At 38.9% G+C, this 144,179-nt stretch overlaps 2 protein-coding genes and 2 long non-coding RNA genes across 8 annotated transcripts; all 4 read left to right on the forward strand.

The window, feature by feature from the left end:
- Positions 1–44,627: 44,627 nt before the first annotated feature.
- On the forward strand, positions 44,628–119,852 carry LOC149838074 (serine/threonine-protein kinase CTR1-like). Of its 2 annotated transcripts, none has more exons than XM_090006353.1 (17): positions 44,628–45,554; positions 47,425–47,723; positions 47,808–47,949; positions 48,196–48,299; positions 48,622–48,818; positions 51,396–51,450; positions 51,585–51,874; positions 52,028–52,068; positions 52,605–52,673; positions 103,224–103,324; positions 103,425–103,509; positions 103,644–103,742; positions 117,018–117,086; positions 117,177–117,308; positions 118,242–118,336; positions 118,412–118,619; positions 119,634–119,852. In XM_090006353.1, the coding sequence occupies exons 1-16, from the start codon at positions 44,949–44,951 to the stop codon at positions 118,518–118,520; spliced, it is 2,493 nt and encodes an 830-aa protein (XP_089862479.1). In that variant the 5' UTR covers positions 44,628–44,948; the 3' UTR covers positions 118,521–118,619; positions 119,634–119,852. The 2 variants fall into 2 exon arrangements, with proteins under 2 accessions (XP_089862479.1, XP_089862480.1); XM_090006354.1 differs by having other exon boundaries at positions 118,412–118,606.
- On the forward strand, positions 70,820–73,214 carry LOC149838075 (uncharacterized). The gene is made up of 2 exons (XM_090006355.1): positions 70,820–72,941; positions 73,041–73,214. Exons 1-2 carry the CDS (start codon positions 70,951–70,953, stop codon positions 73,174–73,176), a joined length of 2,127 nt encoding a protein of 708 aa, XP_089862481.1. The 5' UTR covers positions 70,820–70,950; the 3' UTR covers positions 73,177–73,214.
- Positions 119,853–138,230: 18,378 nt separating the features above from the next.
- Positions 138,231–141,742, forward strand: LOC149838076 (uncharacterized). 2 transcript variants are annotated; one of them, XR_016432161.1, is made up of 4 exons: positions 138,231–138,388; positions 138,478–138,566; positions 138,851–139,054; positions 141,372–141,742. It is a non-coding gene; the product is annotated as an uncharacterized LOC149838076 (long non-coding RNA). The 2 variants fall into 2 exon arrangements; XR_016432160.1 differs by having other exon boundaries at positions 138,231–138,566.
- A 225-nt stretch (positions 141,743–141,967) lies between these two features.
- On the forward strand, positions 141,968–143,755 carry LOC149838077 (uncharacterized). Of its 3 annotated transcripts, XR_016432159.1 has the most exons (4): positions 141,968–142,012; positions 142,129–142,213; positions 142,321–142,517; positions 143,563–143,755. It is a non-coding gene; the product is annotated as an uncharacterized LOC149838077 (long non-coding RNA). The 3 variants fall into 3 exon arrangements; XR_016432157.1 differs by having other exon boundaries at positions 141,994–142,227; XR_016432158.1 differs by having other exon boundaries at positions 141,994–142,213.
- The last annotated feature ends 424 nt before the right edge of the window (positions 143,756–144,179 follow it).

Here is a 144,179-nt window from a genome sequence, read left to right on the forward strand (position 1 = left end):
CAATATCCGTGCAAAGGTGACCACACTTGAGATGGCTTCCATCTCTAACCATAACATCGAACTTCGGATGTTCATGTGGCCTAAACTTGAGTTTAGACACTAAGTATTCTCTCACAAAATTGTGGGTAGACCCGTGTCTATGAGTACTTTCACTTTTTTGTCGGAAAGTGTGCCAAAAACTCTCATGGAATTTACTTCCCAAGGCATAGCATTGGCCAATTGGTCCTTGACTAATATCGATTTCCTCTTGGTCCAATTCTTACATGATATCCTCCTCTTCTGCCTCACTATCATCATCACTAGTAGTCACAATTAAATATTTAAAAGAGTTGCACTTGTGATTGGGCTTCCAAGTACTTTTATAATTGAAACATAACCCTTTTCTTTTTAGTTCTTCCATCTCATCCTTAGAGATGTGTTTCACCTTAGGGTTATTGGTACCCTTAAATTTGACTCCCTTATTAGGCATGGATCTTGGTATGAACTTGGAATTAGAAGTAGAATTTCATGAACTCTTGCGTATACCATGCATTTTTTTATGTTTCTCCTCTATTATGCGAGCTTGGAGATAACAATCCTCAAGAGAACTTGGATTTTTTGCTAGAATTTCATTATGAATCTCATCTTTGAGTCCTCTAATGAAAGAGCTCAAGAGTGCTCCTTCATTCTATTTCTCACATAAGGAACATAAGTCTTCAAATTGCGCTTGGTATTCTTGCACTGTCTCTAGTTGGCGAAGTTGTTTCATCTCAACTCCATGGTTGTTGTAAGGTGTAGGACCGAACCTCTTGATGATTTCTTGCTCAAGGAGATCCCAAGTTGGATATTCATTTCTTTATTCAAACCAACGAAACCATCTAAGAGCCTCTCCCTAAAAACTCATAATTGCACATCTCACTTTATGCTCATACCTCACATTATGGCTTACGAAAAATTGTTGTGCTTTGTAAAACCATTCCTTAGGATTCTTTTCCAAAAATGTTGGAAAAGGTAGCTTTACTGATCGAGAGAACAATACTTCATTTTGTTTTTTGATGTTTGCATTGGTTCTCCCATAATTTATAAACCCCATTGTGTTTGCGAAATCATCCATTTCCAATTCGGGTGTGAATTCATCTTCCAACCATGCATGACTTGAAGAAGTGACACTCACTCTATTGCCATGCACAAATTCCGCTTGCTCGCGAAAATTGTGCAGTGGCGGCACCTTACCGCACACATCTTGGTCTCTCAAAAATTTGCATAATTATTTGACAGAGGTGTCGTGCGTGCATCGGATCTAAAATTGTCTATTGCATTGCCCTTACATGCGTTACACACTTCAGCAGTACCACACAACTCTTGCTCATAATGCAACTCCTCAGTGTCGTGTGCGTCATGCGCCGCACGCGCATCGTGTACACTGAATGTCTCTCGCACGTCTTGCATGCCATGTACCGCTCGTGTATCGTGCATGGGATGCACCTCACAAGTGTCGCGCATCGCATGTGCATCGCGTGCATACTACATCTCGCGAGCATCGTGCACACCGTGCGCCACAAGTATATCACGTGCATATTGCACCTCATGCACGTCTCCTGCGCAATATGCTTCATGCAAGTTGCACGTGTTCCAATCATCATGTGTGTAGCGTGAGTTGCACATCTCACGACCATAGCGCACACTCTGAGTGTAGCGTGCGTCATCCTCAAACACCTCCAGTGCATGGCATGCTTCAACACAGCACCCAAGCACAATTTTGTCAGGTTGTCCTTGCGCATTTGTGCCTTCAAAGTACTCAGTTAGGCAAGGATCGCCAGAGGTTTGTGCCACCTGCACATGTTGCACCTCAGCAATATTACCTACGGATAGACCAACTGCAGTCGATCTTACTTGCAAATTTGCCACGTCAGCAGTTTTACCCTCTCTTTTCCTTTGTTTTTCAACTCTACCAGTATCTCTTGCATGTTCCCCTGCAAAAAGACAAGCTACGTCTCTATTTCATCTAACCGATGGTCAGACTTCTTCGATTTGTCCTTCATGGCCGCAACATGAGATAAACTTTCTTCAAGTCGATCCTCAAACTTTTGTTGCAGTTGATCAAGAACAATTTCCTTTAATGGCGTCGACTTCGGTGACATAGCTCTGATACTAGTTGATAGAGTGCGCTTTATGGATCTTCACCGCTGGTTGCCTCTAGGGATCTATTTATAAGATTTTACAAAGACTAAGCTCAAATTGCACCTGTAGATACTCACACTTTGGCTCACTCAAGAGCATGGCCACTGCAGTGCTCACGGAGATGGAATAGTTGTTGTACTCACAAGCACGTTACATAATAGCACAATTGGATGCTAAAGCATACAGCGCACACAGGCGTACGCGTGTGATTACACAGAAATGTTGTTATGCTAGCGCACTCGGTTGTTGTACTCGAATACGTTCACAGTTCACAGTTGCTGGAGCTGATCTGTTGTACACGCACAGTCGCAACTTGAGGCACAATGCTGAATGTGAGATCTATGCTCAATTTAACACAATTGGAAGAGCTGTAAATTCTGAATAAGAGATCAAATATTAAATGTGTCTGATGCACTTAGCTTGAGTTGATTAAGCGATGATTAAGCAAGTTGCTTGAGTCACTAGAAATGATCAAGATCTAGACTGTGTAGTCAGCTTGCTATGTGCTTCCTGTGCATTCCGAGTATTGTTTTGATCCTCCATAGTTAAACAAAACATTATCAATTGCTATTCTATAAAAGAAATGTAATTCATTCGATATTGCACTCATCTGTCAATCGATCTTAGGCGTTAATGAGTAGTAAGCTCGTCACCACGCCTACAACTCAATTTGGATCACGCTGGAGAGATTGCTCGCTGAGTAATCCTCTAGATAACTGAATTATGTGTGTTCATGATCTATGAATCTCAGAACCAGATGTAGATCTCTGATGTAGTGAAGTGAAAGGGAAAAGTGATTGGATGATCCTATACTAGTCGATGGATGACTAGCAAGGCCTAATTCCTCTTGATGAGGCCATCTCCATAGCTGGAGCAAAAACAGAATCTTTATTGAACTAAAGACTCAAGGTTATAAACTGACTCAATTACCAATTTTTTTTTTTTAAATACAAAAGCTTTGAACTATTTATAAGCTGCATAGACATGGTGCTAAAATGGTTTTGGGCGGCCCCTGCTTCAAAACATGCTAGCGTCAACCTTATCTTCCATTCTGAAACAATGTGGTTGGGAATTGTTGCACATGTTGATTTCTCTTAACTGCATCAACTGATGACCAACTGCACTTCCAAACCCAGCTGAAAATCACTACTCTGTTCACGTTGCCCATACTAACCCTTCTGCTCAAGTAGCTGACTGAATCAGTCCAACCTTTCTTGACTTGCTCGACTTGATTCTGGTGATTCTTTATTGGTATTTTCAGTGAGGGTCATATCAAATGTGAGGTCAATCATAGTGGACCACTCAACCAGACTTGTGCGCTCACTTCCGTGTTGGTTGACAGAAAAGAGTAGTCCAAGTTGATGATAGGAGAAGACATTTTTATCAAAAACAACATGTCTTGATATATAAACCCGCCCAGTGGGAAGAAAGAAATAATGGTAGCCCTTGTGGTAATCACTGTGGCCCAAAAAAATACATGGTAACATTTTCAGATCAAATTTGTTGGTAGCATAGTCCCAGAGGTATGGGAAGCATCGGCATCCAAAGACTCAAACTTATATAATCCGGTTTCTTCATAAACACATTTTCATAAGGAGTTTTCATAGATTAATTTGGTGTAGGTAGTCGGTTGATGATCAATCATACCGTTGAAACGGCTTCAACCCATGATTGATTGGAATTTGTGCATGAAAAAGCATGGTCAACTCCAGTTCAATGATGGATCAATATTTTTGTTCAGCCATACCATTTTGTTCTAGAGTTTTTGGGCAACTTTTATATTGAACAATCCCATTGGACTTTAAGTAAATCCTAAGTTTATTACTTCTGAACTCACACTACAAAAAAAAGTTGATTAGTGACATAATTTAGCGACGACATTATTCTGTCGCTACTTAGCGACGGATTAACGAGAGAAATGAATCCGTCGCTATAATTGGAGAATTTTACGAAACTAGCGACGGATTATATTCCCTCGCAAAATTCGTCGCTAAGTAGCGACGGATGTTGCAAGAGAATATTTTGTCATAATAAATACGGCATTTAGCGACGGCATTGCGACGAATTATATTCCGTCGCGAACTAGCGACGGTCTGGGCGACAGAATATATTCTATCGCCTTTTTCATGTTTTGAATTACGATGGCTTAGCGACGGATTAATTCCGTTGCTAAATGTCGCATAACCCCTAATCCCAGTCCTCTTTTTCCTTTCTTCTTTCGCTGCTCCCGCTTCCGCCCGTCGCCCTCTCCCTCCTGCCGCCCTCTTCTTTCGGCCGCCATATCCATCCCGTCGAGCTCTCTGCCGGCCTCCACTGTTCGTCGGAAGTCGATCTCCATCAACCTTCCACCGCCGCCGCCCAGAGGTAGCGCAGGTATTTCCGGGCCCCACCGTTAAATGGATTGGGGGTCAACCCCCTGCGTTTTCCGACAGAGGGTCGACTCTGCCAGGCGCTCGACCCCAGTAGGGGGTCGACCTCCTGCCGTGTCCGGTCGGGGGTCAACCCCGGCAGGGGGTCAACCCCGGCAGGGGGTCAACCCCTTGTCATGTCCAGCAGGGGGTCGACCCCTTGCCGTGTCCAGTAGGGGGTCGACCCCGGTAGAGGGTTGACCCCCTATCGTTTTCGGCAGCGGGTCGACCCTCTGCCATGTACGACAGGGGGTCGACCACCTACCGTGTATGGCAGGGGGTCGACCCCGGCAGAGGGTTGACCCCCTGTTGTGTCCTGTAGGGGGTCGACCAGCTGCCGGAAACGGTTTCCAACAGCGGGTCGACCCCCTGGGGTTTCCGGCAGGGGGTCGACCCCCTGCTATTCCGGCAGGGGGTTAACCCCTATGTTCCGGCAGAGGGTCGACCCCCTGTGTTCCTACATGGGGTCGACCCCCTGCGGTTTCGGTAGGTCATTAGGTACTAGGCTTCTCAAGCCCTATGCAAGATGTTTTTATTTGCTTTAGTTTTTTTGTGGTGACTTTATTTTAAAACAGCATTTTTTTGTGCAGATTTTTCAACAGAACCAGCTCGTGCTCAGCCACTTGTGGTAAGTAAGGGACAAAAACAATGCAAATCGGGTAAATACCCATGGTGAGTAAGTGATGCAAGTGTATCACATGTTATTTAATTTATTAGATGTAACACTTTATTGTTCACACACTCACTTAGTTGTTAATATTTAGGGTTGCTTTGTTGGAGTTCGGAGATCATGCTGAGCATGATTTTAATGTATGAATATTGAAGTGTTCTTATTTTTTGAGTACGGAGTCCATGCTAGGCATGGTAGTAGTTAGTGAGATATTGAAGTGTGTTTGTTGCAGGTACATGTTTGCCATTTGTTTTATATGAATGATTACAATGTATTGCAATGTTTGATGTAATTGTATCCATGCTTGCATGTAGTTACTTTCAATTTGATTATGACTTTCATGTAAAATTGTATAATGAAAGCATGCTTTAAATGATTGTATCGTGTCATTAATAGTTTGCACATAAAATATTAAGTTATCAATGCATTCATCAAAATTCTTGTTATTGTATGACATCATATATTGCATGATAAATTTGATATGTTCTTCATCGTAGCATTTTGATTGTTCTCTTTTAATTCGTTAGGCTATTTTTCGTAACTTCATAAAAAAATGACTGCAAACCGTGAATGGATGTAACGTAGGATAGTGGACAATGAGTTATCGCATGAACATATGGATGGTGTTGACAGTTTTATTGAATTTGCAACGACAAGTGTCAGTACAGTGGATCCCACGGGTCAGATTAGGTGTCTCTGCAAGATTTGTAAGAATAATCGATTTATAGAACCTCATAGCGTTAGACATCACCTATACAGAAAGGGTTTTGTGAGTGATTATCAGAACTGGACGTTTCATGGAGAAGAATTTAGAAACGATTTTGATGCACGGGTGAATGTGGTGCACGATAATCCATATACGGATTTGATATTTGATGTCGCAGGAACAGAACTGGGTTCTGTTATGAGTTCTAGTGATGTAAGAACTGTCGTAGATGAAGAATCACCAAACGATGCAGCTAGTAGATTTTATGATTTACTTAGAGATGCTGATGAGCCACTTTGGAACGGTTGTGAGAGTCATACTATCTTGTCTACAGTTCTTCAACTAATGAATTTGAAGTCCGAGTATAATTTGAGTCTATTATGTTTTGACCGTTTGTGCATGATTGTGAAGAGTATGTTGCCTAAAGATGAGAAATTGCCACAAAATTTCTATCGTGCGAAAGTTATGGTCAACGCTCTAGGTATGGGTTACAAAAAGATTGATGCTTGTCCAAATTACTGCATGTTGTATTTCAAGGAGCAGAAAAACAACATATCATGCCCGTCATGTGGGCATCGGTTCAAGCCAAAGACAAGAGGCAATGGTAGCACAAGATCAAAGGAAGTTTCATACAAGTCGCTCTGCTACTTTCCTATCACTCTTAGATTGCAGTGATTGTATATGTCTTCAAGGACAGCTAAACACATGAGATGGCATGCAAATAAAGTTCGACACGATGAAAACAAGATCACGCATCCTGTTGACGCTGAAGCTTGGGGGCACTTTGATCGTACTCATCAAAACTTTGCAATGGAAGTGCGAAATGTTAGACTCGGTTTATGTACAGATGGATTTAATCCATTTGGGGGTAGATCAACTCCATACTCATGCTGGTCAGTATTTGTAACTCCATACAACCTTCCACCAAGCTTGTGTATGAAACGTCCAAATCTTTTCTTGTCTCTGTTGATCCCTGGTCTGACCTCACCTGACCAAAATCTTGATGTATATCTAAGGCCATTGATTGATGAACTAAAAGTACTGTGGGATGACGGTGTTACCACGTATGAAGCCCACAAAAAACAAAATTTCAACATGAAGGTCGTTGTTCTATGGACAATCAGTGACTTCTCTGCATATGGTATGCTATCTGGTTAGAGCACACATGGGAGGTTGGCTTGTCCGTACTGCTTGGAGGATTCCAAAGCTTTTAGATTGAGGCATGGAAGGAAGCCTTGCTGGTTTGAGTGTCATAGTTGATTTCTACCCAGCGACCATCCATTCCGACGACAAAAGAATGTGTTTAAAGCGGACACAACTGAAACGGAAGGTTCATCCTCAAGATTGTCTGGCATAGAGATTCTAAGAAGATTGCGATACTTTCCAGATGTATTAACAGATGCCCGCAGTCCTACACTCTTTCGTGGATTTGGGAAGGATCACAATTGGACGAAGAAATCTATTTTTTGGGAACTACCGTATTGGCCGACCCTATTGATACGACATAATTTGGATGTGATGCATGTGGAGAAAAATGTGTTTGATAATGTGTTCAATATAGTAATGAATGTAAAAGGAAAAATGAAGGATAATCCGAAGGCTTGTATGGATTTAAAATTAATATGTAAAAGACCAAAATTGGAACTCAAAGAGTATAATGGCAAGGTACTGAAACCAAAGGCAAAGTACGTGCTCGAACCTGATCAAATAAAACATGTATGTCAATGGTTGAGACAACTGAGATTTCTAGATGGATATGTCTCTAACATTGCTCGGGCTGTGAAGATTGACGATTGACAGTTATATGGGTTGAAGAGCCATGATTGTCATATCTTTATGCAATAATTGATACCCCTAGCATTTCATGATATGTTAGACAAACCTATATGGGCGGTATTGTCTGAGTTGAGTGGATTTTTCAGAACATTGTGCGCATCGGAGGTCGTAGTATCAGATGTAAAGAATCTTGAGGACTCTGTCATCACCACTGTTTGTCTGCTAGAAAAGATATTTCCGCCAGCATTTTTCGATGTTATGGAACATTTGATCATACATCTGCCATATGAACTAAGGGTTGGTGGCCGTGTGCAATATCGATGGATGTACCCATTTGAAAGGTATATGTTTTTTTATATTTGTCTTTTTACAGATGATGTTTCGCCTATACACGACCCACCTACACCAGTTGACTACACAAGTCAGGAGCCAACATAGGAAACAGGGTCTTCTCAGTCTGGCACAAGAAGATTCATTCAAATAGTGTATATCGATAATCGACCGTAAGTATTTCATTTTCAATTATTGCATATCTTATAAATATTTTATATTGATATTTACTGTGTAACAATTCATGTGCAGCATGAGGTTTGAGCCACAAGAAGTAGTACGGGAGATTAGGAATTCACTTCTTCAACATCTACCAGGACTGGTTGCTCAATGGAAAGAGTACCCAAAAGAGGTGTTAGACAGATTGTGGTCCTCATTCACGGTATACAGTTGTTCATCATAGTTAATGTGTTTCATATTTAATTTTTTTAAGTAATGTCTACTAACTTTCTGAAAATATTTGTAGGCTTCGAATCGCTTCGCAACTACGGTAGAAGAAAATTATGTAAGGAAGGTATGGCAGAAAGTGGCTGCCAATCGATTTGCAGACATGTTGCACACTATGAAGACTGCAGCAAAAAAAGCATCTGGCGTAATAGATGATCCACTATAGTGGAAGGGCCATGGCCCTATTACTATCAGGAGAGATTATTGGGATGAAATGTGCGATAAGTGGGCGGGAGATGCATTTCGAAATCGCTCTGCGAAGGCTGCACAAAATCGAGCGAAAATGCCTAAAGCCCATCTACACACAAGTGGATCTAAGACGATTGGGAGCCATCTGAAGAAAATGGTAACTCATCAATATATAATATTAATTTTATAAGTATTGTTGCAAACTTGTGAATTAAATCTTTTGTCCTTTAACTTCGCAGGAAGCAGAAAAATGAGGCATTGTACCATATAAGGACGTGTTTGTTGAAACACATAAACGGAAGACCACGAGAGTCTTCGTATCAGAGAAGGCGAGAACGACAACAGTATATATTTATTCTATTAATAATCATTGCAATATATATGCAAGTTATCATAATGTTATCATTAATTATTAATGAATACTTTAAACATTATTTTGTAGGAGGCATATGAGCAACATATGGTAGAGCGATATGGCGATGACGCTAGTCAGCATCCATCATTTGATCCTACAACATGGGTGACTGCAGCAGGTGAACCCAAAAAAGGTCGCGTGTTCGGGTTTGGGAGTAATATGAACACTTCACCAGTTATTGCTTCTTCCAGTTACGGCTCACCGACTTCTTGCGCCGACATAAGCTCCAAGCAGCAGACTGTTCTTTCTGGTGATGATGTACGCCAGATCGTTATGGAATCACTGAATAACTACTTCCATGACATCGTCGCCCCCTTTCTTCGAAATGAGATCAACAATCTTGTTCTGAACAAGGGATCTTTGATTCCAGGTCCCTCTCAGGTATAATCACATATTCATTTTTTTGTCTGCCTTAGAACACATATGAGCATAATCGAATCACATATATAACTTTTTGCCTGCCTTAGAGCACATATGAGCATGATAGAAGCACATATAGAGTTTTTTGCCTGCCTTTGAGCACATATGAGCATGCTATAATCACATATGAAGTTTTTTGCCTGCCTTATTGCACATATGAGCATGATAGAATCACATATAGAGTTTTTCTGTCTGCCTTAGAACACATATGAGCATGCTATAATCACATATTCATTTTTTTGACTGCCTGAGAACACATATGAGCATGTTATAATCACATATTCAGTTTTTTGACTACTTTAAAACACATATGAGCATGCCAAAATCACATATAGAGTTTTTTTACTGCCTTAGAACATATATCATTCATGATAGAATCACATATAAAGTTTTTTGCTTTGCCTGCCTTAGAGCACATATGAGCATGATAGAATCACATATAGAGTTTTTTTGTCTGCCTTAGAACACATATGAGCATGCTATAATCACATATTCAATTTTTTGACTGCCTTAGCACACATACGAGCATGATCGAATCACATATATAGCTTTTTGTCTGCCTTAAAGCACATATGAGCATGGTAGAATCACATATATAGTTTTTCTAGATGCCTTAGAACTCATCTGAGCATGATATAATCGCATATAAAAAATTTTTAATGCCTTAAAACACATATAATTCATGATAGAATCACATATAGAGTTTTTGCCTGCCTTGGAGCACATATGAGCATGCTATAATCACATATAAATTTTTTTTATTGCCTTAGAACACATATGAGCACGTGATAGAATCACATGTAGTGTGTAATTTATTTCATTATATTTTATTTATCAATATTGACTGTTCTTTTCCTGTGTAGGCTGCTAGCGATAATCAACGTAGCGAAGCTGAAGGGACAGATAAAGGCAATAAACAAGAAGACGCACAAAATCTTGGCGATGATTAGAGAACTGTGTTGAAGAAGTTCTAATTTTTTTTTGTTCCCTAATTGTAATTGTTGAATTGTAAATAATTAAACTTGTTAATTTTAAGGTGGAACGATTAATTGTTTGTAGATTCCTTTTATATGGAAATTTTTGTGTAGTTTGTTTTTTATTTACAGGAAATATAAATTGTATCATTTTCGGTATTTAATTTTCAAATAAATTTTTTAATTTTTTTTTTCGTGTTTGCGACGGATTAGCGACAGAAACATCCGTCGCTATGGATATAAACCTAGTGACGGCGTAGCGACGGAAACAGTCATCGCTATGCATATAAATCTAGCGACGGCTTAGCGACGGACGTAAAGTCGTCGCCAAGTCGAGGTCATCGTTTAGTATCGACGGAATACATCGCTCGTTATTCTGTCGCAAGTAGCGACGGACCGAGCGACAAATTTATTCTGTCGCTAGTTAGCGTCGAAAAATTTGCGACGTAAGCATACCGTCGCCTCGTCGTCGCTAAGCCGGTTAGCGATGGATTAGCGACGGAATAGTGACGGAATGTGGTCGTCGCTAATCCACTGCTTTGTTGTGGTGTCACCCCCTTCATCGGTTTGAAAAATCTTTATTTATTTTTTAAACTGAGTTTGAACATACTTATTAAACTCAATAAATTTGTCGCATAATTTAGATTTATGTCATAGGAGAAATATCCAAGAAAAATGAGAATATTCATCAATAAAAACTACATAAAATCTGAAACCTTAATGAGAAGTAACAGGAGCAGGTCCCCATAATCACAATGAACTTTCCTTAACAACTTCGTGCAATGATCATCAACAGAAAGAAAAGGAAGTCTACTTATTTTACCCATTTGACAGCTTGCACATATGGTGCTTTTAGCAGACTTTGATGTTATTAAAATAGATTTGTTTTCCAAAAAATCAACAACATGTGCATGCACATGCCCAAGTCGTTGGTGCCAGACTTCCCAACTTGAGTTCCTAAACCGAGAAGAGAAAAAAACTTGCTTTTTATGATCGACCTTGTTCTTTGAGTTATCAAATCCATACAGGTCTCTTACTTTACTCCTTGTCGCCACCTGTCTGCCCGTCCTCTTGTCCTTAATCACAAAACATCAGATAAGAATTCAAATAAACAAGGCATATCAGAAGTTAATTAACTTACAGACATCGGATTCTTTTTAATCTTAGGAACGGCTAGAATATTGTTCAGAAGAAGAGAATGGTCACCATTCTTGATTTTCATGGACCCAACATGAGTGATGTTTAATTTAGCACCATTTCCAGCCATGATGTTTTCTGACCCATAATACTTGAAATAGGTTTCAAGATTACCTGGATGGGCAGTAATGTGTGAGGTGGTTCTTGTGTCAGGAAACCACTCTTGATCTTGACTATCAACAAGTTTCATAGTGGCAAGAGCCTGCGAGACATATTCAGCTTGATAGGCATGATTAAAGCGGTGCCAATAGTTGATGACACTATGATTCATTTTTTCACATATTTGACATAGTACCTCATTTTCTTTGCCTTGATTGTCTTTAGCATTTGGTTGATTAAAACCAGATTTGGGTTTATTTTGATTGAATCGATTGCCCCCTGACCAGCTTAGATAAAGCCACGTCCTTTTGAGTTAAAGTGTTTCTTTGAGTTAAATCGATTTGTCTGAGTGGTAAATTTCTGCCCAAAAAATACCGAGCTTTCATTCACACCTTCTTCATGAATGGTGTGCATGGTTTCACACCCTTGAAACAGGCCAACAACATCATCATATGATGGAATGGGCAGCTTCAGCATAGTTGTAATAAAGGCATCATGCTCATGGCAAAGCCCATTGAAGAGCCAAAATACCATGGTTTTATCTTCCATGGGCTTGCCAATGGCCGCAAGTTTATCACAAATTTTTTTAAACCCATTGACATATTCATCTACTAAGAGGTTTTTCTTTCGGTATGATTGCAACTTTTCTGTCAACAGGAATTCTCGTTCCTTCGAAATATGAGCAAAGGCTTGATAAGAGTATTCCATACCTCACTAGATGTTTGACGGTCAACACTTTCTCAGACAGGGTGCCTGTGATCCATCATCGCAGCAGCCTGTCAGACTTTTTTTTGGATTTGAAACACCATCAATGGTTTGAACTAAGATGGAAGTTTCGTCATCTACAAAGCCAATCATGTCTTGACTCTCAATAAGCCCAAGCAACTCGGTCTTTCATAATAAGAAATTCGAGTGGTTGAGTTTGATTGTAACAAAATTCATCACATTCAAGTTGAAGGGGTACAAGAACTTGATAGAGCAGTCAATGGATGTTGACGCTATTGAGAGCTCTGATACCATCAAAGAAAAAGAATGCACACGTGATTTTAACATGGTTTGGTGAACTACCACTTACATCCACGATACTCCATTCGACAATATCATTTGTGAAGTTTTCCACTATTTAAAATATTACATGACTTATCAACTTTTCTTAGTCAATATTCTCTAGGTTATTCTTCTTTGATAGGATTATTACATTTACTATCTCTATCACTCTCCATTCTAACCGTATTAGCTTTAATATCAAGATTGTTGTTATCATCGATAATCTTGATATTATCGATAAGCTTCCATTTGATAATATCGATATCATATCTGCTTGTGAGAGTCCCATTGTGATCGCTGTCATAACCGGTTGCACATTTGCCTTTATCATAATCTCTTGTGAGATTCTTATTGTGATCTCTATCTTAACTAGTTGCACATTTGCCTTTATCATAATCCCTTGTGAGAGTCCCATTGGCGTGCCTGATATTATTGTGACTTCTATCATAACCAACTTCACATTTGATAGTATCAAAACCTCTAGTGAGATTATCGTGACCGATATTATCTCTCATCCCATTATCGTGCCCGATAGTATCTCTATTGTTAACAAAGGCCTCAAAGTTATGACGTGAGCAGGGTAGCCTTGGGGCTTCCATGTTTTAAGGCCAGTACTTTCAAATCTCCTTTTCATAAGTCATGGTGATGCCTAAATGGTGTCTATTTGTACAATGACAGAAATGAGTATAGTGGCACTTATAGATGAAGATTGCTATTTTCATGTTTTTATTTTGAGTAATCAGTTTCCTCTTACTGCAACTTGGTTGGTACATTCTTATGGATAATGAAATTTTTACTATCTAGAGTTAATTAATAATTTGTATGTCAGAAAACACTAAGTAGATGTAATTGAAAGTCTCATTTACGTGTATTGAATTTACCTGTTCTACTTGGACTATATCCTGATAGAGTAGCCACTTGATATTGCTTATCACCTTTTAGCAGTACCAAAGAAGCAGGAGCTACGCACACATTGGAAATATAAGATCTTTAATCCTTAGGGTAAGTCTAATAAGATGTTAAGAAGATGCAATATTTTGGATTGTTGATATGGTGATTCAATTGGGAACAGATCAAGCAGGATCAAATTTTAAAAGAATCAAAGAAGGTAACAAGTTGGGGTTATAGAGACATGAGTTGCTTAAAAATTGCTTTTCTTTTCTTTTTTTATATTTATCGAGGGGAAAACCTCGGTTCAGGTGGTGGGGCCTGGGAGAGATTTGACTCTCTGTGTAAACAAGAATATATATGAAATGGTGGGAGTGGGAGAAGCAAGAACCAAAATTTGTCAATGCAAACCTCCATTTCAAGCACCAAAGCACGACCAGGATCTACCCAATGGTAGTTGCCCAAAATTTAATGGGCATGATTTCTGAAATCAAGAAGCAAGAGTAACTATTAGTAAATTTTCTGACAGCGGTTACGGATCTAGTTGATTGCATTAATGAATCGGTCACATATAAAGGTATGCAAGCACTTTAAGGAGTTAAACAGTATCGAGCATGTGCCTGGAGTTGGTGCAAGCGATTCGATTTCTCAATTATTGAGCTTAGTTTTCTCCGTGCATCATACCCTACCATAATTCTTGCTTTTATTGTTAATTATGGTAGTAACTGTATTATGTTGATGTAAATTGAGGACATGAACTGCACATGAAAACTATAGTTTATCTCAATGCTTTATAGCTAAAGTTAGAAATGAAAGATAACAGTGTAACTAGAACTGTTTGTTATTTTATATAGATGCACTTTGGGTGTGATTGGAGGAGAAGGATTCATGTGGAAGACCCAGAATGATTTTCTTTTTTGGTTCATATCGCCGACCCCAATTGTTTTGGGATGAAGGCGTAGTTGTTGTTGTTGCACTTTGGGTGTTAAATTTTGGTCAATTTCCGAAGAGTTATATCAGAATACTCTTTACTGCTTCATGTATATTATTATATATACATTAAGACAGTAAGTACAGCTTTTCTTTGAATATGAAGTTGCCTTCTGAACTAATGTCAACTATTGCATTATCACCAATGAGAAGACTCATGTTTGATACCTTGTCTTCTACAGCACAACCAGATCTCCTGAGCAGCCACCAAACTATCTCAAACTGTTAAACAATGTACGGTGATATCTATCATTGGATTCCTACCCGTTCGACCAACAACAGTATTGATGATTTGTCTTTCATTATAATCATGCCTCATATGAGAATCTTATGTGCATGTCCATGAGAGTTTTCAATCTTATGTGTACTCTCTTCCCCAAATATTTGCCAATTGGAGGCTCCGCTTGTCTGGTAGGAGCAGCTAGTGCACGTCACCTTGTGTTGGGACGTTGCAGGTTCAAAACCAAATGGTATAGTGTAACTGGTAGGGGTCTGCTTAACCCCAGCTAGCCTTTCAAATATATATATATATATATATATATATATATATATATATATATATATATATATATATATATATATATATATATATATATATATATATATATATATATATATATATATATATATATTTGCCAATTGGTCCAAGTATAGCCTCAAGAATTGGAAGGGACCTGCCCAGGGATTCTTTTCCCAAGTCCCTCCCCAAATTTCATTTATCTCCATCTCCCTTCTTCCCAAAAAATGCAATGCATATGACTTTGCAACCACCTTCAATGTTTTTTATGGGTGAGCAGCGGCTAGCACTGGTAAACAAGCCAAATGAACAAAATTTGAGGTGTTCAAGCCAAGCTCGTTTTTGTGGTGAGTCAGCTGAATTCGAACTAAATGAGGCAAGCTTGAGCTGGATTGTTTACAAAACGGAATACATTGTTTTAAGGCTGAAAGTAATAGAACTTGAATTCAAAAACCTAATATTGCTTGCAGTCTAGCGCTTCAATTGTTTATTTTATGCTGCATTATGCGACATAATATATATATAGATAGATAGATAGATAGATAGATTTTCATTACTACTAAACAAGTCCATATATATGAGCCATGCAGAGCCAAAACACCTCTTGTTCATGTTCAGCTTGCCAAGTTTACTAGCTGCATATTGAACTAAGCTCAGCTGAGTTCTTTGCAGAAAAAATACATTGTTTTAAAGCTGAAAGCAATATGATTTGAACTCTAAAACCTAATATTGCTTGTAATCTAGCACTTCAATTGTTTATTTTATGCTACGTTATGTAAAATTATATATATTCATTACTATTAAACGAGCCTATATGAATATATGAAGGGTGTAGGTCGGGTGCAATGTGATTGCACACTTTTTATTACTGTGCTGTTGCACCAGATACTCTCCATATTTGAGATACAACCTGTCAGCTGTGGAGCCCAAGCAATGATGAAGGGCGCTCACATTAAAAGTGTGCAATTACATTTCACCTAATCTTCCCTTCTATATGAAGGGAGCTGAGCCAAACACCTCTTGTTCATGTTCAGTCTGCATGGGGGGGTTGAATGAGCACTCTAGGACACAAGTACAAGTGGAACCACTGAGTGGTTCTACTTCTTCTCGTTCCCTAACCCTAGCGGTGGCTATTTAAACCAAAAAGCTGTCTTAATGATGATAGGCTTTGCATATGGGACAAACTAGAGATCGAAAGTCTTAGGTCATTTTGATTGACTCATAAAATAGAAACATCACCTCATCATTCAAAAAGATGAGCACAAGTGGGATATGGACCATTGCCTCAACGCTTAACCTTCCAGGCACATCGTTCCACTATTTCTTGACAACATAATCCCACTAGCATGAGCACACATAGCTATGGAAAGCTAGTCTTACCAAGGCTCATGGTCTAAAAGCCAAAAGAAACACAGCTAGTACTGGACTTGGGGCCATACTGGGTTCGGTCCAAGTCAATGAACCAGTTGACAAGAGTTACTAGAAATGAGCCTCGATGGGTTGGCTCAAGGGAAGGTACCACTTGTCCGACCCAGCCTATGGCGTTTCAGCCTTGCCATGTAAGGTTCTGTGTTGTCAATCAGGTTTAAACCTAGTGAAGCATGATGGTCATCTAGAGTCTTTGAATGGGAGAATCAATGAAAGATCCATTTCATGTCAAAGATAATGGAATAACTTGAACGTAGCCTACCCATTTCATGAGGCATTAATGCTGCCACCCACTTGGATCTGAGTATATATGACTTGAGAAATTATTGAAGCATGGGTTTTAATGGATTGGGTTTGATCCAGACCCGTCCCATACTCCCATACCATACCCTATAGGGGTCAGGGTTTGGTGATAAATAAGAAGGTTCAATTAGAAATCTGGTCGGACCTGGAGGGTCCAATTAATATACGGAGCCGGGTATGGTTTGTGAAATTTCATACCAGACCTGGGCCCAACCCGAGTTTCGACTAAGATCCATAATTTTTCAATGTAAAAAGGGTAGAAAATATTATTTTACTGGGTATGGTTCATGTAATCGTTATAGAATCTGGTCGTGGTTTCTCTTACAGTGGGTCCGATAGAACCCAGGTTTGGAACCGATATCAACATTTCAAATCAGTTCTGGGTCTGGTTTCATCTGAGTCTGAACCAAACCCGACCCATTGACACTCCTAATTAAAGTTGAAGTTACAGTACAAACACTAGCGATATTCTGAAAATATAGTGTTTTTAGGGCGTTTTTTACTGTGCAATCATATTGCACCTGATCTTTTCACGCCTAGTTTGCCCACCTCTTCAGGCAAGTGTTGCAGTCCGCATCGGAAAAACCTAATGCACCCTTGAACAAGAAAGTGTGACGACTCATGTCTTTTCAATGTTTCTTCTACCCCTAGAGGCTAGAGTCAACCATGAAAAACCCTATAAAAAGAGGCCCCATTTTCCCTCATCTCTCACACGCATAAAGGGTCGTATGGAATTTGGTCACTAAGCAGTAAGCACATGGTACCAGGTCAAATAAGTGAATAAAGTGTACAATATCAGTTGTCACAGGCCTATTTCTTTCGATGGGCCAGCGCGATGGGACGGTCCCTCCTCACCGCCGCAAGCCTACTTGTCAGTTCGTTTGCCGATCGCGAAAGCTTGTAATCAGATTGCAAGAGAGAATAAAGAGAGAAAAATTGCAATCACAAGAAACAATCACAACGAGGGTAAACAAAAAAAAGCTCAACACATTTACTTCATTCATAATTTTGCCTGCAGACTATTACAGTTCAAGTATACGGGTTGCTCTTTCGAGGTATTGAGAGTAGCTTACATCAGACTCAGCAAAAGCAAAAGACTCTAAGTGCAACTGTACAATGTAAGTCGCAAGGGAATGTGATCCTCCCTTCAAATCACGCCCCGTCCTCAGCGTCATCTGTTTCGTGGTAAGCCTTGACTTCAGTCGGATAGCGACTGTTTATTCAGAATGCAGGCTCCCACATTGATTCCACTGTTTCCTCCCATTGCACCAAGTATTTCTTCACTTTACCCAAGTAGTTGACCTTGTGACGAAGGATCTGACTGAGGTACTTTTCGGCCTATTGTGTTGTCGGACCCCTCTGCATGATAGGAGCGTGTTGTGGCAAACTGCGTTCTGGGTCTCCATCATCTGGATGGAACTGTTTGAAGTTGCACACGTGGAACACCGGGTGCACCTTAAAGTCTGGGGACAACTCCAGCTTGTATGTCAGTTTGCTCACCTTCTTTGTGATGGTGAAGGGTCCTTCATACTTTCTGAGGAGTCCGCGGTGCCGCCCGTGGAAGATGCCTGTGCGACCAGGATATAGCTTCACCAACACTTGATCCTCAACTTGGAACCCTGCGGGCCGACGATGCTTGTCCGCCCACTTCTTCATTCTCTTTGTCGTCTTGTGTAAGAATGCATTCGTCAACTCATTCTGCTCGTGTCAGTCGCGAACAAACTGATAGGCGAAAGATGGTCTTCCCTTTTCTTGTGTGGCAAGAGTATACGGGGTCAATGGCTGCTGCCCCGTGGCTATCTTAAACGGGTTGTGGCCTGAAGATTCACTTTTCTACAGATTATAACAAAATTGTGTCACATCAAGGAGCTTCACCGAATTTTTCTGATTGGCACTAACAAAGTGCCTAAGGTACTACTCAAGTAGCTCGTTGATGCACTCTGCCTGCGGATGGAAGCATGTTGAAAATAGCAAATCAGAACCAAGCAGCCGAAATACTTCACGCCAAAACTTGCCCGTAAAGCAAGCATCACGATCGCTCACAATGCTCTTTGGTATGCCCCAGTGCTTCACCACATGCTTTACGAACAACTCTGCAGTCTTCTCTGCAGGGCACTCCTTCGAAGCTGGGATGAATATGACATACTTTGAAAAATGATCCACCACAACTAGGATGGAACTGAGGCCTTCTACCTTTGGCACCTTTGTTGTCTCACCGCTCATCTTTCTTTCCTCCGTAGTCAGGCTTCTTCCCGACTTAGGTTGATGGGGTGAAAGGCTTGCGTTGAGTGTCAACTAAGCGTTCGGCCGCCACATATGCATCTTTCAAAATATGAAGGTTGCACATTTTCACTTCAGACTGTGCCCATGACTGAAGTCCCACAATGAACCAGTTGAGCTTAACCTCTTATGGCATGTTAGCAACTCTAGCATAAGCTTCTAAAACATTCTGACATAGTCTTGTAACGGACCAATATGTTTAAGCTCACGAACCATCTGGTACGCCTGCCTCTGCGCATTTCTCGACATAAAGTAGTTGTGCAGCTTTATTTTGAAGTCGTCAAAGATGTTTATCACGCATTGACCCCTCTCCATGTCGCTACGCTTTCGCTTCCACCAAGTGATAGCATTCCCATTCAATAATATTGTTGCAGCCTTAATCTGGAGATCTTCAACCGTCACATTTTGAATATCCAAGTAGTCTGCTACTTGAAACAAAAAGTTCTCAATGGCCTTGTTGTCTCGAGAACCATTGAACTTTGCAGGTTTTGGCACATCAATCCTTAATGACCTCTCATCGTTTTCGCCATTTAGGGTCACCGACCGCTGCAATGTATGGTTTTTCAACTGAAGGTCTCCTACTTCAGTCTGCAAGTCAGCCACTGTTGTTGTCAACGAAGTGATCTACCCCATCTGTAAGTTCACCTGCTCTTGCAAGCTCGCCACCATATCATTCAGTCCACTGAATGATTCAACTGCACGTGAAATCGCTTCCTCATGTGAAGTCACATCTTTCACCAGCTTGTTGACAATTGCAACCATCTCTTCTTTGCCCTGAAGTGAACTCATTTTCTCAGTTTCGGCAACTGTCTTGCCTTTGGTGTTGTGCAAATTTTGATAAGGCGTCACGATGTATTGCTCACAAATCACAGCCGATCGGCGTGTCTGTCAACACCAACTTCAGAGTCCCTTTCCCAGCACGAGAATGGGCTCTGATATCACTTGTCACAGGCTTATTTCCTTTAATGAACCAGCACGGTGCGACAGTCCTTCCTTACCACCGCAAGCCTACTTTCAACTAGCTTGTCAGTCACGAAAGCTTGTAATTAGAGTGCAAAAGAGAATAGAGAAAGAAGAATTGCAATCATAACAAGGGTGAACAAAAAAAAACTCAACACATTTAATTCATTCATAATTTTGCCTGAAGACTATTACAGTTCAAGCATATGAGCGGCCCCTTTGAGGTATTGATTCACCTTATTTGACCCGCTTACATCAGACTCAACAAAAACAAAACAAACTATAAGCACAACAACTTTACAATGTAAGTCAACTTCACAATGTAAGTCGCAAGAGAACAACAGTTATACTAATCATAAATGAAAATTTTTATTGATAGATAACATTAATATTCCCCTTCCCAACCCTCTGGCGCAACCACGAAACTCCAACAAAAAAAATGGCATTTCTTTTTCCTCTCTCAACACTTGCATTATATATATATATATATATATATATATATATATATATATATAAAAGAGAGAGAGAGACTTGAAATTGAAGGTACCACCGGTGTGCTGGAGGACGAATGAATGGGACGTCGGAGCGGCTTTTTCTCCGGAGCCTCTAATTATGAGAAGCTTCGAATCTCACCAGCCGCCATCATTACCATCTCTCCTTCCCACCTCCAAACAGACGTCACCACCGTCATCGCCGCTGCCCATGCTACTCGTACTGCCTGCCGGGAAGCGAAAGGGAAACAACGCCAGTCCTTTGTTTGTTTATGTGCTCTGCTTTTGGAGTCCCCTTGGCGGTGGAGTAAGAAGCACGGGCAACACTTGCATGGTGTGCAACAGACCTTCGGCGTTCTAATTCCTAATTCCTAAACCTCCTGAAGAGAAGATTTAAAAACAAAATAAAACAAAACACAGACGAGGGGAGGCTAGACCGATCGCTTTCCGGACCGGTTCGGCAGGCCCCTGGGCTTGCGCACAGGAAACCGTTTCCAGGGGTCCAAAACCGAGTCGCGATACCGGCTTGGCAACGTCTGGTTGCGGCCGCGTTTGGATCTCACCACGGGGGCCGAGTCCTCGAATCCGTCGTAGAACTCGAACATCCAACACCGCTTGCTGCTACCGCTCCGCCTCGATCGGCAGCTTCCGCTTGCGTCCTTCTCGCCGCCTGACGCCTTTCGCTCGCCCGCTGGATCGGCCGGAACGTTGTCGCTGTCGGACGGGAAGAGGTTGCCGGAAACCAGGCGAACGGCTTCGATGAGCAGGCCGAGGTAGCCCTCGCCGGAATCTCCGACTTTTCCGGTGACGCTCTTTGGCAAGCGTTGGGACGGCTTCGCCTCGTACTCGCTGCATGAGGCCAGAGGGACCGAGTTGCACTCTGCGTCGCAGTCGTCTTCTTTGCCGTCGCCGTTTCCCTTCTCCTCTGTTAGGTTGTTCGCAAACGTGACTCCGTCGGTCTGGCCGCCGGAAGAATGACGAGAACCGTCATCCGGCCGTCCGGATTCTGCGCGTCCGTCGATAACGTCAGAAACCTCCCCGATCTCGCCGTTCGTCGCGTCCTCCCCAGAGTTCCCGACGCCTTTCGGATAGCATTCGCCCTCCAACTCGCTCCTCCGGCTCGCGAACCTGTTCCCCGACTCCACCGACGAGCCGGAGTCGTTCGCCACGCATCTCGCGGCTCCTTCGACCCCGCTACACGCAGAATCCCCGTCGAGCGTCTTTTTCTCCAGCGGTTCCCCTGCTTCCGGCGGGGCTAGCCTGAGGCTGAGGTCGACACCAGAGCGTCCCTCTCCGGATTCCGACGCCGGAGCTCTCGCTTCCGGGGCCTCCGACGGCCTCGGCTCCTCGAATTGCGTGCTCTCCGGCTCCCCCAACGCCTCTGGGGCGGAATTCGACGATCGAGCAACGGGACGTTCCGGAACCTTCTTCGAATGATGTAGGATCGTCGCGATGATCCTTCTGAGACACATTTGGGATTTCGAACGTCCTCTGATGACGGAGTCGGAGTCCCTACAGGGAGCCCTCGGAGGAGGAAGCGGGAAAGACGAAGAAGACAACATAGCGGAAGCGGAGCTCACCTGGTTCGCGTACTTCCCGCGGGACGAATCCATCGCGGCCGTAGGATCGGAGCAGGGTGTGGCTCAAGCGACGGCTGGAGATTCACCGGATGCCATCAATGAAGGGCAATGATTCCGTTCTCTTTTCTACCTCCATCATCATCTCTCTGCGTTCCGGAAGAGAAGAAAAGGAAGGAAGGGAAGAGAATCGAAGGCGGCGAAGGGCAGAGCCCGCAAAGGGGAGAGAGAAAAAAGGGGTCGGAAAAAAAATTAAAGAAAAGAAAACTACACGACTACATGAGACACCGGATTCTTTTGGCGTTTAATGCCTCCCCGTTTCCTTTTCTCTCCTAATGAGCTGACGTGTTCCATCCCCGCCATGTCGTCCACGTAGATCATTGATGATTGGATGAAATTACCATGTGGAATGACAGGTCACCGCCCCATCCGGTACGATCAGCGAGGAAGGCGTAACTTGATCAGGGTTTGCAATCTGCGTTCAAGAGGAACGATCGCACGAGGCAGTTTCTCACTTATCTTAGTGTGACAGTGTGAGTCCGCTTATCCGGGCCTACCCGAACCATGGGCCCGACTTGGACAACACCTTGTACCTTAGGGGTAGACACTCAGAAGTGGTGCAAAGTTTGAGTGGTTGGATTTTTTAAGATTTGGTTCTCCCAGTGCCGAATGAACCGAACCCAAGTTTGTGAAACGGTCTGCCGATTAAGTTTGACTGGGCTCTCATACATGAGCCCACTGGTCATGTGTTTTGAATTGATCCACAATCTTGACATTTGACCTTTCAAAACAACCAAGAGGGTCCACAATCCACGTCCCATGTTTCCCATAAAAGGGATGAATCGAGACCGTTAGGTCTTGAGATGGCAAACAATGCGCATGGGTACGGTGCCCATAATAGTTACGGACCCAAGCTCGTACCGATGCACGCCCGATCCGGGTAAAAGCATGGACCCACGTACACCCCCATTCTGGGAATTCAAAGCCACCATGGTTGCCCTTTATCCTCAAAATGAATGGCCATGTGGGTCCCATGAAAATGGTTCGCTCTTTTCCTGGCATATCTGGCGCCGTCCATCGTGAGTAATAGACGGCATGGATGTTGGTACCAGTATTTGGGGCACGGATAGAGCCTCAGCAGAGGCACTGGAATTAAAATGGTGCGTGGTTTAGGAATAGCGAGGTAAATTCAGAGTGAAAGTGCGGAAGGCGTGGGCTCATGAGCGTGTTTCCATAGAGCCAGGATCAGGTGCCATCACATGGCACACTTTGAAGTGTGCCACTGCACCTGATGCCGTCCATCTTTAGCGGTCAGTTGTGGGGCCCAAAAGCATATGGAGGGCAGCCAGGTGCATAGGCACACTCAAAGTGTGCCATGTGATGGCACCTGATCCTGACTCCATAACGTTGCAAAAAGTTCAAGGCGACAACTATTTGGCTGAGATATTTATGGTGAGATGTCCAATTTTTTTTTCTTTTTCTTTTTCTTTTTCTTTTTACTTTTCAGCATCTTATACGGAAAATCTGCGCAGAATGAAGAAAACACGGTTCAAAAAATTAAATGATAAAAAATAAAGGGCGATAAGTTACAACAAGTTAGAATTACCATGGTTATTTATGTTGGACTTATCTAACATAGTTTGCCAATAAATTAACCAGGGTCACAAATATTGGCCTTGGCTACACCTTGACTATTTCTATAGGTTTAGTTGATAAATCTTGAAAACAACTTGACACTTAACGTTTTAAAAAAATATAAAAATAAGTAAAAAAAAATAACATGTTTAGATAAAAAGATACTCATATAATAAAAACAAGTAAGTAAGAAATATAAAACAAAGAAGAATAACATATTAAAGATATAAAAAATAAGGTAAAAATAATATAAAAGCAACTGATAGTGTTGTTATATTTTCACGATATATATAAATATCTGAGTATTTTAAAATATCACCATAGTATTTTAAAATATCACCATATTTTGTCTTTAATGTTATTTCATGAATTTAAGATGTTATTATCGTGATGTTAATTTTCAAAATATTACCTATATTTATGACTATAAAATTAATTAATCATGATTAGAAATGACCACAGCTACATGCTTTAACCAAAAAGTGCAAGATAAACAATAAAATAGAAATATTGCACTTTATGTATGTATTCGGCAATAAGAAGTAAAACTGGCAGTCGAACTAAAAGTAAGGTGGCTTCTGTAAATATATGATAAATTTAGTCGCCTTTTGTAATTTACTCTTAAAAAGAGATGGTACTATGCCACTTAAAAAAAAAAAGGGTGCAGTGAGTTAACATGATCTATGGCCGGTAAAAGAGACGAACGAACAACAGAACGAGGCATGTTTGAGGTCAGCTCATTTACCTGTGGATTGAGTAGGGATGGCAGTGCACCGTTGTCCGCCCCCACTCCGTCTCAAAATCCTACCTTTCATCCCGCACGGGTTTTGATTTTAACCTTCATCCCCCGTCCAAACGGGGCTAGACAGAGCGGAGTCCCCTTTTCCCTCTGTCCACTGTCATCCCTGAACAAGGATAGGGGACGGGACGGGACAGGACAGGATGCGACGGGGATCGGCACAGGGATGGGGTGGGGCGGGAAAAAGCGTAAGTCCATCTCCACACGGGTTTTGATTTTAACCTCCATCCCCGTTTCATGTCCTCCATCCCGGGTCCAAACGGGGTGAGTCTGGGCGGGACCCGTTTCTCCTCGGTCTACAGACATCCCTAGGATTGAGCGAGCTTGTGTTTGTCTTTATATAGCCGAGCGAGTTTGAGCTTGGATCATCCTTAAATGGGACCAGCCCAACATTGGCTGGCTCATGTAAAAACATTCCATGTAATTTATTCATGAAATGTATGTCGTTTACATATTATACTTGAAATATATATTTTATATATTATACTTAATAATGCATACCAGCGCCCGAGTGTGGTGTCAAATAGGCAAGGGTTCCCTCACTTTGTTGGACGGGTGGGGGTAAAGAAGTTAGTCCAAGACCATAACATTAGGTTAGCCACTTAGAACATAGGGTCTTTAACTGATAAGTTGGTAGAGTTAGTAGATGTTATGTGTAGGAGAAAGATTGATATTTTATGTCTACAAGAGACCAAATGGGTAGGTGAGAAAGCAAAAGTGATAGAACCTTGGGGATATAAGATTTGGTATATAGGAATAAATAGGAATAGGAATGGAGTAGGGATTGTTATGAGTCGTGAGTTTATAGATAATGTAGTTGAGGTCCGTAGGAAGGGTGATAGGATTTTACTTATTAAATTAGTATTAGGTACGGATATTATTAATAATATTAGTGTTTATGCACCTCAAGTAGGTTTAGATGATTCCATTAAGCGTCAATTTTGGGAAGATTTAGATGGAGTAGTACAAGGGATATCTTATGGAGAAAGGCTTTTCATCGGCGGTGACCTTAATGGGCATGTAGGCATTAGTAGGGATGGATTTGAGAGTATCCATGGAGGTTATGGTATAGAAGAAAGAAACGAAAGTGGAGAAAGGATTTTAGATTTTGGTTTGTCCTATGATATGATCTTAGCAAACACTTGGTTTAGGAAGAGGGAGTCTCACCTAGTAACATTTAAAAGTGGGGTTAATACGAGCCAGATAGATTTTTTCCTACTTACAAAGAGAGATAGGGGTTGTTGCATCGATTGTAAGGTTATACCGGGAGAAAGTGTAGCTACACAACATAGAGTCTTAATTTTAGATCTTAGAATTAGACAATGCCGCAAAAGGGATAGACCTATGATAGATCCTAGAATTAAGTGGTGGGCACTAAAAGGAGCTCAACAGAGAATGTTTGTAGAGAAGGTAGTTAAGGAAGTTGATTGGTGTCTCGAGGAGGATTCAGAATCAATGTGGAATAAGATAGCAGGTGGCATGAGAAAGGTGGCTAAGGAGGTATTAGGTGAGTCTAAAGGCAGTGCACTGCTAGGTAAGGATACATCGTGGTAGAACGAGGATGTCAAATTAGCTATTAAGGTTAAAAGAGAGTGTTATAGAAATCTAAGTAAGAGTCGTGATAATGAGAATTTGGAGAAGTATATGATAGCAAAGAAAGAAACTAAAAAAGTAGTTCGGAACGCGAGGGATAAGGTATATAAAGAGGTTTATGATAAGTTGGATACCAAAGAGGGTGAGAATGATATTTATAGGCTTGCAAAGATGAGAGATAGGAAATCAAGGGATCTGGGTATGGTTAGATGTATCAAAGATGAAACGCAAAGGGTTTTAGTCAAAGATGAGGAGATTAAGGAGAGATGGAAAGATTATTTTGATAAGCTATTTAATGAAAGGCATGCTCAGAATCTTGGAGACTTGTCCATTCCTTTTCATGAGATGAATCGTGACTTCATGCGCAAGATTCAAAAGAAAGAAATTGCAGAGGCTTTGAAGAAAATGAAATCAAGAAGGGCAGTTGGCCCAGATGGTATACCTATCGAGGCTTGGAAATGCTTTGGAGAGAAAGGTTTAGAATGGTTGACAAATCTTTTTAACAAGATTTGGCGTACAAATAAGATGCCTAATGAGTGGAGGAAGAGTACTTTGGTGCCTCTATATAATAATAAAGGTGATATACAAGATTGCACAAACTATCGTGGTATAAAACTCATGAGTCATACTATGAAACTTTGGGAGAGGGTGATTGAGTCTAGGTTGAAGAAGGTTGTCATGATATCGGAGAATCAATTTGGTTTTATGCCTGGAAGATCAACTATGGAAGCTATACATCTTCTTAGACAACTTATTGAGAGAAATAGAGAGAGGAACAAAGATTTGCATATGGTTTTTATTGATTTGGAGAAAGCATACGATAGAGTACCTAGGGACGTTCTCTGGTGGACAATGATGAAGAAAGGTGTTTCTCTTAAGTACATTAGTATAATTAAAGATATGTATGAAGGAGTAGTAACCAATGTCCGCACTTGTGGAGGGGTAACAACCAATTTTCCTATAACGGTTGGGTTACATCAAGGATCTGCTTTAAGCCCTTTCCTATTTGCTATAGTGACGGATGAGCTTACGAGATCAATTCAAGAAAATGTGTCATGGTGTATGTTGTTTGCTGATGATATTGTTTTGATTGATGAGTCTAGAGTTGGGGTTGATGCTAAGTTAGAATTATGGAGACAGACATTGGAAGCAAGAGGTTTTAAGTTGAGTAAGAGTAAGACAAAATACATGGAATGTCGGTTTAGTAAGCAACGAAGTAGTGATGGGAGTGTAGTGAAGCTTGGTGAGCAAGAAATACCGGTGGATGATTGTTTCAAATATTTGGGATCTATCATTCAAAAGTATGGAGAAATTGATGGAGATGTAAATCATAGGATAAAGGTTGGGTGGATAAAATGGAAAAGTGCAACTGGAGTGTTGTGCGATCGTAGAATGCCATTGCGGTTGAAGGGAAAATTTTATAGGACGACTATTAGGCTCGCTCTACTATATGGTACGGAATGTTGGGCTGCCAAGAGACATCATATTCAAAAAATGAGTGTAGCTGAGATGCGTATGCTGAGATGGATGTGTGGAAATACAATAAAAGATAAGATTCGGAACGAGGAGATACGTAAGAAGGTAGGCGTTGCACCCATTGAAAATAAGATGAGAGAGAATCGTTTACGGTGGTTTGGACATATTCAGCGAAGGCCTAATGATGCTTTAGTTTGAAGGATGGAGAAATGGGAAAATATATTAGTTAAAAGAGGTTGGGGTAGGCCTAGGAAGACATGGATGGAGGTGATAGGAAAGGATATGAATGCTTTGAACCTCACCGAGGACATGACATTGGTTAGAAATGATTGGAGGAGAAGGATTCATGTGGAAGACCCAAAATGATTTTCTTTTTTGGTTCATATCGCCGACCCCAATTGTTTTGGGATGAAGGCATAGTTGTTGTTGTTTTGTTATACTTAATAATTCATATTTTATTTATATATTTTTCATACATCATTCTCTTTAATTATATATTTTATACTTAAAATATATATTATACATAATATATATAATTTATACATGCTCTCTCAAGCCGAGCCAAGACTAACACAGGCTCAACTCATTTAAGTTAAATGCACTGCTCCCGACTTAGCTTGCCAGCTAATATGAACTGATCGTGAATTGAATGAGTTTGTGCCGAGATCAAGTGAGCCAAGTCACGAGCTGCTTGGTTCGTTTACCCTATCCATTGCATCCCAAAATGAAAAGAGATAATCACACAAGACACAAGTTATCTCTTAGAAAGAACTTGCCTAAGTAGTTGATTTATTACTTTAACTTGTCAAAATCCTGCATTTAATTTCTGGAATAATTATTTTGTAAAAAATCCCAGTTTGAAAATTCAATTATCAGGTGGATTTAATTTTTTTTTCAAGGTTTTGATAGTAATACAATTTTTACTTATCTAATTTTGATAGCCAAAACATGAGAAAATTAAATATCTGAATTTTTATTTTCCAAAATTCTGATTTATCCGGATAATCGAGTATAATCAAATAGGCCCATAATATATCAAAATCAATACCATTGTAAAATTTGCTAGGAATATAAATTTATGATGAACATATCAAGGGTCGTGTGTGGGTGTGGAAGTCAAGAACTTGCTCAAGCTAGAATCTCTTTCAAGTCATCAGGTCTTTAACAAGAGTGCAAGCAGGTTGGACACGGGCTGGATTACAGTTGATCGAAACTAGAACCGAACTCAAGGCTGGGTCCAACAGAGATCCGATGAAGTAAAGTCGAACCCAACTTCATAAGTTATATGGGAATACTGGATTCAGCAAAGAAAGTTTGATAACAATGGTTTTTTATGTAATAACTACAAGCAAGTCTGATTTTATCTGGATTAAGTATAGACAAAATGGGAAGATCTGAATTTACAACAAAGTCAGTAAAAAGCCGAATCGATTAGGCCAGAATAATCCAAACTCAATGTACATTTTTTGAGGCAAAACTCAATATACATTTGAAATCTTACTTTTAGAATCCAAAAATGAAAATATGGTCTTGGATTTTGATAAGAGGTCTGACCAAATTGTCACAGGATAAAAGTTATCCTTTCCTATTCGTAGCAGAAAGGTGCTTGGCTAACTTTCAACACCATGACTGGCACACTTAATTAGAGCTTCTTCACTTGCATGCAAGCACGCAATATCAGTGTTGTCAGTATCGGTGCATATCAGCCTGAATCGGCCTATACATATCGTATCGCCAGAAAATCGATATGATATTGATCTGAATTGGCTATTTTTTAATAAATATAAAAAATAACTTAAAATTATTTTTATGATATTTTATTAACTCTAACACGTGTCATTTTTTGATTGACATGAATATTTTTTAATTATTGTTTGGCGGATTCAGAACGATTCATTTGAGAATCGGTATAGACTGATTCACCTGAATCGTTGGCAAAACGATACAGGCACTACAAGAAATCTGCGGATTAGTGACGGACGTAATCCGTCGCTAAATAGTTTAGTGACAGATAACTTTCATCATAATTTTGTAGTCGCTAATTAGCGACAGAACATATTTGTTGCTACTTCCGTCACTAATTTATGATGGATTAGCGAATGCCATGATTCGTCGCGAGGTCGTCGCTAATCCACAGAGATTTGGTTTTGCGACAGATACACATCCGTTGTTATTGTAGCGACAGATTTAAGACGGATTACAATCCGTTGTAAAACATTGACCAATTCAGTTTTGCGACGGATAAATATCCGTCCCTAATTCATTGCTAAATTGAAGGCCGATACTAATTAGCGACGGATATTATCCGTCGCAAATTTTTTTTAAAAAATGTTTGAAATATAAATATTGAGAAAAAAATTCGTTATAGAATTTATATATCCTGTGTATAAAAAACAAAGTACACATAAAAAATACAAAAACAAAGTAGGTGAAGCAAATTTAACACAAGTTATAAGTGAAACAAAATTAACAACCCAGTATAATCCTCGCCAAAATCTAATTTGTTATAAGTGAACATATACAAAGAGTTTCGTTTGAAACAAATTCAACAGATGAAGCTAATCTTTGCCAAGATTCGGATCATCAACCTCTTCATTGTCTTGATCTACCCCTCCATCCATGCCTCCATCAGCTTCTCTACGCTGATTATCTCCAGCATCCTACAAGAGAACCGAAATGTTAGTATTGATAAATAAAATATAATAAAATAAACTATATTCAATGTGTAACGCCCCAAAATTTTAACCCATATTTTTAAGGAATTTATATATATATATATATAACAGCGGAAACAAGAAATACTATAGGGTTAAGTATTTCAGAACATTACAGTGGAGAGAAAACTCAAAACATTTATTTTATTTCAATATCAATGAAAATTAACATTAGAGTTATAAATGATATGAACAATTAAATTACAATAAATCCAAGCAATCCCTGGAACAGTAAATCCAAAATCTCGATCCGATGCCTCATCCTGCAGTCGCTTGTAAATGCTACTATTCACCTGAAAATAGTAAAATTATAGGAATTAGACTATAACTGTTTAAGTAGGAAATCTCTAACTTTTACTGCAGGTATATCATGAATCTAGTATGTGATGTGGGTGTCAAGTGTGAATCTTTAGCATATATAAAAGTACATAAAGCAGACTTTGCAACAGCAATATCAGACATATATCTAAGCAAGTAAGCAGATTATGCAATAGCTATAACTAAACCAGTACAACATATATTGCAACAACAATAACAGTAACATGCATAATTTCCATGTAACAGTAACAATATAAATTCAATTATCTCATATCTACGCATTTCAGGATTTGCATTTCATCACCAGCTCAGAATATAAAGCATGTTTAAAAGAGCATGAAATTGTCTCTACAGTAACTCCACTCACAGTGATACCTAACTGTTCTAAATAGTTTTTATATTATCTTATTATGCGGGTACACACGGGCCAAGGCAACCATCACAGAAGAGAACGTTCGGGTGTATATTATTTCAGGGTGTTTTATTAACCCGAACATTCTGATTGAGATTGAATTCCCAAGAGAGCGACCAGTGACCGCGAGAACCTCCCAAAGGCCAAAACCAAAATAGGATGTATCCCTAACTTCTGTAGAAGACGTGGAACTACCACCTATCACACATAGGTAGTCTGGATCCCCTAACTCTGAGGACGGAGGACCAACGATCTGCTTTACGCTCGAAACCAAAACACAAGTCCTCAAAGTTTTGTACCACCTACCCTCTCCAAGGTAAGTCCATACTGATAGAAGCATATCATATCCTCATCACTACCTTAATCCTTGCTTATACTTGACATTTTTATAAATAGCTATTGGCCTCCTTTATGTGTGTGCTATATTGGAATCGAGAATCCAATTACATGCAGCTAGTTCCTTTTTTATCCCTTCCTATAAGGACTGAAGTAAAACATCAATATTTTTTATTTGATGTAGTTAACCAACGGGTCTCCGCTTGTTCGGTAGGAGCAGCTAGTTCATGTCACCTTATGTTGGGGACGTTGCAAGTTCAAAACCCAGTGGTATGATTGTATAACTGTAGAGTCTGCCTAACCCCAACTTGCCTGTAAAAAAAATAGTTGCTAGTCTTTTCTATGTAATTTTGTACATTAGTTTGCTTGAATTTAAAACATCTGTTATCAAGCAAGTTCTTGTAAGCCTGCTGAAATTGAAATTTTGAATTAATTAATTGCATCTTTTGAAGATGAATTTTGTACTTTTATCCATAGTTTTTACTTATTTACCATTATAAGTCTCTATTCCAGTGCCTTGAATAATTGTGTTGTGGTTTCCCAATGTGTTCCTTGCTGTTTGTAGGGATGACAGTGGACTAGGGCGGGGGACAAAGTCTCCACCCCTGCCCCCGTCTCAAAATCCTGCCCTCTATCCTTGCCTCCATTTCCGCATGGGTTTTGATTTTAACCTTCGTCCCCGTTTCATGTCCTCCATCCCCGGTCCAAATAGGACGAGGCGGGCCGGGGCCCCATCTCTCCTTGGTCCATTGCCATCCCTAAAGAATAATTGGGAAAAGGTGAGGCGAGACAAGGCGGGGATCGGGATGTGGACGAGGCGGGGCGAGGGAAAACATAAGTCTATCCCCGCCTCCATCCCGCATGGGTTTTGAGTTTAACCTTCAACCCCACCTCCATCCCCGTTTTATGTCCTCCATCCCCAGTCCAAACAGGGTGGGGGCAAGGCTCGTTTCTCCAATCCACAGCCATCCCTAATTGTTTGGGAGTTGTATTACTAAAACACCTTTTTCAAAGAGTTGTCAGCAATCATCACATTTCAACACCATTTATAAGAGGATATTTGTGCGACTCCATCCTCAATACACATTTTGGCAACACATGGAAATGGTGTTTCCATCTTAATGCAAGACTCCTAAACAGAGCCTGAGTATCTATAATGAGTACCATCCTTAGTGGGAAGACCCTACATGTTCAGCTAGATAAACTGTGGAGCTGATCAATTTGGCAGAGAGTTATGAAAGCCAAGTCTGTCAAGACCCATAAGTATAGGAAAATCATAAAATATATGAAAAGTAATTAGGACCATTTTATAACCCTACATCTTAGCTCTATCCGTGCCCCTTGAGACATGATGATGGACGTTGAACTGAGGTCCCCCATTTATTATTTTTTTGAAAAGCAAGCTGTGGTTGGGCAGACCCCACCAGTTATTAATCAAAGTATCACTGGGGTTTGAACCTGGTATATCCCACCACAAGTTGACGTGCAGTGATAGCTCTTACCAACCACTCTGAGCCCCCATTGGTACCTCATAAGCCACTTTTTTTTTTTTTGAAATGCAAGCTGAGGTTAGGCCGACCCCTACCAGTTATGCAATTATACCATTGGGTTTTGAACCTACAACATCCCAAGACTCCTCAAGACAAAGCTGACGTGCACTAGCTGCTCCTACCAGACAAGTAGATTCCTCCTGTTGGTAAAGTATGCATACTGAGTGCAGGCATTCTTATACAACCATACCATTGGGTTTTGAACTTCATAAGCCACTTTGCTACTGAGTGCAGGCATTCTTATGCTGAAGCTGCCATAGATGGTGTTAACTCACAACACCCCTTTTTCTTAAGTGGCATACTACCTTCTTTTTTCAAGAGTAAATTACAAAAGCCCACCTAATTCAGGAATTTCAGAAATTCATAATCAACTGAGTTCCCCTCATTTAATTGGTTCTAGGAAACCCACGGCCCAGTTCAGGAAATTCAGAAAAGTGAGGCCCATTTCTTAAATTTGGGGCAAAGATTAGCCCCTAAAACAAATTTTCCCTAAGAAAAAAGTTGTGTGTACATAAGAAACAATTTGTAGCTCTTAAACAAGATTACCAAAGATAAAAACCTAGAACTCAATCTTCACAGTGAAATGGTCCAACGATGCTCTACTCTTTCTTTATCTTTTAATTATCATTTTATTTTTTTAGAAGCCGAACAACGATTTACTATATATGTCATACAAACAAGGAAAATTTAAAAAAAAAATGCACCTAAAGTTTGGGCATTAATAGAAACCACCTAAGTTTTGAATTTTTTTTAAAAAGGCACCTAAATGTTTTCACCTTAATAAAAACCAAACTTTCATTCATTTAAGTAATCTAAGTTATAAGTTAAGAGAGTTAACTTACTAATGAACCCTTCAAGGGCTTCTTCCCTCTTTTTAGGTGCATTATTTAAAATATGATTTTGAAAGTAAAATAATAATTGCACATCACTTTTAACAAAAAACTTGATGGTAGTAGGCTCTTGGGTGATTTTTAGGTGACTTTTAGAAATTTTCAAAACTTAGGTGCTTTTTTATTAATTCCCAAACTTTATTAGGTGCCTTATTGAAAATTTTACTCTACCTAAGAGATACCCGACACAACCGTTGTCTTGAAATAATTAGACATTTCCCCAATAATCTTACTAGACCCATGTGTTCAGATTGGGATCAAAACGGTTTTGGGTACAATGAATATAGACCCAAACCCATTTGGAGTCAACCCAAATGATTTGACACAATGCAACACCATATACCCAAACCCATTTTGTAACAAAATCAACGTGAACGTGAACCTACTATGTACAAAACATGATTTCTCGGTGCTATTGGAGTGCTGACTCTCTCCTAAAAGAAGCTTTAGATTTTCAAATTTTTTGAACTTTTTTTTGTTGATCAAGCCATCTATAAGCATTATTTAGTAGAAAACAAGTTTTGAATAATATGATTATAGTATATTGGGTTTTAAGACCTTTAAAATTCTATGGCAATGTATCAAAAATTCATAACTTAAAAAATATTATTTTTATGTTCAAAAAACATGACCAGGATTCATATCAAATAAAATGTGGAGTACATCTATAAGGTCTAGTTGAGAAGATATGAATCACTACAATATGAGAACCTAAAACATGGGCATTTCCAACAAATCCACCATGTGAATGTGCTTGGCATGGTGAATTTGCTAGGAATCAACTAATGGATCATGTAATTTTTATGAAAAAATGTGATTTTTGAATGCTTGAATATTTATGAAGATTATGATCCATTGATTTTAAAGTCTTAAAAAAATCTTGTTTATGCATCAAAATGGGATGATTCATGAGCGGGTTTTTATAAAACCAAGCATATAGATCACACCTTTATGGTTAGATTCAAGAGAAAAGAACAAAAACTTCATCAGGAACACACATTAGTTCTCATATTTCCACTTCTCATATTCTAATATATATATATAACTGAAATATGTTTACCAACTAAACATGTTTATTGGTATGAATCTAGATTTTTATATTTTTTTATTTATTTATTTCAAAAATTTCACAATAAAGATGTGATTTAGACACTTGGTTTTATACAAAGAGACTCTTGGATCATCCAATTACAATATACAACAAGGATCTTTTAAGGGTTGAAAATCAATGGTTTAAAATTTTTATAAATATTTAAGCATAAAAAAAAACATATTTCTTGATCCGATTACTGACGATCCAAGAGTCGATTCCTACCTAATGAACCACGCTAAATGCTATACAGAGTTAGTTTTGCAAAAAGCACTATAAAAATCTGGATTCATTCTATTGGTAAACATATTTCAATTCCTCTATATGGGTTATATATAGTTATATATATATATAAGGCTCCTAACATTGTCTGAACATAACTGGCTGACAAGATGTCTAAATTTGCATCAGTTGGTTTGTAGGACTTAGGGTTCCCATCAAATCGCGCCCATTTCAAGCAATTTTAATGCATCGGTTTCTCCATACGGCTTCAAAGAGGAATTAATTTATGAGATGTAGGTATGGGGTTGTTGGACTCAATCAATCTGATCGCGATATGAATGTTAAGATATAATGAAAATGGAAAGAAGATGTATTTACTTGCAATGCATTAAAAACCCTTTTCTTTATAAGGTATGAAACTTTGAAAAACATTTTATTTTTCTACGTAAATCTTAAGAAGGAAACGTCGAAAAGATTGTCCATTATATTTGATCAAATAATATTTTGATTAAAATACTTTGCCGATGAGGTCGAGGGCAGCAAGGGTCCTTGATGTTTTCAAGATGAACATTATCTAAACCATCACTTTTTTTTTTATGCTTAAAGGGTTTAAATTGTTGACACTTAATTTTGGATTAAGATTTGATACAGTCGTTTGTAGGTGCAAACCACCTAACAAATGAGGCAGAACCCCTTGTTTGGGGTTTTTCTCACATCTAACACTGTGATCTGCAAGTTTTGTTTAGTGGGAACCTGGTTTTAGATTGTGGAAATCCGACATGTGTGCAGGTTTTTTTTATGATAAAAAAACAATGGTTTCTTTAAATATAAAAATATATCTTTTTATTGAAAAAACACAATCCAAGATTAATTCTTATTAAATGAAGCATGTTGAACACATCTACGAGAAAAGATTTAAAGTAGATTTTAGGTACAATCGATTGTACCAAATATAAACTCCTTTATTTTTTATGTCATTTTTTCGTCTGATGAATTCATTCAATGCACTTCTAATGGCATCCAAGGCACCAATGATGCTCGTGTAGGGATCGGGTACAATCACATTGTACAAATACAATGTGCCACTGCCCCTAATCACCATCCATCTGCCGTTGCGCTCTACTCTGACAGGCTGTATACAACAGCTGATGGAGGATGATCGGTGGAAGCAGCACATTGCGTTTGTTTAATGTGATTGCACCTGATCCTCCCTCAACAAACAATAACTAGAAATCGTTGGCACCATTTGTCACTTTTCCTATCAATATGTAGCCTTGCAACATCCTGAAATTAGTGGCAGCATGCCCTTTCATAGTTTTATTATACTAATGCCTTCCCTGCTAATTGTAGAAAATTCATTGTTTTGTCCAACACCTTTTCTAGATTCGGATTGTTTTGAATCTGGCAAGTTGACCCTTACCTCTACCCATCAATGACCAGTCTAACATAGGGGCATTTGTTTTACGCCCTTTCTTATGAAAAAGGCTCTTTCATAGGAAATAAAACCTCTTTTCTGAAAAAGGTGAAACAAACACATGTTCATGAGAAATATGTGGTGAAGCTTACATTATAAATTAAAAAAAAAATGGTTTTCTTGTTAAAATGAGTGCATGCCTTGGGAAGCACTCTCCCTTCAAAGTGGCCCTTTCAAAGGAAAGGGGCTTCGCTTGGGTGGGGAGTCTAGCAAACGTCCCTTGAAGGTTCATTTGTTGCAAGGGAAGGGGCGTGAACTTGCCTTTTTCTATCCAAGGGCACGAGTTTCTAAATAATACTGCTAGCATGGATTAGGGGTGGCAATAGGGTCCGGTTGGCGGGTTGGTGGGTCGGCATACCTCAACCCGAACCCGACCCGTTTATTAAACGGGTCGGCTGTGGCAAACACGAACCCGACCCGTTTAATAAACGGGTAACCCGACACGACCCGCCAACCCATTTAATAAATGGGTTGGGTCGGGTAAACGGGTTTTCAGGTTGGCGGGTCGGGTTGGCGGGTTTGCAGATGGGTTGGCGGGTTGACCCACCCGCCTAACCCGTTTATTAAACGGGTCAGCCGGGTTGGCGGGTCGTGTCAGAAATTGCCACCCCTAGCATGGATAGGTAATGAGAAACTTCTTTCACAGGGAGGGAGGTGTGAGGGCAAAGTCGCATGAAAAGTGAGAAGGGTGTGAAAAAACATGATGCCCGATGCTCGCAGAGTGGACTTTTCTCATGGCTGTTCTCTGGCGGTTTGTTTCACCCATGGACAGTGGCGTAGCTAGGATTCATGTGGGGGGGGGGGCAAACAAGGGTGTAGGAAAAAAAAACTGGTTTGATAGTCGGGGTTAGGGGCAGCGCCTCTGAATTTTTTTTTGAGATAAAATAAAAAATGGCTACAATTATTAATAAAAATCTATTTCATATGGACAAATCAAACTATTTGCTGCAGTCAGGGCTGGGCTAAAAAAATGGATAAAAATCTATTTCATATGGAATCAGGGCTGGGCTAGGACTAGGCTTTTACAAAAAAAAAAAATAGCACTGCAAAGTGCCAAAGAGGTATTTACATCACGAGAAAAAGGTGAAAACAAACAAAGATAGCATGGACTTTTCTCATGAAAAGTGTCATTTTCTGTTGGTACCAGGAGATTGGAATGTATCACCAATTAATGCTGTACACTCGAATGTACATAAACATGTTTCTAGCCAATCCAACGTTTAACGGTATCATAGGGCGGAAGTGTATCACCAATATCAAAATCTTGTAGTGAGAATTTTCTAGTGGGGAAAATTTTTGATGATATATATATATTAAAAATTGTTTTTCTTGAAAAATATCAACAAAACATTGGTGTATATCAAATTTTTCAAAAATTAAGAATATGGATAAAAATATAGAGGACACATAAAATTTTAAAAAAATGTTAATGAGAAAATCATTATATGTTTAAATGTATATTCTAATTTCTTTATACTTTACAGACTTTGAAATTATCACAATATTTTAAAAGTATCACTAATATTTGTGACTGAGTGTAACATGGACGCAACACACTCGAAGTTTTATTGGTTCTTTGGGTTGCTCATACCAAACCTTATAATATATGGAATGCTATTTTAAATATAGGTGATATTTTGAACCGACAATGATGTAAATTGGACCTACTTTCAGCACTATTCCTTGTTTTGGCTGAGTCTAGAGAAATATGCCAAACATGGCCACTTGATTTTTTCTTGTGTAACATGCATGGACTCAACTCACTCGAAGTTTATTGGTTCTTTGAGTTGCTCATACCAAACCTTATAATAAATGGAACGCTATTTTAAATATAGATTGTATTTTGAACCCACAATGATGTAAATGAAACCTACTTTGGTACCATTCCATATTTTGGCTGAGTCTAGAGAAATATGTCAAACATGGCCAATTGACCATATTTGTCATATTTTCACATTAATTTGCGACCAATCTCGGTATTGTTCACAAAAGCTAGTGCATCTACGTCTTTGTCAGAAATATATAGATTTTTGAAAAATGTCATGATATTTTTTAGAATATCAACAATGTTTGTGATTTATGTGTACATGGATGGATACACTCACAATCCATCGGTTCTTTGGGTTGGCTCAGTCCCAACCCGACAGTAAACAAAACGTTTTGATGTTTTAAATATAAGCGGATATTTTGAAGATTCCGACATTTGGGTATTTTATAGCCTTTTAAAGATATCACCAGTGTTGTGAGAGACGTACGCCTCAGTACCTGAAGCGTACGCCTCAGAGGCGAGGCGCACGCTGAAGGTACTGAGGCGTTGCTGTGATGCGCCCCTCATCAACCTCCGACCAGTTGTGACCACCGACCACCGGAGCTGCTGTGCTGCAGCTGCTGCTCAGTCTTCTCCGACCACCGGACGACCGGCATATCCCTCGCTTCCGTACCAGCTGGGCGGGTGGTCCTTCTCTTACTGCCTCCCCTCCCACCGCTTCACTTCCATTCCAGTTGTGAGAGGCGTACGCCTCAGAGGCGAAGCGCAGGCTCAACGCCTCGCTTCGCCTCATCGCATTTAACAACCTTGGATATCACCATAATATCACCAAAATTCGTGATTGTGTATCGTCGATGTGATACACTCGAACTAATCGGTTCTTTGGGTCGGCTGAGACACAAACCCAATAATAACTGTATCGACTTTTAGCTCGGGTCTTATGAGATTTGACCTGAAAGAACCTGCCTAATTCAGAGGCACATTTATTTAAAAAAAAAACACTCGACAGTACAATACAGTCGAGCAAAACTAAAATGCCTTTCAACATTCGTTTCTTTCTCGAAAGAACATTAGATGGATTATTTAATCCACAAAGAACAAGAATGTGATTCTATGATTTGGGATGTTTTTAAAATGTATCTAAAAAGTTTTCAAGTGGTCATTAGCAGACAATTGAGTCAGAGTTTTTCTAAATAACTAATAAGTTGAGCAGGTTTTTGTAATAAATTATGCTGAGAGCAGTCCAAAAGCTGGCGAAGTAGGTTTAAGCCCTGGCCCTCATTAGTGACGCGTCAATGGTTCAGATTTGGATCATCTATCTGATCGAATCCAAAATTGTATAGTATTCGAATATGACAAACAGAGTAAAATCCAAAAACGCATTCAGATTTACATCTACGTCCAAATGCGAATCCAAATTCAGCTAATATCATAATCCAATTGCTTGCAAAAGGCGTATCCAGGCAGCTTTTTAAGCTAATCCAATCTGGACGCTACAACAAAACATAGCAAAGCTGCCGCTATAGCCTCGTGTAAATGCCACTGAATCAAACAGTGGCAGTTCACGGATGGCTGCTGTAGGTGCTGTCGCTGTTGGCTACAGTGCATTTTTGGCACTCTGTAACAGCTTTTTTCATCTGAATCACAATCTAGCTTCAAATCCAATTAGGCTCTGTTTGGGAGCTGGAGTTGAGAGTGGAGGTGGCGATCTCGGAAATCTTCGTATCCACCTCCGATACCGGCTCCCAAACAGAGACTTAGCCTTTGTTTGGGAGCTGGTGTTGGGAGGGAAGACGATATCGGTTGATTTCACAACAACATCCTCGCGGCCAAGTCAATGAAATCTGAGTTCGGGGATTCCATGAATCCAACACGGGTTCCCAAACAGAGCCTTATTCAAGATTCAGAAATACCTACATCAGATCCAAATCCAACTTGCTTCCATGGTAGACACTAGGGCTCTCAAGAGGTGGACCCGAGCAGATGATCCAGTGTCCCATTTGAGATGTTGATACCGTTGTTTGGGTATGGACCTGACAAGACCCAGCATAGATAGAACCAGTCTCTGGTCTGGATATGGATAACACAAATAGCAAGTCTTTATAATGTGTATATCCAAAAGGGTACAGATCTTGACCACAATTCGGGTTTGGACCTCTGTCTGGTATGAAATCTCATAAACCATGCCCGGGTTCATTTACTACTCAAACCCTGTGAGTTTGATGAGAATAGCTAATCGGACTACTTCATCGCTATCGAGTCCAGATTTTTTTGAGTCAGAATCGGGTCGTACCAGATACGTCGACATGCCCTGTAAGACACGACACAAAGACACCGGGTTTGATTATGAATTTATGACGGCACCTGGTATTATTCCCAATATAAAAAAAAACAAAAGACAAAGTTCAAAGTCGCGTGAGTCAACTTCGTTTATTTTTCAGGTTCAATGAACCTCAAGTCGCTTTACACAGAACCTTGAGCCACGTGGGACGTGGCGTCGTTAAAGGCATTTACGTTATTATCGTTGGGGCCCAGTATGGACAAAGGGCTTTGTTTGGATGGGTGCCACGCTCATATAACATGTCGTGAGAATATGGTGCAAAGCTGGCAGTACGAAGGGCAATGTTGTCAGTATCGGTATCGGTCCTGTATCGTTTGGCCAGCGATTCAGGTGAATCGGCGATACTCAAGGGAATTGTTCTGAATCGAGCAAAAAAACAATTAAAAAATTTAAATATCAATCATAATGTGACACGTGTCAAAGTCATCAAAATAATATGACAACAATAATTTTAGGTATTCTTTTATATTAATTAAAAAATAGCCAATTCAGATGTGAAGCGTATTGATTTTCTGCGGATACGATACGCACCTATACTAACAACATTTGTTACAGCTATAGTCGATAACATATCATTGGGTATTGTGGTTTATCTAGGGTTAGTTAAATAGACTGAACTGGCAAAGCTTGCTGTCTTCAAGCTCAATGTGTTCTAGTTCAATATGTGCTCACGCTTAATCCCATCGCCCTGTCATAAGCTTTTAGCCAAGCCACATTTTGGCTAATTAAAAAAGAAAAGAAAGAAATAACAAGAAGAATTTACTATCAATATCTAAATACATAAATTATATATTATTAAATTATTGTATTAATTCTTGCTAGATATCATGATGCATGTAAACAATAAAGTTTGTGCAAATTTGTAACATATATATACATAAAAGTGTGTGTTATGTTCCACATAAACCTAAAAAATACCTATTTATATTTTCTAAGACATTTTCCATTTTTATTACCCCTTCTGCATCCTTGGTAGAAATATGAAATGTCAAAAATACTCTAAAAAAGCAATGACATTTTATAAGACATATGATCACTTTTAGTAATAAAGTAATTCTTCTGTTTTGGAGAAAAAACAAAAAGTTAAATACATTTTTTAGGAAAATAATAAAGGACACTTGTTTTAAATTTAATTTTAAAAATAACATGAGAATAATTTTTTGTTTTTAAGGTTGTCCACTTTTTGAGGGTGCTTTAGCTGTTTTAATCATTTGAATACAACTATCTCTCTAATATTAAAAGTTAGTCTCTCCCTCTCACAGCAATCGTTATTCAAATTAACGGGTAAGCAATCTTCATTCAAAACAATGGGTTTTTATCAAGTTAATACAAATTTATTTTGCCAATTCGTTTGCTGTGCATGCAGATTCGCATGAGCATGGCTTGCATGCTAATGATCCTCTTTCACAAAAAAGATTGTCATTTTCCTTTCTACACAAAAGACATTAAAAACGCTTGCTCATGGTTGTGGATTCAGCTTCCACTTGATGATAACTGCCCTTGTGATCATTTATGTTGCCACTGAGGCTGTGTTTGGATGCAGCAAAGTTGAATTTCAATGTGGACCCAAACCTGACCCAATCTAAATCTGGTTCAGGTGAAGCTAGAAATTATAGACCCATGTGGGTTAACAAACGAGACATTTATTAATTATTCTAAATAACATCAAAGTTTAAATATAAACAAATATTTTCATACTAACCAGTCATTTTAAGTTGAAATAAAAAGACATTAATGATATAACATATTCAAAATGTATCAAATTCAATGAGTTGGTGAGTATTATTCTTTAGATTTGCTATTCACTTCAACCCAACAATTTTTATACCAGAAGGGCAGTAAGAAGTATCTAAAAAAAAATGAATTAAAGTTTTGATCAAGGTAATGCATATTAATTCTAAGTTTATCAACATCTTTAAATATTTAATTTATTATCTAACATTTAATATTTATCAATTATTTTAGTTGTTTTCTCGTACTACCAATTATAAAACAGGTTTGGATACATAATCAGTTCGGGTTTACAATATGGAAAGCCATTCAGGTATAAAAAGAAGTTTGGGTCCAAACGGGTTCAGGTCTTCATTTTCAATATCCAAGACCCGACCTTTTTTCATTACGGGTCTATATTTTGAACCCGACTCAAACCCATGGGTCCACTAAAATCGGGTCAAGTCGGGAATATTTGGTTCGGGATGTTGGGTCAGGTCGGGTATACCTGACCCACTTACACCCTTAATTAAACATCTGGAGGACAGATCAAGTTACTTGATAAAACACAATTAATTTGTGTTTTGAAATCACTGCCTTGATCACTTCAATCAATACCATCAAAAGTGCTGATGTCATCATTTAACAACCGACGGTGATGATCGAAGTGAAGAAAAGGTGGTGATTTCAAAACGCATAAATTTGTGTTTTGTCAAGTCATCTGATCTGTCCCCAAACATATGCCTTGAAAGTGTGCTCCAACTTTCTACTTTTGATGCATATCTGAAAACCACTGAAATACTTTCTTACCTTTTCTATGGAAAATATGTTTGGTAAGGCCGGCAAACATGTGAATCGTTTTACCATTGGAAAGAAATTATTTTGGTGCGAAAGTTTAGAACAAGAGATTCATTCTCACATACAAAAGTGAATCACGTGTCATTTATAATCTTATGATAGTTCTTGTTCTTGCTTCAACACATGACCTAAATTGCTATTGCTCGTGTTACACTCCAAAGTTGGATTCAATTAAATCTAAGCAATCTTCAATTAAAATTAGTTTTAATTTTAGATCCAAACACAATTACGTTAATCTAAAATCTTAATGAGATTCTAAGATTTAATTAAATACAAAAATCAAATTTGATCCAAATCTAAACATAGACCCAACATAAAATACTGGTCTAAATCCAGTATGCCTCTGATTATAGCCAGGGGTGACAATCGGGTCGAGTCGGCGGGTCAGAATACCTCAACACGAACACGACCCATTTATTAAACGGGTCGGATGTGGCAAACACGAACACGACCCATTTATTAAATGAGTAGCCTGACACAACACAATTAACCTATTTAATAAACGGGTCGGGTTGACACGACACGGTGACCCATTTATTAAACGGGTCAACCCGATAACATAGACATTTTTGTTTACTATTTGGTTTGGTTCAGATCATTAGTCAAACAGGAGTTAGGGTTAGATAAGTTTATATATATATATATAAACGGGTTGCGGGTTCATGTAAACGGGTTGACCCACCCGCCTAACCCGTTTATTAAACGGGTTGGCGGGTTGGCATACCCCTAACACTAACAGGACCCGTTTAATAAATGGGTTAGGTGAGTCGACCCGTTTACGACACGAACCCGTTTAAGCCAAACTCTAAGTCTAACCCCGCTAAGAAGTAGGTTGGCAGGTCCGGTCAGATTTTGCCGCCCCTAATTATACCGTAGCCAAAAAGATTCTGAATACATATTTGGATCTTATTTCAAGGACACATTAGCTGAAATAAAGTGTGGGATTCGGATGAAAGGTCCGATCAAACCCGATCCATTGCACCGGTACGCGAAAATGAGTAAGGGAAAGAGCGTTCACGATCATACTATATACAAATGAAGGGTATTTCAGTAAAATCAATGAGGGCAAGAGGTTCCGTACACACCGGCAGACTTGGGCCTCGCACGTGAGGATAGTTTTACGTCACTACCTGTGGGTGGAGATATAGGCAGCGGGGGACTTCGCTCCTATTTTAGCGCGGCGGCTGAAAACGCGGAGCGAAAGGAAAAGATGGCGATCGGACGGCGGGTGTCAGGCGTTTCCCGGCGGTTTCTTGGTGTATCCTCTCGGTCAAGATCCTAGTCCGGCCGGAAATTGGCTTTCGAAGATGACTGTTGTTAAGGTTAGGGAAGAGGGGTGATCAAAGCAAGGGCGGTGATCAGAGGGCGAAAAGCGAGCTTTTCGGCGAAATTCCGGCAGCGCCTTCGGTCCAAAGCTCCTAATCCGGCGGGAAACGACCGTGGTTAGGGTTTCGCGACCTTTTCCCCGTCCTTTTGCTTCTTCCCTTCCTATGGGAATGCCCTGGAGGCGATCGAATTACATGCTCCTGAGTCAGAATCCGGTGAATGATCAACGCAACGCGCATCAGTTCTCCGGCTTCGGCACCTACGAGGCGGAGAAGGGCAAGGATAGGGCTTTCGATTGGGCCATAGGTGCGGATGGTGATCTCCGGCAGGCCGGGTTGGGCCCGGTTGGGAGGGGCGGGCCGACTATGATCGCATCGCCGCTGCCTGCCGGAGGGCTGCAGCGGCAGTCGAGCGGGAGCAGCTTCACGGGGAGCTCGATCTCTGCTGGCGACTACCACATGCCGACCCTCTCTCCGACCGTCTCCTTGGGCGCGAACGACCCGGATCTGATAAGCGTCCTCCCGGAGGAGGCGTGGAAATCCATCGACCGGTTGCTCAGGCCGGTCGAGCAGGCGGCTGCCAGGTCGTCTTCGTCGAAGAGCTGGGCGCAGCAGACCGAGGAGAGTTACCAGCTGCAGCTCGCGCTCGCGCTCCGGCTGTCGTCGGAGGCAGCGTGCACCGAGGATCCAAACTTGCTGGACCCTCTGCCAGGGGATTCTACTCCTGGCTCAACGCACAATTCTGCAGAGTCCATGTCGCTCAGATTCTGGGTCAGTCTTTTCTCTTTTTCTGGTTATCGGAAACTGGGTGATATTCATTATTACGGCTATGAAAAATCAATCTTTGCATCCATGTCAAGCATATGAACTTAAAATTGAGAACACAGACCGGGCTGTGGTATAGCATGTTTGATCCCCATAATTGGAAGCCCTTGGAATCAAGGACGTTGATTGTGTATTAGAGAAAATACAAAATTTGTATTCCAAACACAGATGAGAAGAGGGCATTCTTAGGTATCAGATAGAATTCAATTTACCAGCGGTGTTTTCTAATTCGGTTGCGAGCAGGGCAAGTTTTTTACTCGATGGAGTTGGTCTCATATTGTTTCTCGTTATAAGGCATTTACATTTGGGTTATGAATGCCACCTGAGGAAGAAATAGATCAATTTCATGCGAATTGTGACTGGGATTTTAAGAAGAGGAAGACAAGGAGAAGGAGAGAGATCCAAGATGGGTCTCTCTGGACTCTGGAGTAGGGTAGGAACTTAAGGGGAACTGCCTTTGTACGAACAAGCAAGAAAGTCTTGTGTCATGTAGTATGTACAAACTGGCGATCCCTCTCGATTTTAATAAAATAAAATAAAATATAAGGTCTCCATACAAGCTTTCTGACAAAAGGTTCTCGCTTCAAATTCAAAGACCAAGAACCTAAAGGAAGCTGCTAAAATCCCATTCCCATATCCTAGAATGAGTAAGCGATGTTAATGTCCTTAGAGCAATAAGAAGAAACAAAAACTAATATACACAGGCAATCTCGACCATCAAACTCCCGTGATTCAGTCTGCAATGCATCACTTTTGGCATGACATTCACTACGGCTTAGGAATTTAGTGTTTTCTATTGTGGGAGACCTGTGACATCATATTATGCATCATGGTCAGTCACATTTTCTTTTGAAATGTGGAAATAGTCTTGGTATTCTTTTTCTGCTAGAAATAAATTATTTGGAGTTGAACTTCCATTATGCTAAATATGATATGTTTTCCATGTGTGTACACTGTAAAGTGTGCTTTTTGCAAACTTTTTTAGAATTTTAGGAGCAATGAGAATAATAATACACACACACACACACACACGTGTGTGTAGGTTACTAATGAAGGTACTGTACTATTGAGTAGAAATCACCATCTTTTCATGTCCTTTTGATCATTTTTCAGATCAGATCTAAAGATGAAAATGGAAATATTTTTTGGATTATGTGTTTACAACATGTAAAAAGGTTTTTCAGGGGGTCCGAAAAACAATGGCCCAAATATACAAAAATTTTACGACTCAAAAAATCATGCTTTTATGTCAGGAAAACATTATCAAAGATGCAATCCTGGCAAGCAAACCTTGGTGAACACATCTATGTGGTCAAATTGGGTCGATACAGCTTTCCTTTGATTTCCAGCTCAGTAGTACTGTACTTTTAACTTAGCAAATATTATGTCTGTGTGTGTGTGTGACTTACAAAAATATTTGGGGTCAATGGTGCTGTACTTTATTGTTGATTCTTTCAAGGGTGGAAAAACATTTTGTCTGCATATATTATAGGATACCATGGTTGGGGCCATTGGTCTTGGCAATCTAGTTATCCTAGATTTTATTATCTAGCACTTATTTTGTAATAACATGGACTAATAAATGTTTTATGTTTTAACTGAACAAATTTATCAACTAGTTAGTGCATCACCTAACATTTCTTATTTCATATGCATGCCGTAAGAAACATTCAATATAGAGTTTTCCTTTTTGTACGTTTTTGTTGATGTTCCCTTGATTTTAAGTTGGTATTTGCTTTATGTGGTTGTCACTTTTGAATTGTAAGCAAAATTTGTTATTCTGTTCTGATTGTTACTTTTTTGTCTTGTGGGGCAGGTAAATGGATCCCTTTCTTATTATGACAAAGTTCCAGATGGATTTTACCTGATTCAGGGAATAGATCCACAAATATGGACAATATGTACAGATTTACAAGAAAATGGCCGAATTCCATCTATGGAATCACTGAAGGCTGTTGACTCTGTCGACTTGCCTGTTGAGGTAGTTTTAATCGATAAACAGGCTGATTTTAATTTGGTGGATCTTCGTAGTAAGGTGATAGATCTTACACAGAGTTGCAGTACCACAAAAGAGGTGGTTAAACGACTTTCTGAGCTTGTAAGCAAGTGGATGGGGTGAGTTCCCTAAACATTTACTTCCCAAGGAGTAGGATAACATACTGTGTGCTTCTAATAATGAGATTTAATTGGTATCAAAAGGGGTACAGCTTCCTCTGAAGATGATTTATTGCTTTGCTGGAGGGACTGCTGCAAGATTCTGAGAAGCAGTTTAGGCTCCATCGTTCTACCCATTGGACGCTTATCTGCCGGGCTCTGCAGACATCGCTCTCTGTTATTCAAAGTATACTATGAAAGATTTATGTTCTTATTTACCTAAGAAAACATTGAAATTGTTTCACTTTGTCCTTATCGGCTTGTCCACATTCTAGTAGTATGTCTATCTTACATATATTCTTGATATATAGATATATGTGCCACTGGGAAATGCTTGTGCCAATAATACCTTAGCTTTCCCTGTTTTCTTCTGTTCTCCTGGTAATAAATATGTTCTTCCAGTTGTCTTACATAATCTTTTATTTGCTTGTAGGTGTTGGCAGATGCTATTCATTTGCCATGCCGGGTTGCTAGAGGTTGCAAATATTGTAGACGAGCCGATGCTTCCTCCTGCCTTGTACGGTTTGGCATTGAAAGGTTTGCTAGTTAATCAACGAGTATGTTTTTGCAAACAGTTGGAGTGTACAATAATTAATTATTAATATCTTTATCATTTTTTCCTAGAAATAGTGCTAGCCTGGGCATAATTTTGTTGGTAAGCATGTAGGAAGATTAACTTGATAGATTGAAAATAAAATTGACAAGGTGTGAGGCATGTTTGGATGCATGCACACGTGTGTGTTCTTTCATCATATAGCAATTTCTAGTTATCAATTTTACTCTATGATTCAACTTTTCATTTCTGCATAGAGTATTTAGATGCGTCTCTTTCAAACTAATTAATTCATCTTTTCTCCAGGGAATATTTGGTTGATTTAATAGGAGAACCAGGTTCCTTATGTGAGCCTGGTTCCTTTCTTAATGGTTCATCTTCCATATCTATTTCTTCACCCTTGCGTCTTCCCAAAACCAAGTCCATTTGTTTCACTGAGGATTTTGGGGCTTTGGCAAAGCAGTATTTCGATGAATGTAGATCATTGAATTCTCTGTTCGAAGGTATTTTTGTAGGTCATCTTGAAATCTTTTTCCCTGTATAATTTTTCTTGTGTAATATTGTTAAATATGCTCTAGGATCTTGTTTTCTGAAGGTTATAAATCAGCATCCATTTGTTTGTAAGTATTATCATTTATTACCATTTTGGTCATCTTATTATGTTCATCACCATAGTGATGTTTTTATGAGTTAACATTTAGAACTTTTGGGTGAATGCTTACCTTTAAACAATGATAAATGTTTTTTCTGATACAAATGTTCTATAGTCTTTGTACTTGTAACAGACTAGTCCTATGGTTGCCTGTTGATCATTATCTTTGATGAATGCTGTTGAACAAATTTGTTTTGACCAAATCACTAAGAAGAAACTTTTCATGCCATGATCGTGTGAATATTTACTTGCTATGAAAATTGGATAGCTCATAATTGCAGCACCCATAGCAGGGATGTTATGAAAATTTTCATATTAGACCATGCTAGAATGGAACTTGTGTGTTGTAATGTCTAGAAACAATGTATAATCAAGATGCCTGGGCACTTAAGACGTTACAGCTAAGCATCATGCTAAAATGTAACCATGTGGAAGAGCCAGTTGACTCAAACCTGAACTACCCAAGTACCAGCACATGCACGACACGGGTACCGGGAAGCTGGCAGAAGTACCCATGTTACATGATTACTCCTTATGAAGATAACTGTTCCTTGTTATTGATACTCGAGCTTCTATCTTTCTGTTTGGTTCGGTCATGTTTCGACTAGACCATTTGCTTTTCCTTTTATCTTTATGCGTGTCTGTGTCTCTGTGTCCTCAAGCATGCACTAAGCAAGGCCAAGGGATGAGATTTGAATATGACTCCTGCCCCTTGGCTAAGAGCCCACAAGTCTACTAATCCAGCTAACACATTTGGTCCCATTAGTACTGCATCTTTCATAGCTAAGATCGATTTGTCATACTTCTTTTCTTTTTCTCTACTTTTTTTCATTCCTTGAATATTCTTTCTTTGGGACAAGCTGAGATATATGGCCTTACATCATGATAGTGGTTATTGGCTTTAAATGTGAGGACGAAATAACAAAAGAAAATAGAGATTTAGGTGATAGAATTTGAAGAGTGATAGTGTTGTAAAACTCAAATGAAAATTTCGATCAAAACTAGTCAGTATATTTATTGAAAATTGGATACAAATAGTGAATCATATTGATAATGGAAGTGCTTGGAGGGTCCAACCATAAGAAAACTTTTTTCTTATTTCTTGTTTCCGATTGCAATAGCATAGCATACTCTACATATCCTCCTATATTCATGTCTTGTTTCTTTATGTGGCTATTTAGAACTTCGTGTATTAGTTGTCAAAATTCCTTCTTTGCTCTTACATATTTATGTTTGATGTGCACAAGCACTATTTGCATTAAAAGTGGCTCCTTATCTTGCAATTGACCAGCTATCTAACTCCACCCTCTTGGAATTGGCATTGGTTGGGTTTATATATATATATATATATATATATATATATACACTCAATAATTTGAACCACAAATATGTGAAATTTCATGTGCATCAAGATTTCGGGGTTTTTATTTTTGTAAAATCTGACATTATGCATGTTATCTACATGCTTGTTTTTATGCGAACCGGTTCATGGATCATCTGATTTCAGTATTTATACAAGGTACTTTTAAGGCTTGAAAATCAACTGTGCATAATTTTCATAAATATTCAAGCCTCAAAAAATCATTTTTTCTTGGAAAAAACATTATTCAAGTTTCGATTCCTTGCAAATAGACCTTGCTGAACACATCTGCAGGGTCAGATTTGCCAAAAAAAAAGTTGGAAATGCTCCGTTCACATGAAAGTCATATAATTCTCCACATATTTCTGGTTCACATGGTTGAGTTTCCCGATATATATCATAGTCACAAATATCGGTCTCTGCTATATCTCAGCAAGGAAATTGATAATATAGGTTTGGTTAATAAATCTTAAGATCTCGGAAAAAATTCGGTGCTTAAAAATTTTTAAAGAACATAAACTAGTAGAAATAAGTAAGCAAGTAACATGTTTAGATAATAAAAATACACATATAATAAAAGAAATAAGTAAAAAAATATAAAATAAAGAGGCAAAACATATTGAAGATATAGAAAAGAAGTACAAAAGTAAAACTGATAATTTCATGAATTTGTCACATTAATATCGTGATATTATCATGATAACATCGTGATACATATAAAATTTCTGATATTTTCAAAATCTCATGATATTTTGCCTTTAAAATGGTTTTATGAATTTACAGCTATACTTTTGTGATATTTTCAAAATATTGCCTAATTTGTGAGTTGTGACTATATATATCTGATTTCCTTACCAAGAAGTGTATCTACAGCTGCTTGTGCCAATTTTTCCTGAATTTAGATATTCCAATCTAGAAATATCAGATAGCTTAGGTTGAAACTATAACTTGTTTCTGTCTTGGTTTTCTTCCTTATTTGTGCATCTGTATAGTTACCTCTGCTGCCTCTTGTTCTCCCATTCAGCTCCGCATGAAGGTTCTTGATATTTGATGTGGATTTTTGAACAGGAGGTAGTCAAGAAGATGCTACAGAACCATCCTGTTCTAAACTTCCTGTCAGAAGGTATCCAGATATTATTTATGTATCTTCATCTATTTCCAGATATTATTTATGTATCTTCATCTATTTGTGAAAGAAGTGAAAATATTCAGCCCTCACCTTCAGATTAATAATAGAGTATCTGACTGGATGAACAGCTGCAATGGAGAATCTCAGCTGCAAAAAATGCACGATATGCATAAAGAAAGCGATAGAGGCCTGAAGGAAACCTTTCAAAATTCCAAACCACTGATACACATTCAACACCATGCCACTCGTGATCAGGCATTATTGGCTTTGAGCAATCAGAAACCTGATATGAGCAAAGATTCAAATTTTTTGGTTCATCGAATGCTCCCAAATAAACCAAATAGTGAGTTACCTCTTGATATGGAGGACCTAAAGATCCCATGGACTGATCTTGTTTTAAAGGAGAAAATCGGTGGAGGTACTTTCTCCTTAACAGGATTATCTTTTGCTCACCAAAAATATGCCCTAATGGTAGTTCTGTGGATGGTGTGAGTTAATGGGTTTCAAAGTTTGTCATTGAATACTAGATTGTGATCTAGTGTCTGAGCATGTTTATCTTGGGTTATTTCAGGTTCTTTTGGCATTGTCCATCGTGCTGATTGGCATGGATCGGTAAGTTTATGCCATCTTTTGTTGATCTTTTAGCTCATAGATGGACACCTGAAGATATAATTCTTTCTTCCAATCAGTAGTTAGTATCTAGCTGTCACAGTGTTTTCCTATTGATGTTATATTTTATTATGACAATTATTAAAAAGTGAACCATTTTCCTCAAGTATATGAAATTTTAGCTTTTCTTCTTGAGCCAAAATTTGACATGTCATTGTTTGGATGGCTTTTGTATTGTTGTTATTTCTTCCAATTTTCCAAGTTGAAGCCTGATGGCTCTACCTTGTCTAGAATCTTTGTTCATGTGGAAACGTTGCTCGTGATCTGTTGATTTTCACTAATTTAATATATTTTTGACCTCCATCATGTCTGTTTACTGTTGTTTACTTTCTGAATTCGGTAACCTTTCCTTAACCATGTTCATCTTGTAGACGTTCACATTCACCTTCATTTTTTCTGAACTTCACAAACTTAGCTATTATGCTTCTTTTCTTTACTGTGTGCCAAAAATTCAGGCTTATACAGTATCTTATTGACAGGATGTTGCTGTTAAAATTCTGATGGAGCAAGACTTTCATGAAGAGCGTTTCAAGGAGTTTTTGAGTGAGGTATTCTTTTTTTAAACTTTTTTTTCACTATTAAAAACAGACGTATAGATATATACTGTATCTAAGATTAGCTCATCTTCTAAAAGCTAAACTATTCCCTTATATATTTTCCTGTTATGAAATGGTTTCTAGCTGCGGAGCTGTTAAACTTAAGCCTGTGTTCTAGCAGAAACTTTTTTTTTGACAATTTTTCAACTGAATGAATGAATGGTAGACTATTATATACATATTCTTGATACTCTATTAAGTACAGTTACTTCCTTTGGTTCCTCTGAGAGATTAGACAACCATATTTGATCTCTTAACCTCACTTCGATGTGTAACTTGATGACTTCACAAATGATTTCCTGAATGTGAATCATGATCAGTCAAGACAGCCAATTGTGGACACATTCAATATATTTTGTGTCTCTTCTCTCATCTTAGCTGAGTATTTATACCTATTGCCATTCAAGTTTGTATAGCGGATGATTTGGTGATTAATGTCTCTGTTACTCCATGATTGTATTGGGAACCGAACTGTCTAATGTTAGCTTGTTAGCATTTTGATGATTTATCATCGCTTTACCATCTCCTAGCCTGAAGACCTCATAGACTATGGATATAACATATACACAACGCTATTGGGTGTATCATGTTGTTCTAGTGCTTCCAGTGCCATTGATGCCAACTGGGTCAAAAACTGTGGGGGCTATACAGTGTCTAGGAATGTCAACAGTTTTGATTTGGGTAGGATGTCTGATTGAATATGAATCCATTTAGTTCATTTCAGTAAAGAAAACAACATCCAGATGGTAATTGGATTCAGATTTTGATTGGAATTTGGTATCTGAATTAGTTTACAAGTAAAATACATATGCTAATCAGATCTGGACCTGATACTAGTTTTTTCATATGAATATCAAATGTGGCTTTGAATCCAGTCTGGCTATGTCCAGTTATGTAGGATTCAATAATGCCTACATCTGAATTGAATAAACCACTTTACATCCCTAAAGGTGATCCCTTATGGTGCTAGCTGCGTGTTATGTTGACCCTGTCAAATCTTGACCTGAAACTGATCTTCCCTTGTTTGATGTATATTCTTAGCAATGGAGGGAGAGTTGCCCTTTCGGAGGATGGCATCAAATTGTACATATGTATATTTGTGTATATAGTATAGTATATATGTATATGTACATATATACGTATATATATGTATATATTTATATTGTAATATATATTACATATATTTATTTATTTCTTGTACATAAAAAATATATATATATATATATATAATATTTGGGGACAAGTCAAACTGGTTTGACTTGCTCCCAATGGCTAGAATTCTAGCCGTTGGGAGGTCTCTCTCTCCCATTTCTTGTGCTCTCTCTCTCCCCCTATTGTGTATAAATAGGGGTGTCGCCCCCTTGTTATGTATTTTTTTTGCAAAATAAAATATGCTTTTTGCACAATAAAATATGTTTTTTATATTGTGTGCTTTCTTATGTGTGTCCTCTTTGTGAGATTTGTGAGTTTTCCTTAGAGAACACTTTTGTGATTATCCACTCAAGTTGGACTTTTGGTTCATGATTGAAGACTCTTTGTATCTTTACATGGTTTCAAAGCTTGGCTCTTTTTTATTCTCATTCAAGTGTTATTGATTGATGGTGTGTTTGTGAGATCGTGATTGTGCAAATGCTTGTGGATTGTGATCGTGCATCATTAGATAATTCAAGTGCTTACGTGGTATCGATGGAGTGCTCGTGTTCTCCATTTTGTTTTTTCTCTCCTCTCCTCTTTATTCCTCCCTCTGCCCATTTCTTGTAAAATGGATGACAATGAAAATGTCATCATTAAACCCGTGAAACTCAATGATTTTAACTATGTAACATAGGCTTCTATTATGAAGTACCTTATTTGGGGAAAAGGGTTGTGGGGACTGTTAAAATATGTAATCTCATATAATATCTCATATATAATCTCATAGACATGTAATGTTTTATCTCCTTTCTAGTTAGGATTTTTCGTTTAATTAATTCTAGTTAAAATACAACTAGAATTAGCCAAACCAGTCCATCATTGGACTGATTTGGCCTTTACCTTTTTGACCAAGTCAAAAAGGTAAATCCAAAAAGAGTTGTTGGACTCCCCAACAGCTCTATTAGAGCCGTTGGAGAGTCCAACAGCTCTCTTAAGGCTTCTCTCTACCTCTCTATAAATATGGGGCTATTCCCCTTGTAAATACTTTTGTTTTGGGTTTTTATCTCAAATCAATAAAATTGTTTATTTTTCATTTTTATACCCGTTTCGGGTTGTGTGTATTCTTAAGTTCTCTTATGAACCTTTGTGGTTCTTATGATGTATTTGTGAGAACTTGTTGAGAGACATTTGTTGTAGCGTATTTTTCACTTTCTTACATGGTATCAGAGCAAGGTCGGTGGGCGTGTATTGGGAAGCGTGCCATGCAACTACTCTTCAAGAAAGTGAAGTCTCTTTGAAGGAGTGCTCGTGTGTAGCCTTGAAGGGCGTGGAAGGCTACTTATTTTCGATCTTTGTGGTTAAAATATTCCTCTTCCCACTTTCTTTTCTTCTTCCCCTCTCATTCCCAAGCTTGTAAAATGGATGACAATGATAATGTCACCATTAAGTCCATAAAACTCAACGATTCAAACTATGTAACATGGGCTTCAATCATGAAGCATCTTATTTGGGGAAAGGGTCTATGGGGCTTAGTTGATGGAACCGATAAGGAACCTAAACTAACGCTCACTAAAGAAGAAGGTGGAAGAGAAGTACCTCTTTCGGAGGTGGAAAAAACTAAGGCCATCTCCACATATGAAAAGGAATGGAAAGAATGGAGAATGGGTCACGCCAAGATCATGTCTTGGATAATTTCTAGTGTAGACATAAAGAAGTGTTCAAGTCTCGCAAAATTTGAACATGCTAATGATGCGTGGGAATATCTTAAGAGAATGTATTCTCTTAAAGATATTGCTCATATATGTAACTTACATGAAAAGGTTCGGAATATGGTTCAAGGAGAGAGAAGTATTAGAGAATACTACAATAGCTTATCCGAACTATGGGAAGAGTTGGCTCTTCTTGAACCAAAGTGGCATTGTCCACAAGACATTGAGCTTCGCCAAAATCAAGTAAATGCGGAGCATTTTTTTCAATTTATAAATGGGTTGAGACCCGAATTTGAATCAACCAAGTCCGCTCTTCTACATCGGGGAAATGTTCCCTCTATTGAAGATACCATTGAAGAGCTAAGTATGGAAGAAAATAGACTCAAGAAACGAGTCGACAAAAGCGATGAATGATGATACAATTTTAGCTGTATCTAGACCAGGTAATCACATTCGCACATACAAACCTCCACATATTGGGAGAATAAACAATGAAAGGCAAGGAGGCGATTTTGAAAGGAGAAAAGTTATTTGTTATTACTGTCATGAACCCGGACATGTTAAAACTTACTGTCCAAAGTTGAAAAAATCTTATGAGAAGAAGGTAGCTGTTGTTGAATCAAAAGAATCAAATGAGACATCCATTGGAAACATGTCCCTGTCTCAGCTGGTGGAGGCTCTACAACCTCTTCTTAAAGGAACTTCTCCCTCAGCTGGAGCTGCGATCTCTTATGTTGGCACCTCTGATCCAGGTAAACCCCTATGGCTTCTTGACTCTGATGCTTCTTTTCACATGACACCAAATTTAAAATTACTGTCGCATTGTTATGACTCAAGTGGATCGAGTGTTTTTACTGCGGATGGAACATCCCTTGAGATAAAAGGAATAGGAAATTTCGAAAATAACTCTCAAAACTCAAAAGGATTTTGTGTTCCAAAGATTAGATATATCCCCAAACTTAATCTAAATCTCTTATCTGTTTCTCAATTAACTAATCATGGGTGTAATGTTTCCTTCTCTTCTCATGATTGTCAAGTACAGGATCACCAGTCAGGGAAGCTGATTGGGGAAGGCCATAGAGAAGGAGGCTTATATTACATGGATTTTTTGGAATTACCCAAGAAAACATTATGCTGCAATGTTCAAAAAGTAGGCTTGGATCTTTTACACCAAAGATTTGGTCACCCTTGTATATCCAAGCTTCAGTACTTTCCAAACATGGAAAAAATTTGTAATTTTGAAACTTTCACTTGTGAAAAATGTATTCTTGGAAAAATGAAACGACTAGCATTTCAAGAAAGAACTTTTGTCTCCACTCGACCACTTGAATTAATTCACTCTGATGTTTGGGGTCCTGCACCAGTTACGTCAAAAGGTGGGTTTTTATACTATGTAATTTTCGTGGATGACTTTACACGATATACCTGGATTTACTTTCTCAAACACAAATTTGAAGTGTTCTATTTTTTTCAAATATTTCATAATATGGTCAAAAATCAATTTAAGAATGATATTTCAATATTTCGCACTGATTCAGGGGGAGAATTTTTATCAACTGAATTTAAAGAATATTTGAACTCACATGGAATTTCACACCAAAAATCTTGTCCCTATACCCCTCAACAAAATGGGTTAGCTGAGAGAAAACACAGACACATTATAGAAACAACTAGAACACTACTTATCACACATCAAGTTCCTAAAGTTTTTTGGGCCGAAGCTATTTTAACTGCTGTGTATCTTATTAATAGGATGCCCTCATCCTCAATAAAGAATATTTCTCCTACTGAAAAACTTTATAAACAAAAACCTGATTATTCTAGACTGAGGGTGTTTGGGTGCAAGTGCTTTGTTTTTACAGATAAGAATGATAAATTCTCTCCCCGTGCTATACCCTGTACTTTTTTAGGATATGCAAATAATAAAAAAGGATACAGATGTTTTGACCCTAAAAACAACAAGTTATACGTTTCAAGGAATGTATCCTTTCTAGAAAATGAAAGTTTTTTTGAAAACAAAAATTCTACTGAAATAGATGAGTATTCCTTCTTGCTGGATCTAGTTCCAAAGGATAGTGAAAGAGAAATTGATCTAGATGCTCAGATGGATGTGATTGATTCTGATCCTCATAGAAATAGTCAAGATTGTATTCAATACTCTAGACGAGGAAATTTAGAAAGACAATGTGCCCTGGATAAATACACAAGGGAACATGAATCTGCCTCTTCATCTAGAAAATCCACTAGGATCTCGAGGGTTCCTGCAAAGTTTGTGTCATATCAGTCTTTTTCACCAAAACATCAAGCCTTTATTGCTCTAATTCATTCCTATGAAGAACCTCCCAGTTATGATATAGCCAAGGATCAACCAGAATGGGTCAAGGGTATGAAAGTCGAATTAGAAGCCTTAGAAAAAGCAAATACTTGGACCATTCAAGACCATCCTCCAAACAACAAGAAACCTATTGGTTGTCACTGGGTGTACAAGGTGAAAACCAAGAGTGATGGCACTCTTGAAAGATTCAAGGTCCGGTTGGTGGCAAAAGGCTATTCTCAAGAATATGGAATAGACTATGAAGAGACCTTTGCCCCAGTAGCTAGAATGACCACTGTTAGAATCCTAATAGCTCTTGCATCAATAAAGGGATGGCATATCTTTTAAATGGATGTTAAAAATGCTTTTCTAAATGGAACTTTAGCTGAAGAAGTATACATGGACCCACTACCAGGAATGAATATACCTAAAGGGAAAACACTTCGCTTAAACAAGGCTTTATATGGTCTCAAGCAAGCTCCAAAAGCTTGGTATGATAAGTTTAGTAAGGTTATGCTTGATTTTGGTTTTCGATTTTGTCTTACTGACACAACTTTGTTTGTTAAGAATTCTGATGCAGGTATTATCATCCTTCTACTCTATGTTGACGACATGATTATCACTGGAAGTGATAAACAGGGAGTTTATGATATTAAAAAATTTCTCAAAATACATTTTGAAATGAGTGATTTGGGTTTTTTGAAATATTTTCTTGGTATAGAAGTTGCCTACTCACCTAGAGGTTACTTGCTAACTCAATCTAAGTTTGCATTAGATATTGTTGCCAGGTCAGGTATTTCAGATGAAAGATATGTTGATACTCCTGAGATTGTGAATGTCAAAATGAAGATTGATGATGGAGAGTCACTCGAGAATCCGACTCCATATAGGCAACTTGTTGGGGCTCTATCGTATCTATCTATCACAAGACCTGACATTACACATGCGGTCCATACAGCCACTCAATTTCAACATGCTCCAACTTCTGTTCATATGGGAGCAGTTTTGCGTATTATTAGATATATCAAAAATTCTATTTCTCGAGGATTATTTTTATCCGCTTCCTCTAACTTAGAATTGTTTGCTTATACTGATGCAGATTGGGGTGGTGATCCAAATGACCGCCACTCAACTGCAGGTTTTTGTGTCTTTTTAGGAGAATCCTTGGTGTCTTGGCGATGTAAGAAGCAACAAAAGGTCTCTCTCTCATCAATTGAAGCTGAATATAGGGCAATGGCTACAACTACTATGGAATTAGTCTGGCTTCGACGTCTACTTTTCGATATGGGAGTTGAAAGTCCAAAAGCATCAAATCTGTGTTGTGACAACAAGAGCTCTATCTATATTGCAAGCAATCAGACATTTCATGAACGCACCAAGCATATAGAAATGGATTGTCATTATGCTCGAGAGGAATTTTTGCGTGGCACCATCAATCTTCCCTATGTTGCTTCAGAATATCAGCTGGCCGATTTCTTCACCAAGCCTCTCGCTGCTCCTAGGTTTCACTTTCTCTTAGGCAAACTTTCGGTTATCCAACCGTAAGTTTGAGGGGGAGTGTTAAAATATGTAATCTCATATAATATCTCATATGTAATCTCATAGACATGTAATGTTTTATCTCCTTTCTAGTTAAGATTTTTCGTTTAATTAATTCTAGTTAAAATACAACTAGAATTAGCCAAACCAGTCCATCATTGGACTGATTTGGCCTTTACCTTTTTGACTAGTCAAAAAGGTACCTTTTTGACCAAGTCAAAAAGGTAAATCCAAAAAGAGTTGTTGGACTCCCCAACAGCTCTATTAGAGCCGTTGGAGAGTCCAACAGCTCTCTTAAGGCTTCTCTCTACCTCTCTATAAATATGGGGCTATTCCCCTTGTATACTTACTCTTGTTTTGGGTTTTTATCTCAAATCAATAAAATTGTTTATTTTTCATTTTTATACCCGTTTCGGGTTGTGTGTATTCTTAAGTTCTCTTTATGAACCTTTGTGGTTCTTATGATGTATTTGTGAGAACTTGTTGAGAGACATTTGTTGTAGCGTATTTTTCACTTTCTTACAGGGACTACTAGATGGATCCAACCCGGAACCCAAGCTAGTTTTTACCAACGTAGAGGGTGAGAAAAATGTACCAGTAGCAAAAAATGAAAAGACCAAAGTCATTACCAACTATGAGAAGAAGTGAAAAGAATGTTGGATGGGACATACCAAGATCATGTCTTGGCTTATTAGTAGAGTGAATGTTAAAAAATTCTCTAGCCTTGCCAAATTTGAACATGCAAATAAGGCTTGGGAGTATCTCAACAGAATGCATTCTCTTAAGAATATTGCACGTGTGTAATGTGCAAGATAGAGTTCGGACCAAAAGTATTTGAGAATACTATAATGACTTCTTCGAACTTTAGGAAGAATTGACTCTTTTAGAGCTAAAATGACATTGCCCCAAAGATATTGAACTCCGCCAAAAACAAATGGATGCGCTACATTTTTATCAATTTGTCAACGGTTTGAGATTGTAATTTGAAGCAATTAAATCAATTCTTATTCATAGAGGAAAAGTTCCCTCTATTGAAGACACTATAGAAGAGTCGAGTGTGGAAAAAAATAGGTTGAGAAAGCATGTGACAAAAAGTGAAGACTCGGTCTTGACCGTCTCTAGACCGGGAAATTATGTTTATGCATATAAACCACCTCATTATAGAAGACAAAGAAATGACTATGATAGAAGAAAAGTTATTTGTCATTATTGCCATGAGCTGGGACATATCAAGCCCCAATGTCCTAAGCTAAAAGGGACATATAAGAAGAATGTTGCTTTAGTTGGCTCTCCATAAGAGTCAAGTGACATTCTCACATTTCAAGAATCATTTATTCGAAGCATGTCTCTAGCTCAATTAGTGGAAGTTTTTCAACCTCTTTTTAAGGGAGTGTCTTCTTCAATTGGAGTCGTTGTTTCATCTTTTTTCAACCCTGTTAAATTCCCTTGGCTTTTTGATTCCGATGCATCGTTTTACGAGAAACCACGATATCTTATCTGAATATCATAACAACTCAAGTGTGTCAAATGTTTTTATGGCTGATAGTACATCTCTTCAAATTGAAGGAATAGGGAATTTTGAAAGATATTTTTCAAAATAAATTTTTTTTTTATTCCAAAGATCTAACACATTCTTAAATTAAACCTAAATCTTTTATCCGCCTCTCTAATATCCAATTATGGGTATAATATTTCCTTCTCTTTAAATGAATGTTTTGTGCAGAATCACTAGTCAGGGTAGCTGATTGGGCAAGGCCATAGAGAAGGAGGATTCTACTACATGGATTTTTTGGAGATACCCAAAGATGTTTTTTGTTGTAATATCCAAAAATTAGATTTGAATATATGGCATAAAAGATTAGGACATCCAAATGTATCAAAAATCCAATATTTTTCAAATTTGGAAAAATTTTGTAATCTTAATGATTTCTCTTGTGAAGACTGCCTTCTTGGAAAAATGAAGAGATTACCGTTCAATGATAGAACTTTTGTTTCTTTTAGACTACTTGAGTTAGTTTATTCAGATGTTTGGGGTCCAGCACCCGTATTATCTAAAAGTGGATATGCATATTATGCAATATTTGTGGATATGAATTTGAACATTGGGAAGATGAGACTTACTTGGATTTGTTGAAATCGTAGGGGATGTCGTTACAAATTTCAACCATCCTTCGCCACACGAGAAGGTAAAGACGGGGCAAGTTTTCTCAATCTTCGTGACATTTTTAGACTTGAGGATCTGTTTTATGGTTCACGCTTGTTCTTCTGTCTGTTAGCACCTTCGAGTAGGTATGTGTGTTCTTCAGTGACTTCTAGACAACATACCAACAAGATTGAAGTAGGGGTGTTCTTGCAGGGTCATCATGTATGTACGAGATTTTCAGATAATTTCTAAATAATTTTTAGATATAGGGGTAAGCCCCTATTTATAGAGTTCAACACACTCATTTGGAAGAGTTTTTCTCATATGAAAACTCGTTTAAAGAAGAGTCCTTCCGCCCTGATTGACGTACTAGGCAGTTGGAATCGGATAGGGATAAGCTCGGGTTTATCCATGCATGTTCGGTACAATGGACAATAGATTAATTGTGTCGTCCCCTAGCGGACGACACTCCTTGTTCTGCCGTCCAGCAGCGGATGGCATTCCTGGTTTTGTTGTCCAATAATAGACGGCAATGCCTGTTCTACCGTCCAGTGAGAGAGAACTCGATTCTTGTATCTGCACACTTATCTTGAAAAACATTAGCCTTTGAGCATCCTAAAATTTTTGGTGTCTACAGATGCAGATGCCTCTCTTTGTCATTAATCAATATGATTTGGTTTATGACAAAGAAGTAGTCACTCAAGGCTTGAAACACTAAGTTGTCGGGACTAAATTCAATCCTGCCGAACGAGGTCGGGCTAGTGTCCGAAGGAGACCTAGATTGCTAAGACCGTGATTGGTCTCACCGAATGAGGTCGGTGCCAGCATCCGAAAGGAGGGGTTGGACTATTGAGACCATTATGGGTCTCACCGAGCGAGGTTGGATCTGTCCAAGGAGAGTTGCCCCAATAAGGTCTTAGGGTAGAGATACCTTTCCTAAGATGATCAATTTAGACGTAAGACTCTTGCCCCAATGAGGGGAGTTAAGCATACTCTGGTCAGGTAACACCGAATAGAAAGCAGATCTTTTTGTGTACTTCTTAAATTCAGGATCCATATGACTAGACTCTTTGATACATGCAATGATATTTTATGATATGCAGTGAGACTCATGCATTTGTAATAGAGTGGGTAGCCTATGACAACTATGAATTAGTGATCGTATAAGGTCACAAATTTTTACTCTTTCTTCAAAAAATTAGAACCTTTCTAACAAGTTGATTCTTGCACTTGAGATTCCTACACTTTAGATTTTCCTCTTCTCAGGTTGGTCTAAGATAATGACACTTGATTTAACTGGTATTTTTCTCTTTTAATTCTGCCTTGGTTTTAAGTGACTAGTTATAAGGACTTGAGATTGTTAAAATGCAAGGTATAATGTAATATATATATATATATAATAATATAATATTATATTATTATTATATATATTTTTATTATGTTTTTTATTTTCTTTAATTTATTTTTCTCTTTATTTTCATATCTAGTTCACATTGATATAGCTATGGAACTTAGTCAAGTTCTAGTTAGAACTTGACTAAGGGTTTAGCCGTTGGACTCTAGTCCAACGACTACATTAAGAGTGGTTGGACTAGAGTTCAACGACTCTTTTGGGAGATTTTTGTGAGCTCTCCGAGCCCCATTCTCTTTGTATAAATAGGGGTGAACCCATCCATTGTAAAGCACTTGAAATGCTTCTTAAACATTTTTATTATCAATAAAGATTTATTTATTTATTGTAGTGTTCTTCCTTTTATACCCTTTTATGGGTTTACTTGAAGTGTCTTTTTAGACATTCTTTTGGTGGATTCATGTGCATTTACGGAAGACCACCATTTCCTTACATGGTATCAGAGCCGTGGAGATCATAGATCTTAAAGAGCTTCTGCCTTGTTTTCCGTGTCTCCCTTGCAAATGTGTTTCATCACCTTGTTCTTGGCTCAAGAAGATTCGTTGAAGAAAGGAGGCTATTAAAGAACCTTTCTTACTATAAAAAGTTGTATTGCTTCCTTTCTTTTATTCTCTTTTCTCTTTTTCTTCTCTTATCTAATTCCTTCTCACCTTTGTAAAAGATGGATGACAATGATAAGATCACCATCATACTCATGAAGCTAAACGATACTAATTATGTAATGTGGGCTTCGATTATGAAGCATCACATTTGGGGAAAAGGGCTATGGGGTATAGTAGATGGTTCTGATTCAGAACCTAAACTATCTCTTACCAAAGTAGAGGGTGATAAAAAAGTTTCTCTAATGGAAGAGGATAAGAGCAAGGCATTAGCCACTTATGAAAAGAAATGAAAAGAGTGGAGGATAGGGCATGCAAAAATTATGTCATGGTTAATTAATAGCGTAGACATTAAAAAATGCTCTAGTCTTGCTAAGTTCGAACATGTCGCTAAGGCTTGGGAATATCTTAAAAATATGTATTCTCTTAAAGATATTGCACATGTGTGCAATTTACAAAACAAAGTTCAGACTATGACTCAAAATGCTAAAACCATTTGAGAATATTATAATGAGTTATCCGAATTTTGGGAAGAATTGACTCTTTTAGAGCCAAAATGACATTGTTCTGAAGACATTGAGCTCCGTAAAAAACAACTTGACATGGAGCATTTTTATCAATTTATAAATGGTTTAAGATCGGAATTTGAGTCAATTAAATCGGTTCTTCTTCATCGAGGAAAAGTTTTCTCTATCGTTGATACTATAGAGGAACTAACTATGGAGGAAAATAGAATAAAAAAGAATACTCCAAAACCAAAGGATGATTTTGTTCTAGTTGTGTCTAGACCGGGTAACCATGTACGTTTTTACAGGCCACCTCATTTCAATAGACAAAATAGTGACTTTGACAAGAGAAAAGTCATTTGCCACCATTGTCATGAACCAAGGCATTATAGGCTTTAGTGTCCTAAACTTAGAGAGCTAAGGAAAAAAAGAGTTTTGACTGTTGGCTCGAAACCCAAAGATCAAGATGCGTCGGTTTCTATGGCTCAATTAATGGAGATTCTTCAACCTCTTATCAAAGGGGCTTTCTCCTCATCTGAAGTCTCAACTAGAGTAGTTGTTTCATCCTTTTCTGATCCAAGTAACTTTCCTTGGCTTCTTGACTCTGGTGTTTTTTTTCATATGACCTCAAATGACAATAGTCTATCCGAATGTTTCAAAAACAAGTTAAGTGTGTCAAAAGTTTTTATAGTTGATGGAACCTCTCTTGAAATAGAAGGAATATGAAATTTTGAAAAAGTTCATAAAACTAAGAAAATTTTTATTCCAGAAGTAAGATATATTCCTAAACTAAATTTAAACATTTTATTTGTTTCTCAAATATCTGATTATGGATGTAATATCTCTTTTTCTTCTCATGGTTATTGGGTATAGGATTGTCAGTCAGGAAAGCTGATTGGAGAAGGTCATAGAGAAGGATGACTCTATTACATGAATTTTTTGGAATTGCCTAAGAATGCTTTCTGTTATAACATTTAGAAAATAGAGTTGGATTTGTGGCATAAAAGACTTGGTCTTCCTCATATGGCCAAAATCCAACATTTTCCTGATCTTGAAAAAATTTGTAATTCTGAAAACTTTATTTGTAAAGATTGTATTCTTGGCAAAATGAAAAGATTACCATTTTGTGACAGAACCTTTGTTTCTTCCAGACCACTTGAATTAGTAGATTCAGATGTTTAGGGTCCTGCATCATTTTTTTCGAAAGGTGGATTTTTATATTATGTCATTTTCGTTGATGATTTTTCTAGACATACTTGGACTTACTTCCTAAAACATAAATCTGAAGTCTTTTCATACTTTCAAACATTTCATAAAATTGTTAAAAACAAATTTCAAAATGATATATCTATTTTTCACACAGATTCAGGGGGAGAATTTATGTCCCAAGAATTCAAAAACTATCTAAGTTTACATGACATTACGCATCAAAGGTCTTGTCCATACACTCCACAGCAAAATGGATTGGCTGAACGAAAACATCGTCATGTCATGGAAACAACTAGGACTTTATTAATAGCTAATCATGTCCCAAAAGAGTTTTGGGCAGAAACGGTCCTAACTGCTACCTATCTTATTAATCAAATGCCATCTTCTTCCTTGAAAAATATTAATTCCAATTGAAAAACTAGTGAAACTTTCTCCAGATTACTCTAGATTGAGAGTGTTTGGATGCAAGTGCTTTGTTTTCACTAACAAAATTGACAAACTCTCCCCCCGTGCGGTTCCCTGTGCCTTTTTAGGATATGCCGATAATAAAAAAGGCTATAGGTGCTTTGATTTTCAAAATAAAAAACTATACGTATCAAGAAGTGTATCGTTTTTTGGAAAAAAAAACTTCTTTGATTTTGAAAAACCTAAGGAAGTCACTGAATATTCCATCCTAATAGATTTGACTTCAAAACCTGCTGAATGTGATATTGAATGTGACTTTGACAATGATCAATGCATAATGACAATAATGAGGAACAAGACCATAGGGATGTTAGTTTACAATATTCTAGACGAAGAGAGTCAAATCTTTCATATGCACTAAAAAAATATTCTCAAGCATCTACCAGAAGGTCATCTCGAGTTTCAAGGCCTCCTGAAAATTTTGTGTCATATGAATCCTTTTCACCAACATGTAGGGCAGTTATTGCATTAATACACTCATATGAGGAGCCATCATTGTACTCTCAAGCCAAAAATCGTGTGGAATGGGTAGAAGCCATGGAAACTGAGTTAGATGCACCTGAAAATGCTTCTACTTGGACTATTCAAGATCTTCTACTAGGTAAGAAACCTATAGGTTGTCGATGGGTTTATAAAGTTAAAATCAAGAGTGATGGAACTCTTGAAAGATATAAAGCTCGATTGGTGGCCAAAGGCTATGCTCAAGAATATGGCATCGATTATGAAGAAACCTTTGCCCCAGTTGCTCGTATGACCGCTGTTAGAACCTTAATTGCCTTGACTTCCATTAGAAAATGACTCATATTTCAGATGGATGTCAAAAATGCATTTCTAAATGATAAGTTAGTTGAAGAAGTGTACATGGAAGCCCCAACCGGTATTAGTATTCTCAAGGATAAAGTTCTTCGTTTAGAAAAGATTTTTTATGGTCTTAAACAGGCACCAAAAGCTTGGTATGACAGATTTAGTCAGGTTATGCTTAATATTGGTTTTCAATCCTATTTGACCGACACTGCTTTGTTTATTAAGAATTTTGATGCAGGAATTATAGTGCTTCTTCTTTATATGGATGACATGATCATCACCGGAGGCGATAAACAGAGAGTTGAAAATATCAAAAAACTTCTTAAAACTCATTTTGAAATGATTGATTTAGGTCTATTAAGATATTTTTTAGGAATTGAAGTTGCTTATTCCCCTCATGGGTATTTAATGTCTTAATCTAAGTTTGCTTTTGATATTGTTTTCAGGTCTAGAATTACAACTGATAAGAAAGTTGATACTCCAGAAGTTGTTAACGTTAAGATGAAAATTGATGATGGAGAACCTTTTGAGGATCCTACTCCTTATAGACAGCTTATCGAGTACTTTCCTATCTTTCCATTACAAGATCAGACATAATACACGCTGTACACACAACCAGCCAGCTCCAACATGCTCCCACCATAGTTCACATGGGAGTTGTTTTGTGTATTGTTAGATATATTAAGTCATCTCTTTCACGAGGATTTTTCTTGTCTTCTACCTCCTCTCTAGATCTAATTGCATATACCGATGCTGATTGGGGAGGTGATCCCAATAACAAACACTCAACTATTGGCTTCTGTGTTTTTCTAGGTGAATCATTAATCTCGTGGAGATGCAAAAAGCAGCAGGTCTCCCTCTTATCTAAAGAAGCTGAATATCGAGCCATGGCAACCATAATAATTGAAGTAGTTTGGCGCAGACGTCTGCTTGCCGACATAGGAGTTGAAGCAACACAAGCTTCACGTATATGCTATGACAACAAGAGTGTGATCTACATTACAAGCAACCGAACATTTCACGAGTGCATCAAACATATTTAAATGGTCTCTCACTACGTTAGAGAGAAATATTTACATGGAACCATTGATATGTCATATGTCACATCATAGTATCAATTAGCAGACTTTTTCACCAAGCCTCTCGCTGCTCTCAGATTTCACTTTCTCTTAGACAAACTTTCGCTCATTGTACCGTAAATTTGAGGGGGAGTGTTAAAATGTAAAGTGTAATGGAACATATATAATAATAATAATATATTATATTATTATTATATATATTTTTAATATTTTATTATTTTCTTTAATTTATTTCTCTTTATTTTCATATGTAGTTCACATTTAATTAGCTATGGAACTTAGTCAAGTTCTAGTTAGAACTTGACTAAGGGTCTAGCCGTTGGACTCTAGTCCAACGGCTACATTAAGAGTCGTTGGATTAGAGTCCAACGACTCTTTTGGGAGAGCTCAAAGTGTCCTCTCTGAACCCATTCTCTTTGTATAAATAGGGGTGAACCCCTCCATTGTAAAGCACTTGAAATACTTCTTAAGCATTTTTATTATCAATAAAGATTTATTTATTTATTGTTGTGTTCTTCCTTTTATACCCTTTTATGGGTTTGCTTGAAGTGTCTTCTTAGACATTCTTTTGGTGGATTCAAGTGCATTTGTGGAAGACCACCATTTCTTTACAGAGATTAAGTCTCATGGCATTCTTGTTAGGTCTGATGGTCCCACTAAAGCTTGAATTCTAAAGGATTAGGGTTCGATGAAAATGCATTCAATTACACGTATTTCTCTTACGTAAGTTTCTTAGAGTCTTTATTTTTATCTTGGAAGGTTTGATTCCTCACTTTTGCCATCCTTAGTCCTGAAAACCATGGGTCTCATGGCTTCTCAGTTTAGGAGGGATGCCCCTTGCTATCCAACCTTAGGCTTCAAAGGCCATATGACTGGAGCCTGTCACCTTGCCATAGGTCTAGAGGTAAGTATTGGTTTTCTCCTAGCACACATTTTTTTATTCCAACCTCTACCCATAAGGCAGCCTCATGATCGGAGTTTGCCACCTCGCCATGGACTCGGAGTAGGTGTCAGCCTAAATGCATTGCTCTTTTTTATGCTTTGCTTTTTTTAGTTTTTGATATTTTTTTTTATACTTTTCTTCTTTTTCTCTTTTTCAATATTTTTTCCTATCGAGATAAAAGAAAAAGACTCCTCAAGAGGCCAACCTATGAAGCAGATTAGCATTGAAGGTGTTCAACACCCAACCCTTTTTCTGGAAAGTTGGTTGCCTAGGTGGGTTCCACAGGCTCTATATTCATGCATTGGTAATAATATCATGCCCCTATAATTCATCCTTTTAGACTCATGAGCTGAAATTATTCTATTAAAGTCTCTTGGCCTCATTGTATCGCTACTTTATTTTCTCATAAGAATTGAATGTTCTATATGATAGACTCTCCTGTGTAGGGATACACTTGCAGGAAGGACCGTTGTGAAGAGCTGATTCTGTTTTATGAGAAATCTCTGACTTTTAATGATCTGTCAATGCTATGCTTTGCATTATGATAAAGTTCTATCTTCTTCCTATGACTTATGGAAGTCAAGGTGAACTGGACTGCTAAGACCATTGTGTGTCTTGCCGAACGAGGTCGGATCAGTTCAAGGATGACTAAGATGTGGGGATCGCTGTGTAGTCTCGTCGAACGAGGTCGGATCAGTGTTCAGAGGTAAACCAAGATTTCAAGACCATTTGGGTCTTGTCGAACAAGGTCAAACTAGTTTGGGATGTATGCTTGGCTGCTAAAGGTTCTTTCTTGTCTAAGAGATTTAAACTTTGAAATGACTTTACAATGCCCTATCATTGGGTTTTAGGTAGGTTCAGACTCCTTTGACATGCCTCCACATGATTTTGTATAGAAAGCTATGTCACACGGACTCGGCTAAAGGGTTGCCGCACCCGCGTCGACACGCACGGACTCGGGTGCGGACTCGGGTGCGGCTTTGGACTCGGCCCGGACTCTGTCAACTCCGAGTCAGACTCGGTCAACGAGTCCGGGCCGAGTCCGACCACATTTTGGACTCGGTCAACTTTGACCGAGTCCAAAATTGTCCAGTTCGAGTTTTCAATTTTGTTTTGGATCCGGGTCGGGTCGGGTCCAAACCCGACCCAGATCCAATTTTTTTTTGGCAGCCGAACCCTAAAAGGGGTTTATCGACAGGGAGAGGGGCTTACCCTCTCGATTTTGCCTCTCCCCCTCAGCCCCTGCAGCTTTCTCCTGCAACCACGCCGGCGATCCGAACTCCGGCGACAGGCAGCCACCGGTTCCTCCTCCGTCAGGTATGTCGACCCTGCTCGTAGCCTCCCTCCCTGCACCCTCTGCTCGCAGAGGAGGGGCTCGGCCCCCCTTCCTGCACCCTCTGCTCGCAGGGGAGGGGCTCGGCCCCTCCCTGCACCCTCTGCTCGCAGGGGAGGGGCTCGGCCCCCCTCCCTGCACCCTCGATTCGCAGGGGAGGGGCTCGGCCCCCCTCCCTGCACCCTCTGCTCGCAGGGGAGGGGCTCGGCCCCTCCCTGCACCATCTGCTCGTAGAGGAGGGGCTCAGCCCCCCTCCCTGCACCATCTGCTCGCAGGGGAGGGGCTCGGCCCCCCTCCCTGCACCCTCGGCTCGCAGGGGAGGGGCTCGGCCCCTCCCTGCACCCTCTGCTCGCAGGGGAGGGGCTCGGCCCCTCCCTGCAGCCTCTGCTCGCAGGGGAGGGGCTCGGCCCCCCTCCCTGCACCCTCGATTCGCAGGGGAGGGGCTCGGCCCCCCTCCCTGCATCCTCTGCTCGCAGGGGAGGGGCTCGGCCCCTCTTTGCACCCTCTGCTCGCAGGGGAGGGGCTCGGCCCCTCCCTGCACCATCTGCTCGCAGAGGAGGGGCTCGGCTCCCCTCCCTGCACCATCTGCTCGCAGGGGAGGGGCTCGGCCCCCCTCCCTGCACCCTCGGCTCGCAGGGGAGGGGCTCGGCCCCTCCCTGCACCCTCTGCTCGCAGGGAAGGGGCTCGGCCCCTCCCTGCACCCTCTGCTCGCAGGGGAGGGGCTCTGCACCATCTGCTCGCAGAGGAGGGGCTCGGCCCCCCTCCCTGCACCCTTTGCACGCAGAAGAGGGGCTCGGCCCCCCTCCCTGCACCCTCTGCTCGCAGGGGAGGGGCTCGGCCCCTCCCTGCACCCTCTGCTCGCAGAGGAGGGGCTCGGCCCCTCCCTGCACCCTCTGCTCGCAGAGGAGGGGCTCGCCCCCCCTCCCTGCACCCTCTGCTCGCAGAAGAGGGGCTCGGCCCCTCCAATATTCCCTGTTTTATTAACTTTATTTTATTTACTTATTTAATTATTTTCTTTTCAGTTTTCACTTTTCAGATATAATGGCGAGTTCTAGCGGTAGTGTCAATACATTTGGTTCAAGTTCTAACCCTGAATTAGATGTTTCTCAACCACTTTGGAGACTTGTGACAAAAGGGATAAAAGCTAGTAGTGGTGGTGGTGGGAATGTGCAGTTTCATTGTAATCTATGTAAGACTGTTTTCACAGGTTCTTATACGCGTGTGAAAGTACATCTTTTGCATATTCGTGGTCAAGGAATTAGGGCATGTTCTGGGGTTGACAAAGACATGTTAAAGCAATTAAAAAAAGAACAAGAGGAAGCTGAAAAGAAGAAAATTGCAGAGATGAAAAGCGATTCGATTAATTTGTCTTTTCCTACTGCTAGTGATACACAAGAAGAGCTTTTAAAGAAAAGAAAGATGGAAAGCAATAAAACAATACAAGCGTCATTCAAAAACATGGCAAGAGCAGAAATTGATAAAAAGATTGGTCGATTCTTTTACTCAAGCTCAATTCCTTTTAATGTAGCTAGAAGTCCATATTGGAAAGATATGATTACATCTTTGGCTAATTGCAATTTGAGTGGTTACGTGCCTCCTAGTTCAGAAAAACTAAGAACAGTCCTTCTTGCAGAGGAAAAAAATAGAATTGAAGACTTGCTAGAGACCCAAAAATTTGCATGGAAACGACATGGAGTGTCGATTGTTTCTGATGGGTGGACTGATATACAAAGGCGACCACTGATAAACTTCATTGCTTATTCACTAAATGGGCCAATCTTTTTGAAGACTGTTGATGCATCTGGAGAGTATAAAGATGCTGAATATTTAAAGAGATTATTTGTTGAAGTGATAAAAGAAGTGGGTGAAGAAAGTGTGGTGCAAATCATTACTGACAATGCTCCAGTTTGCAGTCGTGCAGGAATGAATTTGGCAAGTGAAGATACATATTCACATATTTTTTGGACTCCTTGTGCAGCACACAGTTTAAATTTGGCACTTAAGAGTATATGCAATCCATCAAAAGATGATGCACATGCACATGAAATGTGCTTATGGATTGAGGAAATAGAGCATGATGTTCGAAATATTAGAAATTTTGTTGTAAACCATCATCATGCCCTTTCTATATTTAATAGGCATTCTGATCTCAAGTTACTGAAAGTTGCTGAAACTCGTTTTGCTTCTCTAATTGTTATGATAAAAAGAATTAAGCAACTCAAGAATGCATTGATGATGATGGTGGCTGATCAAGATTGGGATTTTTATCGTACTGAAGATGATGTCAAGGCTCAAGCTATCAAAAAATGCATCTGTGATGATTTTTGGTGGGATAAAATTACATATTTTGTTGAATTTACAGAGCCTATTTGGGAAATGCTGAGAGAAGTTGACAGAGATGTACCCATGCTTCATAGAATTTATGAAATGTGGGAAAATATGATTGAAAAAGTTCAAAGTATCATTTTTAAACATGAGAAGAAAGATATTGCACTTGATGATTCAGAATTTTACAATCATGTACATTCAGTTTTAGTGAGAAGATGGGATAAAAGCAATACACCCTTGCATTGCATGGCACACTCTCTCAATCCAAAATACTATGCAAAAAAATGGTTGACAGCAGGTGTTGGTCGTGTTTCTCCAAATGAAGATCCTGAGATATCAAGAAATATAATGATATATTTGGGAAGAGTTTTTAATGATCCTCACATGTTTAAGGTTGTAAATAGTGAGTTTGGCAAGTTTTCTACTGGAAGATTTGATTCTTTAGCAGCACTTGTGGCAAGGGACGAGGAAGATCCCCTTAATTGGTGGGCAACATATCGATCAGAGACACCAAATCTGCAACGTCTTGCAATGAAGTTGTTATCCCAACCTACTACATCATCTTGTTGTGAAAGAAATTGGAGTACATATGCTCAAATTCACAACATTAAAAGAAACAAACTCACTAGTAAAAGAGCAGAGGATTTGGTATATGTTCACTCAAATCTACGATTAATTTCTCGCCGCACCAAAGAAGAGTATAGGTACTTTTTTTTCTTTGTATTCAAAGTTTGTATTTAAATATTTCATATTTGTATTCAAAGTTTTAAGTTAGATACTAATATAGTGATTTTTTGATGCAGTTGTGGACCATCCAAGAATTGGGATGTAAATCCAGAAGATTTTGACTTGGAGGGAGAACATAATTTACATACTCTCAACATGGACTACCTCGATCCTGTTCTTCCTTCTAATTCAGACGATGAGGCAGATTTATGATAAGTTTTGTTGTTTATCACACTCACAAGCTTCTTTATGTGTTATATTTTGGTAAGTTTGTGTTGTTAAGAATTGCTTTTTTTTTGCTTTAAAATTTACAATCTTTATGTGTTAATTTATTGTTATATATATAATTATAATATTTAAAATATATATATTTATAATATATATTTTTTAATATATATATATATATAGCCGAGTCCCCGTGTCCAAATTTTTTGGAATTGCGCCGCACCCGTGTCGCACCCGCACCCGCACCCGCACCCGCACCCGCACCCGCACCCGCACCCATGTGACATAGATAGAAAGCCATAATTGAGAATTGTCTGAAAACCTAACAAAAGCTTTCTTGGTTTTGTCAACAGGAATAGCATGCTTCTGTGATGGACCATAAAAAATCTTTTTGAATTTTCTTATATTTTTTTTGGAATATTTCAATTTTTTTGGATTTTGAAAATTTTCATTTTTTTGGTTTTTTTTTATTTTTTTTGTTTTTCAAAAGACTATTTTACAAGATCCCAGTTTTGGAAGCTTACTTGGGGTCGTGGGATGATGACCCATGTTAAAGATCTTTTCTTCTCCTGACCATGGTGGTCTGACCTTGATATGTGATTGCCCTTTTCTAAGCATGATGGCCCTTTACAGACAGATAGGAAGATGAGCTCGAATTGTTGCTTGTCCTTTGTGAACCCTGGCTGAGTTGAGGCAATGAAAATGCTAGTCATGTGTCATCTCTTATGATGGGCCTCCCTACAGAGCCGACGTTGATTAACCCCTTTCTGGATTGCTCTTTCAGAACCCACATGAGCTTCTCTCTTTTGCCCTTTTTTTGTTTGAGCCCTTTGTGGTCGAGACCTTGGGTTCTCATTCTAGGTGCGGCTGGAAGAGATTCTCTTATGACCTTAAGTCTTTTGAAAATGTTTTTGGTTGACGCATGGCCCGAATTGGATGATTCCTCACTTACAATTAAGCTTGCTAACAGAGTCATTTCTTCTTTTGACTGAACGATTGCCATGTTAGTTTGCCCTTCGGGTTTAGAAAATGAAGACTGTTCAAGGAGGTTGTCCTTTTTCATGATGAACGTTAGGGAAGGAGCCTTGGTGTGATTATTGTCAGGTGCATCCAGATACATCACATTTATTCGACTGGCTTCCTGATTCTTCCATGAAATTCCTCTTCCTTGTACCCTTTGCCCTCCTTGGTAATAAATTTGGGTATCAGAGGCATCTAACATGAATGATTACTACTGATAAAGGCCTATGGAATATAGACCATTGTGTTGACAGAGAACCCTTGTTTCATACTGTTATCCGAGAACCAGTTTTCACTCGCTTCACAAACTCGAACCGCCTTTTCTTTGGTGCGATCATTATTGCTTGGCTCTGGTTGTTCTTCGTTTAGATGTAGTTCCCCACTGTCTATGTGGTCTTGGATAATATGTCTCAGGATAAAATATTCTTCGGTGTCGTGCCCTACAGCTCTGTAATATCAGCAGTACTTAGCTGCAACGTTTCCTTTCATTTGCGGTGAGTTAGACACTTTGGATTGCTTGAGTAGGCCATCTTGTAATAGCAAATCCTGGACTTATGACAGACCTCTGACAGAGGTTGCTCGAACTTGGCAAATGTTTGATCTCTGGTCTACTTAGGATTGCACCCATATCCGTTCTCGTTTTTTTCTTTGGAGAGCCTTTTTGATTGTCTGTCTTCCATCCCTTATTGTTGTTCTTTATGGAGTTTTGTTCTGAGGTTCTTACAACGTTGACCTAGCCCTTAGACGAGTCTGACTTCCTATAGATGTTGTGCTCTTCGTTGTTCTTGAGTAACCCATTGTACACTCTTCTCTTCATGCCTACCTCGAAGGTTTTAGCCTTCTTGATAGTTCGGCATACGTTTCAACTTGAGCCATGTTGATCAGGCTTCGTAGTGGTTGAGAGAAGTTGTCCATCAGGATGACCAGTGCATGAGAGTCTGAGATCGGCTCCTTCATCCTAGTGGCCATAGATTGCCATCGATTTATGAATTCATGGGCACATTTCTCTTTTTGCTTCAGATCGTATAACTGACTGATGGTGCGGAGGGCTTCTAGATTGAATTTGAACATCTCCATTAACAAATTTATGATACGCTTGAATTCTCTTATATTTTGGAGGTTTATGGTGACAAACCATTCTAGTGCCTCTCTCTTCAGGCTTCTAGGGAACCAATTAATTAGCCCCCTATCATTGTTTTGATATTTGGCTATACTTCCTATGAACAAGGACAAGTGAGTCCTTGTTGTTAGTTTTGGATCATGGATCCGACCCGCACCACATTCCAAGGATCCATCTTGGGATGCGTGGGCGGTGGCATGTTTGTAATTAGTTTTTACTTCTTGTGTAATGTCATACTATGTACAACACTTATAAATATTAAGTAAAAGAGTGAAAACCCTATTGCCGCCGACCCCTCTCTTCTCTCTTTACCTCATCTCTAACCCTTGCAGGTGGATATTTCTGACATGGTATCAGAGTACAGGCGCGAAAATCAATCATCTAGAAGGCCTCTAAAGACCAACACGTGCTGCTAAAGAACGTAGGTTTATTTCTGTCCCTTCTTCCTTAATCAGTTTTGCTTCTTTCCTCCTTTTTCTTATAAATCTTTCACGTCATTCCAGTTTTTCTTTTTGGTTCTTCTCATTCTCAATATTTCTGGTACGCACGTCTTAACATCCTGTTTCAGTCTGCCGAGTTTTTGTTTTCTCCCCAAAATATTTTTGATTCTTTCCCTTTTTCTGGTTCGCACGTTACTATTCTTTGTGTAACGTGTGTGCTTATATCTTTTTCAGCACACAACAACATTGTTGCTTCCTTTTCTCTGTGTAACGTGTGTGCTGATATCATTTTCAGCACACAGCAGCATTGTTGTTTCTTTTTCTCTGTGTAACGTGTGTGGTGGTATCATTTTCAGCACACAGTAACATTGCTGCTTTCCTCTTTCTCTGAATAACGTGTGTGCTGATATTATTTTCAGCACACAGCATTGCTGTCTCCTCTTCAATACACTGTTAGAACAGTTTTGGCTTCACATTCTTCATATAATCCATGGATTCCAAGTTGAACCCTAGTTTTCTTACTCACCTCATGACCCACAAGTTATCTTATGATAACTACTTACTTTGGAAACGTCAGATTGTGCCCTTTATTCGCAGTCATGGTCTTTATGGGCATCTAGATGGGCGATCACCCGCCCCACCTACACATATCATGCAAGAAATAACATGTGAAGATGGGAAGGTGAGTCAACTTCGAACCACCAATCCTGCTTATGACATATGGGTACAACGGGATCAAACATTAGTTGTTTACATAACTTCCACACTTTCTGATCGTGTTTTACAAACTATTTCTGATGATCAATCTGCTGCCGAGTTGTGGAATGGACTAGCTCATTCCTTTTCTCAGATTTCTGAATCTCGGGCTTTGCAACTCAAGTGGCAATTCTAATCCATGCGAAAAGGAAACAAATCTATTACAGAGTTCATGGGGGATGTCAGGGTTATTACAGATCAGTTAGCTGCCATTGGAAGTCCTGTATCAGATAAGGACATGGTACAACAGGTATTAGGTAGCCTTGGACCTGAATATCGCATGTTTTGCACAACACTCCAGGTTGTCTCAGTTCTTCCATGTTTTGATGATCTTCAATCTAAGCTTTTGCAATATGAGGTCAGTTTAAATCAGGAACACGCGTCAGATGATACTCATCCTGTGATGATGGCACATACGCCTATTCAAACAGGAGCCTCATTTACTCCTCCTCGTCCAAATGAAACAACTATAAACAAAGGAGGATTACTACCTACACCAGCTGGAGGAGGCCTTGGCTCAGGCAGTGTACCACGAGGGGGACGTGTTCCTACTTGTTTTCTATGCAACAAGCGGGGACATGTTAAAGCAAATTGCTGGTACAATCCTCAGAACCGGAACAAAACAGGGAGGCCAGGGCAGAGGGCAACTCATACGTTTGCACGCACTCCTCAGGGACAGGTTCTTCCACAGGACATACAAAATATCCTTATGACTACTTTCAATCAGATGAACTTGTGTCAAAATGATGATGGTATATGATATATTGATTCAGGGGCAACAACACATGTTACTTCTGATGCAAGTAAATTTTCTCACTTGACTCCTTATACTGGAAATGACACTATAGTCCTAGGAGATGGATCTCACCACCCCATCTCTCACACTGGAAATGTCTCCTTTTCTTTACCTGAATCTCAATTACTCTTGTCAAATGTCTTACTCACACCTGCTATTCAAAAGAATATTCTATCTGTGTCTAAATTAGTTGATGAAACAAATTCTTCCGTTGAATTTACTCCTTCTGTTTATCTTAAGGATCTTCACACCAAGAAGACGCTCGCTAAAGGTGAACGGCGCAGAAACATGTACGTCTTTGAAGAATCTCATGTGCCTTTGAAGACGTCGTCTTCCGTAGCCGTGACTTCTTCAGCTCCTTCCTTTCCAACATTTTTGAGTCGATCCACAGATCATAGTTCTTCATCTAGAGTCTTGAAACTTAATAAGCCAGACTTATGGCATCTTCGTTTAGGTCATTGTAGTCAAGTTTTTCTTGACAAGTTGTCTGCTAAAGGTCTAATACCCGCAGTCAGTTTAAAGTCAAAATGTCCAAGTTGTCATTTATGCAAAAGTCATGTACTTCCTTTTCATAGTATCAATAAAAGAGCAACAAAGCCTTTTGAGATTATATGCTCAGATATTTGGGGTCCTGCGCCCACTGCCTCTCTTTCTGGATCTCGATACTATGTACTCTTTCCTGATTCTTACACTAGTTTTAGTTGGATTTACTTCATGAAAAACAAACATGAAGTTTTCAAGTTCAAACAGTTTCATGCACTAGTCCAAAACCAATTCAATACCAATGTTGTATATTTCCAGTGTGATGGGGGGAGAATACATATCCCATGATTTTAGTGAATATTTGAAGGAGCATGACATTACACGTAACATTTCTTGCCCTCATACCCCTCAACATAATGGAGTAGCTGAGAGAAAACACAGGCATATTGTTGAGACAACCTTGAGCATGATGCACACTGTGGGTATTCCCTTCTCTCTTTGGACCGAGGCTTTCCATACAGTTGTTTACGTTATCAACAGGTTGCCCATGACCATCCTTGAAGATAATTCTCCATACTTTGTTCTTTATAATTGTCATCCATCATATGAAGAACTACATCCTTTTGATTGTGTATGTTATGTTCACATTGATCATTCATTGAGAAATAAGTTTCAAGATAGAGTTGTACAGTGCAAGTTTCTTGGGTATGCAGATGAATATAAGGGATACAGGTGTTATGATCCTCATACAGGCAAAATTCGGGTATCTAGAAATGTTGTTTTTTATGATGAAAATTTTGACACTCTGGGTTCATCTTCCACAGATACACAAGACAGTTATGATCCTTGGCTCAGTGACTCACTTTTATATGACTGGTTGCCTTATGAGGATTCATCTTTATTGACTGACAATGAACCCTATGCTTTCGATGTGGAACCGCATATGGAAGACATTCCTCCTACAACAACATCCTCACGTTTTTCTGGTCTTGTTTATTCTCGTAGAGCTCATCCAGTCAATGATGAGACTCCTCTACGACGTTCCACTCGGATTAGACATCCTATAGATCGTTGGGTAAGTTTTAACAATTTCTCTTTGGATTTTCAAACATTTCTAACCAGAGTGTCCAAAGAAACAGAACCTTCCTCTTTTCATGATGTTGTACATTCCCGTGCCTGGGTAGAGGCGATGAATGAGGAAATGGAAGCATTGCATGAATGCAATACATGGGAAATTGTACCAAGGCCAGATAACAAGAATGTTGTAGGGTCCAAATGGGTGTACAAGATCAAGCACAAACCGGATGGCAGTGTTGAGCGCTATAAAGCTCGTTTGGTCGCACGAGGCTTCACACAACAGTATCGGCAGGACTACGATGAAACGTTCAGCCCAGTCGTAAAATTGGGCATCGTCAGGATTATCATTGCATTGGCATTACAACATGGATGGTCACTCAGTCAACTTGATGTTAAAAATGCCTTTTTGCATGGTGAACTAAAGGAAAAAGTTTACATAGAGCAGCCATCTGGTTATAGTATGCATGATTCATCCAATTGGGTATGTAAACTTCGACGCTCTCTTTATGGCTTGAAACAAGCTTCTCGATCTTGGTTTGAGAGTTTTTCCACGGAGATCCAGCATCATGGGTTCACTAATAGTGTCCTAGATCATTCATTGTTCATATTTAAAAGTGATTCAGCTATTGTTTGGGTGCTTATATATGTTGATGACATCATTATTATCGGGAGTGATGAGGTTCACATATATTGGGTTAAGTCTATGCTGATGGCTAAATTCAAGATGAAAGACTTGGGTCCCTTGCGATATTTTTTGGGTGTGGAAGTTGATAGTCGACATGAGACTATTACATTGAGCCAACATAAGTACACCATTGATATTTTACTTGCTACAGGGATGGAGAATTGTAAACCAATTAACACACCTTGCCTTCTAAATCATAAGCTAAGTGCAAAAGAAGGCACTACTTATCATGATCCTACTTTGTATCGTCGAGTTGTAGGGATGTTACAATACTTAACATTCACTAGGCCTGACATAGCATACTTTGTCAATCAGGCTTCACAGTTTATGCATGCTCCTACAGATGTACATATGGAAGGAGTAAAAAGGATCCTTCGGTATTTAAAGGGTACGATTGGAGATGGCTTGATGTACACCAAGGACACAACTTATATGTCAGGGCATCGACTATTCACCTACACAGGCGCGGACTGGGCGGGTGATCCTGACGAACGAAGATCAGTTTCGGGGTATTGCATTCTTATCGGCAATAATATTGTAACATGGAGTAGCAAGAAGCAAAAGGCAGTGGAGCGATCTAGTACTGAAGCAGAATATCGTGCAATGGCAGCAGGAACAACCGAGGTTACATGGGTGAGACATCTACTGCAAGAATTACAAGAACCAATCTCGTCCTCTATGCTTCTTTGCGATAATCAGAGTGCTATTAATATTGCCTTCAATCCCATCCTTCATTGTCGCACGAAGCATATCGAGATCGATCAACATTTTGTTAGGCAAAAGGTGGAAGAAAAAGAAATTGAACCTGCATATGTTCAGTCAGATATGCAAGTTGCTGACATCTTTACCAAGGGATTATCCACTCATCAGTTTTGGGCACTCAAAGGCAAGTTGAGCATGATCAAAGACCATACTCAACTTGAGGGAGGCTGTTAGTTTTGGATCATGGATCCGACCCGCACCACATTCCAAGGATCCATCTTGGGATGCGTGGGCGGTGGCATGTTTGTAATTAGTTTTTACTTCTTGCGTAATGTCATACTATGTACAACACTTATAAATATTAAGTAAAAGAGGGAAAACCCTATTGCCGCCGACCCCTCTCTTCTCTCTTTACCTTATCTCTAACCCTTGCAGGTGGATATTTCTGACACTTGTGTCCCTTTCTCCACTGAATTTCAAGAACTTGGAGAGTGTATCATCATCGTCGTCACATCTCTCAGGCAAAAAGTCATCTATGGAGTTTTCCTTCTGGTCCATGTCCATGTATCTCATTCTTGACGTTAAGCTCTGGACCAGTGTTGTGAAAAGCATTGAGACGTAGCGAGATGCTCCACCAAAAATTGAGGCAAGATGTAAGCCTCGAGGCGTAAAGCGTAAGCCTTAAATTTTTTTTTGAAGACTTAAAAAAATTATAAAAAAATATCTAAAAATATAAATAAATAAAGAAATGCTTTATTAATGAAGTAACAACCAATAAGAAATAGAAAATCTCAAATCAGTGCTAAAAAATATGAGAATAACATATAAAAGTAACTGAGAAACTGATTACGTAACTGAAAAACCAATTATATAATTGAAAAATTACATAACTGAGAAACTAATTATATAATTGAAAAATATAATGTCCTATAAACCAACAACCAATAAGCAATAGAAAATCTCAAATAAGTACTAAAAAATGAGATTAACTTCTTCCCCTCAAGGTGCATTTTTAATAACACTACTCTGGACCATGTCTTTCGGTGAATTGATCTTTCTATCTGCTTCTGATGACATGGTCGAGTCAGTTGGGATCTGTAGACTCTCTTCTCCAGATCGGACACTTGGGACTCTCCCCAACTCTTCTTGTAGCTCTAGAGTCTGTTTGGTTCTTATCTCTCAGTCAGATCGTGCTCTCTCACATTCCGACTCATGGGCTTTTCGGGCTCTTCTTTCAGCTCTGTTCTGTTCCCGTTCCAAATATTCTTGGATTTCTCTCATTTTATCCTCCATCTTTTCCATATTCCTTTTGGCCTGTGCTAGCACTTCTTCTTCCTTGAACCTGACTTTGAAATGCGAGGTCTTAGGGGTTCGTCTCCCAGTGGACTCACATGTGCTAGAGTTGTTTATCTCGTAACCCAGGTGAGGGACTTTACAAGACTGATGGGGGTGTCGTTCTTTAGACCAATCTTTGAAATGCGAGGTTTTTGAGACTCGTCTTTTGGTAGACTCGTTTGTGTAATACCCGCAATTTTTATCAGAAAAATAAACTTAGATTTTTAAGTCATTGAGGTGATTCAAGAATATTTTATTGTTTTAATTATTTATTCGTAATTGGATCTTGGATAACCTATTTGGATCTTCAATGTTGGATCCCAAATATCCTGTCTAGAACTCCGATATTCCATTCGGATCTTAGATATCAGACCACGAACCTTAAATTGCATATTTAATAATGGATTTCAGTCAAATGGATTGGATCTTTGATATTGGATCCTCCATATCAGGGTCATATTGGATAGTGGATCCAGGACAAATGGAGTTGATCCACGATGTTAAAACCGGATTTTAGTGAGGAAATTTCAATATCGGATCTATAACACTTTCATGGGATCCGTAGTAGCTTATGCGAAGTTTAGACCCACAATATTTCTTTTGGATCCTGGACATCGGAGAGGTAAAAAGGGTAGGGAACCAATTAAAATTTACTTGGATCCGTTATAAGCCACGTGGAAACCACAATGGTGTAATCTAGATCCACAGTTCCAAATCATATGATCAAAATTTTGGATCCATGGATCCAGATTTAGTAAGGGGACTTGCGAAGCCGAATGGACTTTGGATCCATAATAAGTTGGTAGGGATCCATAATAATGTAACTGAATCCACTGAATTTTATTAGAGTTATATTTTAAAAACTTAAATATCTAATAAGTTAAACGTTTTAAAACGGGTCCGGATCCTCTGGTGGACCCGGACATGCCCAAACCTGGACCCAGCTGTGATGGGTCGCGGGTCACGGGTTCGGTCAAACCAAACCCGCAACAGTGGTGCGCTAAAAAGGTAAAAACACACACACATACATTTGGACCCGGGTCGGCTCCGGATCCGACCCGGATCTGCCAACGCGTTAGGGTTAAAAACTCGCATGGCCAGAGGGTTCTTTTAAAATTTCCCCTGCGCCGCACTCCCTCTTCCTATTTCTGCTGGGGTTTCCTGATCAACGCCCTCCCGCACCCTTAAAATCACGCAAGGGTGAGGGGAGGCCTTCACCCCTGCACTCTTTGGCCTCTCGCTCACCGATGGCCTCAGCCAACACCCTAGCTTCCCCTCCCGTTCCTTTCCAGCCGCCAGCAGCAATCGCTGCCATTTCCCCTTCACTCGTGTACTCTTCTTATCTCTCTCTTTCACGATTCAAGGAAGAGACTCTGCGAAGTCATGGCTGATCGATAGTCGCGGCAATGCCAACAGGGTCATCGTCGTCGGAAGGCCTTCTGACCACCTGCTGTTCGGTCACCGGTCACCTCCTGTCGCCAGCCATCTCCAGTCGTCAGCGACAACTCTTCCGCCGGAAAAGGTAGGGTCTGTACACTTTTCTTGTTCGGGGTTGATTGGATGCGGGTGTGGTTTGGGTTAATCAAGAAAGAAAGCCTGTTTAGATGTATCGGAGTTTGGGGTTTCTCGTGTGTAACCCTAATTAAAAGAAGGGTGGGAGTTATGGTTGCCGGAAAACTCGAGTTTGTCAATTAGGTATTCCAGCTGACATTTTGAACTGTAGGGACCATCTGTTGCCATAGATCTTTTTCGACAGACTGGGTATCCCGGTTACCCTGCATTCCATTGGTTAGGTTGCAAGAAATTCAAATCAACCGGTTTATGTTTTTTTTTTTGGGGTTTCTGTAGATGTTGCCTACGGGAAAACCCTGTTTCATACATAATATGATCTGGTCTTCGGTTGTATTTCGGATATTTACTTTAAAATATGTTACAATCGTGAGTGTGTATTTTTTTGTAAATAGCTTCTTTTTTTCATATATTCTGTTTACGAATCCTTCTAAATTCTTTGTTAAGTTATCGATAATAATGGAATCTGGATTTTTGGTTCTAGTAAACTACAACTCAGTCGATCTTTGTAACTGCATTAGTCTGCATAATGTTAAATAATTGATAGTTTGATTTGGGTAATTTCGGTAACTGTTCCTAGCAAAAAAAAAAATGTGCATACTTTCTTGGGTAATACTCCTGATCTGAGTAGTTGGCATTAGATGCATAAATTGTCATTCTGATAATGCTTGAACCCTGAATAGGATATTCATTATTACCGGATGATTTTCAATTAAGCTGTTCAGATAGGTTCCTTTTGAATCACTCTACTTATACATATACCTATATCTATATATATGAAAAAATTAACTAAAAAAAATATATATATATATATATACATATATATATATATATACATATATATATATATATATTTACACATATCGGAATAAAGACTGATCTGTGAAGTCTGAGTGAGCATTCAATATTTACTAAAATGTTTGTGCATGCATCTGTAGGTGCTTATGAGTCTGATGATCATCATGTATGCTATAACTTTGTATTTTGAAGGCCTGACCAACTTATAGATTTTATTTTAAATGTTCCGTACAATGATAGTGAACATGACATTTGGTTAATTAGGTTTATGCTAATGACAATACTGCGAGATCTTGACGCGAATGCTGGCATGTTTCTTGTTTTGTGATCTTTGCCCAAGAAAGAACAAACTTCAACACTTGAAAGATAATATAGGTTGAATTTTAAGAAAATAGAAGTATTTTGGTTGATTTACATATTTGGTGTAATGGACCATCTTCTATCTGCAAGTTAAATGGGACATCTTGAATTCTGTGTAACACAGGTTGTAGTAAGTTCAATCCTTAGCAATTGACATATATAATGATTACATGTTATATTATTTATGTTCAAATTATGAATCGGATCCACATAACTTATAGTTCTGTTAAAATAGCAAATCTTTAAGTGTATGATAGTCTAAAGATGTTATATTATTTTGACGGTTTTAATACTTGAGTAATACGTAATTTTGTGGATTGCTATTAAGTCGGATTTTCCTATTATTTTGTGGGCTGTGATCAGATCCTTGTGATCATGTATAAGCTTATACAGTTGTATGCATGATGTGTGAAATTAAATATGTTGCAGTCTCATAAGCTTCTGTCTCATCGTTTAAAGTATGTTGGCTGCGATTTGTTTTAGTGGAACCCATATGCCTTCTCAGAGTAAAACTGATTCAGTCTTGTGCTTCTCAGTGATGTTTGAGATACATTCTCTAGTATGTCTTGTTCAGTTGATATTGAAAATTTGGTGTTCAACTACATAGTAACTTGTATATTCAGTTGATAGTTAGTTGCATATTAAGCTGCATAATTTATGATGTTCAATTGCATATTACTTAAAATGTTCCAATGCCTATTATATGTATATCATCTAGAAGATTCATATGGCCATTAAGATGCTTATTCTTCAATGTCCATACGCTTGTTAAACTGTATATTTTTCTGAAGTACTATTGCCTAACACTACATAATTGCTGAAAGTATCAAATGCCAACTAAGTTGTATATCTTGTGGAATGTTCAAATGAGAGTGTGTTGGGAGAAATGTATATAGTTGTATTACCAAATCTCTAGGACTATAGTGCATGCTCAGTAAAGGACACCAACAGTGTCTTTGCTTGTTGGCGGAGTTTTTAATACATGCCACCCTGTGTTGGGATGTCACAAGTCAAAACCTAATGGTACGTGATGGCAATTTGCTAATGAAGAATAAATAAATAATAATAAGGATGATGAATGAGGAACTGAAAACCGAACCTATGGGTCGGTTTGTTGTGGACATATGAATGTCAAGCCAGTGTGTTGAGGGTCATGCATAGACCATCGAAGTTATGATGTGAATCCACATAAAAATGAAAAGATAATATTGTTGTCCGATTGGTTTAAAGGCACCGGGGGCATTCGTGCTTGACTGGTTTAAAGACACCAGAGCACTTTGAGTGGGTTATGCAATCAATACGACAAAGGATGGGAACTGTTCTATACCCCTTGGTAAAATGACTAAGATTGGGAATTCTACTGCGATGATAGTAGAAAGAATTTGGGGAAATGCCCCATACTTCGGGAAAATAATTAAATGAAAAGATTAACCCACTCAGATTCGGGCTTACCTTGGAGAGGGTAGGTGGTACAAAACTCTGGGGACATGTGTTTAGTTTCGAGCGTAAAGCGACTCGTTGGTCCCAGTCCTCAGAGTTGGGGGACCCGGACTACCAAATGTGTCCTAGGTGGTAGCTCCATGTTCTTCTGCAGAAGTTAGATATGCATCCTGTTTTTGGTTTTGGCCTTTGGGAGGTTCTCTCGGTCATTGACCGCTCCCTTAGGATTTTCAGTCTCAGTTAGAATGTTCGGGTTAATAAAATACCCTTGAATAATATATCTCCGAACGTTCTCTTCTGTGATGGTTTCCTTGGCCCGTGTGTACCCGCGGGATAAGATAATATAAACACTATTTAGAATAGTTAGGTATCACAGTGAGTGGATTTATTAAAGGGACATTTGCATATTCTTTCAGCATGCTCTATATTTTGAAATTGAAATGAACTGAAATCCTGAAATGGGTAAATATGAGATGATTGAACTATGACATGAAAATTATGTATGTTATTGTTATTGCTGTTGCATACTTAACTCACTTGCTTATTAATGTTGCGTACCATGTTCTACCTGCCCATGTGAATGACTGTTGATTTCTGTTATTGCTTTACGTGCTATTGTATATACTAAAAAAATTTACACTTGACACCCACATCACATACTAGACTCATGATGTACCTGCATTAAGAGTTACAGTCTTCCTACTTAGACGTGGTAGTCTAATTTCAATCAATTTACTATTTTTCAAGTAAAGAATAGGGTTTATGAGCGGCTGCGGGATGAGGCATCGAATCGAGATTTTTGGATTTATTGTTCCTGGGATCGCTTGAGTGTATTGTAAATTTTAACTGTTACTCTGATGATTTTCATTAATATTGAAATGAAATAAATGTCTTGGGTTTTCTCTCCACCGTAATGTCTCGAAATGCTTAACCTTATTTTATTTCTTGTTTTCGTTGTTATAATTAAAAAAAAAATCTTCAAATTTTGGGTTAAAATTTCGGGGTGTTACAAATGGTATCAGAGCTTGGGAACAATAAATCAAAGATCACGGTCGTGCCACACCCTGCAAGCGCTCTGTGAGTATGAGTTATTTTGTTTTGTTATTTATCATAATACTTGTTCTTTTATTGTGATTCTCATATGAGCATATAGGTGAATTCACGCCTACAAATGATTAGCTTTTAGGTTGTTGACTTATCACGCCAACAAATCATTAGTGTCAACCTACTAGGTGGATGTACCACGCGTATATAGTTTCATTGTAGACGACCGAATTATGATTGTCTGAATGGATCTATCATACTTGTATAACATGATTGATGTGTGTATTATGGATATTTGACTAAATTTCTTAGTAGATATGTGCGTGTGTTTCATGTCGAAATAATTGAATGTGATATAATGTAATAATTATCAATGCACATAAAATGAGGAAATGATCTGAATGTCTCATATACATATATGATTGGAAACTAATCTGCATAACTCGAACTACGTAGAAGTTACGTATCTTGAAGTTTAGTTGGTTCTTGATATATAGATGATCACATTGTATGGAACGCAGGCTTCGAGGTTAGATTTGAAAAATGCAATGTTCCTGGTGGCAATGATATGATACATAGGATAATAGGCTTTTGCATGATATGATTGAAATGCCACAGCATGCAATATATGCTTAAGTTCAATAGTGAACTATGATTCATGGAACCATAATGGTGAAAGGTGTAATCTTATGAGTTATGTGCCAAATGAAGTAATGATGCATATTGATGATATATATGCTTGTGCCCCTATTGGTGATTGCCGACCTTGAGAGCGGTAATTTGTAGTATCACTATTTTGGCACCTATTGAGGACCTCTTCCATTAAGGATTAACTGTGAGGGTATGTTTGACCAAGATCAGGTAATCCGTCTAGAGCGGTAGATCTCCGTGAGGTAGTACATTGTCCAAGACCGGGCAGCTGCAAAGACGGTAAATTCCTGTGAGGAAATGTATTGTCCAAGACCGGGTATACCATCTAGGACGGTAATTCTTTGTGAGGTCGTGCATTCTCCAGACCGGGTGATCCAACGTGGATCTTGTTAATCTTTAATTAATAAAGAGTCATGTCAAATTAGGAGAATCTGCTGAGATTAATTGATATAGCCTATTAGAGATCAATGGATTTGGCTTTAGTTATAGCAGAACTGGATCAGTATTGATTTTAAATCTTGATATAGTGACATGTTTGCGTCTTGTGTGAATAGAAGGGCCACTCTTTGAGAGATTCTAGACCTTGATTCGAGGATATGTTTGGGTGTTCTGTGAAAAGATAGTACCATTTTAAGAATAACATCTTGAGCGAGGTTATGACAGGTGACAACTGGTCACGCAAAACCTTGAGAATTAGGAATAAGTGAAGGTCATTCAGGACAAAAAGTCTGTTAGAAATAGCGAGGACAACAAACAACGTTGTGATTATGATAAAATAAAGAAAACTCCACCCAATAATCCAGAACAAGCTAAAGGAATAGCACGTCGTGTCTATCAGTTGTGACTAAACAAGTATGAAGTAGTGAACATACACTCTAATTGTCTTAGGTTAAGACTTTTCTGTTATTTAGTATGTTTTCGCCATCAAAAGAATCATGTATGAATTTTTGTCGAGACCGACGTTTAGCTCCAAACTTCTCTTAGAAACTCATTGTGTGTTGTCCTGATCCTTACATGTTGGGAGCTCGCACACATACGTGCAACCTTGTTGATACCAATTCTCTCAGACTACGATCTCTATGGGAATCCTGCAATGAAATTTCGAGGACGAAATTCTTTTTAGGGGGAAAGGATGTAATACCCGCAATTTTTATCAGAAAAATAAACTTAGATTTTTAAGTCATTGAGGTGATTCAAGAATATTTTATTGTTTTAATTATTTATTCGTAATTGGATCTTGGATAACCTATTTGGATCTTCAATGTTGGATCCCAAATATCCTGTCTAGAACTCCGATATTCCATTCGGATCTTAGATATCAGACCACGAACCTTAAATTGCATATTTAATAATGGATTTCAGTCAAATGGATTGGATCTTTGGTATTGGATCCTCCATATCAGGGTCATATTGGATAGTGGATCCAGGACAAATGGAGTTGATCCACGATGTTAAAACCGGATTTTAGTGAGGAAAATTTCAATATCGGATCTATAACACTTTCATGGGATCCGTAGTAGCTTATGCGAAGTTTAGACCCACAATATTTCTTTTGGATCCTGGACATCGGAGAGGTAAAAAGGGTAGGGAACCAATTAAAATTTACTTGGATCCGTTATAAGCCACGTGGAAACCACAATAGTGTAATCTGGATCCACAGTTCCAAATCATATGATCAAAATTTTGGATCCATGGATCCAGATTTAGTAAGGGGACTTGCGAAGCCGAATGGACTTTGGATCCATAATAAGTTGGTAGGGATCCATAATAATGTAACTGAATCCACTGAATTTTATTAGAGTTACATTTTAAAAACTTAAATATCTAATAAGTTAAACGTTTTAAAATGGGTCCGGATCCTCTGGTGGACCCGGACATGCCCAAACCTGGACCCAGCTGTGATGGGTCGCGGGTCACGGGTTCGGTCAAACCAAACCCGCAACAGTGGTGCGCTAAAAAGGTAAAAACACACACACATACATTTGGACCCGGGTCGGCTCCGGATCCGACCCGGATCTGCCAACCCGTTAGGGTTAAAAACTCGCATGGCCAGGGGGTTCTTTTAAAATTTCCCCTGCGCCACTCTCCCTCTTCCTATTTCTGCTGGGGTTTCCTGATCAACGCCCTCCCGCACCCTTAAAATCACGCAAGGGTGAGGGAAGGCCTTCACCCCTGCACTCTTTGGCCTCTCGCTCACCGATGGCCTAAGCCAACACCCTAGCTTCCCCTCCCGTTCCTTTCCAGCCGCCAACAGCAATCGCTGCCATTTCCCCTTCACTCGTGTACTCTTCTTATCTCTCTCTTTCACGATTCAAGGAAGAGACTCTGCGAAGTCATGGCTGATCGATAGTCGCGGCAATGCCAACAGGGTCATCGTCGTCGGAAGGCCTTCCGACCACCTGCTGTTCGGTCACCGGTCACCTCCTGTCGCCAGCCATCTCCAGTCGTCAGCGACAACTCTTCCGCCGGAAAAGGTAGGGTCTGTACACTTTTCTTGTTCGGGGTTGATTGGATCCGGGTGTGGTTTGGGTTAATCAAGAAAGAAAGCCTGTTTAGATGTATCGGAGTTTGGGGTTTCTCGTGTGTAACCCTAATTAAAAGAAGGGTGGGAGTTATGGTTGCCGGAAAACTCGAGTTTGTCAATTAGGTATTCCAGCTGACATTTTGAACTGTAGGGACCATCCGTTGCCATAGATCTTTTTCGACAGACTGGGTATCCCGGTTACCCTGCATTCCATTGGTTAGGTTGCAAGAAATTCAAATCAACTGGTTTATGTTTTTTTTTTGGGGGGGTTCTGTAGATGTTGCCTACGGGAAAACCCTGTTTCATACATAATATGATCTGGTCTTCGGTTGTATTTCGGATATTTACTTTAAAATATGTTACAATCGTGAGTGTGTATTTTTTTGTAAATAGCTTCTTTTTTTCATATATTTTGTTTACGAATCCTGCTAAATTCTTTGTTAAGTTATCGATAATAACGGAATCTGGATTTTTGGTTCTAGTAAACTACAACTCAGTCGATTTTTGTAACTGCATTAGTCTGCATAATGTTAAATAATTGATAGTTTGATTTGGGTAATTTCGGTAACTGTTCCTAGCAAAAAAAAAATGTGCATACTTTCTTGGGTAATACTCCTGATCTGAGTAGTTGGCATTAGATGCATAAATTGTCATTCTGATAATGCTTGAACCCTGAATAGGATATTCATTATTACCGGATGATTTTCAATTAAGCTGTTCAGATATGTTCCTTTTGAATCACTCTACTTATACATATACCTATATCTATATATATAAAAAAAATTAACTAAATATATATATATATATATATATATATATTTACACATATCGGAATAAAGACTGACCTGTGAAGTCTGAGTGAGCATTCAATATTTACTAAAATGTTTGTGCATGCATCTGTAGGTGCTTATGAGTCTGATGATCATCATGTATGCTATAACTTTGTATTTTGAAGGCCTGACCAACTTATAGATTTTATTTTAAATGTTCCGTACAATGATAGTGAACATGCCATTTGGTTAATTAGGTTTATGCTAATGACAATACTGCGAGATCTTGACGCGAATGCTGGCATGTTTCTTGTTTTGTCATCTTTGCCCAAGAAAGAACAAACTTCAACACTTGAAAGATAATATAGGTTGAATTTTAAGAAAATAAAAGTATTTTGGTTGATTTACATATTTGGTGTAATGGACCATCTTCTATCTGCAAGTTAAATGGGACATCTTGAATTCTGTGTAACACAGGTTGTAGTAAGTTCAATCCTTAGCAATTGACATATATAATGATTACATGTTATATTATTTATGTTCAAATTATGAATCGGATCCACATAACTTATAGTTCTGTTAAAGTAGCAAATCTTTAAGTGTATGATAGTCTAAAGATGTTATATTATTTTGACGGTTTTAATACTTGAGTAATACGTAATTTTGTGGATTGCTATTAAGTCGGATTTTCCTATTATTTTGTGGGCTGTGATCAGATCCTTGTGATCATGTATAAGCTTATACAGTTGTATGCATGATGTGTGAAATTAAATATGTTGCAGTCTCATAAGCTTCTGTCTCATCGTTTAAAGTATGTTGGCTGCGATTTGTTTTAGTGGAACCCATATGCCTTCTCAGAGTAAAACTGATTCAGTCTTGTGCTTCTCAGTGATGTTTGAGATACATTCTCTAGTATGTCTTGTTCAGTTGATATTGAAAATTTGGTGTTCAACTACATAGTAACTTGTATATTCAGTTGATAGTTAGTTGCATATTAAGCTGCATAATTTATGATGTTCAATTGCATATTACTTAAAATGTTCCAATGCCTATTATATGTATATCATCTAGAAGATTCATATGGCCATTAAGATGCTTATTCTTCAATGTCCATACGCTTGTTAAACTGTATATTTTTCTGAAGTACTATTGCCTAACACTACATAATTGCTGAAAGTATCAAATGCCAACTAAGTTGTATATCTTGTGGAATGTTCAAATGAGAGTGTGTTGGGAGAAATGTATATAGTTGTATTACCAAATCTCTAGGACTATAGTGCATGCTCAGTAAAGGACACCAACAGTGTCTTTGCTTGTTGGCGGAGTTTTTAATACATGCCACCCTGTGTTGGGATGTCACAAGTCAAAACCTAATGGTACGTGATGGCAATTTGCTAATGAAGAATAAATAAATAATAATAAGGATGATGAATGAGGAACTGAAAACCGAACCTATGGGTCGGTTTGTTGTGGACATATGAATGTCAAGCCAGTGTGTTGAGGGTCATGCATAGACCATCGAAGTTATGATGTGAATCCACATAAAAATGAAAAGATAATATTGTTGTCCGATTGGTTTAAAGGCACCGGGGGCATTCGTGCTTGACTGGTTTAAAGACACCAGAGCACTTTGAGTGGGTTATGCAATCAATACGACAAAGGATGGGAACTGTTCTATACCCCTTGGTAAAATGACTAAGATTGGGAATTCTACTGCGATGATAGTAGAAAGAATTTGGGGAAATGCCCCATACTTCGGGAAAATAATTAAATGAAAAGATTAACCCACTCAGATTCGGGCTTACCTTGGAGAGGGTAGGTGGTACAAAACTCTGGGGACATGTGTTTAGTTTCGAGCGTAAAGCGACTCGTTGGTCCCAGTCCTCAGAGTTGGGGGACCCGGACTACCAAATGTGTCCTAGGTGGTAGCTCCATGTTCTTCTGCAGAAGTTAGATATGCATCCTGTTTTTGGTTTTGGCCTTTGGGAGGTTCTCTCGGTCATTGACCGCTCCCTTAGGATTTTCAGTCTCAGTTAGAATGTTCGGGTTAATAAAATACCCTTGAATAATATATCTCCGAACGTTCTCTTCTGTGATGGTTTCCTTGGCCCGTGTGTACCCGCGGGATAAGATAATATAAACACTATTTAGAATAGTTAGGTATCACAGTGAGTGGATTTATTAAAGGGACATTTGCATATTCTTTCAGCATGCTCTATATTTTGAAATTGAAATGAACTGAAATCCTGAAATGGGTAAATATGAGATGATTGAACTATGACATGAAAATTATGTATGTTATTGTTATTGTTGTTGCATACTTACCTCACTTGCTTATTAATGTTGCGTACCATGTTCTACCTGCCCATGTGAATGACTGTTGATTTCTGTTGTTGCTTTACGTGCTATTGTATATACTAAAAAAATTTACATTTGACACCCACATCACATACTAGACTCATGATGTACCTGCATTAAGAGTTACAGTCTTCCTACTTAGACGTGGTAGTCTAATTCCAATCAATTTACTATTTTTCAGGTAAAGAATAGGGTTTATGAGCGGCTGCGGGATGAGGCATCGAATCGAGATTTTTGGATTTATTGTTCCAGGGATCGCTTGAGTGTATTGTAAATTTTAACTGTTACTCTGATGATTTTCATTAATATTGAAATGAAATAAATGTCTTGGGTTTTCTCTCCACCGTAATGTCTCGAAATGCTTAACCTTATTTTATTTCTTGTTTCCGTTATAATTAAAAAAAAAAAATCTTCAAATTTTGGGTTAAAATTTCGGGGTGTTACAGTTTGTGCTAGTACTACCCGTCTCATAACCGGCGTGGGAGACTTTACGAGACCAATGAGGGTACTACCATGAACTGGACTCAGGAAGCATCAGGGCCTTTTTCCTTTTTCAGTCGTCCATAGACTCATCAGGAACGTTCGTATGGGTCATTTTTGTAGGATCCTCATCGAATATGATGTTTTGCATCATATGGGGTGACATCTCGTACGTGGGGTTCTCCAGAGGTAGTTCATCTGAGATGGATTGAATTTTGGATTTATAGGCTTTAGATCGGGTATACATTATACTCCAAACAATTGATTCAAAGAGGTCCAAACAAATAATCGAGAGATTTTCAAAACAATTGGGCACCCTAGAAAGGTTTATCCACTGATCAACGAGGTATCTCTAGGTTATAGGGTTTTAAGGCTCCCTTCCGGATCCACACCGATATACTTCAACTAACAATTGAAGGGTTCTAGTGTGGAGAATCCGGCTCTAATGGTACTGCCATCGATATACCCCATTTGACAACTGAAAGGTACTAGTGGGGGGATCCGAGGATCCTAATGAATAGGACAAGAGATTTTTAAAATTCGTAATAAACAAAGGGACTCTTTTTCTAAGAGGGAAGAAGATAAAAATGAGGAGCATACAATGGAATCAAATAGTGTCTCATACAAAGCCCTAACTTGCTGGAGGTTATGTTTTTTTATTTTCTAGGTGAGCATGCAAGTCTCCTGCGAGGCTCTAAAATTATGAGAAAAACCTAAGCCTAATGTTGATGCATGAATCTAATGCAAAAGTAACCTATATAGGGGATAAAACAAATTAAACAGACAAAAAAGAAGCATAATAAGACTGTAGACACGAGACTCTGCGAACGATGCTGCCTGTTAGTGGATGGCAAAACTTACAGATGCGAGGGTCTGCAGATGACAGAATCTGCAGACACGTGGATCTGCAGACGGTACTGCCTGTCAGTGGACGACAGAACCTGCAGACGCGAAGGTTTGCGAACGACATCGCCTATTAGTGGAGGACAGGACCTCCAGACGCAGACAACACTCTGCCTGTAAGTGGATGGCAGAACTTGCAGACGTGAGGGTCTACGGACGACACTACCTATCAGCGAATGACGTTATCAGTCACCAGACGGCCAAACTTGCAGATGTTGGGTCTGCAGAACGGCCAAATGCAATCGGACGATGCTGTCTAACAAGACTTGTCGGCAAACGTTATCGGACGACGAAGTCTGGATGGCTAAAGACCGGTGGACGGCCAAATCTCACTGGACGACAAAACTGGGATTGTTGTTTGATAGAGACAGGAAACCCGAAAAACAAATTTTTCAAGATTTTTCCATAATGCAATGCTAGCTATAAAAGGATTAAGAAAAGGTAGGGCATCCCATTTCATTCGCCAAAAAGCTTGTTGATGAATAAATTTGAACATTGGGAAGATGGAACTTACTTGAATTTGTTGAAATCGTAGGACAAACTTTGACCATCCTTCGCCTGATGGGAAGGTAAACACGGGGCAAGTTTTCTCAATCTTCCTAACGTTTTCAAACTCAAGGGTTTGTTTTATCGTTCAAGCTCGTTCTTCTGTCCATTAACACCTTCGAGTAGGTATGTGTGCTCTTTAATGGCTTCTAGACAACATACTGATAGGATTGAAGTAGACGTGTTCTTGCAAGGCCAGCACGTAGGTATGAGATTTCTAGATAATTTTCAGATATAAGGGTGAGACCCTAAGTCACAGGGACTCGACAAAACAGGTGCCGCACCCGCGTCGACGCGACGCGGGTGCGGTCAACAGGACCCTGGGTGCGGTCAATGCACTCAGGATCATTTTTTTCCACTGTTTTGGCGTTAAAAAAAAAATCTTCGATGAAAAGGAGGATTAGGGCAAATTTTTTTTTTGCCCTAATCTCTCCTCTCCTCTCCCCCTGAGTTCGAGCTCTCTCCTATTGACGCCCCAGCTCCACCTCCCAGGCTCCTCCTCTCGGCTCCTCCTCTCCTTTCGCACGTATGTACCCTCTCTCACTCTCTTCTTGGGTCGGCAGGGGAGGGGCCGAGCACCCCCTTCCCTTCTCGCTCTCTTGTTGGGTCGACAGGGAAGGGGCCAAGCCCCCCCCCCCCCCCCCCTCGGTCTCTTGTTGGGTCGGCAGGGGAGGGGCTGAGCCCCCCCCCCCCCCCCCCCCCCCGCTCCCTCTATTTTCGACACAGGAGGGGCCGAGCCCCCCCCTATGGCTCTCTTTTTGTGTCGGCATCCCCCCTCTGGCTCTCTTTTTGGGTCGGCATGGGAGGGGCTGAGCGCCCCCCTCCCCCTCCTCGCTCTCTTGTTGGGTCGGCATGGTAGGGGCTGAGCCCCCCCTCTGCTCCTTCTGTTTTCGGCAGGGGAGGGGCCGAGCCCCCCTCGCTCTCGCTCTCTTCTTGGGTTGGCAGGGGAGGGGCTGAGCCCCCCCCTTCTCTTTGTATTTTCGACAAGGGGAGGGGGTCGAGTATAATTGATTTGAAAATTTTAATGTATTTTTTTTTGTGTTTTCAGGATAAAAATGACGGATAAAGGGAAATGACTTGCATTATCCTCATCCCAACATGTGAGTTCTGCTGCTAGTTTTGCTGATAGTTGCAGTGGGATTGATGATGTGGGGCCACTATGGGTACATGTAGATAAACTTGCAAAAACTGGAGAAGGAGGTGGTGGAAACAAGAGATTTCGATGCAAGCTCTGCGAAAGAGATTTTGTTGGGTCTTACACAAGAGTGAAGGCTCATTTGTTGAAGATACCAGGACATGGCATTTCAGCTTGCAGAAAAGTTGATGAGGCAATGCGAAGACAATATAAGAAAATACAAGAAGAATATGAGAAGAGAAAGGCAATGGCCGATTCTTCTGCAGTCAGTGTGCCATTTGCAAGCCACCAAGAAGATGCTGAAAAAAGAAAAGAAAAGTCAATGTAGGAGGTAGAGGAACGATACAAGCAACATTCAATACATATGGAAGAGAAGAATTGGATAGAAAAGTTGTGAGGTATTTTTATTCTGGTTCACTCTCATTTAATGCAGCTAGAAATCCTTATTGGAAGGATTTAGTAACATCCTTGGCAAATTATAATTTGAGTGGTTATGTGCCTCCAAGTTCAGAAAAAATACGAACCACACTTCTTGCAGAAGAGAGGGCAAATGTGGAGAGGTTGCTAGAGATTAAAAAATATTCATGGGAGCAAAATAGAGTTTCTATTGTATCTGATGGATGGACATATATTCAAAGGCGTCCATTAATCAATTTCATTGCTTGTTCGCTTAGTGACCCAATATTCTTGAAAGCAGTTGATGCATCTGTGGAATATAAAAGTGCAGAGTATTTGAAGGGATTGTTTATAGAAGTGATAAAAGAAGTGGGTGATCAGAAAGTGGTACAAATCATTACAGACATCGCTCCAGTTTGTAAAAGTGCAACGTTGAGTTTGGAGAGTGAGTACCCTCATATTTTTTGGACTCCCTGTGTAGCACACAACTTAAATCTAGCCCTAAAGAGCATCTGCAACCCCAAAGAAGAAGAAAATTCACAAGCATATGCTTTATGTTCATGGATTGAAGATTTAGAAAGAAATGTTAAAAACATTAGGAATTTTGTTGTTAACCACCATCGTGTTAATGCTATATTTAATAGGCATTCTGATTTGAAATTGTTGAAGGTCGCTGAAACACATTTTGCGTCCATCATTGTGATGATGAAGATGATTAAAAGAGTGAAGAATGCTTTGATTAACATGGTGACTGATGAAAATTGAACATTCTATAGTGCTGATGATGATATCAAGGCTCAAGAAATTAAAAAATTCATTCTTGATGATGAGTTTTGGGACAGAGTGATATACTTCCTTCAATTTACGCAACCTATTTGAGAAATGTTAAGAGAAGTTGATAAGGATGAGCTCATGCTTCACAAAGTTTATGAAATGTGGGATAATATGATTGAAAAAATACAAGCTATAGTTTTCAAGCATGAAGAAAAAAATCCTGCATTGGATGATTCAGATTTTTTTAATCATATTCATTTAATTTTAGTCAGAAGATGGGATAAGAGCAACACTCCTTTGCATTGCATGTCACATTCTTTTAATCCAAAATATTATGCAAATAAGTGGTGGGCTAGTGGTATTGGTCGTGTCCCTCCAAATTTAGACCCAGAGCTATCAAGACATAGAAATATGTGTATGACAAGACTTTTTCCAGAAGTATATCTTCTATATCAAGTTACACAAGAGTTTGAAAAATTTTCATCGTCGAGATTATATGGACCGACATTATTCGCGAGAGAAGAAGATAATATAGATCCTATCACATGGTGGTCAACATTTGGATCAGAAACACCTCTTCTCCAACGTCTTGCATTAAGATTGTTATCGCAGTCTGCTAGTTCATCTTGTTGTGAAAGAAATTGGAGCACATATTCTCAAATCCACAACATGAAGAGAAACAAACTCACCAGCAAGCGTGCAGAGGATTTAGTATATGTTCATTCAAATCTTCAATTACTTTGGTGAAGCAATTATGAATACAAGTACTAATTTGCTCTCTTAGTTATTTGATTATTTCTTAGTTTTCATTTAAATATACTTGTATTGTATTTATCATTTTCAAATTGGGTTTATAACGCAGACAATGAACATCCAAATTTTGGGATGTAAACCCAAAAGAGTGTGACTTCGAGGGAGAACATGATTTCAACATAACAAACATGGATTTAACTGAGCTCAGTATTCCTTCTAATGATGCATTTGATGATGAAGAAAAAAATTATTAACATCCATTATTTCATCAGGATATACTTTGGTATGTAATTTAGTTCTTTTGTACTTTACTTATTTGATTGATATTTAGGTCGATTTATGTAATTGCTTTACTTATTTGATTGATAATTTGATATTTAGGTTGATATATTGCATGCATGATGAATCGTATTATGACAATGTTAAATGTTAAACTGTTAAAACTTCAAAATTATATATATATATATTTACATTTTTGCCCCTGTCGCACCTCCGCACCCGGGTTTTTTGGAAGTGCCGCATCCCCTCACCCGCACCCATGTGACATAGGTGAGACCCTATTTATAGAGTTCAACACACTCATTCGGAAGAGTTTTTCCCATACAAAAACTCGTCCAAAGAAGAGTCCCTCCACACTGGGAGATGTACTAGGTAGTTGGAATCGGATAGGGATAAGTCGGGCTTATCCACGCATGTTCGGTATAGCGGACAATACACCTTGTTTTTTCGTCTAGCAGCAAATGATGTTCTTGGTTTTGCCATCTAGTAATGGACGACGGTGCTTGTTTTGTCGTCCTGTGAGAGGGGACTCGATTCTTGTACCTGCACACTTATCTTGAAAAGCATTAGTGTTTGGACATCCTAAAATTTTTGATGTCTATAATGATTTAACTAGACACACTTGGATATACTTAAGCATTAATCTGAAGTCTTTTTCTCCTTTTAAAATTTTTATAAGTTGGTTAAAAATAAGTCTGAAAATGAAATCTACTTTGTACTGATTCGGGGGAAATTTTTTTATCAAATGATTTTAAAGATTATCTTAATCTTCATGGCATCATATCTTGTTTTCACACACTACAACAAAATGGTTTAGCAAAAAAAAAAACATAGACACATCATTTAAACTTCAATAAACTTGCTTATTGCTAGTCATGTGCCTAAGATTTTTTTGGGCAGGAGCTGTCTTAGGAGTTATTTATCTTATAAAAAGAATGTCATTATTCTCTTTACAAAATATTTCACCTATTGAAAAACTTTTTAAACTCTCTCCTGACTATGCTAGATTACGAATCTTTGGTTGCAAATGTTTTGTATTAACCAACAAAAATGATAAGTTTTCTCCTAGAGCTATTTTTTGTGCCCTTTTTGGTTATGTTGACAACCAAAAGGTATATCAATGTTATGATCTTAAGACTGAAAAATTATATATTTCTAGAAATGTAACCTTTTTGAAAAAAAAAATCTCTAATAAAGATAAAGCTAAAGAAGTAACTGAGTACTCATTTTTATTTGATCTCAGTTCCAACTTACAACCAAGATATTGATGATTATGATTGTGAATATGATTTTGAAAATGTTATTGAATCAAGAGATAGTGAGTCTCTTGATGAAGTACCTCATGATGATCAAACATGTATATAATACTCTAGATGGGGACATCCAAAACCTTCGTGTGCACTTGAAAAATTCTCTAATTTAGGTGAAGAAAAACTGTGAACTAGGAAATCATCTAGAGTTTAAAGCCTCCATCAAAATTTATATCATATGACTCTTTTTCGTCTAAATATCAAACATGCATAGCCTTAATTCACTCATATGTATAACCCTCATCCTATGTTTAAGCTAAAGAATACTCCGAATGGGTTAAAACCATGAGGGTAAAACTAGATGCATTAGAAAATGCTCAAATTTGGCCTATTCAAGATCTTTCAAAGGAAAAGAAACCCATAGGTTGTAGGTGGGTATATAAGATAAAAACCAAGAGTGATGGGACCCTTGAGAGATACAAAGTTAGGCTAGTTGCCAAAGGATATACATAATATGACATATATTATGAAGAAACCTTTGCACCCATTACTCGCATGACCTAAGTTAGAACCCTCATTGCAATTGCTTTAATTAAAAATTGATTCATATATCAAATTGATGTTAAATATGCCTTTTTAAATGAAAATCTTATCAAAGAAGTGTACATGGAGGTGCCCCCAGGTATAAGTATACCTCAAGGGAAGGCTTTTAGCTTGCATAAGGCATTGTATGGTTTGAAACAAGTTCTTAAAGCTTGGTATAATAGATTTAACAATGTTATGCTTGATATTGGCTTTAGATCCTGTGTGACTGATATGACTTTGTTTGTTAAGAATGGTGATGCAGATATTATCATTCTGCTTCTCTATTTTGATGATATAATAATCACTGGAGGAGATAAACATGAATTTCAACATATTAAAGATATTCTTAAAACTAGTTTTGAAGTGATTGATTTGGGTTTTCTATGATATTTTATAGGGATAAAGTTGCTTATTTTTCTAGAGGGTATTTATTATCTCAGTATAAGTTTGCTTCTGATATTGTTCATAGGTCTGGTATATTAGATGGCAAGAAGGTTGACACTCTTGAAGTAACAAATGTCAAATTAAAAATTGATGATGTGGAGCCGCTAGATGATACTGATTGGGGAGATGATCTTAATAGTAAACACCCAACCACGGGTTTTTTGTGTTTTCTTAGGTGAATCGTTGATCTCGTAGAGGTGCAAAAAGAACAACAAAAGATCTCTCTCCTCAACTGAAGTTTAGTACCGGGTCATGGCTACTACCACAATGAAGGTGGTCTAGCTGGAAAGATTGTTGGTTGATATGAGAATCAAGATTCTAGGAGTTTCAAAGATGTGTTGTGACAACAAAAGTGTTATAAAAATTGTCAGCAAAAATACTTTTCACGAAAGAACGAAGCACATTGAGATGGACTGCCATTATGTTCGAAAGAAATATCTTCAAAGAACCATTGGTCTGCCTTATGTCACATCTGAGTACCAACTGACGGAATTTTTTACCAAACCTCTCTTTGCTCTTAGGTTTCACTTCCTTTTAGGTAAACTTTCGGTCATCATACCATAAAGTTTGAGGGGGAGTGTTAAATTGTATATATATGCATATATATTATGTATATATATATTAATATATTTATTGTACATAAATATATATACGTAATATATTTGGGGACAAGTCAAACTGGTTTGACTTGATCTCAACGGCTAGAATTTTAGCCGTTGGAAGGTCTCTCCCATTTTTTGTGCTCTCTCTCTCTCTCTCTTCTCCCTATTATGTATAAATAGGGGTGTTCCCTCTTGTTATGTATGTTTTTTTGCACACTTGTTTCATTGAATAAAATATATTTTTATATTGTGTGCTTTCTTGTGTGCCCCCTTGGTGGCATTTATGAGTATGTTCCTTGGAGAACACTTTTGTGATTATCTACTCAAGTTGGTAGACTTTTGGTTCATAATTGAAGACTCTTTGCATCTTTACATGAATCCACCAATTTTTGGCTTTGTTATGGCTGGAAGCCAGTAGTGCATATTACTGATCTAATGAGCTCAAGTATATTTTGGGGGAGTGATGTGTGCATGCATGTTGGTGTCAGGTTGACGACCTTCTCTGGATATAGAGAAATATATGCTCTAGAAATTGACAATCTAGGACATTGTTCATGGTTCCTAGGTAGTGTAATGACCATATGAAGAGGAACCATTAACCATGGTTTTTATCTTCTGCCACCAAATCGAGTTTGTCTAACATGATTGTTTATTGATTATCTTAGCATGCACATCTTGGCTTCCTTCTACTATGACAGCAAACTTTATTCATATTTTACATAGATTAAGTTCATTAAGTTAGTCTTAGCATACAAAGCTTGATGTGACTTCTCAATATATCCTTGAATTACTTATCATGGAACTGATATGTTTGCCTTTGGGCGTCTGGATTCTTGACTTCTTTACAAAGTCCGCCAGAGCTATTGATGACTTCCCCTTCTTTATTGTCAGCTACAAGGCTACACTCAGATGGTTCATTTTTTTTCCTTTTTATTTTTTATTTTTTAACAAAGCGTATTTTCTCTTGGCTGCATTTGTTATTCCGTGTAATTTACTTCTATGTGTCACCTTTATTATTAAGTAGAGCTGTATCTCTTGTCAGTCTGCTCTTCATTCAAACGAATGCATGGATTCAATGTCTTTTCCATAGCTCATTCTTTGAATCTGAGTTTTTCATCAAATGTAGTCAAGTTCCCAAAGATCCCATTTTATTTGGATAGAATCGTTGGAACTAGAGAGGACCTCAGTGCACTGGAGTTGTTGGGTCATAGATCTCTGAATGAACCCTTTGTAGTAGGGTGACAAGCATTCCAGGCACAAATTCCATAAAAAATGTTTTCAAAATTGAGAAAGCGACTTTTCTACAAAACTCCACAAGAAGCACAAAAAACAATTTCAAACTACCCACATTTCAAAGATACTTTGGCATTTTTACCCAAAAATCAATTTTTCACCATATTTGGCATAGAAAACATCCTCCAAATATTTGTGCCAAGAACTAGAGTTTTCAAGTATAGAGCTGATTTGGTTTACCATTCGTTTGGAGTGTCACTTGTCATTTCGGTCTTTGTTGCACGTGGTTTACCATTGTTGGAAGTATCTCTATGGCACTTCCCATACCAGTGATATGGCAAATATTGATGGAAGTGTTTCGATGGTTCTTCCACATCGATCTCTTTGTGTGTCTTTCGCTCAGCTGAATTTAAATCAAGAACTGATTTTGCTATCGGTTGTACATCATTTACCTTTTTTGTTTTCCAGGACTAATTTAATAGTTGTGTCAAAATTACTCACTGTTTATTCTGACTATTACAATAAGCTTTTTTATGATTTGATTTAATACTATAATTTGTGGTTATTTGATGTCAAAATTGTTCGCATCCATCATCTGCTTGCGCATGAATTTTTTTGGTTCATTGCCAGAATATACTAAGTAGTATGCATTTTCCTTCAATGGGTAGAAGACGACCCCTCTTCCTCTTCTCCCTAACATTTGTCACTTTATATGACTACCTGACAGGTTGCAATTATGAAGTGTCTGCGACATCCAAATATTGTTCTTTTCATGGGTGCTGTAACCCAGCCCCCAAACTTATCTATCGTCACAGAATTTTTGTCAAGGTTCTCCCTCCTCACAAATGTTTTATCAGTTCTGACAAGGAATGCAACAAGGGAAATCTAGTTTTGCAATGAGATTATTTGGTTGTCTTTTTCACTGCAGGGGCAGTTTGTACAAGCTTATACATAGACCTGGTGTGAAGGACTCACTGGATGAGAGACGTCGACTCAATATGGCATATGATGTGGTTGGTTGGCTCTTCATTTTTCTTTTGTGCAAATAATATATTGCATGTCAATTGCTCCAAGATAAATTGCTTAATTGACCTTTTTTGCCATTTGCTTTTAGCTCTGAAATGCATGTCTTTAATTGTTTTTGTAGGCCAAGGGGATGAATTATCTGCATCGCCACAGTCCTCCCATTGTGCATCGAGATTTGAAGTCCCCAAATCTCTTGGTGGATAAGAAATGGACAGTGAAGGTATTCACAGAACCCCTGAAAATAACACTTATTGTGAAATATTCTATTTACGATGTCACAATGCTGCTGTTTTATGCCTGATTGCATTGTTGTACACAAAAAATGAAATTACACATAACTAGCAGAATTTACATTCTTTTCTCTCTCGTCTTTTATTTTTTAAACATTTTGATTATTTCAATATTATAGGGTTTTGCCTCAACTCTTTTTAGCATTGATAAACCTCATTTTGATGCTCTTTTAAACCAAAGGAAAAAAAGGAGGCTATGTCTGATGCCACAGATTTGTGTTATTCTACTACTATACTTTTACAATAAAAGATAAGAAGAAGATTGTAAACATATGAAGGGAGTACTATTGTTGTTATATACAAATTATCTTAATTAAAGAATATTTTAGGGATGTTAATATACCTTGCTGAAAAAGGAAATTGCCGAGGCACACCATAGTTAACTGGTTGCATTTAAATTTGTGCATTTTGTTTCCTATGACAAACTCAAACTTTTAGGGATCAGATGAGATAGCCAGATAGAAAAATTTTCAAAATCAAGTTTATATTAGATATCACATTATCAAGTATATATATATATATATATATATATTCAAAATCTTCTAGTGCTATGGGTTTGAGGTGAGATGGGACAAGTTGGTCTTGAGCAATGGGCCCATTTGACCTCTCATTAAGATTGATGGGTTAGAGTTTCTTCCTATTTGCTGTACAGTTGTCATTTTTTTTGTTTATCTCATCAGCACATTTTTCTTACCCTCTCAAGCTGTTAAAATATATGTATCATTATATATATAATACACCATAATACCTGATAGGGGTATTATGGTCATTTCACACAGTACCCAATAGGGGTACTTGTTTCTTTTCCTTTTTTTATTTTTTGTATTTATTTTATTTTTGTTTTTTTATTTTCATTTTTTAAGCCACATAAAAGGGGCCCACCATAGAATCGTTGGGGGCTCCCAATGACTCTATGGGAGCCCCCTTTTGGCTCATCTTTTGAGGCCCTTGTGGCCTCCCTTCCTCTCTTCTTCTTCTTGTATAAATAGGGGTGAACCCCTTTGTAATATGCATTCTTGAGAGCTCTCTCTCTCTTTCAATAAAGAGACTTTTATATTTTGTGTTGTGTTGTCCCTTTGTGGACTTGGCTATTGTCTCTTTTGTTTTGTCTATTGTAGGACATTGTAAGTGCTTATAGCACTCTTTGTATTTCCGCATATCTCATTACATGGTATCAGAGCCACTCGGTTCTTAGAGAAAAAAGCGTGGTACGTATACTTCTCATCTCTTGTCTCCCGTCTCTCACTTCTTGGAGGCATTATGGAAGCAAAAATCGACCTATCCTTCAAACTCAATGGAAAGAACTACATGATGTGGGCTTTCGCTATGGAGAACAACCTCAAAGGTAAGAAACTTTGGGGGTATGTTATGGGTTCCATTTCGGAACCTAAATTGGAGCTCACAAAGACCGAAGGTGGCCAAGAAAAGGCTCTTGAAGGAGATGCTCGCCTCAAAGCCATTGAAAATCACCAAAAAGAAGTTGAAGATTGGAAAAGCAATCACGCAAAAATCCTTGCTTGGTTCATGAACAATGTCAAACTCAAGGTATGTGCTAATATAACTAAATTTCGCCGGGCAAACGAGGCTTGGTTTTTTATGAAGGGTATGTATACCCAAAAGGATCTTGCAAGAGCATATTTCTTACAAGAAAAAATTAGAACCACCAAACAAGGTGATTCGAGTATTCAAGACTACTATAGTGCTTTAAACTCATTATGAGATGAGTTGGCTCTTTTAGAGCCAAAATGGGTTGATATGAAAGATGTCGAATTGAGACAAAAGCAAATGGAACAAGATCAATTGTTCCAATTCTTATTTGGGCTACGTCTCGAATTTGAGCAAGTGAGGTCATCACTTCTCCATAGATCCATCTTTCCTCCAATAGAGGATGCTATTGTCGAAATCACTCAAGAAGAAACAAGACTTGGCATGAGTAAGAATGTTGATGAAGTGCTTGCGTTTCCAAACCCGACAATAATGTAAAAACCTATTAACCCCCCCCCCCCCACTTTGGAAAACAAGGAAACTACAATGGAGGAAGAAAAATGATTGTATGTTATCATTGCTATGAGCCGGGTCATATTAAACCCGCTTGCTCAAAGCTCAATGGAACTTTCAAGCCTAAGGTGGCCTCTCTTGAAGAATCTACCACGAAAGAAGATGAAGGCAAGAATGGTGACCTCAAAGAAACCCTTGGTCAAATATCCATGGCTCTTCAACAAATCCTTAAAGCTACTTCCTCTACATCGGGTGCGGCCATTGTGTCTACATCATCACCCGGTACGTATTTTTGGATCTTAGACTCCGGAACATCTTTTCATATGACCCCTCATGAGAATGTCTTAGTCGATGTTTGCACCAATTTAAAAGGCTCTTGTGTTTCTACGACCGATGGAACTTTTTTGAAAATCTTTAGTATTGAAACTCTAAACTCAAAAAATTCTAAAAATGTTTTTGTTCCAAAAGTTAGAGTTGTCCAAAACTAAATTTAAACCTTTTTTCGGTCTCCCAAATTGCCGACCATGGCTGTGAAATATCTTTCTCATCTAATGGATACTTTGTGCAGGATCTCCGGTCCGGGAAGCGGATTGGGCAAGGCCATAGGAAGGGGGACCTCTACTATATGGATCATCTAAACCTTCCTACAAACTATTTTTGTTCTTGTGTCCAAGAAAAAAATATTGAAGCTTGGCATAAAAGGCTTGGTCATCCAAGCTATTCAAAAATGTATCTTTTTCCGTTTGGAAACAAATTTTATAAGGAAAAAGACATTAATTGCAAAGATTGTATTTTTGAAAAAATGAAGTCTATTCCTTTTCCAACTAGAACTTTTCTCTCTTCAAGACCCTTTGAATTGATGTACTCGAATGTTTGGGGACCATCTCCGGTTATGTCTAAAGGGGGTTACTCTTACTATGTCACTTTCATCAATGACTTTACTCGATATGTTTGGATCTATTTCCTTAGTCATAAATCAGAAGTGTTTTCCTTCTTCAAAGAATTTCATATAAAAATTCAAAACCAATTTCAAAGTAATATATCTACTTTGAGAACCGATTCCGGTGGTGAATACTTATCTAATGAATTCCAAAATTATTTAACTCAAAATGGAATTTGTCACCAAAGATCATGTCCTAGAACTCCACAACAAAACGGACTAGTAGAAAGAAAGCATAGGCATATCATAAAAATCGGTAGAACATTGCTTGTCTCTAAAAATATTTTAAAATTTTTTTGGGCTGAAGCCGCCTTAACCTCAACATACCTAATCAATAGAATGCCTTCCTCAAAATTAAAGAACGTCTCTCCTTATGAAAAACTTTTTAAATTCTCTTCGGATTTTAATCGTCTTCGTATTTTTGGTTGTAAATGCTGCATTCTCTTGCATAAGAGAGATAAGTGTTAAAATATAGTTTGCGTATGGATCTGGATCCAGATCCATACACATGTTAAATGAAACACATGCACAATACAGTTTCATTAATGACATTCTTGTAATACCTCTGAAATTAAAAGACTCATTGTTTATCTGTTCTTTTTTATAAAGCTTAGGGTTTGGAGGTCAAGCCTGTGTGCGCCGCCCCAGCCATTGTGCATCTCCTTCTCTCTCTCTACTTTCCTGTGCAAGCTGAACCACACACACACCCATACGAAATCTCATATGGTATCAGAGCTGAGGTTGCAGAATCCTATCAGAGGCATGTTCAGCGAGATCTGAAGAAACAAATTTTGGTTCATCTTTTCCCTTATTTATTCTCCTCTCCGAACCCTTCTATGCAACTCATTCTTTTCTGCTAGTTTTCGTTCATCATCTGTCTATCTTCTTAACGTGATACCAATCCCATCTTCGTCTCGGTCCCAGAACTAAACAGGTTCGTAAACTTCTGCTGCTCAGTTTTTTTTTTGTTGTGAATGTTATGTACATATTGATTCATCTCTGTGAAATAAGTTTCAGGACAAGGCCGTCAAGTGCAGATTTGTTGGGTATGCGGATGAATACAAAGGTTATCGATGCTATGACCCTACTACAAAACGTATTAGGACCTCCAGAAATGTTGTTTTTGATAAATGAAATTTTCAGGTCAATGACTCTGCAGCGTTGCCATCTTGAGAATTAGAGGTATATGATGAGCGCAGATCTTTTTGCTAATACAGGATAAACATGTTAGATAAATTGTCCTTCCTTCGGCTTGAGTAGGGAGTTGAATGACTCACAGATGCATGTTGAATTATCTCCAGTTGAGCCACCCCCAGTAGAACGCTTCTCTGGTCAGATATACACTAGACGGGACAAAAATACAGAGCCGAGGAATGTGGAAAGCATCGCCAATGATCTGGCTCAAAGGCCGTCACACATTAGGCATCCTATTCAACGATGGGTGAGTTATGAGACCTTTTTCCTTGATTTCCAGTTGTTTATGTCTCAACTCACAAAACAGGATGAACCCACTTGTTTTAATCAAGCTCTTCAATCCCGTCATTGGATTAAAGCTATGAATGAAGAAATGGAAGCACTTCATGAACGCCAGACTTGGGAAATAGTTCCTCGGCCAGAAGGAAAGAATGTAGTTGACTCAAAATGGGTTTATAAAACAAAGTATAAGCCTGAAGAAAGTATTGACAGATATAAGGCGCGACTTGTTGCTCGAGGATTCACACAACAATATGGTGAGGACTATGATGAAACTTTTAGTCCGGTAGTCAAAATGGGTACTATTCGTGTCATCATATCCCTAATAGTCGATCGAGGATAGAGCCTTAGCCAGATGGATGTTAAAAATGCATTTTTGCATGGAACTTTAAAGGAAGAAGTGTATATGGAGCAACCTCCTGGTTATGCTGAGAAGGATCCTACTACCTGGGTGTGCAAACTAAGAAAATCTCTGTATGGGTTGAAATCAGAGTTACCAGTCAAAGAAGCGAGAAGCGGGAGCGGGAAGCGATACGGGAAGCGGGAGCGGGAAGCGAGGCACTTTTAAAAATTTAGGAAGTGGGGAAGCGTGGGACCACTTAGAAGAAAATTTCAAACAGTCTCGAAAGCGAACCAGAAGCGTCCTAGGAAGCGAACCGGAAGCGAGGGAGAAGCGAAAAAAATGAAAAAATGGGGAAACGTGGGGGAAGCGTGCTTCCCATAAATGGGAAGCGCGCTTCCCAAAAAAGTGGGATGCTTCCCCTCACGCTTCGGAAGCGTGACGTTTCGGGCTTCTGAAGCGCGCTTCGGGGAAGCGTGCTTCCCCTTTTGCCTAGGCGCTTCCGGTAACTCTGGTTGAAACAGGCGTCCCGTTCTTGGTTTGAAAGTTTCTCTATGCAAATTCAAAGTTATGGTTTTAGAAGATGCTCTCTAGATCACTCACTCTTTATTTACCAAAAGGCAGACATTGTTATACTTCTTATATATGTTGATGACATTGTGATCACTGGGAGCTCAGATAATCATATGGAAGACGTGAAGCAGTTTTTAATGAAAACTTTCAAGATGAAAGATTTAGGGGAGTTGAGGTACTTTCTTGGTGTGGAAGTTGACAGACAACAAGATACATTGACACTCATGCAACAAAAATACACTCTTGACCTTCTGGAAAGAGCCGGAATGACGAATTGCAAACCAGTCAGCACTCCTAGTGTATTACATCAAAGGCTGAGCTCTGAAGATGGTCATCTTTGTGTCAACCCTACAACGTATAGAAGTCTTGTGGGGATGTTACAATACTTGACCTTTACCAGACCTGATATAGTTTATGCTGTCAATCAGGTATCCCAGTTTATGCATGCTCCAACGGAGGGTCATATAGAAGTTGTGAAGCGCATTCTACGCTATTTAAAAGGAACTATAGGAGACAGACTTGTTTATCGCAAGAACGATAATCTGCATAGAGGACATGAACTCATCACTTATATAGACGCAGATTGGGCAGGGGATCCAAATGAGAGACGATCTGTCTCTAGATATTGTGTATATATTGAACACAATTTAGTGTCCTGGAGCAGCAGAAAACAAAAGGCAGTGGCACAATCGAGTGCAGAGGCTGAATACAGGTCGATGGCTGCAGGCACGGCAGAAGCTACATGGATTAGACACTTATTGAGTGATCTTGAGGAGACAATTATTCGATCATTTCTTCTATGTGACAATCAAAGCGCAATAAACATTGCATATAATCCTATCCAGCATAGCAGAACGAAGCACATTGAGATTGATCAACATTTTATAAGGCAGAAAGTCGAGATGAAGGAGATAGAACTACGTCATGTTCGAACAGAAGATCAAGTGGCAGACCTGTTTACCAAGGAGTTAACAAGACGTCAATTTTGGCTATTGAAGAGCAAGTTGTACATGCTCTAAAATCACGTACAACTTGAGGGAGGGTGTTAAAATATAGTTTGCGTATGGATCTAGATCCAGATCCATACGCATGTTAAATGAAACACATGCACAATATAGTTTCATTAATGGCATTCTTGTAATAGCTCTGAAATTAAAAGACTCATTGTATATCTGTTCTTTTTTATAAAGCTTAGGGTTTGGAGGTCGAGCCTGTGTGCGCCGCCCCAGCCATTGTGCATCTCCTCTCTCTCTACTTTTCTGTGCAAGCTGAACCACACACACACCCATACAAAATCTCATAATAAGTTTTCTCCAAAGGCAATTGAATGTGTTTTTCTAGGCTATGGGGAAAATAAAAAAGGCTATAGGTGTTTTTATTTCGAAAATGACAAACTATATGTTTCAAAAGATGTAACTTTTTTAGAAGATGAGAATGGTTTTGAAAAAATAGAAAAATCAAATGAAAGCGATTATATGTTTTTACATGATCTTATTGATGACATAAGTGATGATTTTATGAATCATCTTGAAAGCATAGAAGTGAAAGAAGGAGACCCTAATCGATAGTGAGAGAAGAGAAGAGAGGGAGAGAGAGATTCCAGATGAAGGAGGGTTCAGTCCATCGTGACTGCCCTCTCATTCTATTTAAAATAAAATGTAAAACACTAGGGTACGAAAATACCCCTTTACAAAATGTTATTTTACAACACATGGACTGGATTTGGACCCGATCCATTACATAAATGGATCGGGTCAGACATACACAATGAAGATAACGATGCCTTCTTTTCAGCCTCCCTCAAGTTGTGCATGGTGTTGGACCATGAACAACTTGTTCTTCAAAAACCAAAATCTATCCTTTGTCAACCCTTTAGTGAGGATATCAGCAACTTGTTCTTTAGTTGACACATACATGGGCTCAATCTCTTTGTCTTCAACCTTTTTCCTAATAAAATGTTGATCTATTTCAATGTGCTTTGCTCGACTATGGTGAATGGGATTGAATGACATGTTGATGGCACTTTGATTGTCACACAGCAACAGTGACCGAGCAATCGGCTCTCCCATTTCAGTCAGAAGATGTCTTATCCACGTACCCTCGGCCGTGGCAGTGGCCATTGATCTGTATTCAGCCTCAGTGCTCGATCTAGCAACCGCCTTTTGTTTTCTACTGCTCCAGGATACCAAGTTTGTCCCAATGAAGCTGCAGTAACCGGATACTGATCGTCATTCGTCTGGATCACCCGCCCAATCAGCATCAGCATAAGTAACAATCTCATGGCCCCCGCCTGGATCTAATTCTTCCTTGCCTTTGTATACCAGCCCATCACCCACTGTACCCTTTAGGTAGCGAAGTATACGTTTGACTGCCTCCATATGTGACACACGAGGTTCATGCATAAACTGGGATACCTGATTAACTGAATATACTATGTCGGGTCTAGTAAAAGTCAGGTATTGCAACATGCCAACTAAACTGCGATACTTAGTGGGATCTCCATATATATCCCCTTCTTGTGAACTCAATTTCTGATGAATGACACTTAGAGTTGTTAACGGCTTACAATCTGTCATGCCTGCTCTGCCGAGAATGTCCAGCGTATATTTGTGTTGAGTAAGGGTAAGTGTATCATTCTTGTTATCAACTTCTACCCCAAGAAAATATCACAGCTCTCCCAAATCTTTCATCTTAAATCTCTGATTTAATAACTTCTTCACCTGCTCAATGTGGCTTTTACTATTCCCTGTGATGATGATATCATCAACATATATCAACAGAAGAGTAGTAACTCCTTGTTCATTGTGAATGAATAATGAGTGATCCAGAAGAGACCTAGAGAAGCCATGCCGTTGTATTTCTAGAGAAAAACTGTCGAACCAGGAACGAGAAGCTTGTTTCAAACCATAGAGTGCTCTCTTTAATTTGCATACATATTTTTTGGCGTCTCGTTCTGCATATCCAGTGGGTTGTTCCATGTAGACCTCTTCTTTTAAATCCCCGTGCAAAAAAGCATTTTTTACATCCAGCTGGCTCAATGTCCATCCATGTTTAATGGCTAGACTCAACACAATACGAATAGTCCCCATCTTGACTACAGGACTAAAAGTTTCATCAAAGTCTTGGCCTTCCTCTTGTGTGAATCCCTTGGCTACCAGTCGAGCCTTGTACCTTTCGATGCTCCCATCTGGTTTATATTTTATCTTGTACACCCATTTTGACCCAACGACATTTCTGTTCAGTGGTCTAGGCACAATCTCCCATGTGCCACATTCATGTAAGGCCTCTATTTCTTCATTCATTGCTTCTACCCATCTTCTAGAGCTCGCAGCTTGATAGAACATAAGAGGCTCATCCTCTTTACTTATGGATGTCAAGAATAACTGAAAATCCATTGAAATTTTTTTATAACTTACCCACCTGTCAAGTGGATGTCGAATCCGTGAAGATCTTCTGATATCCATTTGCTGCGAAACGGATGATCCAGATGGATCCGTGTTCGAACAAGAAATGAATGAGGGCTCTTTCTCTCGCCGAGTGTACACAATTCCCTTATACCTTGTTGGCTCCAAGTCATATGTGACAGTTTCCTCCGTTTGAGTCTCATTGGCTGAATCCTCATGTGGCTCATTCTGACTGCAATTTTCTGGACATTCTACTGTACCATTGGAGAAGAGTTCTGAATTTAACCATGGGTAGTATACCTCAATGTTGGAGCTTGAGTTATCAGTATCCACCATAGTTGAATTATTATCCTGATCAGCAAAGTTCATTTCATCGAAAATAACATTCCTTGATACTTTGACACGCTTACTCAGGGGATCATAACACCTGTACCCTTTGTAATCTTCGGCATATCCTATAAACCTGCATTTCAAAGCTTTATCTTGGAACTTGTGCCTGAGTGAGCTATCAATGTGCACATAACAAACAGACCCAAACACACGTAATTCATGATAATCAGGTTGTATGCCAAAAAGAGAGAAGTATGGTGACTTATTTTCTAAGATATTCATGGGCAAGCGATTTATCACATGAACTGTGGAGTGGAAGGCCTCAGTCCATAATGATGTAGGGAGATTGCTCCCATGCATCATGCTCATTGCAGTCTCAACAATATGTCGATGCTTCCTCTCAGCAATCCCATTTTGTTGAGGTGTATGAGGGCAAGACACTCTTCTCTTTATCCCATTATGTTGAAGAAAATTAACAAAATGTAGGAAATCACAGATCAAGAGATTAAATGTAGGAAAAACAGCAGGAAAACAACAGGGATTAAACCACGGATCGAAAGAGGATCGAATTTTCACAAAGGAAAGGGGGAACCTGATTTCACAAAGAAAGGTATAAGCACACTGATGAAAGAAATCACAGATTGATGCTGTGATTCTTTGAGATTCACGGCTGATGCTGTGGTTTTTCTTCACACAGATTTTCTTCACAGAGATTTTCTTCACACAGATGCACGCTAGATATTTGAGGGTCACAGTACCACAAACACTGATGAAAGAAATCACAGATTGATGCTGTGATTCTTTGAGATTCACGGCTGATGCTGTGGTTTTTCTTCACACAGATTTTCTTCACAGAGATTTTCTTCACACAGATGCACGCTAGATATTTGAGGGTCACAATATCACACAGATTCACGCTGGGATTCACGGCTGAGTATTTGCTCCCAGATTTTTTGGCTCACGCAGATTCACGGTTGGGATTTGCTCTGCTGACGCTGATGGATTCACGCTGGGATTTGCTCCCAGATTTTTGGCTCACGCAGACTCAGGCTGGGTTTTCTTCACGCAGACTAGGCTTTCACGCAGATTCAGGCTGGGTTTTCTTCACGCAGACTAGGCTTTCACGCAGATGGGCTTTCTTCACGCAGGCTGGGCTTTCTTTCTTCACGCAGGCTGGGCTTTCTTCACGCAGATCACGCTGGGCTTTGATACCATGAAAGAAGGAGACCCTAATCGATAGTGAGAGAAGAGAAGAGAGGGAGAGAGAGATTCCAGATGAAGGAGGGTTCAGTCCATCGTGACTGCCCTCTCATTCTATTTAAAATAAAATGTAAAACACTAGGGTACGAAAATACCCCTTTACAAAATGTTATTTTACAACACATGGACTGGATCTGGACCCGATCCATTACATAAATGGATCGGGTCAGACATACACAATGAAGATAACGATGCCTTCTTTTCAAGAAGACACTTGTGATGTGTCCAATCTTGATGTGTCACCATCGAGTGATGGTGTTAGTAATGAAAATATTAATGTTTACACCCGGAGAGATCAAGGAAGGCCTATTAGTGCCTTAGAAAAATACTCTCAAATTTCTGAATCTTCAGAAAAGCCTCCCATTCGGCACTCTTCTAGCGAATCAATCCCCCCCTAATAGGTTTGTTTCCTATGAGTCTTTAGCACCCAATTATCGAGCATGTTTGATAACCTTACATTCATATTATGAACCCACTCACTATAATCAAGTTAAAACTCTACCACATTGGGTTGAAGCAATGAAACTAGAATTAGATGTGCTAAGAAAGGCTAATATTTGGGAAATTGTCAAACTCCCTCCATATAAAAAACCTATTGGATGTCATTGGGTCTTTAAAGTTAAAACTAAAAGCGATGGATCCTTGGAAAGATATAAAGCCAGGTTAGTAGCGAAGTGATATTCGCAAGAATATGAAATCGACTATGAAGAAACATTCGCTCCTGTAGCCCGAACGACTAGTGTCAGAACTCTAATAGTTGTCGCATTAACCAAAAAATGGACTATATATCAACTAGATGTAAAAAATGTTTTTCTGAATGGGAATTTAAATGAAGAAGTATATATGGATCCACCACCTGGAATTAATATTAGACAAGGTCAAACTCTTAAAAGCCTTATATGGTCTTAAACAAGCCCCCAAGGCTTGGTATGATCGTTTTAGTGATATCATGGTTAAATTAGGATTTTACTCATGTTATACTGACACTGCTCTCTTTGTTAAAAGTGTTGGTACTAGCATTGTTATTTTATTGCTTTATGTTGATGACATGATTATCACTGAAAACGATCAAAATAGTATTATTGATGTTAAAACCATGTTGAATAATAATTTTGACATGTCTGATTTAGGCTTTCTTAGATATTTTCTTGGTATTGAAGTTGAATATTCTCATAAAGGATATATTTTGTCACAGATGAAGCTTGCTGCATATATTTGTTCCAAGTCTGAAATTTCAGGTGATAAAAAGGTAGAAACTCCAGAAGTCATTAATGCCAAATTAAGGTTGGAGGATGGGGTTCTTCTGGAAGATCCCACACCCTACAGACAACTCATTGGATTTCTCACTTACCTAACCATCACCAGACCAGACATCGCTCATGCGGTTCACTCTGCCAGCCAATTTCAGCATGCTTCTATAACTGTGCATATGAGCACATTACTTTGAGTCATCCGATACATCAAAAACACTATAAATAAAGGGCTATTTCTATCTTCATATTCTTCATTAAACCTTCTTGCTTATATTGATGCAGATTGGGGAGGTAACCCTAATGATAGAATCTCAACTACTGTTTTTTGTGTATTTTTACCATATTTCTTAATTGCCTGAAGATGCAAGAAGAAACAGAAAGTCTCGTTGTCTTCTACTGAAGCTGAATACCGGGCTATGACAACCACACCAATGGAACTAGTTTGGGTTTGCAGTCTTCTTAAAGACATGGGGGTTGATATTGCTGGAGCTTCAAAACTATGTTGTGACAACAAAAGTGTCATATATATCGCAAGCAATCACACCTTCCACGAGCGCACCAAACATATCGAGATAGATTGTCATTATGTTCGGGATGAATTTCTACGAGGAACAATTACTCTTCTATATGTCACTTCAGAATATCAGTTGGCGGACTTCTTTACTAAAGCTCTTTCTGCCCCCCCCCCCCCCCCGCTTCATTCTTTCTTCTTGGCAAACTTTCCGTCATCTCCCCGTAAAGTTTGAGGGGGGGGGGTGTTTATATATATATATATATATATATATATATATATATATATATATATATATATATATATATATATATATATATATAATACACCATAATACCCAATATGGGTATTATGGTCATTTCACACAGTACCCGATAGGGGTACTTGGTACTTGTTTCTTTTTCTTTTTTTTGTATTTATTTTATTTTTGTTTTTTTGTTTTCATTTTTTGAGCCACATAAAAGGGGCCCACCATAGAATCGTTGGGGCCCCAACGGTCATCACAATTGTGACCGTTGGGGGCTCCTAACGACTCTATGGGAGCCCCCTTTTGGCACACCTTTTGAGGCCCTTGTGGCCTCCCTTCCTCTCTTCTTCTTCTTGTATAAATAGGGGTGAACCCCTTTGTAATATGCATTCTTGAGAGCTCTCTCTCTCTCTCAATAAAGAGACTTTTATATTTTATGTTGTGTTGTCCCTTTGTGGACTTGGCTAGTCTCTTTTGTTTTGTCCATTGTAGGACATTCTAAGTGCTTATAGCACTCTTTGTATTTCCGCGTATCTCATTACACAAGCTTCCATGCAGCTTCTGAGACAACTTTGTTTAAGATTTTAATATGTAGTAGAAGCTTGAACCATTATTCAATCAAGACTCTTATGTGACTTTCTTCTTCTCCAACCATCAAAAGGTTGTCAATAGTTTCTTTGCAGCAAGATGTCCTTGTCAGTGTTTGCTGGAGATGTTTGGGTGCATGAATACACACACATGCTTACTGATTCCTTTAGTAAATATTTGATTCAGTTAGCTTTTATTTTTGTTGTTTGTGCCTATTTCTCTTCTTTCCTGTAGCCAAGTGCCACAGCGTCCCTTCTCATGCAGCCATTTTACTTGTGTCATGGCCAGGTATGTGATTTTGGCCTTTCCCGTTTGAAGGCCAATACATTCCTCTCATCAAAGTCAATAGCTGGAACTGTAAGTTCTTGTTATTTCTTTTTATTCTTCTCTCTTTTGCAATTTGTTTTGGTTATGTTCCCTAAATTTTTTTCTGTTAAATATGGTTAGCCTGAATGGATGGCCCCAGAAGTCCTTCGTGATGAACCATCGAATGAGAAGTGTGACGTTTACAGTTTTGGTGTTATCCTATGGGAACTTGAAACAATGCAACAGCCATGGAGTAGTTTGAATCAAGCACAGGTTTGGACGTTTATGACCTTGGTGGAACTTCTTTTTTTCTATTTTTCCTTTGTCTCTCTTCTTTTATCTTCTAAGAACTCAAAAACAAAATACCATCACATAGGAAGTTCCTCTTGGGTTAAAACTTTATAAGCTATGCAAGATATATGCTACAGGACTCCGTAAAATTTCTGTTATTCGTTCTTTTTCATTTCCGCTTCTTCCTCACAACACCATGATTGATTCACAGTTACAAATTAGATTTGCAGCAATTGCTTTGGCCAAAATGATCAATGCATGGGACCTCTAGTTTGGATGACATTTTATGGATGTAATAGATTATGTTTAAAACTTTTTTCATAAATAATGATTTTTACATTCTACTGATTGTAGTGTCCATTTCTCCTTTGTCAAGGTTTCCTTTCTGTTGCAATTTATTTGACAAGTTTCAGGTGTTAGAAAATGACTCAAGACACTATCAATAGATCGAAGAAACAAAAAATGGGAAGAGGAGAAAATCAACCACAAATAACAAGGATTTTACGTGGTTTGGCAAGAGTTGCCAACCTCCACGGCCGCACTGAGTTCCACTATTAAGATTGAGATACTCACACCTTATAAAAGTCGGATTGCCCTCTTTAAATACAAGGAGTCTAGGGCAACCTATTTTGGATAAAAATTACAAAAATACCCTCTAAAATATTTTTGTGAAAATTAGAGATTTATGTCAAACTTGAAATCAGTCTCTACACTCTTCCAACATCAGGAACATGGAAACCATGGTGAAGAAAATATGAAAATCTAGTAATTTATGTATATAAATTAGGATATGCCTTTTTTTGTGTTCCATGTGAGAATGACAACTTCAAACAATGTGTTGCTTAGCCTGGTTTTACGTCCAGTTCAGATTTAACTAGTCACAGTATTATATTTTATATTTGATCTGCTCTTCAGGTGGTGGCTGCTGTAGGCTTCCAAAACAGAAGACTTCAAATTCCTAGCTATGTGAACCCGAAAGTGGCATCCATAATCGAGTCTTGTTGGGCCAAGTAGGCACTTACCTATTGTTCACCAGTGTTTATTAGACATGTTTTCTGTAACCTTATGTGGTTGTGATTTTGCAGTGAGCCCTGGAAACGGCCTTCTTTCTCTAGTATCATGGAGTCCCTGAAGACACTGACCAAGCCTCCAACACCAACACCAGCTAATGCAGAATTATCACCGCTTGCCTGAAGGTTGGAACTGCTGCAGGAAAATTTGCACAATGTCCATGATTGTTTTTAGGAAATTAGCTGGTGGCTTGAATCCTCATCAACCAGGTGAGGAATTCAGGTAGGTGTTTCTCCTTTTTCTGTTTCCTGAATTAATGTGCCACCTTGATGCTCCGTTCAACATTCTTTCTAGTAAAACAGTCACTTAGGGTGTGTTTGATAGCCAGGGATCTCAGATCCTGGTTCTGAGCTGGCATGGGGGTTGCTGTTGGGGCGTGGACACCACGCTATCATCGCTGGTTTATCAAACACTGAATCTCAGATCTGCCGGTTTGAGGATCTGAGATTCTCACTTTGGTGAGAGCAAAGTGGGGATCTGAGAACGAAAACGCCAACCCCTCTCCTTTTTAAGGTCCTTGGATTTCAAATCTGAGGAATCTCTTGGATCTGAAATTTGGGACCATGAAACGTCCCCTTAATGTTTATGTGGTCATTGTTTGCTTGTCCGTTCACTACCATTATTGAATTATTAAAAACTGTAATTCGAATTTAGGGGTTCTTTATTCATGTCCATATAATGTCTGTCTATGTCTAGTTGATTTTGAAGCCATCAGGTTGGCTGTCATTCTTAGGAGCCGAGTATATCAAACCTGCTGAATTTGGGGCACGGGAACTCAAATCATACTGTTTTATATGGCACTCTTGTTCTTTCCATATAAGGAGTCACTCGAATGTGAGAACTGGAAATGAGAGAACATCCGTGTGAGCCACCATTTTCATGGTTTTTTTGTTCTTTTCTCTTAAATCTAACCGTGTGGGTGTGATTTACATTCTTGGTTTTATAAGGACTAGCTCTCGAATCCTCCAATTATGATGCATAAATAAGATTTTTTTTAGGCTTTAAAATCAACTGCTCATAATCTTCATAAATATTCAAGCATCCAAAAATCAGATTTTTCATTGAAAATACACGATCTAACAGTTGATTTCTAGCAAATTCACCATGTTGAACACATCTACATGGTTGGATTAACAAAAAAAGATGCTTGAAATGCCCGGTTGTTCTCATATTCTAGTGACTCCCATATAAGAAGTCCTATTCATGATTTTAAGAAACATTTCTTGGTGGTGGCAGATTGTTCTTGTACATTACATGCACGTGGCCCTAAGATGGTAGTCGAGTTGCAAAGAAGCAAGAAAACAAATGTTTGAAGCAGAAGATAACTAGTCCCCAGCATTCTTTCTTCAGCTATAGATGGAATTGTATTTTCTTTCAAATTTCCTCCATATCTGATGTAGATTCCTTTCGTGTAGTGGAAATGGAAAATTCAATCTCATTGCCGTTTGCGTGAAACAGTTATTTTATTGGAATCTAGCGTTAACAGATCTGATTCGTTTCTCTGCCTTCTTCAATACCCAAACTTAAAAAGTTAATAGTAAACTGGACTTTAAGAATCCAAGTTTTAATAAATTTATTTCGAAAAACAAATTTTTGAAAATTAGTTTTTCAAAAATGTCAAATCCAAATGGGGGCATAAGGGTATGTTTTGTTTCCTAATGTGGATTGGAATGTAGGCCTTTTTTTTCTCAGGTCTTTGACTTGAAAGGCCATTTTGGGTTAATGTATCAAGGCAGAAAATATGGGAATCGGTGAAAGTTCTAGAGTCTCAGACACCGTTTCCAAACACGAGGGAAGGACCAAACAGAGATTTGAGAATGTGGCATGGCAAGAAGGAAATTAGAAATGTAATTTGTGTGTTTAGAATTAAATATCAATTAACTGCATGTAGATGAATTGAATGCTGCCTGATGCTAACAAGGTTCTTTTGTTGGTATAAAAGGGTGTGCTTGGTTCATCTTCAAGCCCATGTTTCAGTCAAAGCACACATTTAATCCTATACGATTTACAAACTTTACCTAATTGGTGGGAGCTTGCCTGCTCACAGTTTCTATTTATTTGAAAGGCAAGCTGGGGTTAGGCAGACCCCTACCAGTTATACAACTATACCATTGGGTTTTGAACACGTAACGTAAAAGGTGACATGCACTAGCTGCTCCTACCGGTCAAACGGAGCCCTTGTTGGTATGTGTGCTCACAGTTAATGTCATGTAATACTTGAGAATTTTTTATGATTATTAAATAACTAAAAGTAAATTTCGGTTTCAAATAAGATGTGCAATTTTAATTTGTATATAAATTATTAATTGACATTTAATTTGTATTTATATTTTTATTTAGATATTTAATATCTATTTGAGACTTAACTAAGTCTATTGTGGTTTTGGACATAATGGAGACCCAAGTGTGGGTCGATCCATTGGATTATGGGTTTGAACCATTTGGAAAAAAAGGATCTAAGTGGGGGGGCGCATAAGGGTAGTGGAGTTAGTGAAGCTAGTGGAAGGGGGGTCACCAACTAGGGCAACCCAAAAAGGAAGGAGAAAAAAAGCTTCTCTCCCCTCTCTCCTTAGCCGCCACTCTCACTTCCCTCTAACCCTCTTATTTCATGCATTTCACTCTCTTTCCCTTGTTCACGCCTAACTTTAACCCTATTTCTCTTCTTATATCAAACATTGATCTCATCTCTTATCTCATCTCCCTCTCACTCTATCACATTGCTTCTCATCCCCTATTGCTCTCTCTCAACATCTCTCTCTTCTTTATGTTTTTGGAGAGGAGCTCCATTATCGATTATCAAAGTTATCAAAGAAGCCATTGACGTTTTGAGGAGTTCTTCATTGACTTTTTTGAAGGAATTTCATCTCAATGTTTTTGAAGGTTCATTCTCCAACGATTTTGGAGAGCTCATCTCCATTGTTGATTTTAGAAGAAGCTCAATTAACGCGTTGAAGAAGCTCTCTTTCATTGTTTTTGGAGGAAGTCATTGCTCACTCTCACGATTTTGGAGGAAGCCATTGCTAGCCTCTCTATATTTTTCTCTTTTAGAAGACCATTTTCAATGAATTTGAAGGAGACGACATTGTCAATTTTTTCTTGGAGTTTCATTCCTACGAATTCTTAAAGGGAAATTCACTTTCAACGATTTTTAGAGGAGGCTATATCCAACATTTTTGGGGATTTTTCTATTACATGATTTTTTGAGTATTTGATTTATATGTATTTGTGAGATAGAGAAATACTCTAACCTTGTATAATTGTTGAGCTTTAAAGTAAGCTAAAGCTGAATTCTATATGAATGTTAAAATTAGGTTTAATGTAGGTCTAAATTTTAAATAAATGTTAAAATGATGTTCTATGTGAATTGAAATTTATTCATGTATTATATTTGAGGTTTTTCCCAAATATGCATTCCATATGCATGTTAGAATTAGGTTTTATGTAAAACAAAATTTTAAATGAATGATAAAATGATGTTCTGTGTGAATTAAAATTTATTCATGTGTTAGATTTGAGATTTTTTATAAATATGAATTATATATGCATGTTAGAATTAGATTTTATATAAATCTAAATTTTAAATGCATGTTAGAATGATGTTCTATGTGAATTAAAATTTATTCATGTGTTAGATTTGAGGTTTTTCCTAAATCTAAATTGTATATGCATGTTAGAACTATGTTTTGTTGTAATCAAAATTTATATATGCATTAGAATTATATTTCTATACAAATTTAAATTTATACATGTATTAAAATCATGTTTTTATGTAAATCTGAATTTATATGTATGTGTTGGAATTGGGTTATGCAAATCTGAAAATTTTAACAATGTTTGACATGTGATTTATGTGCACACAAAGTATTTATGCATAGGCTTATGTACACATAAAATCTAATTTTTATAAAGTACTTATGGGCACATAAAAATATGTTTTAATAGTGTGCTTATTGGCACTTAAAAAGTTGTTTTAATGGAGTGCACATATGCAAAAAAAAGTATTGATAATGTACATGTATGCATAGAAATTTTAGATTTAATAGAATGCATATATGTAAAAAAAAATCAGATTTGATAGAATGCATGTATATAAAGAAATTCCAAATTTAATATGATGCTCATATGCATAAAAATTTCAAACTTGATATGGTGCTTATATGCATAAAATTTTCAGATTTGATAGAATGCATATATGTAAAAAAAATTAAGATTTGATAGAATGTATGTATGTAAAAAAAATTCAAATTTGATAGAATGTATGTATGTGTGTAAAAAAACTCAAATTTGATATGGTGCTACCAAAATTTTAAATTTGATATGATGCTCTTATGAACAAAAATTCCAGATTTGATAATGTGCCTATATGCACAGAAATTTTAGATTTGATATGGTGTTTATATGCAAAAAAAAAAAAAAGATTTTATATGGTGCTCATATGCAAAAAAAATTCAGATTTGATAATGTGCATAGAAAATCATATTTGATGTATGTGATTTGTCTCATGCTTATGTACACATAAAATCAGATTTGATGTATATGATTTGTGTTTTGCTTACATGCACAAAAAATCATATTTAAGGTATGTGTTTTGTGTCATGTTTATGTGTACAAAAAATCAGATTTGATGCATATGTTGATGCTATGGTTATGTACATAGCGAATATGTTTAAATATCATGTTTGTGATGAATTGATGTTAAGCATGTTGTTATATGTTGTCACAATATTGAAATGGTTAATGATGTTAAGCATGATGTTTATATGTAACATGATATTATATAATGCTTTACGACATGAAATATATGCATGCACTTGTGATGCTTATGAATGAGCTTGGGTTCAAGAAACTAATGTGGTATTATAGTATACATATGTATGTGTGACATGCAATTATATTGCACTGTAAGACATTGAAAAGCATACGTGTACATGATATCACTCTTGAACGAGTAAGGGGTTCATGAAAATCCATGGGGCGTTGAAAGCATAGTTTAAAAACTTGTCAGGTCAACTCGGTTGACTCGGCCTGGGTTGCCCAGTCAATGGGTAAAAAACGAGTACAAACACATTTTGAACAAAACTCGGTCGAGTCACCGAGTTGACCCGACCGAATCATGGGGTGAGTCAACCAAGTCATGGATGAATCATGGGCGAGTCAACCAAGTCATGGATGAATCATGGGCGAGTCATGCATATATATTCATATATAATACATTATATATATAATTACATATATTATATGAAATATAATATAAATATTATGTATATTATATATAAAAATATGATTATACATATATTAAAAAAAAGTATATATTAAATATATTCTAAAAATGTTATATAATGCATATTATATATAATATATTGATAAAATATTATACAATATACATATATTTATATATTTTATATAAAATATAAAGTTAACATAAACCGACCTAGTCACTTAGTTGACCCAGTCGAGTCATGGGTCATTCAAAGATGAGTTGAGTGACGAGTCAACAAGTTTTAAAACCATGGCCGAAAGTATACCAAGTTATGAAAGATGCATACACATATAAATTGTTGGTTATCACCTTCATGTGTAAGATGCTCAACTGGTTTAAAGGCACTAGAGCATAATGAATGTATTGGGATTATGTTGAGTCAATAAAATATGTATAGTATGATGATTATGCCATGAATGACAATGTGAAAAGTTACATGGAGGGGTACTTAGGCTATTGAGCCTTAAAATACCTAATGATATGAGACACATGTAATAAAATATATTGAACACTTTTAATAAAGTACACCCAACCCAATCTATTTATTTTACGGTTTACCTTGGAGAGGGTAGATGGTACAACCTTTGAGTGATTACATTGTTAATATTTTTGTGAGAGCAAGGCATCTCACTTGGTCTCTAGTCCTCTGGTTGTAAAAGGTTGAACTAAGAACGTGTCCTAGGTGATTGATCCCACGATTGTTGCAATAGTATATGATGTATCATAATTATTGTTTGCCTCTGCCAGGTTTTTTTTTCGATCACGGACCTTTTGCTTTGAAATATGATTCAATAAGTCACGTGAAAATTTAAAATAATAGCATAATAAACATTCATTGTGGTCTCTTCTGTCTCGATGAATTTTTCTACGAGTACTTGATGAGATTATATGCTAATCAAGAAAAACAAAGACCTTATATTTGATCACATTTACTTTATGTTATACACATATTGAAAACATGCCCTAATAATGCGAACATTCAATGATAAACATTTGCATAATGTTGCATGATATTAAATGACAATATGAAACTATTGAAATAGCCATTTGTGAGATTATGATGGGTTTTGATTAAAACTATTGTAGTCTGTTTATATTTTGAACTTGGATGTTGAAGGCTTGCAATTGATAATTGTATTTTATGGTTATGTGTTATTTGACAATTTGATGTATTATGCTTATTATGATGAAATGCATATGTCTTGAATGAATGAAGGTTTTCATGTATGCTTAGGCCTGTAATGTTATTGTACCTCGAGTTTGACCCCTTATATATCAAACATTCAAGTAATGAGTAGTGTTTGTAAGCGGCGGCGGGATGTGACGATGGTGCCAAGAACTAAATTTTCTTTAAGATTTCGGGAACTTAACTTAGATTTTTACCAAGTCATTAAAATTATTTATTTTAATTGATGTATTGAGATTGTTACATTTTAATTTGAAGTTAGACAATTTGCTTGTTTTAAATGAATGATTCAAACTGTTCCCTTGCGACTTACAGTGTACAGTTGCGCTTAGAGTCTGTTTTGCTTTTGTTGAGTCTGATGTAAGCTGCCCGGTTCAGGTGAATCAATACCCCGAAGGGGCAGCCCGTATACTTGAACTGTAATAGCCTGCGGGCAAAATTGTGAATGAAGTAAATGCGTTGAGCTTTCTTTTGTTCACCCTCGTTGTGATTGCTTCTTGTGATTGCAATTTATCTCCCTCTATTCTCTCTTGCTCTCTTGCACTCTGATTACAAGCTTCCGCGACCGGCAAGCGAGCTGACGAGTAGGCTTGCGGCGGTAAGGAAGGACCGTCGCGCTGCGCTGGCCCATTGAAGAAAATAGGCCCGTGACAAGTGGTACCAGAGCCCGTTCTCGTGCTGGGGAAGGGACTCCGGAGTCGGTGTCGACAGACACGCCGACAGGCTGCGATTTGTGAGCAAGACATCGTGGCGTCTTATCAACACTTGCGCAACACCAAAGGCAAGGCAGTTGCCGAAGGTGAGGAGATGGGTTCACCTCGGGGCCAAGAAGAGTTAGCTGCAACTGTTAACAAGCTGGTGGAAGATATGACTTCGCATGATGAAGCGATTTCACGCGCATGTGAATCATTCAATGGATTGAATGATGTGGTGGCGAGCCTGCAAGAGAAGGTGAACTTACTAATGGGGTAGGTCACTTCGTTGACGACTACAGTGACCGATCTTGAGTTGAGGAACCGTACGTTACAGCGGACGGTGACCCTGAATGGCGGAAATGGTGAGAGACCATCAAGGATTGATGTACCTAGACCCGCAAAATTCAATGGTTCTCGCGACAATAAGGCCATTGAGAACTTCTTGTTCCAAGTAGAAGACTACTTAGATATCCAGAATGTGACCCTCGAAGATCTGAGAATCAAGGCTGCAGCGACCTTACTTGATGGTGATGCTATCGCTTGGTGGAGGCGAAAGCGCAATGACATGGAGAGGGGTCAATGTGTGATAGACACCTTTGACGACTTCAAAGTAGAGTTGCGCAACTACTTCATGCCAAGAAATGCGCAGAGACAGGCTTACCGGATGGTTCATGAGCTCAAACATACTGGTTCGTTGCAAGACTATGTCAGAACGTTCCAGAAGCTTATGCTGGAGATACCTAACATGCCAGAAGACGACATGCTCAACTGGTTCATTGTGGGACTTCAACCATGGGCACAGTCTGAAGTGGAAAGGAGCAACCCCCGTATTTTGGAAGATGCATATGTGGCGGCTGAGCGCTTAGTTGACACTCAGCGCAAGCCTTTCACCCCATCAACCAAAGTTGGGAAGAAGCCTGACCACGGAGGCAAGAAGGATGAGCAACGCAACGATAAAGGTGAGGCGTCGACACGCCATCAATCCGAAAAGAAACAGAACTACACAAAGCATAACAACAACAACAAGGGTGCGGTTGTGACATGTTGGTTCTGTGGTGATAGACATATCGCTCGGCAATGCCCAAAGCGCCTTGTAAAGGACGACGGGCAAGCCAATGCTGCACAGAAAGAGTGCAGCGATACTGAATGCAGCGACACTAAGACCATGCAACCGAGGATGGGCGTCATGCGATCGATCAACGCAGCCAGAAGTTGTGCAGCTAAAAACATGCAGGTCAGTAAGAAACTCATGTACGCTGAAGTTATTATGAATGGAAAGTCTACTTCAGCAATGATAGACTCCGGGGTCACACACAACTTTGTCTCGCGGGAAGAGGCAGAGCGGTTGTGCTTGAAGCATGGGCCAAAGCAGAGGACCATTAAAACGGTAAACTCTGAGGCCAAGCCCATCCTTGGTGAAGCAAGGGATGCGGCTATTCAAGTGGGAAGTTGGGTCGGTAAAGCCAACTTCTCTGTGGTGCCCCTGGACGATTTCAAGATGATTTTGGGTATGGAGTTTCTGCGAAGCCAGAATATTATGATGTTGCCAAAATTCAACACGCTGACGATCATGGAGTCAGACTTGTCCCACACAGTGCAGTGCCTTACGCAGAAAGGCAAGTCTTCAGTGTTGTCTGCAATGCAACTAAAGAAGGGTGTCAAGCATGGGGAGCAGACATTCTTAGTGGCAGTGCGCGCAGAGGAAGGGAAGGTGGAAGCAGCAGTGCCAACCCTAGCCCCACTATTGGAGGAGTTTCGGGAGGTGATGCCTCCGGAATTGCCAAAGCGTCTTCCGCCAAGACGCAAGGTCGACCACAAGATTGAGTTGACCCCGGGAGCGAAGCCTTCTGCAATGGTTTCATACCGCATGGGGCCAACTGAGCTGAAGGAACTGTGCAGGCAGTTAGACGAGATGTTGGACGCAGGCATTGTTCGTCCATCAAAAGCCCCATTTGGTGCCCCGGTCCTTTTCCAGATGAAACATGATGGCTCTAAACGGTTATGTGTGGATTACCGTGCCTTGAACAAGGTCACGGTGAAGAACAAATACCCATTGTCATTGATAGCAGACTTGTTCGATCAGCTAGGCAGTGCCCGTATCTTTTCCAAGCTAGATCTGCGATCGGGTTACTGGCAGGTGAGGATTGCCGAAGGTGATGAGCCGAAAACAACTTGCGTCACCCGCTATGGTGCTTACGAATTTCTAGTAATGTCATTCGGGTTGACAAATGCTCCAGCCACTTTCACGACTTTAATGAACCAGATCTTCTACCCTTACTTAGACAAGTTTGTGGTAGTCTACCTGGATGATATCGTGATCTACAGCAACAACATGGAAGAACATGTCGGGCACCTGCGAACAGTGTTTCAGGTGCTGAAGGATAATGACCTTTGTGTCAAACGAGAGAAGTGTCTCTTCGGGCAGGAGAAGATCAGCTTCCTTGGCCACGTTGTGGGGCGTGGTGTGCTGCGTATGGATGGGCAGAAGATAAGGGTCATCCAGGAATGGGTTCCGCCAAGCAAAGTGCCAGAATTGCGGTCATTCCTTGGTTTGACAAACTATTATCGGCGTTTCATCGAAGGTTATTCCCTCATTGCTGCGCCCCTCACAGATTTGTTAAAGAAGAATCGGGTATGGCTCTGGACAGGAGCGTGCCAAGATGCCTTCGATGGCTTGAAGAAAGCCTTAATGAGGGAGCCAGTGCTGCGACTGCCTGATCATTTGAGACCCTTCGAAGTCCACACTGATGCCTCAGACTTTGCCATTGACGGAGTTATTATGTAAGACGGTCATCCGATCGCATATGAGAGTCGCAAGCTGAAGGATGCAGAGAGGCGTTACACAGTGCACGAACGTGAGATGACCGCCATTGTGTATTGCCTCAGGACCTGGCGGCACTACCTTTTGGGTGCCGAGTTCGTCGTCAAGACGGACAATGTGGCCACGAACTATTTTCAGACACAAAAGAAGTTGACGCCTAAACAAGCTCGATGGCAGATGTTTTTTGCTGAGTTCGACTTTGCCTTGGAGTACAAGGTTTGAAAGACCAATGTTGTGGCGGATGCTCTGAGCCGTAGGGCTGAACTGGCAGCTGTGCGTGCGGAGTCTTCTGAAGTGCATTTGGAGGGTGCATTGCTGAGCCGCATCCGCGAGGGTACGCAGCAGGATCCGACCGCACAACACTTTGTTTCTCTGGCGCAAGCAGGGAAGACTCGACGATTTTGGCTACAAGATGGCCTCCTCGTAACAAAAGGGGGACACATCTTTGTACCATGGTGGGGAAGCCTTCACCGAGAGCTACTCAAGGAGTGCCATGATACACTATGGGCCGGCCATCCTGGTCAGGAGCGGACCTTAGCACTCCTTGAGCGCGGCTACTATTGGCCGCAAATGAGAGACGACGTTGAGGGGTATGTGCGGACATGCCTTATCTGCCAGCAAGATAAGGGGACAAACCAGAAGGCTACCGATCTCCTTGAGCCTCTACCAATTCCAGAACGTCCTTGGGATAGCATCTCCATGGACTTTATTGTTAGTCTGCCAAAGGTAGAGGGCCTCAGTTCTATTTTGGTTGTGGTGGATCGTTTCTCAAAGTATGCCACCTTCATCCCAGCTTCTAAGGAGTGCCCTGCAGAGAAGACTGCAGAGTTGTTTGTAAAGCATGTGGTGAAGCATTGGGGCATACCAAAGAGCATTGTGAGTGATCGTGATGCTCGCTTCACGGGCAAGTTCTGGCGTGAAGTATTTCGGCTACTTGGCTCTGAGTTGCTGTTTTCAACTAGCTTCCATCCGCAGACAGATGGGCAGACGGAGCGTATCAATGGGATCCTGGAGCAGTACCTTAGGCACTTTGTTAGTGCCAATCAGAAAAAATGGGTGAAGCTCTTTGATGTGGCATAGTTTTGTTATAATCTGCAGAAAAGCGAGTCTTCAGGCCACAGTCCGTTCGAGATAGCCACGGGGCAGCAGCCACTGACCCCGCACACTCTTGCCACACAGGAAAAGGGAAGGCCATCATTCGCCTATCAGTTTGTTCGCGACTGGCATGAGCAAAATGAGTTAGCGAAGGCATTCTTACACAAAGCGACAAAGAGAATGAAGAAGTGGGCGGACAAACACCGTCGGCCCGCAGGGTTCCAAGTTGGGGAACAAGTGTTGGTGAAGTTATATCCTGGGCGCACAGACATCTTCCGCGGGCGGCACCGCGGACTACTCAGAAAGTATGATGGACCCTTCACCATCACAAAGAAGGTGGGCAAGCTGTCATACAAGCTGGAGTTGCCCCGAGACTTCAAGGTGCACCCAGTGTTCCACGTGTGCAACCTCAAGCAGTTCCATCCAGATGATGGAGACCCAGAACGCAATCTGCCGCAACGCGCTCCCATCATGCAGAGGGCCCCGGCAGCACAACGGGCCGAGAAGCACCTCAGTCAGATCCTTCGCCACAAGGTCAACTACTTGGGGCAAGCGAAGAAATACTTTGTGCAGTGGGAGGAAACAGCGAAACCAACGTGGGAGCCTGCATTTCGAATGAACAGCTGCTACCCGGCTGAAGTCAGGGCTTACCACGAAACAGATGGCGCCGAGGACGGCGCATGATTTGAAGGGGGGAGCATGTTCCCTTGCGACTTACAGTATACAGTTGCGCTTAGAGTCTGTTTTGCTTTTGTTGAGTCTGATGTAAGCTGCCCGGTTCAGGTGAATCAATACCCCGAAGGGGCAGCCCGTATACTTGAACTGTAATAGCCTGCGGGCAAAATTGTGAATGAAGTAAATGCGTTGAGCTTTCTTTTGTTCACCCTCGTTGTGATTGCTTCTTGCGATTGCAATTTCTCTCCCTCTATTCTCTCTTGCTCTCTTGCACTCTGATTACAAGCTTCCGCGACCGGCAAGCGAGCTGACAAGTAGGCTTGCGGCGGTAAGGAAGGACCGTCGCGCCGCGCTGGCCCATTGAAGGAAATAGGCCCGTGACACAAACTATGGTTTGTAAAATGGTTGAAATATGGTTTGTAGACTATATGATAATTTGTATATTTTGGATTTAGAATCGTTAATTGAAATCGAATTACGAAATTGGATATGAACCCAAGTCCAAGAGATTTAAATCCAATGTTACATTGTGTTACGTATAACTCGCTTAAGATTTCTAACCAAACACCAAAAAAAAATATTTTTGTTATATTCTGATTATTGATGAAAAGTGTTTGTCTTTGGTCACCTCTTTCTTGAATTAGGTTTTATGAGATTATTAAATGTTAGTGCTTGCGTACAAGCTGACCCTCTAAAGCTTAATCTAGTAAAGCAATACTATAGATAAGATCTCACATTAATTGCTTTAAAAAATGACTATTTGGAATTTTGAAGCGTTAGTCAAACTTGCATAAAATGATAATGGGTATTGCCCTAATTTCATCTCTAAGTTTTTTTAGTTTTATAACGAGAAGAAACCACAGTTATGGTTCGAATGTCCTGTCATGGGTAGAGAAGTTCCACATTTGGAACAAAGAGGTGGGAAACAGAAATTGAGGGAGCAGGATACCAAATGAAAATCCAAAGGTTCATGAGCATCCCAAGCTCAAAGTCGAGAATGGTGGGCATTTTAAGCAATGAGATGGACAGATTATTATAAAACATAATGGTAAAAAAGCGTAGATGAGAGAGGGAGAGAGATTTTCTCCTAACTGTTCTTTCTTGCCCACATGGCCAACCTCAACACCATTTAAGGTGCAATTGGCTGCATTATATTATATATATGGGACATGCGTCCATGATCAACAGGGCCACGCCAACAATAAGATATATACCCTCATTTTTCATAGGCTTCATCATGCGCTATACTCTGCTGTTGTGGCTCATCATCTCATGCATGATGCAACGGTTGGAAGTGATGCACCATATATGTAGCAACTGGAAAAATAGCCTTTTTACTAGTTTAAAAAAAAAAATTGCTCTTTTTTGGTGTCGGTTATTACATTCTAGCCAACAAGGGACCCACTTTCCTGACTAGGGGTTATCATGATTTGTTACTTAATTAACATGAGACGACCATGAGTCCATGACCATGCATGGTTGAAAGAGGACGAGAAGGCATCCCTTACCACAAGGGTGGATAAGAGAAACTTGAAGGATTTTATCATTTGGAAGTCTGCCAATATATGTGGCCAATGATAAGAGTTTTTGTCCCTTGACCTAGCCAAAAAATCAAGAAATTACAATCCAACGATAAGTTCTTTTAGGCCTGCTAGGAAGTCCTATGTTAACAATTAGCACAAAAATAGAGAAGTCTTCTAAGGTGAATGGAACAAGGCTTGATAAGAATGACAGGACAGTTCGATAAAAATGTTGGTGGCAACGGTGCCACTTCTGTAAAACTCCTGAATATGTTTATCTAAACGATGAGCGTATAATGAGCTTTCTACACACAAACATTATACAAGTATGAATTATAAAGCGCATTATATGACAATAGTTAGATATATAAGCCAAAGTAGATCTTATCTAAATAGCTTATTTACTAAGAAACATTTTTTTGGATAACCATATTGTTATGTGCAAATAGGGTCTTCAAGAGGTTAAGCATTTAGTGATTCGACAATGTGAAATTTGATCTCAAAGACGAGAGATCTAGTAGCCGCCAGCCATAAACAATGTGAGATCCGACCATCCGATCTCCAATCTTCCTAATTCCGTTTGTAGATCTATAGATCGAAGCCATTAGCTCGGTAATTCACGTGACTTCTCAAGTAAATCGAGCTCTTGAGTGAGTTTTCTACTAGATTCACTTGTTCGACTATTATTTTTGTAATCTGAATATTTTGATGACTTTTTAGGCCATTGGAGGCTAGATCCGGCCAAACATAGATATTAGGAGTGTGATTAGATGGCCTCAGAAACCTCACGTTCAATTGAGGTGGCATTTGCTTGGAATTGTGAAATCATTCTATAGTGACTCCCTCAACTTCAGTGTTCTGCTGCTATTGGAATTACAGCAACTTCAAACGCTAATTTCTTAGCTGAGAAGAGTTAAGTGACGTGCCTATAGCCATTGGAGTGTGCTCTAGCACGAGATTCAAGGCACCGGTGGAATTCTGCCATTTTCTGGAGCAATTGGAGGTTTTCCGGCGATCTGTCGAGCCTGCTGTTCTGTTTCTGTCAACTGCAGCACTATTCGGACTTTGCATGTATAATACATAAATCCGGCTAATGTCTGTGTCTCGTGATAGTTTGAAAAGTGTACGGATTTTAGGGCGGTGTTGCAGTTGATTTGACGTTTTGGAGGAGCGAGCACCATTTTTTGGGGGGGACCGATAGTAGTATTATGTTTTCCGTAGGAAATACGCAATGTGGATTTTGGCCGACTTTGAAGAAGTATATCTCGAAATTCCAATGTGCATTTATGATGTGTTATATTCCGTGTAATAAACGAGAATTCGAGTGTTCTTCTTCTTTTTTTGGTTTTATTGTTGCTTTCTGTTGGTTGATGTATCTCGGGGACCCTTTTTTTCCATTGTTGGTGTGGATGGCATTTTGCTCTTCATGTAATATATTGGGTTCTTCTTTTGTAAATTGGTTTGCTCTTCTTTGTGGTGGTGAGGAATGCGGCTCGTTTGCTGCGTTTGAGGATTGATGGTTCGTTGGTTTTGTAAATGGAACATGGCGGAAGATGTTTGCGAGTTCAGGAAACTGAGAAGGAGCTTTATTATGTATCGTTTATTGTCGAGAAAGATTTGGTGGGTGTGTGAGATTGGTGGAGAATTTATGCTCTGCTTTGGGAAAATGCGTGGAGTTTTTTCTATTAGGAATGATGGTGAATGCAGCATTTTTATGTTTGGTTAATCCAAGATTGTAGTCCCACCATTTTTTGATGTTGTTGTAGTGAACTGAGCAGTGTTTCAGATCGTTTCTTTCTGTCTATTAAGATGCCAAAGAAACACGAGGAAAGAAGAGATAAAAACGAAAAGAGAAGCAGAACAGAGGACATTGGTTTCATCTGCATGTGGGGAAATACGAAATTTGCGATTACATGATGGTAAGTATTCAAGCGTCCTCGTGGTTTTGTGTAGGGATTGATAGCCTTTCTAATAAGAGATGAATGGAGATTGATATCTTAGGGAAAGAAAGGAGATGGGCTTTTCTTACACGTTTTGGCCAATTGCATGCATGATTATTCAGGAACTTCTTATCGTTTGAATTGGCCATCATAAATTTTAGTATACTTCTTCTAAAACCGTAGCTTGCATGTGAGTGAACCGGTGATTCTGATACAGAGTGACCATTTAGAAGTTCTAGGCATCTGGGCATTTATTTCCTTTTATGCAAGTGGACCATCTCATGTTTTGGAGATCATATAGTTATTCTAGTTAGTCTTCAGGGTTCGCATTTTTTAACAGATAAAAGCCAGATTATTGATATTATACTTCTGTAACAATATTTTTTGCTCTCTCGTCCGATTTTTCTATCATTTCAAATTCATAGGGTCCATTTGTTTTTGCCCTGTCATTACTTAAAGCACCATTTTTTTTTCAATTTCACCATCCTAAAAGACACAGTGTCTTTAATTTTCTTGTGCCCTGTTCAATTCATAAACAAGAACCTTGCTGCATCAGGGCCATTCTAAAAATATGCATTTTGATGTTGCTGATTTTGATTTGTATCACATGCAGGACCCTGAGTTCTCAGTTTGATGCTGGATAGCAGTAGTTGTGTTTTCCTTTTTTTTTTCCTATAGTGGAAGTTTTTATTTGCAGATTTGATTTGTAGTGCTTCTGGCATTATCATGGATGTAGTGAGGAAATCCAACTTACTTTTTTTCTTCCTCTTTCAACTGTTTGTTTGTGTATTCTGTTGAACTATGTCACACCCTCAGTATCCGTGTGGACATACATTGACACCTGGACACACCATTTTACCCTCGGTACATACAAGTTTGTATTCAATTTATAATTTATAATTTACAATTGCATTTTCATTTTATAACTTTATATTTTCAGTATATAATATATATTTTAGATCTTATATTCAGTTTATTTTGTATTCATGTAATATTTATTATACACTGCCGGTCCCAAGCCCGGATAAAGGAGGAGGGTTGCGGTAGGCCAGTGACAGCCAGCATAAAAACTTAGTCATACCCTATGAATATGAACCAATATGATAATTTCGTTGGGGCGTTCCTTACTGAGCGACGCATTGTACTCTATAGGCCCGGAGGCAGTGATAAATGGGCAAGGGTTGCTAGGTAGTCGCTTGGAAGCGACGCGTCACACCGGCGCCCGGGTGTGGTGTCAAATAGACAAGGGTTCCCTCACTTTGTTGGACGGGTGGGGGTAAAGAAGTTAGTCCAAGACCATAAAATTAGGTTAGCCACTTGGAACATAGGGTCTTTAACTGGTAAGTTGGTAGAGTTAGTAGATGTTATGTGTATGAGAAATATTGATATTTTATGTCTACAAGAGACCAAATGGGTAGATGAGAAGGCAAAAGTGATAGAACCTCGGGGATATAAGATTTGGTATACAGGAATAAATAGAAATAGGAATGGAGTAGAGATTGTTATGAATCGTGAGTTTATAGATAATGTAGTTGAGGCCCGTAGGAAGGGTGATAGGATTTTACTTATTAAATTAGTATTAGGTACGGATATTATTAATATTATTAGTGTTTATGCACCTCAAGTAGGTTTAGATGATTCCATTAAGCGTCAATTTTGAGAAGATTTAGATGGAGTAGTACAAGGGATATCTTATGGTGAAAAGTTTTTCATCGGCGGTGACCTAAATGGACATGTAGGCATTAGTAGGAATGGATTTGAGAGTATCCATGGAGGCTATGGTATAGGAGAAAGAAACGAAAGTGGAGAAAGGATTTTAGATTTTGGTTTGTCCTATGATATGATCTTAGCAAATACTTGGTTTAGGAAGAGGGAGTCTCACCTAGTAACATTTAAAAGTGGGGTTAATACGAGTCAGATAGATTTTTTCCTACTTAGAAAGAGAGATAGGGGTTGTTGCATCGATTGTAAGGTTATATCGGGAGAAAGTGTAGTTACACAACATAAAGTCTTAATTTTAGATCTTAGAATTAGACAATGCCGCAAAAGGGATAGACATAGGATAGATCCTAGAATTAAGTGGTGGGCACTGAAAGGAGCTAAACAAAGAATGTTTGTAGAGCAGGTAGTTAAGGAAGTTGATTGGTGTCTCGAGGAGGATTCAGAATCAATGTGGAATAAGATAGCGGGTGGCATGAGAAATGTGGCTAAGGAGGTATTGGGTGAGTCTACAGGCGGTGCACCGCTAGGTAAGGATATATCATGGTGGAACGAGGATGCCAAATTAGCTATTAAGGTTAAAAGAGAGTGTTATAGAAATCTAAGTAAGAGTCGTGATAATGAGAATTTGGAGAAGTATATGATAGCAAAGAAGGAAGCTAAAAAAGTAGTTTGAAACGCGAGGGATAAGGTATATAAGGAGGTTTATGACAAGTTGGATACCAAAGAGGGTGAGAAGGATATTTATAGGATTGCAAAAATGAGAGATAGGAAATCGAGGGATCTGGGTATGGTTAGATGTATCAAAGATGAAACGCAAAGGGTTTTAGTCAAAGATGAGGAGATTAAGGAGAGATGGAAAGATTATTTTGATAAGCTATTTAATGAAAGTCATGCTCAGGATCTTGGAGACTTTTTCATTCCTTTTCTTGAGATGAATCGTGACTTCATGCGCAAGATTCAAAAGAAAGAAATTGCAGAGGCTTTGAAGAAAATGAAATCAAGAAGGGCAGTTGGCCCAGATGGTATACCTATCGAGGCTTGGAAATGCTTGGGAGAGAAAGGTTTAGAATGGTTGAAAAATCTTTTTAACAAGATTTGGCGGACAAATAAGATGCCTAATGAGTGGAGGAAGAGTACTTTGGTGCCTCTATATAAGAATAAGGGTGATATACAAGATTGCACAAACTATCGTGGTATAAAACTCATGAGTCATACTATGAAACTTTGGGAGAGGGTGATTGAGTCTAGGTTGAGGAAGGTTGTCATGATATCGGAGAACCAATTTGGTTTTATGCCTGGAAGATCAACTATGGAAGCTATACATCTTCTTAGACAACTTATTGAGAGAAATAGAGAGAGGAACAACGATTTGCATATGGTTTTTATTGATTTAGAGAAGGCATACGATAGAGTACCTAGGGGCGTTCTCTGGTGGACAATGATAAAGAAAGGTGTTTCTCTCAAGTACATTAGTATAATTAAGGATATGTATGAAGGAGTAGTAACCAATGTCCGCACTTGTGGAGGGGTGACAACCAATTTTCCTATAACGGTTGGGTTATATCAAGGATCTGCTTTAAGCCCTTTCCTAGTTGCTATAGTGATGGATGAGCTTACGAGATCAATTCAAGAAAATGTGTCATGGTGTATGTTGTTTGCTGATGATATTGTTTTGATTGATGAGTCTAGAGCTGGGGTTAATGCTAAGTTAGAATTAGAATTATGGAGACAAACATTGAAAGCAAGAGGTTTTAAGTTGAGTAAGAGTAAGACAGAATATATGGAATGTCGGTTTAGTAAGCAACGAAGTAGTGATGGGAGTGTAGTGAAGCTTGGTGAGCAAGAAATATTGGTGGATGATTGTTTCAAATATTTGGGATCTATCATTCAAAAGTATGGAGAAATTGATGGAGATGGAAATCATAGGATAAAGGTTGGGTGAATGAAATGAAAAAGTGCAACTGTAGTGTTGTGCGATCGTAGAATGCCATTGCGGTTGAAGGGAAAGTTTTATAGAACGACTATTAGGCCTGCTTTACTATATGGTACGGAATGTTGGGCTGCCAAGAGACATCATATTCAAAAAATGAGTGTAGCTGAGATGCGTATGCTTAGATGGATGTGTGGAAATACAATAAAAGATAAGATTCAGAACGAGGAGATACGTAAGAAGGTAGGCGTTGCACCCATTGAAAATAAGATGAGAGAGAATCGTTTATGGTGGTTTGGACATATTCGGCGAAGGGCTAATGATGCTCCAGTTAGAAGGATGGAGAAATGGAAAAATATATTAGTTAAAAGAGGTCGGGGTAGGCCTAGGAAGACTTGGATGGAGATGATAGGAAAGGATATGAAGGCTTTGAACCTCACCGAGGACATGACATTGGATAGAAATGATTGGAGGAGAAGGATTCATGTGGAAGACCCAGAATGATTTTCTTTGTTGGTTCATATCGCCGACCCCAATTGTTTTGGGATGAAGGCGTAGTTGTTGTTGTTGTTGTATACCTGCATGCGGGTGACAGCCAAGGTGACAGCTGTTGAGCATATAAATCTTGGGGGGGGTTCATTTTTCTCTGTTTGCATGATTTACTTGGGGGGTTTATCAGGGATTTCGTAAAATTGATACCGAATGTTGGGAGTTTGCTAACGAAGGTTTTCTTCAAGGCCAGAGACATCTGTTGAAGAACATCCGCAGGCACAGGTCATCTCAGGCTCACCAACCCAGGCATTCAGGGGTATGTGCAGAACCAGGAAAGACAGATGGAAGCTGAGGTTGAACAGTTAAGAAGAGACAAAGATGTTTTGATGCAGGAGGTCATGAAACTAAGGCAGGCACAGCAGCTAACTTGCTCCCATATGAATGCCTTGAGCCAGCGACTTCAAGTGACAGAGGAGCGACAGAAACATATGCTCTCTTTCCTGGCCAAGGCATTGACAAACCCAAATTTCTTAACCCGTTTGTTTTTGCATCAGAAAGAGGGAAAGCTTCTCTCTGGGAGGAACAAACAGCCCCTCATTCAACAAACAGACCAAACAACTTATTCAGGTCTGACCTTGTAAGGGCAAATTGTGAGGTACAAGTCTGTTGATTCTTCTTCATCTCTGGGGCTATCTGAATTAGAGCTAAATGGTGGTGCGTAATTTTCCATTTCTGTCTTGCCAGATATGGTTTCCAAGAACGGGCTCCATGCTGATGAAGAAACTAGACAGGACAATATTGCTTCAGGCAATAATCCCTTGTCTGTGAAAGAGGTGTGTCAAAAGAGATCCAACTTTTCTGTTTTGCCAACTCTTAAATCCAAAATTGCTGCCTTTGAGGGAAAGTGTGTAATGAGTATAGATGGAGGCACCTACGGGGCTGAGTATCTGTGTCCTTTCTTAAGCATGTACCGGAAGAGGATATCTGTTCAAGCATGATGCAGGATTCCATTGATATCATTTTTAAGCAGAATGATATGTTGAATGCTTCTGTTATTGCTGGTGAAGGCCTTGTTAGTTCTGATGATATTCTCTTGGAAAATATTTTTGATCTTCAGGCCCAAGTAGAGGATTTTGCAGGCGGATCGTCCAAGCCCTGGGGAATGGAAGTGCAGCAGCCTTTGGACGTTTCTCCAATTGATCAGTGGCACAGTGATTTATCAAATTCCAGTTCATAATAAATATCAACATAGGAGCGCAGATCTCTAAGGGCTCAGAATATTATCCTTTGGTGCCCTTACTGATTCCCTTTCTTATTAGTGGTTTAAGACTACAACAACAACAACAACAACAACTACGCCTTCATCCCAAAACAATTGGGGTCAGCGATATGAACCAAAAAGAAATTCATTTTGGGTCTTCCACATGAATCCTTTTCCTCCAATCATTTCTATCCAACGCCATGTCCTCGGTGAGGTTCAAAGCATTCATATCCTTTCCTATCATCTCCATCCAAGTCTTCCTAGGCCTACCCCGACCTCTTTTAACTAATATATTTTCCCATTTCTCCAACCTTCTAACTGGAGCATCATTAGGCCTTCGCCGAATATGTCCAAACCACCGTAAACGATTCTCTCGCATCTTATTTTCAATGGGTGCAACACCTACCTTCTTACGTATCTCTTCGTTCCGAATCTTATCTTTTATTGTATTTCCACACATCCATCTAAGCATCCGCATCTCAGCTACACTCATTTTTTGAATATGATGTCTCTTGGCAGCCCAACATTCCGTACCATATAGTAAAGCGGGTCTAATAGTCGTCCTATAAAACTTTCCCTTCAACCGCAATGGCATTCTACGATCGCACAGCACTCCAGTAGCACTTTTCCATTTCATCCACCCAACCTTTATCCTATGATTTACATCTCCATCAATTTCTCCATACTTTTGAATGATGGATCCCAAATATTTGAAATAATCATTCACCGGTATATCTTGCTCACCAAGCTTCACTACACTCCCATCACTACTTCGTTGCTTACTAAACCGACATTCCATATATTCAGTCTTACTCTTACTCAACTTAAAACCTCTAGCTTCCAATGTCTGTCTCCATAATTCTAACTTAGCATTAACCCCAGCTCTAGACTCATCAATCAAAACAATATCATCAGCAAACAACATACACCACGGTACATTTTCTTGAATTGATCTCGTAAGTTCATCCATCACTATCGCAAATAGGAAAGGGCTTAAAGCAGATCCTTGATGTAACCCAACCGTTATAGGAAAATTGGTTGTCACCCCTCCACAAGTGCGGACATTGGTTACTACTCCTTCATACATATCTTTAATTATACTAATGTACTTGAGAGAAACACCTTTCTTCATCATTGTCCACCAGAGAACGTCCCTAGGTACTCTATCGTATGCCTTCTCTAAATCAATAAAAACCATATGCAAATCTTTGTTCATCTCTCTATATCTTTCAATAAGTTGTCTAAGAAGATGTATAGCTTCCATAGTTGATCTTCCAGGCATAAAACCAAATTGATTCTCCGATATCATGACAACCTTCCTCAACCTAGACTCAATCACCCTCTCCCAAAGTTTCATAGTATGACTCATGAGTTTTATACCACGATAGTTTGTGCAATCTTGTATATCACCCTTATTCTTATATAAAGGCACCAAAGTACTCTTCCTCCACTCATTAGGCATCTTATTTGTTCGCCAAATCAAGTTAAAAAGATTTGTCAACCATTCTAAACCTTTCTTTCCCAAGCATTTCCAAGCCTCGATAGGTATACCATCTGGGCCAACTGCCCTTCTTGATTTCATTTTCTTCAAAGCCTCTGCAATTTCTTTCTTTTGAATCTTGCGCATGAAGTCACGATTTATCTCATGAAAAGGAATGGAGAAGTCTCCAAGATCTTGAGCATGACTATCATTAAATAGCTTATCAAAATAATCTTTCCATCTCTCCTTAATCTCCTCATCTTTGACTAAAACCCTTTGCGTTTCATTTTTGATACATCTAACCATACCCAAATCCTTCGATTTCCTATCTCTCATCTTTGCAAGCCTATAAATATCCTTCTCGCCTTCTTTGGTATCCAACTTGTCATAAACCTCCTTATATACCTTAGCCCTCGCGTTTCGAACAACTTTTTTAGCTTCCTTCTTTGCTATCATATACTTCTCCAAATTCTCATTATCACGACTCTTACTTAGATTTCTATAACACTCTTTTTTAACCTTAATAGCTAATTTGACATCCTCGTTCCACCATGATGTATCCTTACCTAGTGGTGCACCGCCTTTAGACTCACCCAATACCTCCTTAGCTACTGTTCTCATACCACCCGCTATCTTATTCCACATTGATTCTGAATCCTCCTCGAGACACCAATCAACTTCCTTAACTACCTGCTCTACAAACATTCCTTGTTTAGCTCCTTTCAGTGCCCACCACTTAATTCTAGGATCTATCCTATGTCTATCCCTTTTGCGGCATTGTTTAATTCTAAGATCTAAAATTAAGACTCTATGTTGTGTAGCTACACTTTCTCCTGGTATAACCTTACAATCGATGCAACAACCCCTATCTCTCTTTCTAAGTAGGAAAAAATCTAGGTTTAAGACTATAATATATAAAATTGAAAATGACCTTTTTGGCAGCTGCTTATGTTTTTGCTGAATCAGGCAGATGTTTGATTTTCAACGGGACTAGTGTCATAGAAAATTTGCATTCATTCAATCTGTTCCATGTTACCTAGATGCTTCTACTAGCTATCTATGTCCTTGTCTGATTCTTGGTGACACAAACACTTCAGATACTCGAGTGTACAACTTTTCCTTGTTAATTGAGCTTTAGGCTTCCATCTTTCAGATTTGAGCACATGTTTGACTGTTGTTTTTGTTACGTTTGTCAAAAATTACAGGCATCTTTTTAAATTACACATGAAACCCATGTCTTTTCGGTTTTATTGAATCCAAGCAAAAAGAAAGAAGAGGGACAAAATATATTATTAATTTGTCTCATATATTACATTATTAGTTTATGTTGTTTGTAGTTTGAGGTTTGAACATCTTACTCATGTTTGTAGACCCTCAAATGTCTGACACTCTGTACTGGTTTCTGGCAGCAACTCCCTTATCTGTGTCTAGGTAACATAGGAGTTGTTTGACTCACTGCAAGTCCAAATCAATCATCCAGGGCCTTGGAACTCATCTATGACAGTCAGTTTCTTGAGTCCTCGAGCTGCTCAGTCCAAGTGGGTTGGGGTTGTCAAGAGCCTTTGTGTTTCTAGCCACTCTTGGACCTGGAGTTGTTTTATTCCCATAGCCAAGTTTTCATTCACTGATGTATATTGGATGCTGAACTCTGCAGGTTAGCAAATACAAGTAACTGACTTATTCAAAGTTGGGGGAAGAGGCTGCCGGTTAATCATTGCATCATCATTATATTCATTCTTGTAAGACTTTTCAGGTTGTAAGATTTTTCAGGATTTTTCAAATTTATAAATAGTAGTTTCGTAAACAACTGATAATACTGTGACATTCACATTATCTGTTATTGCAGGATCTTTTTTCGGTCTTATTGTTACTATTCCAATATCTTTCTTTGTTCCTTCTGAAATTGTGAATGATGACTCACAACCTAGCATGATCCTTCTCTGTAGTTGTGCATCATAGCGCACAGCCTAACGTGCTTGCAAATTCTGTGCGTTTGTACTTGGCTAGTGTCATGATTTGCAGTTGGTCATCCTACCATGTCCGGTATGTGGTATATCATACAAACTCTCCTTTCATCCTTCTGTATATGTCTGCTAAATTTAATATGCTTCGGTATTATGTGAGCCTTATCATTTGAATTAAAGTTCCCATAGGCTTAAATGATGCCCACTATGAAAACATGTAGATGCAAGTTTGCTGAACAAAAAGGTATTATAGTCCCCAATATTTTGAGAAATAAACCTCAGCTTTGAATGACCGGAAGGATCAGAAGTTGTCATTTCCCCTTTTTCATACTTTGATGTGGAGTTGGAAATTGCGTAACTTTCGATGAGATTGTGTGGGTAGATGAATGGACACCAGACGGAGCTAATATAATTCCCTATATTATAAAGGTTTGGAAAATGCACTAACGTATACGGAAAAACACATTTTGGTACATACACTAAAGAGAATGTAGGAATGATGATAGGTTTATGTTTGTTCCTTTTTGGATGACATTGGTGCTTGGATGTTAGGAAAATTGGGAAACGTTTGTTTATATGGGTAGATGAATGGACACCAGACAGAGCTAATATAATTCCCTATATTATAAAGGTTTGGAAAATGCACCAGTGTATATGGAAACACATTTTGGTACATGCACTAAAGAGAATGTAGGGAATGATAATAGGTTTGTGTTTGTTCCTTTTTGGATGTCATTGGTGCTTGGATATTAGGAAAATTGGGAAACGTTTATTTATATGCCTCCTGATACACTACATATATCTTTTGCCGTCAAGCTTTGAGCGTGATGTGATTGTTCCTACTATGATTATAGTTCAACCATCATCTTCAATCATTTTTTCTAGGATGCATTTTTGTTCAACTCATAATACAATAATATTTCAGTCGTTACCTGCTGCAGTTCATTGTGTTCAAACTTTTTGCTTATCCATAATTGTACAGGCTTTTGTGCACCTGAACCGTAAAATCTTTCTGTTTGATATTCCTTCTTACCTGTTTTTATTGTTTTCTAAATATTACTCTCGTTTTTGTTGTTTTTTCTTCTGTTTTATAAATTTGCTTATAATGGATTTTGTTTTTGCAGGAATGGCTAAAGTTTGCATTGGGGCAAATATTTTAGGGGCTTGAATTTGGTGGAGAGAGAGAGATTCATACATTTTATGTATTTTTGTAGCAAAACATTTGGATCTGTAAATTTAAGTTTATATTTTCTACGAAGTGTTCCTGAAAAGTAAGAGCAGAAAAAGCTGATATGCTTTTATCTATTTTTGCAGCAACTGTTTGGCTCTGTAATTTTAATATGCCTCGTCAACAAAATCTCAGGTTTCGAAGATAGCTTCTATCCGATGAGGATATGAAAAAACTCCACTTCTGCCTACTAAATTCCGCTAATACCAGGTTGGATAGGACTGGATAGAGGCTATTATAGCTTGTAGCAATATCCCATCGGATTTCATTATTTCGTACTTGGATTGCTAAGAATAAATCTTCATTATACCAACTTTAATTTTTTTGTTCTATTACTCAAAGAAACATCTGGGATCGGAGACCTGGTTGTGCTGGCTCAGCCTGCTATACCTATGGTCACCGTCCTAGAGGGGTCCCAGGGTCTATCCTGGGTGTTGTCTCACGTAAGGTGAATCGAACCTTGACTGCCTGTCTGACAGCCAGGCTCAACCCCACTACGCCAAGTTGCCAACC

This window comes from Nuphar pumila, chromosome 5 (genome assembly GCF_984573655.1).
Source record: "Nuphar pumila chromosome 5, dmNupPumi1.hap1.1, whole genome shotgun sequence".
NCBI lineage: Eukaryota > Viridiplantae > Streptophyta > Magnoliopsida > Nymphaeales > Nymphaeaceae > Nuphar > Nuphar pumila.

Bases quoted from the DNA above. Each gene is read 5' to 3' on its own strand.
- LOC149838074 (XM_090006353.1), top strand. From the start codon at position 44,949: ATGGGAATGCCCTGGAGGCGATCGAATTACATGCTCCTGAGTCAGAAT. The intron at 47,950-48,195 runs GTATACTATGAA...ATTTGCTTGTAG, and splicing joins ATCGCTCTCTGTTATTCAAA to GTGTTGGCAGATGCTATTCA. The intron at 52,674-103,223 runs GTATTCTTTTTT...ACTACCTGACAG, and splicing joins TCAAGGAGTTTTTGAGTGAG to GTTGCAATTATGAAGTGTCT.
- LOC149838075 (XM_090006355.1), top strand. From the start codon at position 70,951: ATGGCGAGTTCTAGCGGTAGTGTCAATACATTTGGTTCAAGTTCTAAC. The intron at 72,942-73,040 runs GTACTTTTTTTT...TTTTTGATGCAG, and splicing joins CGCACCAAAGAAGAGTATAG to TTGTGGACCATCCAAGAATT.